Raw genomic sequence first — 144179 nt, 5'->3', positions numbered from 1 at the left:
TCGGAGTAGGGTGAAGCTGGAGTGGGGTGGGTTGTGGATACACTCTGGAACGCAGAGATCCAGCAGAGTCCCTGGGGCGAGATGAGGAGGTGACCAAAAGCTTGGCTTCCTGTTTACTGTCCTGCTCTAGTGACCGTACCCTGTCCCCCGGGGACGGACGTGGAGTCACAGACATATGGACACCAGATTATTACAGGATCACACAACTGCAGACCAAAAAAACTCAAATTAATTAAGTCCTGTGGACAAAAGTAGGCCCGAAGCAAGCATGATGTGATTCTATAGTGTGAACTGTGTTGTGTGGAGAGTATCACACACAGAGAGAGGTGTACTGTACACAATAACAAAAATTCCCTTGTGCTGGAAAGATACTAAGAAAATATGTTTCACACTTTTATGCCCACACTAAATTGTCACTATGAACACACCTGGTCTCGGCCCAATCCTGAGGTTCTCCTTGTGTCTAGGTAAGCCTGTTGTTTGCCCAGGCGAAGACTGGGGTTTTGTTTTGTCATGTGATGTATGCGTCTGACAGACTAACATACGCTACATGACCAAAAGTTAATAAGACCAAGATGTGGCCATTTTATGAAGTTTATTGTTGTTTCTTCATCTCATATTTTATATACATCCTGTGAAGAGAAGGGAGAGCAACAGGTCATTCACAAAGCTTAACTCGCATGTAAATAATAGCCAATAAAAAACTATTTTTAAACACATAATCAAACAATTAATAAATGGCATATATTTAATCTGCAATTACCTAAAAAAATATACTTCAGCATGGGAGCCCCGCCAGCTGTGTGTGAGCCTTTAACACACACACACACACACACACACACACACACACACACACACACACACACACACACACACACACACACACACACACACACACACACACACACACACACACACACACACACACACACAGTAGTGAAAGGTGCTCCCAGACTGCAGGTCATTGTAGGGAGGGGAGGTGGAGCATTGGATTTACAAAACGGGCTGACAAAAACTGAGGAGCGCAGTACCATACCACTGGATGTCTCTCCTGGATTAATTACCACTGCCTCAGCACCTCTACATCTCCCACAGGAAGACACTGAGGGTAAGACTCAATCACCTCCTTTATTTACTTTACGTTTATTTACTTTATACACTAAGTTGAAAATGTATTATTTGAAAATAGTTACAAGTATTCCTCACTTACCTACTGTATATGATTCTAGTGAGGGCAGTAACATTTATAGAAAGACTATGACTAGGGTTGCAAAGCTACCGGTAGTTTACCAAAGTTACCGGAATCTTCTGAAATGGCAATTTATGTTAACTTTGGTCATTTATTTTCAAATAACTTTAAAAAAAATATATATATATATATAATATATATATATATATTCATATATAGAATACTTTTTTTTTTTTTTAAATACACTGAGTGTTCAAAGGATTAAGACTGAAAGTGAATCCAGGTGAAAGCTATGATCCCTTATTGATGTCACTTGTTAAATCCACTTCAAATCAGTGTAGTTAAAGGGGAGGATTTTAAGCCTTGAGATATGGATTGTGTATGTGTGCCATTCAGAAAGTGAATGGGCAAGACAAAAGATTTAAAGTGAATTTAAACGGGGTATGGTAGTAGGTGCCAGGTGCACCGGTGTGTCAAGAATTGCAACACTGCTGGGTTTTTCACGCTGAACAGTTTCCCGTGTGTATCAAGAATGGCCCACCACCCAAAGGACACCCAGCCAACTTGACACAACTGGAGTCAATATGGGCCAGCATCCCTGTGTAATGCTTTTGACACCTTGTAGGGTCCATGCCCCGACGAATTGAGGCTGTTCTGAGGGGGGAAAAAAACAATGTTTGGTGTACTCAGTGTATGTGTCCATATTGTCCAAACGTTTCTAGTGGATAGACCATATGGTTCAAAATAAAATAGCCTAATTAATTAATAAGGCATCTGCAACTCTTCCAACTATTATATTTTTTCACAACTGCCACCAGTTTTTCCCCCAAAACATTTACAACAAAGACCTCAAGGACATAGAAAAATAAATAAAAGTGTCAACAAAAATATATAACACCAATGGTTTTCACTAAGTTGATGGTTTATATTTAGGATAATGTTTTACAGCGTTGTCATTCTATTTTACATTTTTAAATAGTCGAATTTGATGTTTTATATATACTGTATATTACATGTGACAGGGCCAGAGATAACAACAATACCCAAAAAGGCCACTAGATGTCATCTGATAAAATTCTATATATTCCTTGAAAGTTATCACTTTGAAATGTTCCAGTAATATACCCTCCCTTTGCAACCCGAGCTATGACTCATAAGTTCCGAAGGTCAATTGTCTGAACAGTGATGGTTAGGACTATTAAAGTTCAAAGTTCTCTAGTGTGTTTATGATTGAACCTAACCTGATAATTCTCTGAAATGATGGCATATTCAGTCAGACAGAACATCTAAACCAACAAATTAGTATCAGCTGGTTTTCTTATAATTTATTTATATTTTTAAAACACCTTTTGACACAAAATGCTCCTTGAGGTTTAATATCTCGTAGTTAATCAGAGATGGAATATGAATGTGTTTTTGGCCATACATCTCAGACAGAGATCTCAACCAGTAGGAAAGAACAGCTGCGACAGCTGAATATTTGAGATATTTCGACATGAGAACAGACATTCTGTACAAACACTGGCAGCTCTACGGCTCATTTCTCTCTCCCGCTAGCAGCAACACGTTGATGGATAATGTAATAGACCTGGAAGCCATCCTAAATACCTATGTTATTAAACTCAGGTGGCAAAGGAGATGATGCCTCACCTGTTTTGATGATCTGTTAGAGAGCACATGAATATTAAACACATGTAATACTGTATCTAGCTAAATACTGCCCAGTGCAGTCAAACACGCACACACACACCTGCTCGTAGAAAAACGCTCCACTAGGGCTGTTACGGTGACCCTATTACCGCCACACCGTTAGTCAAGATTCATGACCGCAGTCAAATTCCACTTGACAGTTTAGTCACGGTAACTAGGCTTCGCCAAGCTCTGATGCTGCTGATGGTCATTAGTAGCCTACTAATAGCCTACTAGTAGCCTGGTACTCAGCACTCTATTGTCCCGCTAATACACTCTGACATCAATGCAAATGTAATCGAAAATCTAATCAAACACTTCCCGAGAGCCCATGAGCTCGTGTTGCACACCATTTCTATAGCTAGCCTATTGCGTCAGAAAACAGAGTTTTGATGGCCTCTATTAAAAAGAGGAGGATCCCATTAGCTTTCTATAGGCTAGACCTACTGTATTCATTTCTCAGCCTTCCTAATATTAAGCATATTGTTTTGCTCTACAGCAGGAGTACAGCCTGCCTGGCTAGCATGAAAATGAACCATGGGAAAAGTGTCCTCCATTTGCTATTTAAGTGCATAGATGACATGCATTTCTTTCCCCTGCCCATGTTCCGAGACAGGTCCATGATAATGGTCCATTCTAAATCAAAACTAATTTCACACATACAGTGTATATTATTTAGCATATATAAAGACAATATTAAATTAAGAATAGTCTGATGGGTGATATTAGCCTATCACTTGTGGATGATGTTCAGCGTGTGCAGTAAGACAAGAAACAGCGCCTGCCTTTTTGTTGTTGTTGACTTTTTCAAATCAGTCGCACACCTCATGTAGCCTAGCCTATACGTTTTGCTAAGGTTTGTAATCACAACTTAAAGCGGCCAAATACCTTCTTAAAATGAAGCACATCAATCCGCTTTACAACTGCTGTAGAACCTAACTGGCATACATTTAGTAGGCTGCGCGTGAGTTTCAAGTTTTGGGGATGATCATTTTTTACCATAAAAAAACAACCTTTATAATAAAACATTACATGCATAATAGCATTCGTGGTCACATGAGAACAGTGTCTTCCCGCTAATTGATTGCATTTTGGAACATTCACGCTTGTAGCAGTGTGCACACTGCTGCGCTTATAATACAAAGAAACAGCATCATAGTTGATCAACATGTTAGACTAAACGTTCTGATCTGTTGCATCAGCCTCATTGCGGGTGGTTGTATTCATTTGCGATCTATCACATCCCACAACTGTCCCAGAGTATGTTTGGAATATTTATTTCTCGCACAGAAGGACAAGTTGACCAATGGAATAGGTCAACTTTTGTACTATGGGGGATAGTAGATTGACATAGGCTAGTGCGTTTGCTGTTCGTTAGGCCTACTCATCTTGTTGGCTGACGAAAAGTAAATGTGGACAGTTCTTCCAACATCATTAATATGCACCTCAGAATTCGATAAGGATGCACACTCTTGCGTCCCCGATGGGTCTGTTTCACCTGTAGCCTACTTCGGAGCTGAGATGCATGTGAAAAGGACCCAATTAGGTGACTAGGCTCTGAGAGAGCCATGTGAGTGAGCGGTGCTTCGGAACACAGCCGGAAGAAGGGAATTATAGTTATTATATTCAGCCCAAGGGCACAACGGGCACTTTGGCCGCAAAAGGAATGGCTATTTAAGGGGCCATTACGGCCACACAAGGGGGATACCGCTGTGAAATTCGAGGCCCGGTGAGAATATTATCAGGTCTTGTCAAATTGTGAATGAGAGAATGATGAAGTGTGTGCAGCCTGCGCCAGAAACAAGGCAGAGCTCATGCCTTTCAGGGAACTTTATTTCAAACCATCATTAGAGTCACATCACGTAGCCTTAGAATGTATTAAAAATGTAAACGTATAGCCCAACGTTTGTATCACAACTAAAGTTGCAAAAATAACTCCTAAATTAAGCATATAGCAGGACCTTTTTCTTCGTTAACTACAACACAGAATAGCCACATTCGCACTCTCTCTGAAATTGTTTGGAGAAATACCCTTTCTATTTTATTCACCTATATTCAATTGTATTCTTCACGCTATAAAATAATGCCACGGAATTCTAAGCCAATCTTGTCTGCTAAATGAATTAGTGTACAATAGCCCACAGCTACATGGCATAGCCAGATCAGGGCCTAACATAAGGACACTCTCAGAGTAGGCTATATCATGGTTCCTTAGACCTGTTTAAAATAAATAATGGGTTTATTTTGATGGTGTAGGCTATATTCGTTATAATTTTTTAAATGTAGATGTTCCAAAGGTCTGTATCAGTGGCTTGAAGGCAATGCGTGGAAGCCAGGAGATGCTAAACGTGTTTATGTTAATTAACGGTAAATTACCGTGAGACCGGCAGTTATTTGCTTGACAATCTCCGACTGACAAAAAGTCATGACCGCCACAGCCCTACTCTCGGCCAGCGGAGTTTCATCCACACAAGTGTTCCTTTGTTAACAATAATACGTGAGAACAATCTGAAGTCAGATATTCACTCACAATGAACCCAAAACAGAGATTCTGGTATGATTTGGTCCATTTCCAGGCAGAGTAAACACAATTAGAGTCAGTATGAATGAGGAACAGCAGCAGTCCTGATGGAGTTGTCTGTTTGGGCACATCCTCACACACTGTGATCTGTAAAAACACACGCACACGTCACAACACATTTCCCGCCTGACACAAATGCAGGCACGGTGTATGGATCTAATCCTCAGAGCTCTGCTGTTAAGCTATCTACAGATCTACATCTACAGTAGGGGAATGCAAACCCTTTGATAAGCCCCCCCCCCTCTGGCTTCTACCAAATTTGTGGGGAAATTTCCCAGACACAGATTAAGCCTGGTTCTGGACTAAACAGTAAGATTATTGGATAACCTCCATTTAAAAGTGCTATTTAGTCCAGGACTAGGCTTAATCTGAGAAACCACAGAGTGTTTAAAGATTAGTCAGATTTTTCTGGGATAGTCACCTTGTCCAGGGGAAAGGAATTTTACAGGGTAAGGAATTTTATTGTTGTATTGGGTGTACTAGTGTGCAAGTGACTCCAACTGACAGGTTTTGTGAGGGAAATCAAGCTAGAGAGATTCCTAACAAGAGGGAGCTTAATGTTTGCACTCACGCAGGTATTTGCGAGCACACAAGCGCACAGGGAGTTTTTTTAGGATAAAGATTAACGGAATAGAGCTAAGCATAGGCAAAATCCTACAGGAAAACCTGGTTCAGTCTCCTTTCCAACAGACACTCGGAAACAAATATACCTTTCAGCAGGACAATAATCTAAAACACAAGGCCAAATATACACTGGAGTTACGTATCAAGACGACACTGAATGCTCCTGGCCATGTTACAGCTTTGACTTAAAATCGGCTTAAAAGTCTATGGCAAGACTTTAAAATGGCCATCTAGCAATGATCGACAACCAATTTGACAGAGCTGGGAGAACTTTTTAAAAGAATAAATGTGAAAATATTTTACAAACCAGGTGTGCAAAGCTGTTAGAGCCTTACTCAGAAAGACTGGAAATGGAAATGCTGCAAAAGGTGATCCTAAACATGTATTGACTCAAGGGTGTGAATATTTCATGTAAATGAGATATTCCATTTTGAAATCGGGCTGTAACAACAAAATGTTGAATAAGTCAAATGGTATGAATAGTCACCATGTCAAGGGGTAAGGAATTTTGTTGTGTTGGGCGTACTTGACAAGAAGGAGCTTATTGTTTACGCGCACGCAGGTATGCGCACACACACACACACACACACACCAGTGGAGGTTGCTGAGGGGAGGACGGCTCATAAAAATGGCTGGAACGGAGCAAATGGAATGGCATCAAACACCTGGCTTCCATGATATTTGATACCATTCCACTCATTCCGCTCCAACCATTAACATGAGCCTGGCCTCCCAATTAAGGTGCCACCAACCTCCTGTGACACGCACACACACACACACACACACACACACACACACACACACACACACACACACACACTCACACACCCTGTCAAGCATTGGCCACAAATTCTACCCAATATAAAACCCCTACGGGTCAGAAAGAGGGACAAAAAGCAGTGAGGGGGAGGAAGGATAACAAAAAATCTATAGTTGTTGACAACTTGGATCGTCATGTTATTGGCTGTAAGTGCATTACAAACTTTCAGATGGATGGCCATTCTCTAGTTCTCTACTAATATGTTTTCAGATAAAATACACATTTCATATTATGTGATACATTCTGTCTAAAGTATGTGAATGATAATCATTTTAACCAGCAAGCCTTGTCTATAACAGAAAATAGTGATCTTGTCTCTTTTAAGTTAATACAATGCAGCAGTATAGACGAAACTGACTTGACGTCATTCCTAACATGTCATGTTCCTTTAGTCCCTTATTTCTCAGAAAACAGAGAGGATGGAGGAAGAGGACTACGACTACGACAACTCCAGCTCCAACGACAGTGACTACTACGACGACTACCACTCGGTGTGCGACAAAGCGGAGGTGCGTTCTTTCGGCCGGCTCTTCCTGCCCGTAGTCTACGCCTTGGCTCTGGTGGTGGGCGTGGCAGGCAACGCTGTGGTCGTGGTGGTGTATACGTCGCCACGGCGACTGAGGACGCTGACAGACATGTGTATCCTGAATCTTGCCGTGGCCGATTTACTCCTTCTCCTCACACTGCCCTTCTGGGCGGCCGACGCTGTGCACGGCTGGCGGATCGGAGTGGCTGCCTGCAAGTTCACCTCCTTCCTCTATGCCACCAACTTCAGCTGCGGCATGCTGCTGCTAACCTGCGTTAGCGTGGACCGCTACCGTGCACTGGTCCACAACGCTGGAGGCCGGGCCGCGAGTGGCCCGCGGGCCAGGAGACAGTGGATATTAGTGTGTGTCGTGGTGTGGGCCACGGCGGTTTGCCTGGGCCTACCTGACATGCTGTTCTCCACGGTGAAGCACTCGTCTCATCGTCTAGCCTGCGCGGCCGTCTACCCCCTTAGCATGGCTCGGCCGACCAAGGCTGCCCTGGAGCTGCTGGAGGTGCTACTGAGCTTCCTCCTGCCGTTCCTGGTCATGGGGGTGTCTTACTGTCGGGTGGGCCTGGCGCTGGTTAGGGTCGGAGCCAATGTGTGCAGGGACAGGAGGCGGCGGGCCCTGCGGGTGCTGCTGGCCGTGGCGGCGGTGTTCCTGCTTACCCAGCTGCCCTACAACCTGGTGAAGCTGTGGCGGACGCTGGACGTCATCTATGGCCTGGTGACAGACTGTGACATCAGTAAGGGTCTGGACCGGGCTCTCCAGGTGACGGAGAGCCTGGCGGTCACACACTGCTGCTTCAACCCAATGCTCTACGCCTTCATAGGCTCCTCTTTCAGAGGACATGTCCTCAGGGTCGTCAAGCGCCTCGGACAGCGCCTCGGGGGGAGGTGGTGCGGTGGTCACTACGGCAATGAGGAGAGGGCGTTGGAGATCTCGCTAAATACACACACCCCCGCCAGGCAAACACACTCACACTCTGTCTCGGAGGACGAGGACACCAGCACCTTCACCATCTAACATGTCTAAAAACTCTGAACTCTCATTATGGTGAGAGTGGCTCACTACGGATCGTGGTGACCGAGAGGGCAAATGCACAACACTTCTATTGACTTTTCTGAAAATACTTAAAGGGGCAATCTGGGATTCAAAGGTCCAAAAATGAATGTACCAATCACAGATGTCCCCCTTTTTTTTTAAAGCAGTTGCTCTATACCAGCATTTCGAAAAGCCGTTGCGATACATATATAACTGTTAAGTAACTTTGACATCAAGATAAATCTGTATTTGTCTAAGTAAATAATATATTACATCTAGTCAATCTTTAGTATAGCAGAATCTTGTGTAAATAAAATAAGTTGTTATTATGTGATCCCCCCCACTATTTCTCATATATGAAAACATATCAAATAAATCTAAAAATGAGAAGGAACGGCTCCCTCAAGCTAAATCTCTCGTGTTATTACTCATCCTCCATTCAACCTCACACAGCCATGGTGCCTGCAGATAGGAAGCATATGATTTCAATGTATTATGTGGCTTTGGGAGAGAAGAAAGCAGGCAGTCTGATTGCACCACGGGTTGTCAGTGAGAAAAGGCTGGAGAGATCCGCCAAAAATAAAGACAGAGAAGTTGACAGGGAGTGTGTGTGTGTGTGTGTGTGTGTGTGTGTGTGTGTGTGTGTGTGTGTGTGAGTGAGTGAGAGAGAGTGAGAGAAGGCGAGGTAGAGAGAGATCAAGAGAGAGTGAGGGTGAGGGAGAGAGGGCTTCCATCCGGCCATCACACAGGCAGGAAGACCGTACACAAACAACAGGCTTCTTCTTTAAGGGTTCAGTCTCCAAAGGCACCCAAAAGTAGTGCACTATATAGGGGAAAGGGTGCCATTTGGGACACATTACCCATGAAGAGGATTCCAGCATTTAAATGACCCTGCCTGTCCTCTCATGTTTCCCCCCATTTAAATAATCTGGGCTTAGAAGTGCAATAGAAGTTGTTGTTGAGTGCAATGCATCGAACAGGGGTGAATCATTTCAGTATGGCCATTTATCCTCTTCCTTAAAACTCCTCTTCAAAGAGGACTTTTATATTAAACCCTTTGAAATCGATAAGGCACATCATATCACATTTAACTCCAGTGGGCTCAAAACTCTTTTGACAAAATGGTGGATTTAATGTATTATTATTTTTTATTTTTTTTAAGGCAAATGTATCCCATGAATAACAAAGTCGGCCCCCCAAAGCATAGTCAGATGCATTGTATGGTGTGGAGAGTTAAACAGTGTCTTATTGAACACCACCACAGGAATGATTCAGAGGATCTTCTAAAAGCGGACAAACTCCTCAGAACCCGGAGCCACCAAAGATAGAGCTACAGTAATATCCTCAGTGTTAACCTCCTATTCTCTTACAGGATCTGTTAGTCAGACTGTTCTCTCTGCTACTGCACGGCAAGCGGTACCGGAGCGCCAAGTCTAGGTCCAAACGGTTCCTTAACAGCTTCTACCCCCAAGCCATAAGCCATAAGACCGCCGAACAATTAATCAAATGGCTACCCAGACTATTTACACTTTTACTTTAGTTTATTTACTAAATATTTTTCTTAACTACATTTCTTAAACTGGATTGTTGGTTAAGGGCTTGTAAGTAATATTTAAATGGTAAAGTCTACACGTGTTGTATTCAGCGCATGTGACAAATTAAAACGTGAATTGATATCCTCTCCCCTGTAATGACTGGGCCTGTGTCCCAAATGGCATCCTACTCCCTATATAGGGAATAGGGTGCCGTTTGGGACACGCAGGGGTGTTCATAAGTGAGGTATGTGGTTGGTTTTAGAGGGATAAACTCAAACTCACACAGCAATCTCCTCAACTTTCTCCCAAAACACTGACAATGACTGATTTGGTGCTGTTTTTTTTGTAATAACTTATGCCATGTTAATATCATATCTGAGTGAGAATGACTGCCAAAATCTAATTGGGGGCCCCCTGGAAGTCAGGGCCCATGGCACAGGCCCTGTGTTGGTATTCGGCCATGATGGCTACAAGTTTAGATAGCTGGCTAGACTACCAATATAAAAATTGTTAGCTGACATGGCTAATTGAGTGACTGTCGGTGACTGTCATAGCAAGAGAAGAACTGCTGATGGGCAAACAAATTTCGAAATTGCACCTGTTGTACTGTACTATTCTTACTCACAATAGTAAGTTGAAACCCAGACGGAGTTCCCCCATCAAAACAAAATATGAATTATTATAATTGTCATTTCATATGCCACAAAGGCCTGGAACCGACCCCGCATGAGGGACTTCAAGCTGAACGCTGGCTAGATTTGATTTGATTTTATTAGGATCTCTTTTAGTCCCCATTTGGACTAATCTTCCAAGAGTCCTTAACATTAAAATACAATTTATAATACAAACACACTTTCACATATAACACACTATTACAAACATACATAATACACTAGCATAATGACCCAATAAATACTCAATCTAAAAGAATATTGATTCTTCATCTACTATAGTCCCACAACATTTCTTTATACTATATTTAAATTGTTTTTAAATAATGTTTAAACTTATATATTGAAAAGGTTTCTAGTTTGCTCAGTTAATTTATTCCATTTCTTTATTGCTCTAAATCGAAATGTTCTTTTGCCCATTTATTTTTTCTGTCTGGATAACGCATAGATGGTGGACAATCTATTCCTAGTATTTACGGAATGTCTGTCTCTTACCAACTGAATACCATTGTGAATAGAACTTGGCCGTTTTAAATGATGTATATTATAAAATAAGATAAGCATGTTTTTTTCAATTATCTTGTCGATTGATGACTAGATGATTTTTGGCCTGTTGCAGACTCCCAATGATCACTTCTTACAACAGTTCCGAAGGTGCCTGTTCAACCGATAATCGATCCACTCGGAGGTAGTGTAAGCCTCATACTGATAACCAGCTCAGTACGATTTGGCTTGACTGACTAGTTAAAATGTGAGAGGTTCTCCGAAATGAAGATTGAAAAACATTTAAGGGTGTGTCAGGTCAGCAAGAGTGACAGACTACTACACCCTGAACTACATGTGTCGAAAACAAGGCCCACGGGACCGAATCCCGCCAATGACGCATTTCTATCCAGCCTGCGCAATGATTTGGGTTGTCAATTCATTTTGGTCCACTTCAATACTGCCAGCCATACGGGTCATTCTACGAAAATGTTGGCTTTCCTGTCCCGGCCTTATTCACCAGGAAAAACACTTAAAAGTGTGAGATAATGACAACCCAAAATGTTTTTAAAACATTTTTAAAATTTAATTGAAGTGTTTTATTGTTTATGTAAGACAGTTATTATTGCAAACAATTGTTTTTATATATTGTAGAGCACGGTCAGTACCATGAAATTAGCTTGTCCCTCAGGTCCGGAGTCATGGTTTAATTACATATTTTGAGTTTCAAAATATATATCTTTCTCCCTCTTTAAATGTCATAATACAAAGTAATATAGTTATTTAGTGGACTACTTAAAAAAAACTAAAATATCAAGTAAATATTACAAATAATTTACAAGTTAATAGCTGTCCCTCAATTTCATGTCACTGGTGTTAAAATGTATAAAAACCACCACTTTGAAAAAATGCAACATCCTTGCCAAATTCTTCCTGGGTTTATTGGAGACGGGACTGTTTTGAAAAGCACATGGTGAGTGTGCACTCTCCCTTCATATGTTAACAATTTGATGATTAACTTGGTAATTTAATGCGAGGACATAAGATGTGTCACTGGTGTTATACAGTTTATAGTAAGGGGAAATGAAATTGGATTAAAGTTATTGATAAAATTGCATGATTAAGTGATTTATTTACAATTTAAGAAGTGTGGTTTGAGCAAGTGGCCACCATCTTAGATATTAGTGTGTAACCCTAACCTGGCATCTAAGGAGCATGAATGAATCCTATGATTACTGATTAGAGGTAGAAGTGATACTTAACCCGGTGTTCTTCAATGTGGCAGATAGTTTGGTCCTGAAGGGTTACTTTACTTGAATGATTTAACATACTATGAATAGTCAGTGTTTCTACCTCGGAACTGCAGCTCAATTTCTTTCTCACCCACCCCACCACACACTGGAGAGACTTGGGTCACTCTGATTTCATATATATATATATATATATATATATATATATATAAAGCTCAAGCACCAAGGAGATAAGATTGCAATTTATGTAACACACAAATGCTTAGGTTATTTACAAAAAAAACACTGCAATTTGACATACCAGGTATCAAGTAGAAATGGACATGACAATGTCAAATAAATTTGGTGCCCATCAATATTAAACTTACAGTATCATATCTCTGTTCATATATATTACGTTAACTAATAGCAAAGAAAAGTTTTGGAATTGGCCTAATCAAGACCAAATTAAATCTGTGTGACATGATACCCTTTGGATGGATCATTTTAGAATGTCAGTGTACTAGTTAGTACACAGTGCAGGTTTTAAATCATGACCAGAGGGACCGCCTGAGTGCCAAATTATCCCTGGTAGATTTAAAAACAGCATAATTCTGCGGTTCAATGTTTCACAAACTCATTCTTGTTGAGGGAGCGTGCCCCCCTCGACTCAACAGAGAATTCCGAGGTGACTTAACCTGTCATCAACCATTGTTGTCCTAAGGTGGGTTTTAATCAGTTTTAAAGACGACAAACTTCTCTCGCAAGAAGCACTGCTGACTGGTGTAACAGCAGAAATCTTACAAAGTCAAAATAGCTCATGGAAGACCTCTTTAAGGTTCTAGAAACACAACAAAGTCAAGGAGAGTTGACAGTCTGTCCCTTCCACTTCTCTCTCTCCTATCAAGAAGCCTCATGTTTGAGGTCCTCCAAATCTGACTCAAAGGCCTGAGCAAAGGCAAACAGAAGCTCCTCATTCAAGAATGTTGTACTCTTCGGGTTGAGAGACTGGACCCCTTGCATTATCTCACAATTCTTCTTTGAAAAACACCTCTGCAGCTCAGCTGTGAGACTGTCAAGAGCTTGTTCTTTCAATGGCATTGAGGAGTACACCACATCAGTCACTGGCTTTATCAATAAGTGCATTGAGGACGTTGTCCCCACAGTGACTGTACGTACAGTGGGGCAAAAAAGTATTTAGTCACCAATTGTGCAAGTTCTCCCACTTAAAAAGATGAGAGAAGCCTGTAATTTTCATCATAGGTACACTTCAACTATGACAGACAAAATGAGAAAAAAATCCAGAAAATCACATTGTAGGATTTTTAATGAATTTATTTGCAAATGATGGTGGAAAATAAGTATTTGGTCAATAACAAAAGTTTCTCAATACTTTGTTATATACCCTTTATTGGCAATGACAGAGGTCAAACGTTTTCTGTAAGTCTTCACAAGGTTTTCACACACTGTTGCTGGTATTTTGGCCCATTCCTCCATGCAGATCTCCTCTAGAGCAGTGATGTTTTGGGGCTGTTGCTGGGCAACACGGACTTTCAACTCCCTCCAAAGATTTTCTATGGGGTTGAGATCTGGAGACTGGCTAGGCCACTCCAGGACCTTGAAATGCTTCTTACGAAGCCACTCTTTCGTTGCCTGGGTGGTGTGTTTGGGATCATTGTCATGCTGAAAGACCCAGCCACGTTTCATCTTCAATGCCCTTGCTGATGGAAGGAGGTTTTCACTCAAAATCTCACGATACATGTCCCCATTCATTCTTTCCTTTACACGGATCAGTCGTCCTGGTCCCTTTGCAGAAAAACAGCCCCAAAGTATGATGTTTCCACCCCCATGCTTCACAGTAGGTATGGTGTTCTTTGGATGCAACTCAGCACTCTTTGTCCTCCAAACACGACAAGTTGAGTTTTTACCAAAAAGTTATATTTTGGTTTCATCTGACCATATGACATTCTCCCAATCTTCTTCTGGATCATCCAAATGCTCTCTATCAAACTTCAGACGGGCCTGGACATGTACTGGCTTAAGCAGGGGGACACGTCTGGCACTGCAGGATTTGAGTCCCTGGCGGCGTAGTGTGTTACTGATGGTAGGCTTTGTTACTTTGGTCCCAGCTCTCTGCAGGTCATTCACTAGGTCCCCATGTGTGCTTCTGGGATTTTTGCTCAGCGTTCTTGTGATCATTTTGACCCCACGGGGTGAGATCTTGTGTGGAGCCCTAGATCAAGGGAGATTATCAGTGGTCTTGTATGTCTTCCATTTCCTAATAATTGCTCCCACAGTTGATTTCTTCAAACCAAGCTGCTTACCTATTGCAGATTCAGTCTTCCCAGCCTAGTGCAGGTCTACAATTTTGTTTCTGGTGTCCTTTGACAGCTATTTGGTCTTGGCCATAGTGGAGTTTGGAGTGTGACTGTTTGAGGTTGTGGACAGGTGTCTTTTATACTGATAACAAGTTCAAACAGGTGCCATTAATGCAGGTACCGAGTGGAGGACAGAGGAGCCTCTTAAAGAAGAACTTACAGGTCTGTGAGAGCCAGAAATCTTGCTTGTTTGGAGGTGACCAAATACTTATTACAGGCCTCTCATCTTTTTAAGTGGGAGAACTTGCACTGACTAAATACCTTTTTGCCCCACTGTACATACCCCAACCAGAAGCCATGGATTACAGGCAACATTCACACTGAGCTAAAGGCTAGAGCTGCTGCTTTCAAGGTGAGGAACTCTAACCTCGAAGCTTACAAGAAATCCTGCAATACCCTGCGATGAACCATCAAACAGGCAAAGCGTCAATACAGGGCTAAGATTGAATCATACTACACCGGCTCCGACGCTCGTCTTATGTGGCAGGGCTTACAGACTACAAAAGGGAAATACAGCTGCGAGCTGCCCAGTGACATGACAAGCTAAATCACTTCTATGCTCACTTCGAGGCAAGCAACACTGAGGAATACTTGAGAACATCAACTGTTCCAGACGACTGTGATCACGCTCTCTGTAGCCGACGTGAGTAAGACCTTTAAACAGGTCAACATACACAAGGCTGCGGGGCCAGACGGATTACCAGGACGTGTGCTCCGTGCAAGTGCTGACCAACTGGCAGGTGTCTTCACTGACATTTTCAACATGTCCCTGATTGAGTCCGTAATACCAACATGTTTCAAGCAGACTACCGTAGTCCCTGTGCCCAAGAACACAAAGGCAACCTTCCTAAATGACTACAGACCCGTAGCACTCACGTCCGTAGCCATGAAGTGCTTTGAAAGGTTGGTAATGGCTCACATAAACATCATTATCCCAGAAACCCTAGATCCACTCCAATTAGCAACATTTCTGCCACGCTGATCCTCAACACTGGAGCTCCACAAGGGTGCATGCGCAGTCCCCTCCTGTACTCCCTGTTCACCCACGACTGCATGGGCAGGCATGACTCCAACACCATCATTAAGTTGCAGACAACAGTGGTAGGCCTGATCACCGACAACGACGAGACAGCCTATAGGGAGGAGGTCAGAGAACTGGCCGGGTGGTGCCAGAATAACAACCTATCCCTCAATGTAACCAAGACTAAGGAGATGATTGTGGACTACAGGAAAAGGAGGACCGAGCATGCCCCCATTCTCATCAACGGGGCTGCAGTGGAGCAGGTTGAGAGCTTCAAGTTCCTTGGTGTCCATATTCCCCCTTAGGAGACTGGGTCCTCAGATCCTCAACTTTCTACAGCTGCAATATCGAGAGCATTGCATCACTGGTTGCATCACTGCCTGGTACGGCAACTGCTCGGCCTCCGACCGCAAGGCAGTACAGAGGGTAGTGTGTACGGCCCAGTACATCACTGGGGCTAAGCTGCCTGCCATCCAGGACACCTCTGGCGGTGTCAGAGGAAGGCCCTAAAAATTGTCAAAGACCCCAGCCACCCCAGTCATAGACTGTTCTCTCCACTATCGCATGGCAAGCAGTACCGGAGTGCCAAGTCTAGGACAAAAAGGCTTCTCAACAGTTTTTACCCCCAAGCCATAAGACTCCTGAAGAGGTAATCAAATGGCTACCTGGACTATTTGCATTGTGTGCCTCCCCTAACCCCTCTTTCTTATGCTGCTGCTACTACTCTCTGTTTTATCATATATGCATAGTCACTTTAACTATACATTCATGTACATACTACCTCAAATTAGGCCGACCAACCATTGCTCCCACACATTGGCCGACCGGGCTATCTGCATTGTGTCCCGCCACCCACCAACCCCTCTTTTACGCTACTGCTTATCTCTGTTCATCATATATGCATAGTCACTTTAACCATATCTACCTGTACATACTACCTCAATCAGCCTGACTAACCGGTGTCTGTATGTAGCCTTGCTACTTTTATAGCCTCGCTACTGTATATAGCCTGTCTTTTTACTGTTGTTTTATTTCTTTACTTATCTATTGTTCACCTAACACCTTTTTTTGCACTATTGGTTAGAGCCTGTAACTATGCATTTCACTGTAAGGTCTACACCTGTTGTATTTGGCGCACATGACAAATACTTTGATTTGATTTTACAGACAACAAATCTGTTGTTTTATGAAAGACACATTTTAGTCAATAAGCTTTATCTTTTGGTCTAAATCTTTGACCAATAACCCTCATTTTATTGTGCATATTAAAATCAACCCTCTTATTAAATCTGAGATTATTTGTAAATAAAAAGATTAATAATAAATTGATCAAATTTGTTTGAAATAATCTTGTTTGTTATTGCGTCACTGATATTACTGTACTGTTCTGGCATCAGAGTTGCCCAATTTAATTGTATATGGTTTTTGTATCTACCTAACTGTAGCTACACTCATTAGTAAACATTAAGGATATGATCATTCAATTTGATGAATCAACCTCAATTATTTCTAATGTTACAAAAAAAGAATAGTATAAATGGAAAAATGTCAGACAATAAAACTTTACACATGCATGTTTAATGTAAATTATTACTAATCCAAACAATTTCTTAGTATTATCATTAACCCTTTGTCTTTAATTATAATCTCAGCAAAAAAAAAAGAAACTTGCCTTTTTCAGGACCTTGTCTTTCAAAGACAATTCGTAAAAATCCAAATAACTTCACAGATCTTCATTGTAAAGTGTTTAAACAATATTTCCCAAGCTTGTTCAACAAACCGTTAACAATTCATGAACATGCACCTGTGGAACGGTCGTTAAGACACTGACAGCTTACAGATGGTAGGCAATTAAGGTCACAGTTATGAAAACTTAGGACACTAAAGAGGCCTTTCTACGGTCTCTGAAAAACATTAAAATATTTCCAGGGTCCCTGCTCATCTGCGTGAACGTGCCTTAGTCATGCTGCAAGGAGGCATGAGGATTGCAGATGTGGCCAGGGCAATAAATTGCAATGTCCGTACTGTGAGACGCCTAAGACAGCGCAACTGGTAGACAGGACAGACAGCTGATCGTCCTCGCAGTGACAGACCACGTGTAACACCTGCACAGGATCGGTACATCCGAACATCACACCTGCGGGACAGGTAGAAGATGGCAACAACAACTCCACGAGTTACACCAGGAACGCACAATCCCTCCATCAGTGCTCAGACAATAGGCTGAGAGAGGCTGGACTGAGGGCTTGTAGGCCTGTAGGCCTGTTATAAGGAAGGTCCTCACCAGACATCACTGGCAACAACTTCACCTATGGGCACAAACCCACCGTCGCTGGACCAGACAGGACTGGCAGAAAATGCTCTTTACTGACGAATCGCGGTTTTGTCTCAGAGGTGATGGTCGGATTTATACATACATATACTGTATCTATCTATACATATATCTAGACATATCTATACTGTATCTACTTATTCATATTTACACTGTACATTATTCACTAAGATCAACCTCTCCTTTTCAGACCAACCTGTCTTTCTTCATCCATCACTTTATCCTTCGTTATTCTACACTCTCTCGTTATCGGCTGGCATTGCTTTCTACTTTGCTCCCTACTGTCACGTCTCTACTCTATCCATCTCATGAAAAGGCCTACAAGTACAATACAAGCCAGGATAACAAGCAAAACCAATCAGGCTCTTCAGTGGCATTAAAGTATCCTTTTCTAAGCTGAGCTAAATTGTCATTTCTCAAGAGGTTTAACCAAAGAGCTTAACCAATTCCACATCCTCTGATAGTGAGCCAGAGGAAAACGACCAAACAGCCATTCTACTGTACACCACATAGTCATCATTCATAATATCCCATCATAGGACCCATGTTTCAATGAACAGAGTCAGCCTAGGTATGAGCAGATATCAACTAGTCTTGCATGGAGTCGAGGAGTCCAGATGGTTGACATCTGGGTCTGCGTGTAATGCCGGGGTCACTATGGCCTCCAGATAAGAGGCTCACCATGGGTCTGGGAGTCATTGGAGTAAATTACCACACTCCTGGAAGTGTGTTACAGCTAAAATTACATCACCACACACACACACACACACACACAGTAAAGGGCTGTAGTCGTCACGGTCACACAGCTCTGAAATGTACCCCAAAGCGACTCATTTTAAAGAGAAGGAAAAAGGAGATCAAGGGCAGAATAGAAAAAAAAAAAAAGTGCAGCAAAATAAAAATAAAATATATATACAGTATATGAGTCCAGATTCCTCCGTAAAGAGAGGGTAGATTTACATGAGTCCAGGGTCAAATCAGGTAATTTCTAGTGGCACTGTTGCAGTCATGCTAGACAAGAGAGAAGACAAACCACAACTATCCCATTTGGGAACAGTGTCGATTACTCAAATCAAACGCAGCATGGAAACGAGCTGTTTTTCTCGTTAAACATCTCCTATGGATATAAGTGGGAGAAAACATAAATGCTGGAGTTATCTATATATAAGTTGTAGGCCTATATCTGGACATTATTATGATGCGAATAGAATTTTGAATCCTATAAGAAGAAGTGGTGACAAACTCTATAGACACTGAATGTACAAAACATTAGGAACACCTTCCTAATTGAGTTGCACACCCATTTGACCTTAGAACAACCTCAATTTGTCAGGGCATGGATTCTACAGTGTCATTGCGTTCCACATGGATGCTGGTTCTGTTGACTCCAATGCTTCCCACTGTTGTGTGGATGTCCTTTGTGTGGTGGTAGGCTATCGTTGTAAATAAGAATTTGTTCTTAACTGACCTGTTTAGTTACATAAAGGTTAAATAAATTAAAATTAAAATGCTAAAATACTCATTTTAAAAGGACCTTAAATATTTTGTCTTGTCCATTGATCCTCTGAATGTCACACATACACAATCCATGTCTCAATTGTCTCAAGGCTTAAAAATCATTTTTGGATTTGTCTCCTTCTTCTACACTGATTTGAAGTCGATTTAACAGGTGACATCAATAAGGGATCAGCTTTTACCTGGTCAGTCGATGTGAAAGAGCTCACTCAATATACGCTCCCAATAATTTAAGGGGTAAGGATACAGTGATGGCGAAAATAGTGTTACGTAGGACATCAGTTACTTCATCTACTGGGACAGCGTCATCCCCAAACAAGGCGGAACTGAGGAGGACGTAAAGGCCAGAATACAAAAAGAAAGAGTAACCTCCCTTACATGCTGACCAGATCGGACACGTCGGGTGCGCGAGCGTCGCAAAATACATTTAGAAATCCATGTTATCCAATTATTGCACCCACACTGCTCGCGCGAGGGCTAAAATAGAACTCATTCCTATTTCTGAAGCAGATCGCGCTGCAAGTCCTGGCTCTCCCATCTCCTCATTGGTTATACCCACGTGACTGAAAGACAAACTTTGTTGCCGGTTGTCGTGAAAATACAATGAATGTTTAGATGGATCGCCATATAAATTCAAGGATGAAAAAGCCTGGAAGGAGGAGAGATGACTAGAAACGATTCGGTTGGCCGTTTTATGTGTGGATTAATTGTCAGAGTAGAGGTCCTTGTGCATTTCAGGTAAAATAACTCAATATTTATATCCCAGGACAAATTAGCTAGCAATAGCAAGCTAGCTAAATAGGACAAATTAACGTTAGCTAGCAGGTGTCTGAGATGCATCCTTAACATCAGGTGGAAACGCCGGCAAGAAAGAGGCAGGATGTCACTTATACTCCCTCTCCGGCCTCTAGGTCATCAGGCTGCTGATTAGCCCGCACACCTGTCACCATCGTCAAGCGCACCAGCGCCTCATGACACTCACCTGGACTCCATCACCTCCTTGATTATCTTCCCTAAATCTGTCACTCCCCTTGGTTCTTTCCTCAGGTGTTATTGACTCTGTTTCATGTTGGTGCGTGTTTCATGTTTATTGTCTTGTTTATTTATTAAAAAACGATCACTCCCTGTACTTACTTCCCGACTCTCAGCGCAGTTGTTACACAGGAGAGCGAGCTTCCTGGTGAGACTAAAGCGAAGGGAAAACCAGCCACTACTTCCCGCCATTCTATTGGCCAATAGGAAAGCCACTTGATAATAAGATGGATGACCTCATATCCTGGATTTGCTATATGGTGAAATTCAAAATTCCTAATTTTCCTAAAATTCCCCAAATTCCTAATTTTTCATTAGTTTTTAAACGGGTCAACACTCCTAAGGCCACAGGGTCAGATGGTATTCCTGGGGTTTGTCTTCATAGCATGTAATAGTGATCTTGAAAATTATCTACCCATTTCCAAGCTCCCTTGCCTTGCCAAAACACTAGAATCATTGGTCAACAAATAGCTGTTATTTTCAATCTGTAAATGTTATTCGTAATGTTAATCTGGGTTCAGACCTAAACATAGCACCACTACGGCTACCATGCTAGTTGTAAATGAAATTACAAATACCTTAGATCAGTGGTTCCCAAACTTTTTATAGTCCCGTACCCCTTCAAACATTCAACCTCTAGCACCAGGGTCAGCGCACTCGGTTGTTTTTTGGCATCATTGTAAGCCTGCCACACGCACACACTGTACGATACATTTATTAAACATAAAAATGAGTGTGAGTTTGTCACAACCAGGGCACAAATAATAATATATTAATAACCAATCATTTTGCTCTTTATTTTAACCATCTTATATATAAAACCTTATTTGTTCATCAAAAATTGTGAATAACTCACCACAGGTTAATGAGAAGGGTGTGCTTGAAAGGATGCACATAACTCTGCAATGTTGGGTTGTATTGGAGAGAGTCTCAGTCTTAAATAATTTTCCACACACAGTCTGTGCCTGCATTTATTTTTCATGCTAGTAAGGGCCGAGAATCCACTCTCACATAGGTACATGGTTGCAAAGGGCATCAGTGTCTTCACAGAATACTCTGAGCGCAGCCCAATCCAGAAATCTGGCAGTGGCTTCTGATTAAATTAAATTGATCATATTTGACATTGTCCGTAAGCTTGTTCATTTGCACACAAAGAAATCATACAATGATGGAAAGACCTGTGTGTTTTCCTTGTTAATGCAGACAGAAAAGAGCTCCAAATTCTTAATCATATATTCAATGTGCGGGACAAAATTGAGGCTAGTTGCAGAGTCCATGTAATCCTAGATTCAGATCATTCAGGCGAGATAAAACACCTCCCAGAGAGGCCAGTCGTGAGAGACTCGTCATCATGCAAGCGGTCAGACAAGTGAAAATGGTCAGTGAAGAACTTTAAGCTCATCTCTCAATTTAAAAAAATACATGAATCACATTTTTATTTGGCATACCCCCGACGGCATTGCGCGTACCCCAGTTTGGGAATACCTGCCTTGAATGATAGAAATAATTGTGCTGCCATATTTGTAGACTGATGGTTTCATAATTATCTCAATGACGGAACTCAGGCCATCAAGGTAGATGGGTTCAAATCTGAGTTCCTTGAAATACATAAAGTAGTGCCCCAAGATACGATACTCAGCCCACTACTGTTTACAATTGATATAAATAACAATGTTAATGTAATGTTATTAGATCTAAAGTTAGTGTTAAGTGCAAACAAAACAAAACGCATGCTTTTTATCTAGGTCCCATTACCCAGATTTACATTACATTTCTAATGACTACTTAGAACAGTACACAAATGGAGAGAGTTCCTTCCTACAAATATCTTTGTATCTGGCTTGATGACAAACTGTCTTTTAAAAAACATGTCACTGAGCTGGTGAAGAAGTTGAAGTTCAAGGTTGGTATCTTTTACGGAACCAAAGCATGTCTGAATTTTGTTAATAGGAAGGAAATTGTTCAGGCCACTTATGTCTATTATAGATTATGGGGATATTATCTATATGCATGCTACATTATCTACACTTAAACCACTAGATACTGTTTTCCATTGTGTCCTTAGGTTGTTCCTGGTGATGGTTATAGAACTCACCATTGTGTTTTGTATCAAAAAAGTGGGTTGGGCCTCTTTGTATGTAAGGAGAGAGCAGCATTTTATTGTGTTTATCTACAAAGCACTCATGCAGAAACGTTCTATGTATCTATCATCATTAATTCAATTTAAACTGACAAATGACCAAAGCCGGTCTCAGGCTTGGAGAACACTGGAGGCCCCTTTAGTCTCCACAGTTGAGTAAAGTTGATTTTAGTTTTTTTTTTTGTGCCCTTCATGTGGAACAACTTCCAGTTCTGGCCCCCCTTGGTCAGTTCAGAGTTATGATCAGAGACCTCTATGTTGATAAATATGTCCGTTTTTCTTCATATGTTGTGTAAATTGTATGCATTTGATGTATTTATGTAGGGCTCATCTGTTAAAGAGACCCTTGTCTCAGTATGACTTCAAAACGAAGGTCATTTTTGCAAAATAAATGTGCAGACCAGCTGGCAGGCGTCTTCACAGACACGTTCAACCTCTCATTGTCCCAGTCTGTAATCCCCCACATGTTTCAAGCTGACTACCATCATTCCTGTTCCCAAAAACTCTTTGGCATCCTACCACAATGACTACCACTTTGTAGCACTCACATCTGTAATTATGACGTGCTTTGAAAGGTTGTTCATGGCACACATGAACTCCATCCTCCCAGACACCCTGGACCCACTCCAATTTGCATTCTGCCCCAACAGATCTGCCCCAACAGACGACACATTCTCAATTGCACTCCACACTGCCCTCTCCCACCTAGAAAAAAGAGGAATACCTCATGTGAGGATGTTGTTCATTGACTACAGATCGGCATTCAACCCCATAGTCCCTTCCAAGCTGGTCACCAAGCTTGGGACCCTGGGACTGAACACCTCCCTCTGCAACTGAATCCTGGACTTCTCGACCCCCGGGTGGTAAGAGTAGGCAACAACACTTCCGCCACCCTGACCCTCAACATGGGGGCCCCCAGGGGTGTGTACTTAGCCCCCTCCTGTACTCCATGTTCACCCACACGCGACTCCAACTCCATCAAGTTTGCTGACGACATGACGGTGGTAAGTCCTGATCACCAACGGCGATGAGACAGCCTATAGAGAAGAGGTCAGAGAGCTGGCAGTAAGACCAAGGAGCTGATCATGGACTACTGTAAACAGGGGCGGGTGCACACCCCCATCCACATCGACTGGGTCAAGAGCTTCAAGATCATCAGTGTCCACATCACTGATGACTTAATATCATCACTGAGGACTCAACACCAGCTCCGTTGTGAAAAAGGCACAGCAGTGCCTCTTCTCCCTCAGGAGGCTGAAACAATGTGTCATGGCCCCTCAGATTCTTAAGAACTTTTCCAGCTGCACCATGGATAGTATCCTGACTGATTGTATCACGTGCCAACTGTCACTTCTACACATGACACGACTCAAGTATCAGACGTCACTTCACACTTGGTTTAGTTGGTGAAATACATTTGCTCTGCTGTCATTACTGTATAACACCAAGAAATAAACAGCTGTAAAAAAATATTTGAATATCTACCAAATGCAAGGCCATCTCTAAGCTACATGTTGTGTAAAGTATACACATGTATATTATAGTAGAGAAATTACCGTCTCGGTTAGTGATTGGCATCTCTCTATATCATCAATGACGAAATGCATAATGTTCCTCCTTCGATTGAACCCGAATGCTGGAAAACCAGGAAAACCACTAGTTTCCAGGATAATGATGTCTCGGTTATTCATTCAGACCACTACTCTGTTTGTTTGTGGGTTTAGGAACCACCTACATGTACAGCCAATTAGACGTTGTCAAACTTGATAGAAAACGTCACTGGCATTAGAGACAGTCGTCTCCGCAAAAAGTGAAACATGAATGAGGTTTAGAGGGAAAACAATGCGGGCACAGAATGTATTCCTATCCAAAATATGTTATCCAATGCCAGAGAACATTGTCAACACCGTCATACCAAGTGTTATCAGATGAATCACAGGTAAATGGGCAACATAATTATATATGCCATTTAGAAGACTTTTATCCAAAGCGACGTACAGGAGGGCACGCATACATTTTCATATGGGTGGTCCCAAACGGGAATTGAACCCACGATCCAGTCATTGCTCTACTAACGGAACCAGACAGGACCATACATTCTCAACTTCTCTCAGATTGAATTACTACAAGAGACAGTCTTTTTAAAATCTTTTTTTGATTTTTACCCCTTTTTTCGCCCCAATTTCGTGGTCTCCAATTGTTTTTTTTTAGTAGCTACTATCTTGTCTCATCGCTACAACTCCCGTACGGGCGCTGCAGTACAGCGCCCTTAACCACTGCGCCACCCGGGAGGCCCCTTACAAGACAGTCTTGAAAGGGTTAAGGATATGTTCCGTGCCGATACTGAAAACAACAGGCCAGTGTTCCAAGAGAATGTTTAAATGAGGAGGGCCCCAAACCACAGTTTGTGAGTGGGGGAACATCTGGAATATGTCCTACAGTGGACAGTGATTGAGGGGGTCAGTTAGCAACATCTACAGGCATACAGTGACTTCGGAAAGTATTCAGACCCCTTGACATTTTCCACATTTTGTTACATTACAGCCTTATTCTAAAATAGATAAAAATGTTTTTTCCCCCCTCAATCTACACACAATGCCCCATAATGACAAAGCAAAAACAGGATTTTAGATTTGTTTTTGTAATTCATTAAATAAAATAACGGAAATATCGTATTTACATAAGTATTCAGTACTTCACTCAGTACTTGGTTGAAGCACCTTTGGCAGTGATTATAGCCTTGAGTCTTCTTGGGTATGACGCTACAAGCTTGGCACACCTGTTTTTGGGGAGTTTCTCCCAATCTTCTCTGCAGATCCTCAAGCTCTGTCAGGTTGGATGGGGAGTTTTGCAGCACAGCTATTTTCAGGTCTCTCCAGAGATGTTCGATTCCAGGCTCTGGCTGGGCCACTCAAGGACATTGAGACTTCCTGAGCAATCTGGAGCAGGTTTTCATCAAGGATCTCTCTGAACTTTTCCCCATTCATCTTTGCCTCGATCCTGACTAGTCTCCCAGTCCCTTGCCACTGAAAAACATCCCCACAGCATGATGCTGCCACCACCATGCTTCACCGTAGGAATGGTGCCAGGTTTCCTCCAAACGTGACGCTTGGTATTCAGGCCAAAGAGTTCAGTCTTGGTTTCATCAGAGCAGAGAATCTTGTTTCTCATGGTTTGAGAGTCCTTTAGGTGCCTTTTAGCAAAGTCCAAGTGGGCTGTCATGTGCCTTTTACTGAGGAGTGGCTTCCTTCTGGCCACTCTACCATAAATACCTGATTGGTGGAGTGCTGCAGAGATGGTTGTCCTTCTGGAAGGTTCTCCCATCTCCACAGAGGAGATGGAGCTCTGTCAGAGTGACCATCGGGTTCTTGGTCACCTCCCAGATCTAGGAAGAGTCTTGGTGGTTCCAAACTTCTTCCATTTGAGAATGATGGAGGCCATTGTGTTCTTGGGGACCTTCAATGCTGCAGACATTTTTTGGTAACCTTCCCCAGATCTGTGCTTTGATACATGCCTGTCTCGGAACTCTACAGACAATTCCTTCGACCTCATGGCTTGGTTTTTGCTCTGACATGCACTGTCAACTGTGGGACCTGATATAGACAGGTGTGTGCCTTTCCAAATCATGTCCAATCAATTGAATTTACCACAGGTGGGCTCCATTAAAGTTGTAGAAACATCTCAAGGATGATCAATGGAAACAGGATGCACCTGAGCTCAATTTCGAGTTTCATAGCAAAGGGTCTGAATACTTATGTAAATAAGGAATTTACGTTTTTAATTTTTAATACATCTGCAAACATTTCTAAAAACCTGTTTTGGCTTTGTCATTATGGGGTATTGTGTAGATTGCTGAGGAAAAACATTTTTTTAAATCAACTTTTAAATAAGGCTGTAACATCAAAATGTGGAAAAGTCTAAGTGTCTGAATACTTTCCGAAGGCATTTAACAAGGCACTTAACAAGGCACACCTGTTAATTGAAATGCATTCCAGGTGACTACCTCATGAAGATGGTTGAGAGAATGCCAAGAGTGTGCAAAGCTGTCGTCAAGGCAAAGGGTTGCTACTTTGAAGAATCTCAAATATAAAGTATATTTTGATTTGTTTCATACTTTTTTTGGTTACTACATAATTCCATGTGTGTTATTTCATAGTTTTGATGTGTTCAATATCATTCTACAATGTAGAAAATAGTAAAGATAAAGAAAACCCCTTGAATGAGTAGGTGTGTCAACTTTTGACTGGTACAATTTTTTGTTTGTATCATTGTTGGACATAAAAGATTAGCTCCAATTGATTTTAAATGTTGGAAATCCGCTCAAGAGAAAAATCGTCCCTGGCTGAATCTAGTTGTTGATCCCTGGCTTATAGGGTGGAGATACTGTTTGGCCGGTGAGTAACTGGTATCTGCATCTTTGTCAAAGATCCCACAAATAAACCTTTTCATTCACTATATAAAAACTGAGTCAATATAAGAAATAAACAGTCACACAATCCTTAAAATTGCCTTTAAAAGCACAGACTCACACGTCACAATGTTTAACATGGTCCTTTCAGTGTTTGTTTGTCTTGGTTCCATGAATAAGTTCTGTAAGCCATGTGTGGCTGAGAGGATAAAATGTTTACCTCATTAGTGTGTTTGGGTAGAGAGATGAAAAGAAGCGCTGCTTTTGGGTAGTAACTGCTCTCAGGCAGTTAGAGCATTGTTCAAATAGCACGGGAGGAGTCACAATTAAGCTTAAACACTTTAGGCCTTTCTGCTTCGGTGGCATGCAAACACACACAGAGAGAGAGAGACAGAGACAGAGAGAGAGAGAGAGAGAGAGAGAGAGAGAGAGAGAGAGAGAGAGCTTCAATATTTATTCATTCGCGACTCATTTAAGAGTGTCAACGGTCTATTTTGGAGTAATTGAACAATGAATAGGCTTCCCTGCTTACCCAGTCTCCAGCTGGAATTATAAATCAAACCGGAATTCAAAAAGGTGAGTGAGACAACAAGTAGGTTTTACGCACCACTGCTCCACCACTTCCTCCCGTGGACGACGTAATGGTCTTGGTCCCTCTGAAGGGTACACTCCATGTTGGTGGCGTCACTGGAGGCCACATCAGGCTCTGTTGACAGGGTAAAACGGCAAAGCTAAAATTATGTGGGAGTTATTGGTACAGTACATGTTTTTTTTTACCGACTATGTCAACTTTGGGGCTGTAGCTGCACCGCAAACAGGAAAAGCATGGCAATGTGCAGGTTAACCCTTTTCTTAAGTCTTGTGGACAGGAAACGCACCCACCCAGACAGAGATCACTGGGTAGTGTTTAACACAGCAGGAGACACTACCTCTGTGTACGCGTGTGTGTGAATCGCTCTTTAATTAGTCCAAACACTGATCCACTCTAGAGTGAAGGTTTCTCTATGCACAGTAAATTCCCAGGAACGTGTACACAGAGTGTACACAGGAGTGGGAGGCTCATCCGAAATCAACCAGACCGATGACGCACACAAACACCTCGGAAACAACATCTGTGTTTGCAGGAACACAAGGGAACCTAACGCCCACTATCGTCCCTTCTAACATCATTACATTACTATTGATGTGTTCCAAATGGCACACTATTCTCCACTTAGTGCACTATTTTTGACCAGAGCTCTAACATAGCCCTAGGGACCCTGGTCAAAAGTAGTGCACAATATAGAAAATAGGGTGCCATTTGCGATGCATGCAATTTCTCTGTAATGGGTAACAAACAGAGGGGGATGGCTCATTCTCAACATTCTGACTCATGGTGTGGTCCCACAGGCCTCGCTCAGAGTGTTCAGTGTCTTTATGGAGATAGCTCTACTCAGAGCCTGTACCTGCTGGGATGAATATACAACCTCCTCTCCCCTCAGGTGGGGTCGTCTGAGTGGAGGCAGCACCCCCACAAGCATGCTTACAGGGTTATTACACTCGTAGAAGAGATAGGGTTCTACCAAGAACCGTTTCGATCAGAATAACCCTTTTTGGAAGACAAGGGTTCTTTGTAAGGCAAAGGGTTCTACCTAGAACCTTTAACATCCTAAGAACCATTTTTGTAAGAAAGGGTTCTTTGATGATTCTTTGGCAGGCAAGAAGGGTTCTACATAGAGCCATAAATAATATTTCCCAGCATGCTTTATTGCAGTGAGATGTTCAGAATAGTTTGTTTTAGTGTAATATGTGTTTTTGCATGTACATTGATTGTTTAATACATTTTATGCTACAGAAAGATAGAGCATACAGTTTTCTAAACTAATCCAATCTGTTGGATTTATTGCACCCGTTACTGAGATGGTTGTTCCAGTTTAGATGATTGAGGTAGTCTCAGTATTCAATCTTCCCTACCCTGGCAGTCATTCTGAATGCAGGTTACGGGTGATTAACAATTTCACTTATTGGACACATGCTTTGCCAGCCAGCATAATGCCACTTGCAGGCCTGATGTGGCCTGTGAACCAGGATATTCCTAACACGGAACCCAAAACCGGCTGCGCGCGTGCGCCATCGTGCATAATTTTATTTTGTCCCCCCCCACACTAAATGTGATCACGACACGCAGGTTAAAATATCAAAACAAACCAATTATATTAATTTGGGGACAGGTCAAAAAGCATTAAACATTTATGGCAATTTAGCTAGCTAGCTTGAACTTGCTAGCTAATTTGTCCTATTTACCTGAAATGCACAAGGTCCTCTATTCCACCAATTAATCCACAGGCAAAACGGTCAACCGACTCGTTTCTAGTCATCCCTCTTCCTTCCGGGCTTTTTATTCTCTTGACTTTATATTGCGATTGGCAACTTTCATAAATTAGGTGCTTTACCGCCACTGACCTCGTTCGTCTTCAGTCACCCACGTGGATATAACAAATGAGGAGATGGCACGTGGATACCTGCTTCTATAAACCAATGAGGAGATGGGAGAGGCAGGACTTGCAGCGCGATCTGAGTCAGAAATATAACTGAATTCTATTTTAGCCCTTATACCCTGACTACACCGCTCGCGTCATGTGTGCGAGCGTTGCAAAATAAATTAAGGAATCTATGTTATTCAATTATTGCACCCACACTGCTCGCGCACGTCAACAAGCGTCTGCGTTGCCACGGGCTAAATAGAAGTCATTCCTATTTCTTTTTTTTACCCATTTTTTTCTCCCCAATTTCGTGGTATCCAATTGGTTGTAATTACAGTCTTGTCTACAGTCTTGCTTCTTGACACAATGCCCATCCAACCCGGAAGCCAGCCACACGAATGTGTCAGAGGAAACACTGTACACCTGGCGACCTGGTCAGCATGCACTGCGCCCGGCCCAGGAGTCGCTAGTGCGCGATGAGACAAGGATATCCCTGCGGGCCAAACCCTCCCTAACCCGGATGACGCTGGGCCAATTGTGCACCGCACCATGGGCCTCCCGGTCGCGGCCGTCTGCGACAGAGCCTGGACTCGAACCCAGAATCTCTGGTGGCACAGCTAGCACTGTGATGCAGTGCCTTAGACCACTGTGCCACCCAGGAGGCCGTCATTCCTATTTCTGATGCAGATCGCACTGCAAGTCCTGCCTCTCTCATCTCCTCATTGGTTTATAGAAGCAGGTACCCATGTGCCATCTCCACATTGGTTATACCCCTCGTGGGTGATTTGAAAGACAAACTTTGTTGCCAGTCATCGTGGTAATACTATGAAAGTTTAGATGCCAATCACCATATAAGTTCAAAGATGAAAAAGCGTGGAAGGAGGAGAGATGACTAGAAACGATTCGGTTGACCGGTTTGTGTGTGGATTAATTGTCAGAGTAGAGGACCTTGTGCATTTCAGGCAAAATAACAACTCAATGTTTATATCCCAGGACAAATTAGCTAGCAACAGCAAATGAAACAACACTAGCTAGCAAAAGTGCAAGCTAGCTAGCTAAATTGCTATACATGTTTAATTCTTTTCGACTTGTCCCAAAATTAATATAATTGGTTCAGAATTTGTTTTGATATTTTAACCTGCGTGTCGTGATCACGTTTGGTGTGGGGGACAAAATAAACGTATTCACGCGCGCAGCCGGTTTGGGTTCCGTGTTAGCAACGAAACACTCGTTGGCGGGCGTGAGCAGTGTGGGTGCAATAATTGAATAATATGGATTTCCAAATTTATTTTACATGCTGTACTCAGCCTGTAACACCACTGTGTTGAGGTATAACTAGACCCTCAAAGAAAGGTCTTATGATATATGTAATGTACTGTCTGAAATAACAAAATGTTAAAGCCTAATAAGGCTGGTGGAACTGCTCATAGAGGGTTCTAGGAAGAACCATCCAAAGATAAAAGGGTTCTCGGTAGAACCCTTCATAGGCGGTTCTAGGAAGAACATTTAGATGATAAAATGGTTCTTGGTAGAACCATTTATAGAGGGTTTTAGGCAGAACCCTTCATAGAGGGTTCTAGGTAGAACCATATACAGGAAGTTATTTGAAGAACCCTACATAGAGGGTTCAACCCAGCACCAAAAAGGGTTCCCCTGTGGGGACTAACTGCAGAACCCTGTACGGTTCTACTCAGCACCTTTTTTCTTCTTCTAATAGTGTACTTTCCAAAGGGTCATGTGTGGTGAACGTACTGCCACAAAATGGCTGCCATTTAAGCATGTCACTAGTCTATTTTTGAGTAAGAGAGCTTTCCTAGCCTCCTGTCGAAATTATAAATCAAAACTTAATTAAAAAGAAGGAGGAGTGAATTAATTTAAGAGTGCATATTTGTGGCACAAGGGCTGAGTTATCACCATATAATGTTTGGCGACCTTTACTAACTTTATTAATGCGATCCATCACGTCATATCGTCTTGTGCTACGTGAACTGACACGACTAGGATGAAGTGGAGCCATATATAGAGATACATGAATACACAGCAGGGATATAGTGTAGCCATATATTAAAGCATGGCCCTGGGCCTGAGGGCGTACCTGTCATACAGAAGCAGGAGCGGATCTGTCCACTGAGCAGGGGCTGGAGCCACTCTCTCTTCTGCTCCTCAGTACCAAACATGTGGAGGACCTCCATGTTCCCCGTGTCTGTAGGGGCAAACACAACCATAGATCTAGGAATTATCCAATGACACCATCACATCAATGCAACCTAATTTATAATCATTTGTACACTGCAACTTGACCGCAACTAAGCCCCAAAATAAACTGTTTATTTAAAGAACACTCATTTCATACCTTGATTACATTGAGACAAGATCACACACTGTATGCCTCTTTTTCTTTTATTCATAGGAATACTTGGGAACAGATTTCCTAACTTAAACACATTTTTTTTCTTCTCAATTCCTGGTGATTTTACAGTCCGATAATGTTATAACTCATCATGACTTAATTTATGACATAATAATTCCGTAAATATGAAACGTGAATACAAGCATGATTCACATCATTAGATAAGATACATCTATTAATCATGAATGGCTCCGAACATCATCTACCTGGTCGTGCATCAGCAAAGAACTTGGTCCTAAACTTAGCACACTATCAGACAGTAACTTCAACAGGCTTAATCAGTGGTGACCATGCCTTACCAGGGGCCTGGCAGTTGAAGAGGTCAGGGGCGTAGAGGCATCGTCCCGTTTCCTCTGCGATGTGGGCGTAGTCTAGCTGACTGAGACCGCTTACTGCCGGCAGGAAGAGGTTCCAAAGCCCCGCCTCTCTGGCCTTCGCCTGGGGGGGGTACGACATCTTAAATGACCTCTGAACTCAAACACCGCTCTAGGGTGGAGTTTCCCCGTTGGTACAGATTAGGATCAGCTTCCCCTCCCCCAATCCTAACCTTAAGCATTAATGGGGGTAAATGCTAAACTGACCCAAGATCAATGTCTAGGGGCAACTTCACCTTGTTCCTCAAACACTCTACAAGAGCTGACCATCAAAAAACACCAACACCACCCCCCACCCACCATGTCCTTCCTTACCTTCAAATCCTCTATCACCTGGGGGGGGTGCCATCTCTGGGGTGAGTGGGCGTGTTTAGAGTAGTACTCTGATACTTCCTGGGGGAAAAACAGTCATCCACTGGTGAATATACAAAGCGTGGACTAATTCAGGAGGTTGCAACTTCACAATACAGTACATTTCAGACAGAAATGTATAATGCCCACAGAAGAGACCGACTCAATAAGGATATGGAATCCTCAGCTCTTCTACAAGCGCTTGTCTTATATCCGCTGTGGTTTCCATTTAATACGTCCCAGATGCTCTTTATGAGGCATGTGACAGAATGAACAATTTTGTCTCTTTGTTGACGGAAGTAAGTGTGAGTGCACTTAGCTTGCTCCCTCCGGCACTCTCTGTACCTCATTACCCTGACTGCCACTCTGACTCATACAGTGCCCTGTAATTTCTCCTTCTGTCTTCTCTGCTCTTGACCCCTGACCTTTCAACTGACCTGCTGAGCAGGAAGCACGTGTTGTTTCATGAACTCTGTGACCTGCTGGTGGACAGCCTGGCCTTTAGCAGTCTGGAGGAACAGTCTGGAATCAGCAGGGCCCGAACTGGAGGGGCTACAAACAGCCAGACACGCACAAACATACCATTTCACACCATAATACATACAGGCACTAGTATGAGATGATAGACTGTAGTTTTAGTATCATGTCAACCAACATACTTCTCTGCAATCTGCAGCCCAACCTGGGCCAACGGCTCCACACTCTGGCCAAACTGGGCAGCATTGGGAGCACTGGCATTGCCCAGGAGGTGGCGCGCATAGATCCCCTATAACAGAGAGAGAGACAGAGAGAGACAGAGACAGAGACACAGAGAGACAGAGAGAGAGAGACAGAGAGAGACAGAGAGAGAGAGAGACAGAGAGAGAGAGAGAGAGAGACAGAGAGACAGAGAGAGACAGAGAGAGACAGAGAGAGAGACAGAGACAGACACAGAGAGAGACACAGAGAGAGACACAGAGAGAGACAGAGAGAGAGACAGACACAGAGAGACAGCGACAGAGACAGACACAGAGAGACAGCGACAGAGAGAGAGACAGAGAGACAGAGACAGAGACAGAGAGACAGAGAGACAGAGACAGAGAGACAGAGACAGAGAGAGGAAAGGGGTTACAGACATACACACAGAGACAAGATCTTCTGTGAGCAGAGACAGTCTAGAGAAATATCTCAGTCCTAGGAAGTCCTCTATCAGTAAGATAGTATTATCAGCAAGAAAGAGGCAAAATGGTGTCGAAGACAGATGAAAGCTGATTGATGAAAAATAATGATTTGTATAGATCATAACACAGGAGTCTGCTTTGGTTTGCCGTGTTCAGGTACAGAATAAAGATAATGAAAGCAGATAAGACAAAGTGTGTGTGTGTGTGTCTTGATGAGATAGATGAGAATGTGGACCTGGGAATAGTTTGAGCTCATTAGCTGCCTCTTCAGCCGAACAGTGCCAAAGAGATGACAAGTTGAGAGATACAGAGAGAGAGAGGGAGAGAGAGAGCATCAAAAAACGGCTACTGTGTGTGTGTGTGTGTGTGTGTGCATATGCGTGTTCCTTCATTTACACCAGTCCATCTGGCATTTCAATGGCCATCATGTGCCATCAGTGAAAAGGTGCATCCTATCCAGTGGTGTAAAGTAAAGTAAAAATACTTTCAAGTACTAATAAGTCGTTTTGGGGGGGGTATCTGTACTTTACTATTTATTTATAATGTACTTTTTACTCCATACATTTCCCTGACACCCAAAAGTACTCATTACATGTTGAATGCTTAGCAGGACAGGAAAATTGACAAATTCACACACATATCCAGCGAACATCCCTGGTCATCCCTATTGCCTCTGATCTGGCGAACTCACTAAACACAAATGCTTCATTTGTAGAGATGTCTGATTGTTGGAGTGTAGACTTGGCTATCTATAAATAAAATAAATAAAATAGTGCTGTGTGGTTTGCTTAATATAAAGGAATTTTAAATTATTTATATTTTTACTTTGATATTTAAGTATATTGTAGCAATTACATTTACTTTTGATACTTACAACCTCACCCTAATCGCATCAGTCTACGTTAGCTAAACCGCCCCGTGGAAGGAGACACCGATCCCGTAGAAGTTTTAAGTAACAAGAGAATTTCCCAAGACATAGACATATCTGATATTAGCAGAAAGCTTACATTCCTGTTAATCGAACTGCACTGTCCAATTTACAGTAGCTATTACAGTGAAAACATACCATGCTATTATTTGTGGAGAGTGCACCATTTTGAATAAACAAAATTAGGCACATTTGGGCAGTCTTGATTCAAAACTTTTAACAGAAATGCATTAGTTCATTGGATCAGTCTAAAACTTTACACATACACTGATGCCATCTACTGGCCAAAATCTAAATTGTGCCTGGGATGGAATAATACATTATGGCCTTTCTCTTGCATTTCAAAGATGATACAAAAAAAATACAAAAGAACGTTTTTTTTTCTTCTTTGTATTATCTTTTACCAAATCTATTGTATTATACTACATTCCTTTCACATTTCCATAAACTTCAAAGTGTTTCCTTTCAAATGGTACCAAGAATATGCATATCCTTGCTTCAGGGCCTGAGCTACAGGCAGTTAGATTTGGGTATGTCATTTTAGGCGAAAATTTGAAAAAAAAGGGGCTAATCTTTAAGAGGTTTTAAGTATATTTAAAACCAAATACTTCTAGACTTTTACTAAAGTAGTATTTTACTGGCTGACTTTCACTTGAGTTATTTTATATTTAGGTATCTTTAATTTTATCACCACTGATCTTATATTATCATATTATGTGTGTGTGTGTGTGTGTGTGTGTGTGTGTGTGTGTGTGTGTGTGTGTGTGTGTGTGTGTGTGTGTGTGTGTGAGAGAGAGAGAGAGAGAGAAAGAAGAGAGAAAGAGAGAGAGAAAGAGAGAGAGAAAGCGAGTGTGAGCCAAACCTGAGCGATCCCTGCCATCTTAAAGACCGAGAGGGCCAGGTAGAAGTTGAGTTGATGCAGAGAAGATGGGATCTCTCGGCACCGGCAGTAGATGGAGATCAGGTCCTCAGGAGAAGGTATACCTGGCCATTTGGAAATAAATAGAGAAAGTTCATCAATAGCATTACACAGATGAAAATCAAATCAGGCCACACAAAATCCAAGCTGTAGAGAACAGAGTAGGATTACGTTGCGTTCTTGCTTAATGGTTTAAGTTAGGGTTTAGAGCTCGTAAACTGATCCTAGATCTGTGTCAGATATAAGAGCTCAGAGGTATACCTTCCACACCCCTCAGGCTGCCCATACAGCTGAGGAGGCTGAGGCCGCTGGGCAAATAGTTGGGCATCAGGAAGTAGGCCAGGTCTGCCATTGGCTGGCCCGTGGTGGAGAGCTCCCAGTCCAACACAGCCACCACACGAGCCTAGAGAGAAAGATAAACATTTGTCTATTAGATATGCACACTTCAGTCATCCACTTCCTCTACAACATTAGTCTCATATACAATGAAAAACACTTTAGGAAAAGTGCTATAAAAATGCTAATATGTTTTACAGTATTATTACTGTTTAATGTAAGCTTCAAGCCATGTTCCAACCTCAGTAGGATGGAAAATCAGGTTGTCCACTCGAAAGTCCCCATGGACAAGGGCCACTTCATTGTCATTGGTGGGCAGGTTGCTCAACAGCCAATCAGAGAGCTTATCCATAACGGGAATTTCTTTGTGGGCAGCTGCTCTGTATTGCTTTGTCCAGGTAGACACCTTTTGGGTAATAAACGGTCAAAGTGAAAATTATATTTTAAGACCAAAGTGGGATGCAAATGGGAATAGAAAGGGGGTGGAATAAAAATGGAACGGGAATAAGTAGAGGATATCTATCTTCTACCTGTCTCTTGCAGTAGCCAGGCCCTCTCCCGTACCCCTCTAGGTCCAAGGAGGTTAAGTCCAGGGAGTGAAGACGGGCCAGAACCTCCACTGCAGACACATACAAGGCTGCCCTCTCCGCTGCACTCACCCCTGGGAGCCTCAGGTCCTGGAATATACGCCCCTACACCACAGAGAGGGGAACACAATGATATCTGACCAAACGATATACAAAACGTAATACCGCGCTCATCAACCAGACATAACAGAGGGAGAGTTTGTGTGTAACTCCTACTACAGCTCAACGGTGCATTTTAAAGGCTCACACAAGTTTGTGCACTGTGCAGCATTGACCGACCTGTACATGCTCCATCAGGTAGAACTCGGTTCCGATCACCTCTGCGTCAGTGCAGTGTAGCAGTGGCTGGGGTACTGGGAACCCAGCAGAGAACAGGGCCTTCTGCACTCGATACTCCCTGTCCACCTCACACACAGAAAACAGAATATGTGATCCCACAGCCCAACGGGGGGGGGGATGACGCTAGTTTCTACTTCACAAAAATGGTCCAAAACTTCACGTTTTGCAGAAATGCCTTCTTGAGCATGTGAACTTTCATGTGCCTTAATTGCAAACTTGTATGGAATCCGTAAATATCAATACAAATGTTAAATGACGAGCCTAGTTTAGCCAAGGAGAACGCACTGAGCTATAAATCAAATCAAATGTTATTGGTCACAGACACATTTAGCAGATGATATTTTAAGTGTAGCGAAATGCATTTTTTTTATTAAAAAAATTATGATTATTATTGTATTTTTAAAAAATGTAATAACACAAAATGTTTTGGGCTAATAATGTAAGAAACAATAACACACACAAAAAAAAAACACTGCAAAGTTGCTTAGGTGCTAGAAGCAGTGCTGCCATGTCTATATAGGGAGAAAGGCAGGATCCTTCCTGGCTAGCCATGATTGGCTGAGATAAAGGGAGGAGTATACCGTGCATTTATATGAGATGCTGAATGGGGGCGTAAACAAAGTAGAGCTTTCTAGCACTCAACATAATCTTTCAAGGACATTTTTTTCTCTTACTTGTCTCCTAAGTGGGATAACAAATGTATCAACTTTTAAAGCAGCATACTTTCACATGCATACAGTGTATGATATGCCATTTTGGCGCTCTGAAACTAAATGTTTGTACTAAAAAAATAAACTGTTGGGATTTTTTGACATAAGCCTTGGTTGGGACGGCTGTCACAAATGTCAATGCTTCCAAATAAATAAAAGTAATGCATACATTACATAATGTACACAATCAAAAGCAATTTGTTGGGGTATTATTACTACATTCTCTAGTCTATCCCAAGCATTGACAAAACTGTAAAAAAAAAAAAAAAAAACAGCAAAAAAGCTGTAAAAACTAAGATATTTGTCCTCCTCCGAAGAAGGGGGGTGGTGGAGGGGTTCATATTAGTATATATATATTTTTAAATGTTAAACACTCCAAGGACCCGAGCTATAGACTGTTCTCTCTGCTTCCGCACGGCAAGCAGTACCCGTGCATCAAGTCTGACACCAACAGGCTCCTGAACAGATTCTATCCCCAAGCCATAAAACTGCTAAAATAGCTAACAAAATTGCTACACGGACGATCTGCGTTAACCCTTGTATTTACATGTTTATTTTGCAATGTTTCCATGCACACACACAGGACTTTACATTTATACGCACACTAACACACATATTTATCCTGATGCCTAGCAGTGGTGTAAAGTACTTAAGTACTTAAGTTTTTTTTGAGTATCTGTACTTTACTATTTATATTTTTATATTTATATATATTTATATCTATTTATATTTTTTTACAACTTTTACTTCTACTTCACTACATTCCTAAAGAAAATAATAAACTTTTTACTCCATACATTTTCCCTGACACCCAAAAGTACTCGTTACATTTTGAATGCTTAAAATGGTCCAATTCACACACTTATCAAGAGAACATCCCTGGTAATCTCTACTGCCTCTGGTCTGCTTCATTTGTAAATTATGTCTCAGTGTGCCCCTGGCTATACATTAAAAAAAAAAAAAAAACAAGAAAATGGTGCCATCTGGTTTGCTTTATATATGGAATTTGAAATGATTTATACTTTTACTTTCAATACTTAAGTATATTTTAGCAAATAGATTTACTTTTGATACTTAAGTATATTTAAAACCAAATATTTTTAGAATTTTACTTTAGACCTTGCAAGGCATTTCACTGTACTTGTAACGTTAAACTTTGTCTCCATCTACCGGAGAGAAATAATACAGCTAAAACAACTAAAACTGTGTCAAAGAGCACAGTGCCTTTTACTACTGTTCTTGCTCATTATTTATCTAATTATTGAGAAGGTTTTGCATCATAACTACCTTGTGAGCCCCTGGCAGAAGCATACCCGGCGGTTTCTTTCTCAGGACATAGCTGTCAGAAGGGGTCTGGATAAGGAAGGTGGGGTTGGATTGTCCAGCACTGGAATGATCAGACACGGAAGGCATGGACAGTGATTCACTCCATTTTACGAAGTATGCTCATTTCTATGGAACTGGAACACTTCAGATAAAAGGTGAGCATACCTGTATTGTCTGACAGTGAACCTGTCGTTGTTGGACACCCCTCGTGTCTTTCCAGCCAGATATCGCTGAAGATTGACCGTGTTGAACCTGTGCTGCTCCCGAACAGGAGTTGCTGTTTGGTCTTCCATATTTCAGTGTGGATTAATTATTTGTCAAAGTCATAAAGTTTAACGAATTAGCAAATCTCGTACAATATGGAAAGTCGAATGGTTTCGTTTTGGTCAAAGGAGGTGAGCGTCAGTGTTTTGCAGATCAAACTTTGAGCAGTCCGGCGGTTTTCTGTAAAACGTCGCTACAAAAGAGTGACTGAGCTCATCTCACAGATCGGTAAATGCACAGATTTGCTGATGGCACACACTGACCGATAGTCGAATTTTTAGATGCCGTAGAGATCATGTATTTATAGGACTTTTTTTCTTACTCAACGCAGCTTGTTTCTACCCGGACTGTATTTACAGAAACTCGGGTTGCCAGCTGATTCGAGCTGTGTAGACGTGTACTAGCCCGCGCTTGTAGTCTTTATGTGATTGTCAAGGCTTTTCAATCCAGGCATTTTACACTTGAACAACGGAGTAGTGTGGCTTATTCCTTTTCTAGAAACATGACCTCAATCGAAGAGCTGAAGCTGCGAGTGAGGGAGCTTGAGAATGAGTTGATCAAGTGTAAGCAAAAGCGATGTACGGCGATGTGTGCCGAGGAAACTGCCGACAACAACCAACCTCATCACAGACCAAGGATCGACAAAATGAGTGCAGAAGTAGTGGATTCAAACCCTTACAGGTATATGTAGCTGTCGAAATCTAACTGCCGCAAATTGAGTCATTTGTGATCATGAATACATAAGAGAGTACATGATGTGGTTGACACCCCAGAAATAAGGGCCACATACCGGCATTTGGTGTAAACTGCTTACCTCGCGTTCTTACCTTGCAGTCGTCTGATGGCTTTGAAGCGAATGGGCATTGTTGAAGATTACGAGGTAAGATACAATCGTATGTTATATTGTTATCCGATACACATCGAAGGTTGCACAATGTCCCCAATATTCTGAGGCTTTCTATAAATCCCTATAGTTGGAGTCCTGAAATTATGGAATTTTAAAACCCTACACCGATCTAATATGACAAAATGGGCATGCGTTTATTTATATTCTACTGATAAACAGAAAATCAGGACGTTCACTGTAGCTGTGGTGGGTGTTGGAGGAGTTGGAAGTGTGACTGCCGAAATGCTCACAAGATGTGGCATTGGTAAGGTAATACAAACTTCACGTTACTAAATCAACATATCTTTATATCATTTGTTTTCAACCTTATGTTTCCGATGGACAACGTCCATCAATGCAACATACACCGAGTCATTCTGCCTTGTTGCCATATCATCTCTTTGCACAGCTCATCCTGTTTGACTATGACAAAGTGGAGCTGGCCAATATGAACAGGCTGTTCTTCCAGCCTCACCAGGCCGGCCTCAGCAAAGTAGAGGCAGCTGAACACACACTCAGGTACAGTGACCTGAGGGGCCACGTTCAGTAGGCAAACGTTGTGGAACGTTGCCAGAATAAAAATGTCATCAACATAAATCCTCATTCTACATGTCAGATGTTGGTCCTGCGTCATATATTTACATCTGAACATTCCACAACATTGTGTCCTGCAAAACGTACCACTGATCTGATTTATATTATGTAACGTCACGATAAGGTGCTTACATGTTTTTACGTTCTGTTAAACAGGAATATCAACCCAGATGTGCAGTTTGAGACCCACAACTACAACATCACCACCATGGAACATTTTGCACATTTCATGGATCGCATAAGGTGATAACTTGTCCTCCCCTCTCTCATAAGTCCCGTATAATACTGCTTTTGTGGTCATTTCTGCAGAGCATTTTCAGTATTGAATTGCTCCACTGTGCTGTCCCATACAGCATGACAGTTTTGCCTCTCAGTTCTCTGACTTTCAAGTTGATTTAAAAACAAACAACTAATTGCATTACAGTATGACATTGGATACTTTACGTGATGAGGACAACTCTGAAGTAAACGCATACAGATCACACCAATAAATCTAGAAGGCGGGGTTGTTTTTGTTCAACTTTCAAGATCTACCATAACACAAATAACTTCTGAAATGTCCACGTGATCGCCACATGGTCATTCTGTTTCTAAGTACTCTGTGTTCTCAGTTATGGGGCGCTTCAGGAAGGAAAGGCCGTAGACCTGATTCTGAGTTGTGTGGACAACTTTGAGGCCCGGATGGCCATCAACGCAGTCAGTACTAAAATATATATATCCCTCATTCCCTGACAATAAAACATACAGTATTGAGTTGGTGAATATCAGATGATGTATGTTGGTCATTTTCTCGTTTCTAGGCGTGTAACGAGCTGGGTCAGATCTGGATGGAGTCGGGTGTGAGTGAGAACGCTGTGTCTGGACACATCCAGCTCATCATCCCGGGGGAGACGGCCTGCTTCGCAGTACGTCACAGCACACACTTAGGATGAGTCCCAAATGGCATCCTTTTCCCTATTTATGTCCAGGGCAAAACAATTATTTTGACCAGGGCCAATATGGCTCTTGTTAAAAGTAGGGCACTATATAGGAAAAAGGGTACCATTTGCAATATCACTGTTCTACTTAAAGCTCTGGTACTTTGGCGACTACTAAGTCTCTTTTAAATCTTCTAGTTCATGTTTTACCTCAATTAGCCACGCAACCCCAGTTTGAAAGCGACTGTTTTTTCAAAGCTTTGCGGGGACCACTTTTGGCTCGTGGGCACTACTCTCAGAACTACCGAAAAGTATACAAAAGTACCGGACAGTCACTTTAATCGAAACGGATGGCACGTTGCAAACACAAGCTTTGATTGTCCCTGTGACAGTGTGCTCCTCCCCTGGTGGTGGCGGCCAACATTGATGAGAAGACCCTGAAGAGGGAGGGGGTGTGTGCTGCCAGCCTACCCACCACCATGGGTGTGGTGGCAGGGATCCTGGTCCAAAACGTCCTCAAGTAAGATCTGGGTTACATTTGTTTGTAAATGGACATGGGTCATATTCATTAGGCCCCACATGGAGGAAAACAGACTGAAACAGAGGCACTATCAGAACTTGTCCAATAGGCAACACTTTGTTTTCTGTCGAGAAGCATTTTGCGACGGTGTGGCCTAATGAATACGACCCTGATCATAGCCCAACACAAAGACCCATAACGGGGTTGCCTATGAAAATATCCTAACAGTGGTTCATGGTCCTCAGGTACCTGTTGAAGTTTGGCACAGTCAGCCATTACCTGGGCTACAACGCCATGCAGGACTTCTTCCCCACTATGGCCATGAAGGCCAACCCCACATGTGATGACCGCTACTGCAGGAAACAGCAGGACGACTATAAGGTGACTGACCAAGGAGGCCCTTTCCTCCTTTTTCTGTCTCTCTACTTCACCCATCATGACCTGGGGTGTGTACAGGACCGGGTACAGTTGTAATTCAGTGGTGTGCGTGCTTTGTGGTCCACAGAAGAAAGAGGCCGAGCGACCAAAAAAGGTTGTAGAGGAGGTGGTGGAGGAAGAAGTGGTTCACGAGGAGAACGACTGGGGTGAGTGTAGCTGGAGCATTGATATTGCCTCAATGTATTGTCCATAGCAAGTGATCCTGTCTAGGTACCATTACTGACCTATGTTGCTCTGTCAGGTATTGAGCTGGTGTCGGAGCAGACAGAAGAGGAACTCCATGCGGCTTCAGGCCCCGTCCCCGACCTCCCAGAAGGCATCACTGTGGCCTACACCATCCCTGAGAAGGTCAGTACCATACAAACCTCATAAAAAAATCCTATGATATTCTTTTTGTTTTTTTGATGAACGCAGACAATGCATAGCCCCTTGAGGGTCATAACGCCACAGGAGATTGGTGGCACCTTAATTGGGGAGCACTGGCTCGCGGTAATGGCTGGAGCGGATCAGGTGGAATGGTATCAAACACATGATTTCCATGTGTTTGATGCCGTTCTATGTTTTCTGTTCCGGCCATTATTATGAGCCTCCTGTGATGACTAAGTAGGCAAAGTTTGTTAAATAAACTACTCTGTATGGTACAAACAAGCTAAGTCACTATTTTTGGGCCAGTGGAAGTAACCGGTACAACCTCAAGGAGGCATCTCAAGCCAGTTAGAACTAATATTGACCTCTGTCCTCCTTTTCCAGGAGACCGGGGCGTCAGGAGGGGAGACGGTGGAGGAAACAGAACAGAGTCTAGAAGAGCTGATGGCCCAGATGAGAAAGATGTAACCGGGACCAGGAAGACACCTCAACTATCAGACGACCATCATCATCGTCGTGCATCCACATATCTCCGCAACATTGCAGTGAACCTACCACCCTTTTTTTAATAACGGAGCATTGACACCGTACAGTATACCCCCTGCAATGGAGCTTTGCATCTCCACATTCTTAAATCAAGCACGATTTTTCATACCCACGTACTACAGTATCAATACGACTTAATGCATGTACTTCTGCTCCTTTGACATGAAAGGGAATGCAATGCATGGTTAATGAACTCAAGTGCTGCTGTTTATGATCTTCATATTCCCCAAGGCTGTAAATTTACTAGTGTAAACCTGTTCAATATGGAAGCATATAACTGTTGAAATTCAGTTTGAATTTCAGCATCGGAGAGCACAAACTGGACGCTGAAATGTATGTAATTATCTTAAATAAACTTTTGCTTGACGTAAAGGACCAGGTACGTACAGATGTAAGCTATGTAATTCATTATGCTTGTTGGCCGAGAGGAAATACTGTTGTAACACTCAGCGTTGAATAAGTAATTGCTGTTATGGATAGTCTCAGACCAACTATTACTACTGTATGGAATGCTAATTAATTAAATTGTTAATGCATTACATCCTTTCTTCTTCTAAAACATGTTGAATGAGGCCTAATGTTTCTCTGCATGACAAACCTGCCTTAAATGTGGCCTCTGCTACATGTGACGCTATGGGGTGGCAGAGTAGCCTAGTGGTTAGAGCATTGGACTAGTAACCGAAAGGTTGCAAGTTTAAATCCCCGAGCTGTACAAATCTGTCGTTCTGCCCCTGAACAAGGCAGTTAACCCACTGTTCCTAGGCCGTCATTGAAAATAAGAATTTGTTCTTAACTGACTTAAACTGACTTAAGCTGTTTAAACTGATATAGCTGAAACGGAAGCTTTCTCTGCTGAAACTGTACCGACTAACTCTGTTTCCACACTTTGTTTCAATAAAGTATTTATTAGCCAGTTGATTATAGTTTGTTAATCCCTTCATTTTCTTACACAATGATGTGCGCCATTCAGAGGGTGAATGGGCAAGACAAAATATGTAAGTGCCTTTGATCGGGGTATGGTAGTAGGTGCAAGGCGCACCGGTTAGTGTCAAGAACTGCAACTCTGCTAGGTTTTCAACAACCGCTTCCCGTGTTTATCAAGAATTGTCCACCACCCAAAGCACATCCAGCCAACTTGACACAACTGTGGGAAGCATTGGAGACAACATGGGCCAGCATCCCTGTGGGATGCTTTCGACACCTTGTAGAGTCCATGTCCCGATGAATTGAGGCCGTTCTGATTGGCCCAGCGTCATCCGGGTTAGGGAGGGTTTGTCTGGCAAGGATATCCTTGTCTCATTGCGCACTAGCAACTCCTGTGGCGGGCCTGGGCACAGTGCACACTGACCAGGTCGCTAGGTGTACGGTGTTTCCTCCGACACATTAGTGCGGCTGGCTTCTGGTTTGGCTTGTGCATTGTGTCAAGAAGCAGTGTGGCTAGGTTGGGTTGTGTTTCGGAGGACGCATGGCTCTCGACCTTCGACTCCCCCAAGTCCGTACAGGAGTTGTAGTGATGAGACAAGACTGTAACTACTACCAATTGGGGAGAAAAATGGGTAAAAAGGAATTCATTAATTAAAAACTTGCTCAATTACCACAGAATTCATTACAAGATATGGTTTAGGGTTTAGTGAATAATTTGTCCCATATTTAGGACAAATTTATTCCTAGCCACCCATTCTGAAACTAACTACAGCTCCTTGTTTAGTGTTGCAGTCATTTCAGTCGCTGGGTTGAGTCATCCGCATACATAGGTTTTACTTATGTCGTTAGTAAAGATTGAAAAAAGCAAGGGGCCTAGACAGCTGACCTGGGGAATTCCTGATCCTACCTGGATATTGTTGGAGAGGCTTCCGTTAAAGAACACCCTCTGTGTTCTGTTAGACAGATAACTCTTTATCCACAATATAGCACATACGTTTTTCCAGCAACAGACTATGATCGATAATGTTAAAAGTCGCACTGAAGTCGAGCAAAAAGTCCCCATAATCTTTTTATCATCAATTTCACTCAGCCATTTGCGTAAGTGCTATGTTTTTTGAATGACCCTCCCTATAAGTGTGCTGAAAGTCTGTTGTCAATTTGTTTACTGTAAAATAACATTGTATCTGGTCAAACACCATTTTTTCCAAAAGTTTCCAAAGTGTTGGTAACAGTCTGATTGGTCGGCTATTTGAGCCAGTAAAGGGGCTTTTACTATCTTTAGGTAGGGGAATAACTTTTGCTTCCCTCCAGGCCTGAGGGCACACATTTTCGAGTAGGCTTAAATTGAATAAGGAGTGGCAAAGGAGTGGCAAATAGGAGTGGCAATATCATCCTCCATTATCCTGAGTAATTTTCCATCCAAGTTGTCAGACCCTGGTGGCTTGTCATTGTTGATAGACAACAATAATTCTTTCCACACTTACTTCATGGAATTCAAAATTACAATGCTCGTCTTTCATAATTTGGTCAGATACAGTTGAAGTCGGAAGTTTACAGAGGCTGGAGTCATTCAAACTTTTTTTTCAACCACTCCACAAATTTCTTCTCCACACAACTATAGTTTTGGCAAGTCGGTTAGGACATCTATTTTGTGCATGACAAGTCATTTTTCCAACAATTGTTTACAGACAGATTATTTCACTTATAATTCATTGTATCACAATTCCAGTGGGTCAGAAGTTTAAATACACTAAGTTGACTGTGCCTTTGAACAGCTTGGAAAATTCCAGAAAATTGTCATGGCTTTAGAAGCTTCTGATAGGCTAAGTGACATAATTTATGTCAATTGGAGGTGTACCTGTGGATGTATTTCAAGGCCTACCTTCAAACGCAGTGCCTCTTTGCTTTACATCATGGGGAAATCAAAAGAAATCAGCCAAGACCTCAGAATAAAAATTGTAGACCTCCACAAGTCTGGTTCATCCTTGGGAGCAATTTCCAAATGCCTGAAGGTACCAGGTTCATCTGTACAAACAATAGTTTGCAAGTATAAACACCATGGGACCACGCAGCTGTCATACCGCTCAGGAAGGAGACGCGTTCTATCTCCTAGAGATGAACGTACTTTGGTGCGAAAAGTGAACAACAGCAAAGGACCTTGTGAAGATGCTGGAGGAAACAGGTACAAAAGTATCTATATCCACAGTAAAACGAGTCCTATATCAACATAACTTGAAAGGCTACTCAGCAAGGAAGAAGCCGCCACAAAAAAGCCAGACTATGGTCTGCAACTACACATGGGGACAAAGATTGTACTTTTTGGAGAAATGTCCTCTGGTCTGATGAAACAAAAATAGAACTGTTTGGCCATAATGACCATCATTATGTTTGGAGGAAAAAGGCAGGAGGCTTGCAAGCTGAAGAACACCATCCCAACCTTGAAGCACGGGGGGTAGCAGCATGATGTTGTGGCGGTGCTTTGCTGCAGGAGGGACTGGTGCACTTCACAAAACAGATGGCATCATGAGGCAGGAAAATGATGTGGATATATTGAAGCAACATCTCAAGACAAAAGTTAGGAAGTTAAAGCTTCATCGCAAATGGGTCTTCCAAATGGACAATGACCCCAAGCATACTTCCAAAGTCGTGGCAAAATGGTTTAAGGACAACAAAGTCAAGGTATTGGGGTGGCCATCACAAAGCCCTGATCTCAAATCATAAAGAAATGTTGTCGGTAGAACTGAAAAAGCATGTGCGAGCAAGAAGGCCAACAAACCTGACTCATTTACACCAGCTCTGTCAGGAGGAATGGGCCAAAATTCACCCAACTTATTGTGGGAAGCTTGTGGAAGGCTACCCGAAACATTTGACCCAAGTTAAACAATTTAAAGGCAATGCTACCAAATACTAATTGAGTGTATGCAAACTTCTGACTCACTGGGAATGTGATGAAATAAATCAAATAAAAAAATTAATCATTCTCTCTACTCTCTCTCTCTATTATTCAGACATTTCACATTCTTAAAATAGTGGTGATCCTAACTGACCTAAGACAGGGAATTTTTACAAGGATCAAATGTCAGGAATTGTGAAAAACTGAGTTGAAATGTATTTTGCTTAGGTGTATATAAACTTCCGACTTCAACTGTATACTTGGATGTGTAGTGTCAGTGTTTGTTGCTGGCATGTCATGCCTAAATTTGCTAATCCTGCCAATGAAAAAATCATTAAAGTTGTTGCCAAATTCAGTGGGTTTTGTGAGGAATGAGCCATCTGATTCAATGAATGATGGAGCGGAATTTGCCTTTTTGCTAAAAATTTCAAATTCAAAATTCGTAATATTAAACATTCATGAAAATACAAGTGTTATACATACATATTAACCTTTTGTTGTTCCAGCTGCTTTGTCAGATTTCAAAAAGGCTTTACGGCGAAAGCATACCATGCAATTATCTGAGGACAGCGCCCCGCATACAAAAGCATTAAAAACATTTTACAACCATGCAGATGCATCACGAAAGTCAGAAATAACGATAAAATAAATCACTTACCTTTGAAGATCGTCCTCTGTTGCAATCCAAAGGGTCCCAGCTACATCACAAATATTTGTTTTGTTCGATAAAGTCCTTCTTTATATCCCAAAAAGTAAGTTTTGTTGGCGCATTGCATTCAATAATCCACCTGTTTCCCCTCGTTCAGAATGCATACAAAATGAATCCCAAATGTTACCAATAAACTTGGTCCAAACAAGTCAAACATTCCTAATCAATCCTCAGGTACCCTAATATGTAAATAAACGATACAATTTAAGACGGAGAATAGTATATTCATTACCGGAGATAAATAACCAAGTGCGCGCCCTCACCGGAGAGCGCCAAACATTTTCCAACCTAGCAGGTGCTTCACGAAAGTCAGAAATAGCGATACAATAAATTTACCTTTAAAGATCTTCCTCTGTTGACAATCTAAAGGGTCCCCGCTACATTACAAATGGTCGTTTTGTTAAAAAAAAGTCCTTCTTTATATCCCCCAAAAATTGAGTTTTGTTGGAGCGCTTGACTCAGTAATCCACTGGTTTCCCTTGTTCAAAATGCATATAAATGAATCCCGTAACTTACCAATAAAAGTCTTCCAAACAAGTCAAACAACGTTCCTAATCAATCCCCAGGTACCCTAATATGTAAATAAACGATCAAATTTAAGACGGACGATAGTATATTCATTACCGAAGATAACTAACGAAGTGCACCGGAATGCGCTACAAACACTACAGCCAAAATGGGAGCCACATACAAAAACTACAAATTCATTTTCCAAAAAACAAGCCTGAAACTCTTTCTAAAGACTGCTAAAGATAGTAATCAGGGATGTGCTGAAAAACAATTCTGGATGGATTGTCCTCGGGTTTTTGCCTGTAATATCAGTTCTGTTATACTCACAGACATTATACTCACAGACATTATTTTAACAGTTATATCCTAGCTTCTGGTCCTGAATAACAGGTAGTTTACTTTGGGCACCTCATTCATCCAAACTTCTGAATACTGCCCCCTATCCCAAAGAAGTTAAGATGCTCCAAAGCTTTTTACAATCATTCTTCATGTCATTTATATTTGTTTCATAGTGTAGTTTCTTTCTCTTTTTATTCAGTTTCGTAACATGATTTCTCAATTTGCAGTACATTTTCCAATCGGTTGTACAGCCAGATCTTTTTGCCATTTCTTTAGCCTCATCCCCCTTAACCAAACAGTTTTTCAATTACTCATCAATCCATGGGGATTTAACCATTTTAACAGTCATTTTCTTATTGGGTGCATGCTTATTAGTAACTGGGATAAGCAATTTCATAAATGTGTCAAGTGCAGCGTGTGGTTTCTCCTCAATACACCACGGACCAACAAATATTCTTCACATCAACAACATAGGATTCGCTACAAAACTTATTCTATGACCTCTTATAAACTATATTAGGCCCAGTCTTTGGTTTTCCTAGATATGGTTACAATATTGTGATCACTACATCCGATGTACTGTATTTGGATACTGCTTTCAAACAAATGAGTAAAGATGTGATCAATACATGTTGATGATTTCATCCCTGTGCTGTTTGTAACTGCCCTGGCAGGTTCATTGATAACCTAAACCAGGTACAGTTTGAGTGGGCAGCCTGATGAAAGCCTGTCAATATTTAAATCCTCCAGAAAATATACCTCTCTATTGATATCACATACATTATCAAGCATTTCACACATTATCCAGATACTGTTAGCACTTGGTGCTCTATAGCAGCTTCAGTTAACACCATAACATGATCAAAACCATTGGATGTAGCAAAGTGAAAAACAGATAATAATTATGTGGGGAAAAAACATTGGTGACACTTTCCATGGAGCTTCTGTGTGTCCTATCCCAGCTAGCACATAACGTTCTGAGAACCATATGTTTCTTAGCTTGGTGAAAATGTGGTTGTCCTATGATTATTTTGCATTCAACCTTCCCACAGTGTTCTGGGAATGGTGCTGGATACACAGCTATCAAATAACGTTCTGAGAACCATGTGTTTCTTAGGTGGGAATTTTAGTATAACATTTCCTAAAGGTTTCCTCATGGATCTACTTATAGTAATGTTCTCAAATTAGTCTGAGAATGTAAAGAAACAATGTCCTTCTGTGGGAACGTTTTCTGCAGGTTTCCTCATTGTTCTATCTAAATCATTTTCTTTGAACATTAAGAAACATTTCTGTAAAAACCACAAGAAAACAAAGTTCATATAACATCCTAAGTATGCTATTTAAAAACATATATTTTCCGTTCTCAGCATCAACAAAGCTCTCTCTATCTTATATCTTGTTAAGTCTTAATCTTAATGAGTGCTTGTTTCCTTTGAAATGGGGTCTGTTTGAATGGACTAAAATGTGACCGACTGGAACGTAGTAACATTTGAAATTACGTTTTTTACATTGGATAACAGTAGAGATTCAGGGCTACAAAATGGTATATCATACACTACAGTTGAGGAACAATGGGAAAGTAATTCTGCTTTGAAAGTTGATAAACTTGTAAACTCACGCACCCAAACTAACTTGCTAGCTGCTTCCAGACACAAATGAGAGAACAGCTCACTGAACATTACTGGCCCTATCAGAGCTGGTTAGGCTGTTATGTTATCCAGAGCGTTTTTTGACTGCAACTGTGCTGTCAGATTATCCATTCGTAAATTCAATACATTATTAATGGACGGACACGTCTCCTGTCGGATGCCATGTTTGCCCTTAGTTTGAAGATGTTAGCCGGAGGCAGGTGTTTTTCCATCTCCTTAGCTATCATACTCAAATTCCAGAAAGTGGAGAGCAACACTTATGCAGTTTTACTATACGATATATTTTTTTTTAAAGCAGCGTTAGACAGGATTACCTAGACATATTGACCAGCTCAAATGGACAGACGCGTGCTGCACTCATCTCTCGGCATGTCCAGCCCATTCATTATCTCAGCCAATCATGGCTAGTGGGAAGGTTGCTAACTTTTTCTGTGGCTAAACCAACAAGGCTTGTAATTTAACAATTTTATTTGTATTTACAGATGGCATACACATTTGTTATTAAGGCACATGAAAGTTCACATGTTTGAGAAGCCATTTCTGCATCAAAACACATTTAGATTTTTAAAAAACGTTTACATTCACATGATTCTCCTGTGAAGTAGTGACCCGTGACATACACTTAGTTTCCTGAAACGGGTCACAAATGAACACCTTTGTATATGTAAACAAAAAATACATGACATGCTCGCTCCATCCTGGTGGCGCAGTGGACTAATTCCATGGATAGAGAATATAAGATCATAATTTTGAATCTCACTGATGTCATGACACAATAAAACAGAAATGTGTTTGCATGATTAATTCCTCAGCAAATTCATTTCCATGTTACACAGGCAGCCCAATTCTGATATTTTTTTTTCACTCATTGGTCTTTTCACCCCAGATCTTTTTCAGAGCTGATCTGATTGGTCAGATCACAATGAAAAAAATGTCTGCCTGTGTAAACGCAGCCCATGTGTCCTGTTTGTGCTTGGAGTTCAAAACGGTTCATCCAATCTAAGCTAACAGTCTTATTGAAACATGTTCTCAGAACATTATTTAATTACCTTCAAATATCCTATGATTCCTGTTCTCCGAAGGTTAATAAAACCTCCTAGGAAAACTTCCAGGGAACCATAGTAAAATGTTCTCAGAACCTCCTCGCAACCAAATCATTTTTGTTCCAAGAATAGGTGTAATTTTCACTTCTGTTCTCAGAACATTTAAAAAAACATACAATTTAACTGGTCAGGAAACCAATTGGAAACCAAAAACGCACATTCCCTCAACTTCCAAGGAACCAAATGTGCTAGCTGGGATGTGACAATCAACCCACTGGGCACACATTGGTTGAATCAACGTTGTTTCCAAGTAATTTCAATGAAATTATGTTGAAACAACGTGGAATAGACGTTGAATTGACAACTGTGCCCAGTGTAAAATGTAACAGGGTTGTATTGATTAGTGCACACCATAGAAAAACATATCAAAATAATTGTTTCTTATTGGACGAGATAGTTCCTCCCCGTTTCAATCCATTTTCTTCCACTTGGTACCTATTGAATACGACCCACATGTAATTTTGAGGGTTCAAGAAAGTTGTCACCAAATTCTCTGATCTAACATCATAACAATCACATATTGTTGTGGATCTACAGTGGTAAGTGTGTGTGTGTGTGTGTGTGTGTGTGTGTGTGTGTGTGTGTGTGTGTGTGTGTGTGTGTGTGTGTGTGTGTGTGTGAGACTCACTCCAGGTTGTTTAGGAGGTAGTGGAGGACGCATTGAAGGCTATAGTCTGCTGGGTCTTTACCTAGAATCATCTGCTCTAGCTGGAGGGCCCGCCGACAGATCAGAGTAAAGCCAAACTGCACAGAAAGACACACACACAGTCAATTCATTGTTAAAAAATATACATTACACAACCAACCCCCCCCACACACACACACACACACACACACACACACACACACACACACACCGAAGCCATACTGCAGAGAAAGACACAGTCAATACACTATTCATGTATATGGCAATTGCGGAGACTCAGATTTTCACTTCAAATCAAATCAAATTTTATTTGTCACATACACATGGTTAGCAGATGTTAATGCGAGTGTAGCGAAATGCTTGTGCTTCTAGTTCCGACAATGCAGTAATAACGAGCAAGTAATCTAACTAACAATTCCAAAAAAAACTACTGTCATACACAGTGTAAGGGGATAAAGAATATGTACATAAGGATATATGAATGAGTGATGGTACAGAGCAGCATAGGCAAGATACAGTAGATGATATCGAGTACAGTATATACATATGAGATAAGTATGTAAACCAAGTGGCATAGTTAAAGTGGCTAGTGATACATGTATTACATAAGGATGCAGTCGATGATATAGAGTACAGTATCAACGTATGCATATGAGATGAACAATGTAGGGTAAGTAACATTATATAAGGTAGCATTGTTTAAAGTGGCTAGTGATATATTTACATCATTTCCCATCAATTCCCATGATTAAAGTGGCTGGAGTAGAGTCAGTGTCATTGACAGTGTGTTGGCAGTAGCCACTCAATGTTAGTGGTGGCTGTTTAACAGACTGATGTAAAATGTATGTCAAAAAAAAAAAATTATTGCAAAGTTAAACCATACAACTGTATCCACAACGACTACTTTGAACAATTTCCACTACATTTTAAGTGAAAAAACCGAGTCTCAGTATCACTCTGTACAGGATCGGTGTCCCTAAACCGGGACAAGAAAACATTGTATACAACAACCAACTTTCAAATCAAATCAAATGTTATTGGTCACATACACATGGTTAGCAGATGTTAATGTGAGTGTAGCAAAATGCTTATCCTTCTAGTTCCGACAGTGCAGTAATATCTAACAAGTAATCTAACAATTCCACAACAACTACCTAATACACACAAATCTAAAGGGATGGAATAAGAATATGTACATAAATATATGGATGAGCGACGACCCGAGCGGCATAGGCAAAATGCAATAAATGGTATAAGATACAGTATATACATATGAGAATAATAATGTAAGATATGTGGCATTATTAAAGTGGCATTATTTAAAGTGAATAGTGATCCATATATTAAAGTGGCCAATGATTTGAGTTTGTATGTAGGCAGCAGCCTCTCTGTGTTAGTGATGACCTTGAGATAGAAGCATTTTCAGGTGCTGTAGGTGTCCTGGAGGGCAGGTAGTTTGCTGCGTTGTGCAGGCCGCTTCACCCTCTGGAGAGCCTTACGGTTGAGGGTGGTGCAGTTGCCGTACCAGGCGGTGATACAGCCCGACAGGATTCTCTCAATTGTGCATCTGTAATAGGTTGTCCTGACAACCTGTCTTAGGTGACAAGCCACATTTCTTCAGCCTCCTGAGTTTGAAGAGGCGCCGTTGTGCCTTCTTCACCACGCTGTATGTGTGGGTGAACCATTTCAGTTTGTCTGTGATGTGTACACCGAGGAAATTTCCACCTTCTCCAGTACTGTCCCGTCGATGTGGTTAAGGGGGTGCTCCGTCTGCTGTTTTCTGAAGTCCACGATCATCTGCTTCGTTTTGTTTACGTTGAGTGAGACACACTCAGAGTGCCCTCACCTCCTCCCTGTAGGCTGTCTCGTCGTTGTTGGTAATCAAGCCCACTACTGTTGTGTAGTCTGCAAACTTGATGATTGAGTTGGAGGCGTGCATGGCCATGCAGTCATGTGTGAACAGGGAGTACAGGAGGGAGCTAAGCACGCACCCTTGTGGGGCCCCAGTGTTGAGGATCAGAGAAGTGGAGATGTTGTTTCCTACCTTCACCACCTGGGGGCGGCCCGGAGCGGGGTTGAGACCCAGTGCCTGAAGCTTAATGATAATCTTGGAGGGTACTATGGTGTTGAATGCTGAGCTGTAGTCAATGAACAGCATTGTTACATAGGTATTCCTCTTGTCCAGATGGGATAGGGCAGTGTGCAGTGTGATGGCGATTGCATCGTCTGTTGACCTGTTGGTGTGGTTTGCAAACTGAAGTGGGTCTAGGGTGGCAGGTAAGGTGGAGGTGATATGATCTTTGACTAGTCTCTCAAGGCACTTCATGATGACAGAAGTGAGTGCTACAGGGTGATAGTTATTCAGTTCAGTTATCTTTGCCTTCTTGGGTACAGGAACAATGGTGGCCATCCTGGAGCATGTGGGGACAGCAGACTGGGATAGGGAGTGATTGAATATGTCCGTAAATACACCAGCCAACTGGTCTGCACATGCTCTGAGTACGCGGCAAGGGATACCGTCTGGATCAGCAGCCTTGCGAAGATTAACACGTTTAAATGTCTTACTTACGTTGGCCACGGGGGAAAGGGGGGCCCACAGTCCTTTGTAAGCAGGCCGCGTCAGTGGCACTGTATTATCCTCAAAGTGGGCAAAGAAGGTGTTTAGTTTGTCTGGAAGCAAGACACCGGTGTTCATGATGTGGCCAGTTTTCTTTTTGTAGTCCGTAATGTAACACGTCTCGTGTCTGAGCCATTGAATTGCAACTCCACTTTGTCCCTATACCGAGATTTAGCTTGTTTAATTGCCTTTGCGGAGGGAAACACTGTTTATATTCTGCCATATTCCCAGTCATCTTTCCATGGTTAAATGCGGTGGTTCGCGCTTTCAGTTTTGCGGGAATGCCGCCATCTATCCACGGTTTCTGGTTAGGGTAGATTTTAATAGTCACAGTGGGTACAACATCTCCAATGTACTTCCTTATAAACTCCCTCACCAAGTCAGCATATAAATTAATGTTATTCTCTAAGGCTGCCCGGAACATTTCCCAGTCCGCATAATCAAAACAATCTTGAAGTGTTACTTCCGATTGGTCAGACCAGCATTGAATGGTTCTAGTCATGGGTACGTCCTGTTTGAGTTTCTGCCTATAGGACGGTAGGAGAAAATGGAGTCGTGGTCAGATTTTCCAAAGGGAGGGCGGGGGAAGGCCTTGCATGCATCGCTGAAGTTATAGCAGTGGTCCAGTGTATTGCTCGCTTGAGTGCTGCAATCAATATGCTGATATAAGTTAGGTAGCCTTGTTCTGAAATTTGCTTTGTTAAAATCCCCAGCTACAATAAATGCAGCCTCAGGATATATGGTTTCCAGTTTACATAGAGTCCAGTGAAGTTCCTTGAGGGCCATCATGGTATCTGCTTGAGGGGGGACATACACAGCTGTGACATAAACCAACAAGAATTCTCTTGGGAGATTATATGGTCAGCATTTGATTGTAAGGAATTCTAAGTCAGGTGAACAGAAGGACTGTATATTGTTATGATTACACCATGAGTCGTTAATAATGAAGCATACACCCCCGCCCTTCTTCCCAGAGAGATGTTTATTTCTGTCGGCGCGACGCATGAAGAAACACAGTGGCTGTACTGACTCTGACAACATGAAACAGAGAATGTTACAATCTCTGATGTCTCTCTGGAAGGCAACCCATGCCCTAATTTCATCCACCTTGTTGACTGGACATTGGTGAGTAATATACTCGGAAGCAGTAGGTGGTGTGCACGCCTTTGAAGTCTGACCAGGAGGCCGCTCCGTCTACCTCTTCTGCGGCAACGTTGTTTTGGGTCGGCCTCTGGGATTAGATCCAAATTCCTGGGTGGTGGTCCGAACAAAGGATCCGCTTCAGGAAAGTCGTAATCCTGGTCGTAATCCTGGTAAATTGACGTCGCTCTTATATCCGATAGTTCTTCCCGGCTGTATGTAATAACACTTAAGATTTTCTGGGCTAACAATGAAAGAAATAATAAAATAAATAAAAAGGACTCGAAGCGAGTCGACCATCTCTGTCGGTGCCATCTTGCTGAACAACTTTCCGGGACATAGACATATCTGATATGCGCTTAAATTATATTCTTGTTAATCTAACTGCACTGTTTAATTTACAGTAGCTATTACAGGAAAAAAATAACATGCTTTGAGGATAGTGCACAACAACAAAACACTTATCACAGCAACTGGTTTGATACATTCACCTAGGTAAATGATGTACTTACATTCAGTAATCTTGCTCTGATTTGTCATCCTGAGGGTCCCAGAAATAAAATGTAACATAGTTTGTTTGATAAAATACATTTTTATATTAAAATGTAGGACCTGGGTTCTACAGTTTGATCCCACCGCTGTCTCTGGCTCCACACCCCCAACCCTTGGCCATCTACATGTGTGAAAGTTGGTGTATTTTCTGTAGGGAAGCTAATGATCCATCATGTATGACATTCCGGGGAGTGTGTAAACTTAAATGTTTTATTACCATAGCATTTTTGTATGTTCTCTATAGTTATGTACTTGAACATGTATAAATTGACCAATTTGGCACATTGGGGCAAACTCCTGGCAGACTTAATGCAAAATATTGTGTAGTGAGCTAATTCTTCACTGGATCAGTCTGAAACTTTACATACACACTGCTGCCATCATGTGGATAAAATCTAAACTACACCTAGTATCCTATGTTAATGTATGGCATTTCTCTTGCATTTAAAGATGATGGGGAAAAAATAAATAATAGAAAATGCAAGTTTTTTGGTTTGTATTATCTTTTACCAGATCTATTATGTTATATTCTCATACATTAATTTCACATTCCCACAAACTTCAAAGTGTTTCCTTTCAAATGGTAGCAAGGATATGCACATGCTTTAGGTCCTGAGCTACAGGCAGTTAGATTTGGGTATGTCATTTTAGGTGAAAATTGAAAGAATGGTCCGTTCCAGGAATTTCCCAAACACATTACCCACCCACACACACTAAAGCCATACTGCAGAAAGAGAGCGGCACAGTGCTCTCATGTGTCCTCACCATATGGCCTTTCTGGCGGGCAGTTTTTTGGCAAATCCTCACAGACCTCTCCTCAGTTTGTTGGCTTGCTCATACCTGTTAACAGATGACGTGTAAGAAATAATGCTTTGTGATTGACAATACAGCATGCAGAGATGACAAATTCACTTGAAACCAACCCACACACCAGGGTTTCTATTAGCCAGTTATTGTCAGATTTTGTCCCAAAAAACATATGAAAAGCCAATAAATAAAATGTGTAGTTGGCCAAATTGTCCAGGGATGCCCTGCTGCTGATGAGAAGTAGAAAGCGAGAGAGGAGCCTTGGCCTAGGCTACTGTTGATCGTGAACATGGAGGCCTTTCACATTTTAGTAAAACGAAAGTTAGAGAGTATGTCTATAAGTGATTTGGCTGTAAGAGTTTAAAAAATGTATTGGTTGCCTCGGTGCTGCACATTCATTCACCTTACACCTTACACTAAAACCATGATTTGGTCAAACAGTAAAGTACACTATCCTCATGATCCCTGTAATAAAAGTGTCTGCCTGCCAACCCCTGTACCTGTTTCGCTGGGGCCTGCTGCTGTGTCAAGTGAGCCACTCTCTCTCTCTCTACTTTCCCGGGGAAAGAAAAGTGTTCTGATTGTATAGCATTTGAATATCTAATTGCTGGGAAAACACAGCTATCCTGTTAGATACATGGAGAGAGGATGTTCTCAGGTTTCTGTAGTTATACTTTGTATTGTTCAACCTCCATTTTGAGCTCAATAGCAACTATTTTACAAACAAGATATTTAATATTGATTTGAGTGCATACTGTAGGCCTAATCAAAAAATATATCATCATTAGATCATTAAAATAAATATATATATTAAATGTACTATTAGATTAATACATGGCTACTATGAGTGCGTATTATCTTTAGAGTTAGTGATCTAGCTAATGTGTTTTGAGTTCACTTCCTCATGTGGTGAATTAGCCCCAAATAATTGTGCTGATGATATTAGTGCACATAAAGAGGTAGGCAAGTTCATCTCCATTGAACAACAAAAATCTGAAAATTCAGGAGCCATAGTTTAACCGTAAAATATAACAACAATAGCATAATTATCCACCCAAAATGCATGACAATCACTGGACTGCGGTGCACATTTTGCACACAAAAATACTTTTAATCACCACATAAAAGTATGAAACAACGTATTTCTTCAATACCACGTCTGTAGTCTATTACACTTTTTAAGAAAGCACTGTGAATGAAATCAGGGCGACCTAATCAGGGGTTGGTGCCACCAACTGAAAAAAGTAGTGGCACCAGTGCCACCAGGGGGAAATGTTCACCTGGAGCCCTGCTACAAGGGAAATGTCCTCCATATCGACAACTTTTAATATTGTACTGGACAAAGATGAGAAGAATATTGGCAAGGCCAAATGCAGGCTACTGTGCAACTCGCTATTCAAGGTAGGATGCACTTTTAGAACTCAATTTATTGGAACTTAATTGATTTATTGTATTTATAAACATTTGTTTCATCAATATTATTATTGTATATGTCATTGTTGTTATTATAGACCTATTTATTAATCTAAACCAGTTCTTTAAATATGCAAAACGGGTTTTGTGAAGGTTTAAACCAGTTCGCAAGTGGTTTCTTTCATTCTGTTGAGCCATTTTCTTTGGCCAAATTAAGTTCCAGCTGTAATGTTGTGTTTTCTGCAATATAATATTCTTGTTTTTTCCCTATAAACAGTGCCTTGACTTACTTTTTATATTACCCTAATAAAGTGTCGAAACTTTTGTGAAGGTTTGGTGTGGTGTGGCTATTAGCCTATTACACTGCAGGCCTATGACATGAAAACAGTGCACACCAGCATGCTCCAACTGACTCTGACAGTTGAACTTGAGGGGAGGAAGAATGCTTTAGGCCTACCAGAGTTACTCCTATACTTTAAAATATATATATCCTACTAGAAAATGTACGAATTAGCATTCTTCTGTATGCCTATATCTGGATAGCAGACACAAGAGCCATATCTTTTTAAAATATTAATATCATACAGTGGACACCTAAGCCTAAAGGCCTATGCAATGCCCTGGTGCATTTAGTGCGCAAATCTCTGACAGCTGAACCGTGAGGTGGACATTTATTGTTTTCGGGAAAGTAAAAACCAGTAAAGGCTATAAAGTTGAGCATATGCTCCATAACGAAACACAAGGAATAGTGTTTTTGTAATTAGTTCTAGCCATGTTTTAAGGACACGTAAATGTGCCTTATTTGACCAATATCCCTCGTTTATTGACGGAACTGAGCTGCGTGGATGGATGGCCTAATGGGTTATGCACCCAATGCATTTGGATGCCCCGTCAACTGAACACACATACACACAAACACACATTAAATACACACCAACACTCAGTGTGTCGTCGAAGCCATGCAACTAATGCTATAACATACATTTACAGTGCATTTGGAAAGTATTCAGACCCCTTCCCTTTTTCCACATTTCGTTATGTTACAGCCTTGTTCTAAAATTTATTAAATACATGTTTTCCCTCCTCAATCTACACAAAATAACCCATAATGACATAGCAAAAACAGGTTTAGATTTTTTTGCAAATGTGTTTTTAAATTTTTTTTATTTAAGAAATACCGTATGTACATAAGTATTCAGACCCTTTACTCAGTACTTTGTTGAAGCACCTTTGGCTGTGATTACAGCCTTGGATCTTCTTGGGTATGACGCTACAAGCTTGGCACACGTGTATTTGGGAAATAATGGAAAATTAAATGTATTCTACAAGAACCAATATCAGGCCCTAAAAACACAATGCTATAGAACAAAGCACCTATAAATTGGCCCACATGGAAAACTAAATGCATAGAACCCGTAAATTATTTGGTAACAGGAAATACATTTATTTCCATGACAGAATTAAAAAGCAATTTTGGACTGATATTTTCAATACATGCAAACTTAAAAGTTACATATCACAAAATTTTGATTTGAAATATTTTGGACAATCAGTGCAACCTTGAGGTAATCTTATTTGAGTCAGAAAAGGATGTTCATCTGATAGCAAAGATACACAAAACCTTGCAGAGAGCGTATTGGAACGAAGACTTAAAAATAACTGATGTTAGCACAAGATGGAGGGAATGTTGGAGCACAACTAATGAAATTACATTTCAAGAAAATGTACGCTTAATCCACTATAAATTAATATATAGAATGTAGTATACAAGAGACAAAATTCAAAAATTCTACAGCACAACGGCATGTCTTAAGTGTCAAACTAGCAATGACTCAATAATCCATGCTTTCTGGGAATGCTATCAAGTCCAAAAGTTATGGGTGGACCTAGAAAGTTGTCTGTCAGAAGTATTACAATGTATTACAAAATACTTTTAATCCGTCTGTCTGCATATTTGAAGACATGGCATATGGGGGTGTAGTGATATACCCAATGGGCTGGATGATTCTCTTCTCATCACTCATCTTGAAAAAACTTATAATAACAACGTAGAAATCAATCAATCGGTCATCATTAACACAATGGAAAAATCAAATGATCTATGATTTAAATATTGAGTTGGCATGGGCGACTGAGAAAAATAAAAGGTACAACGCGGCAATGGAAAAATCAAAAATCAAAATCAATGGAAAAATCAAAATCAATGGAAAAATCAAATGATTTATGATTTAAATATTGAGTTGGCATGGGCGACCGAGAAAAATAAAAGGTACAACGCGGCAATCAATAATGCAGGCACTAGGGATGGGGGTGTGAGCATGCTGGTCTGGGCAGAGGATATGTAGTCATTGTTTGTGTGTGTATGTTTTTATTTGGTGTGTGTGTGTGTGTGTGGGGGGGGTGTATGTACATTACTCAAGGTGATTTGGCCTTTTTCAAACACTGAACTTAACAGTAATTTTGATCCAGATATGCATATTGTCCAAACAGATCATCAAGGTGGACGGATTATTTTAAAAATGTTGTTGGACAATAAACAGATATGGCTTATTAACCTATACGGCCCAAATAATGACGGCCCAAAATATACACTACCGTTCAAAATGTTGGGGTCACTTAGAAATGTCCTTGTTTTTGAAAGAAAAGCACATTTTCTGGCCATTAAAATAACATCAAATTGATCAGAAATACAGTGTAGACATTATTCATGTTGTAAATGACTATTGTAGCTGGAAACGGCTGATGTTTTATGGAATATCTACATGGGCGTACAGAGGCCCATTATCAGCAACCATCACTCCTGTGTTCCAATGGCAAGTTGTGTTAGCTAATCCAAGTTAATCATTTTAAAAGGCTAATTGATCATTAGAAAACCCAATTTTTCCAAATTTTTGCTATTATGTTTTTGCAATTATGTTAGCAAAGCTCTTATTTTGAAACCGTTGTGTTCCTATGCACCCCTATTGGCCATTGAAAGGGATATCAACCAGATTCCTTTTTCTACGAAAGAGAGGTTGAACAGGCGGGGTCCAGATTTTGAAGCTCTTTCACAACATCAGCTGACTGGATTTGGGAGAAGGAGAAATGGGGAAAGCTTGGGCGAGTTGCTGTGGGGGGTGCAGTGCTGTTGACCGGGGTAGGGGTAGCCAGGTGGAAAGCATGGCCAGCCGTAGAAAAATGCTTATTGAAATTCTCAATTATAGTGGATTTATCGGTGGTGACAGTGTTTCCTATCCTCAGTGCAGTGGGCAGCTGGGAGGAGGTGTTCTTATTCTCCATGGAATTTACAGTGTCCCAGAACTTTTTTGAGTTTGTGTTGCAGGAAAAATTGCCATACATGTCCAATGCTTTTCGACCTGTCCCCAAATTAATTTAGTTGATATGATAAACTGCGTGTCCTGACTGCGTCTGGTGTGGCTGGACAAAATCAACATGCGTGCAATGGCACACGTGAGCGGTCTGGTCAGCATGTAACAACGCAACAGCTATCGAAAGTATTCCAGGAGAATTTAGAAAGAAAAACACAATCCAAGTACAAAAGAGCATAGAAAGCATGCATGTATATATGAAAATGTTTTATATGAGTATACACAGTACTGTAAGTACAGTACTTACTTAAACATGTGCGGGGAAGTAGGATAAAGTAGAATAAGTGGACATCTAGAGATTGTTACGGTTTCATAAAGATACGCCTTAATAGACTTGAGATTTAAAGGTTAATGTCAAGCCCTGCATGTTTTTTTTTTCAAAAGTCTCATGGAATGTAGACCTATATTGAACACCACACACTGGCTACTAATGTAGGTTAAATGACAGAACAGCTATTTCCATGTTAAAATGTTATGGGATAGGCCTCTGGAGTGGTACAGCGGTCTAAGGCATTGCAATCGCAGTGCTAGAGGCATCACTACAGATCAGGGTTTGATCCCAGGCTGTGTCGCAGCAGGCCATGACCGGGAGACCCATGAGGCAGCACACGATTGGCCCAGCGTCGTCCGGGTAAGGGGAGGGTTTGGCCGGCTGGGATGTTCTGTAAGGTGTTTCCTCCGACACATTGGTGCGGCTGGCTTCAGGGTTAAGTGTTCAGTGTGGCTTGGTGGGACGTGTTTTGGAGGACGCATGGTTTTCGATCTTCGCCTCTCCTGAGTCCGTACAGGAGTTGCAGCAATGGGACAAGACTTTAACTACCAATTGGGGGAATTAAAAAAAAAAAAAAGTACACCCCAAATCTTTTTATGGGATGCATTTTCCCCATTGTTTTTGATGGTAGGTGACTCTGGTAGGCCTACATTATGATCAAATAGCCACAGTAACCTACATGGCCACTTAAAACTGTAATTTAAAGCGGGTACAACCTCAGTGTTCACAGTAAACGGGGGCTGGACATTGCACAGAATTTTCACAATGTCCAAGTTTGCGTTTCGCAGACGTGAAAAGAAGAGCTGGTTGAGGAGGCCAACCAGCTCTTCTTATGTGGGGGAAAATGAAGGAGAATGCAACCTACAGTATCAATTTATAATCTTACTCTGCAAAATGCAGGGTTAACAGATTTAATTAAACAACAGAACTGTTGCTTGTTCTGTCTGTTTGCCGTCTTGCTTACTCCTACGGTCGTTTTCATACGTGACAATGGCCATAGGAGTTGGCAAGACCACACAAACAGATCAGTGGGGTATACTAAATAACGGGGTTGAGGCGATAGAGATCTCTGAGATCAACTCGGGATACCTGGTCATATGAAAGTGGCTCACCTTTTAGCGAGGTAATCTTCTGCCGAAGTCGTTGCCTCTCCTTGTTCGGCGGTGCTCGGCGTTCGACGTCACCGGTCTTCTAGCCATCATTGATCCATTTTTCATTTTCCATTGGTTTTGTCTTGTCTTCCCACACACCTGTTTTCAATCCCATTCATTACCTGTTGTGTATTTAACCCTCTGTTTTATTGTCAGTGTTGTTTTTTTTGTTGTGTTGGTGCGCGACGGGTCCTCGTACCCATGTTTGTTTATGTCTGTACTTTTAGTGTTATGGAGCATGTTCCGTGGACATTTATTAAAAGACTCCATTTACACTCCATTTTGACTCTCCTGCGCCTGACTTCCCTGCCACCTATACACACACACACGACACTGACAAACAAAAAGATACACAAACTAGCCTACCTAGAGAAAGGGGAAGTAATCATGCCGTTCTTGTTTCTTTATTCAGCTCTGATGATGGGGATTCATTTTTTGCAGTCTTCTTTGGAGATTATTTTAACCTCCTTTGCATATGGAATACAGTACCGAATTAACGTATGAAGTTAAGACAATAGAAAATATTACATTTGTCAACACTTATAAACAGACATTTTATTTGAACAACATAGCTCCTGCTAAGTGGCCCAGGCTCTGCTATTAAAATGACCTTAAGAGAAGTGGCTTGATATGTTTTTATCAGGAATTGGGCTTTATATGACCTGAAAATAGATGTATATGACCTGATAAATACATTTTCCTTTGTCAATCTTCTTTTTAGGCCTCTCCTGCTCTGTGTTGTTTGAGAGCATTCCTTTAAACTAAAGGAGAGAAGTGCTCACTGGATGAAGACATAAGGAGGCTTTTCGTTCGGAAGAAATACAGTTTCTTTTAAAGGGATACTTATTAAACCCACTTGAACTATTTGGGAGAAAGCAATGCCATGAGTTTTTCATTCATTTTGGATTTAAAAAAAAAAGTAATAATATGACCAGTGCATTCACTTTTTTCCACATTTTGTTGTTACAGCCTTGTTCTAAAGTTGATTCAATACATTTTCTCCTCATCAATCTACACACAATTCTCCATAGTGACAAAGTGAAAACAGGTTTTTAGACATTTTGCAAATGTATTAAAAATAAAACCAGAAAAGTATTCACACTCTTTGCTATGAGACTTGAAATTGGGGTCAGGTGCATCCAGTATCCATTGACCATCCTTGAGATGTTTGTACAACTTGATTGGAGTCAACCTGTGGTAGATTCAATTGATTGAACATGATTTGGAAATGCACACACACACACACACACACACACACACACACACACCTGTAAATATATGGTCCCACAGTTGACAGTGCATGTCAAAGCAAAATCTAAGCCATGAGGTCGAAGGAATTGCCTCCATCACAATTAAATGGAAGAAGTTTGGAACCTACCAAGTCTCTACCTAGAGCTGACCGTCCGGCCAAACTGAGAACTCGGGGAGAAGGGCCTTGGTCAGGGAAGGTGACCAAGAACCCGATGGTCACTATGACAGAGCTTCAGCCATCTCTACAGCACTCCACCAATCAGGCCTTCATGGTAGAGTGGCCAGACGGAAGCCACTCCTCAGTAAAAAGCACATGACTGCCCCCTTGGAGTTTGCCAAAAGGCACTTAAATACTCTCAGACCATGAGAAACAAGATTATCTGGTCTGATGAAACCAAGATTGAACTCTTTGAAGTGAATGCCACATCACATCGCGTCACATCTGGAGGAGACCTGGCACCATCCCTACGGTGAAGCATGGTGGTGGCAGCATCACGCTGTGGGGATGTTTTTCAGAGGCAGGGACTAGGAGACTAGTCAGAATCGAGGGAAAATTGAACAAAGCAAAGTATAGAGAGATCCTTGATGAAAACCTGCTCCAGAGCGCTCAGGACCTCAGACTGGGGCGAAGGTTCACCTTCCAACAGGGCAACGACCCTAAGCACACAGCCAAGACAATGCAGGAGTGGGTTCGTGAGAAGTCTCTGAATGTCCTTGAGTGGCCCAGCCAGAGCCCAGACTTGAACCCGATCGAACATCTCTGGAGGGACTTGAAAATAGCTGTACAGCGACGCTCCCCATCCAACCTGACAGAGATTGGGAGGATCTGCAGACGAGAATGGGAGAATCTCCCCAAATGCATGTGCCAAGCTTATAGCGTCATACCCAAGAAGAATCAAAGCTGTAATCGCGCCAAAGGTGCTTCAACAATGTACCAAGTAAAGGTTCTGAATATTTATGATGTTATTTTTCAGCTTTTTATTTTTTTATACATTTGCAAAAATGGCTAAAAACCTGTGTTTGCTTTGTCATTATAGGGTAGTGTGTCGATCGATGAGGGGGAAAAAACTATTTCTTCCATTTTGAACAAGGTAGTAACGTAACAAAATGTGGAAAAAGTCAAGTCTGAATACTTTCCGAATGCACAGTATGCACACCATTTACAAGAATACTATGCCTACAATAACACAGGTGATAAAACAACCTAGAAATAAGCTTTATTTTCATACAGGGCCATAGGCCTGCCAACCATTCTTATGTACTGTAAGTCTGTATTGCTCAACACCACAATGCTATCATACCGTAGAATTCAACACTGAACATTATCACTGTAATATAGTCATTGAATCACTTCAAGCATACACTTTTTCAAGTCCCAGAGCAGGAGGAGTGCTGACCTAGGATCCGTTTTGCCTTTTTGTTTTAAATCATAATGAATAAGATTATGGACAGGGGGGACCTGACACTAGATCACCCCTGTCTATACAGTACAGCTGAAGCAGTATACATTGATAACTCCTTGCCAGAAAGAAATACATAATAGGATCAAACACTCCACTCAAACAGGTTAGTGCGGAAGTGACTCGATTGGCTCGTGCCAGAGCCTTAATGGACGCAGTTTCTATGTCGCTATGAGTGAGTCTCTCAATGTAGATGGAACGGTTCACGTGATAGGGCACGAAAGCAACCAGGAAGTTCACCATGACGAGTATGATCATCCTGATAGCCTTGTCTCCAACTGGTCTCTCCTGTTGCTTGACAAAGGTCAAAAATCTTATGATGTGGTTAACTGATACGACCCTTTGCACAGGTTTTGAGATCTGACTCGCATCTGCAACTTAGTCAGCCTGGAAGGCAGCCATTATGTGGTCCGGACACTCACCGACACCTCCTGGTCAAGTAAATGTAATGAATCTGTTAATACAGAGTTCAATTCTGCTTGGTACATGGTTGAAACTGTGTGCAGAGTTGAGAGCAGAACAGGAGAGGAACTCAACGTGAACTTAAATGCATTACAAGCATGCAGACCTTTATTGTTTTTAGTCCAACACAATTCTTTACCTTTTATGCAGTATGGTTTAAAGCTTTACAAAAATGAGAGCAAACCAAATATTTACAAAATCTATCTGTGCAAACATAATTCTTCTTTTAACATGAATCACTCTCCTAAAGTATCTTAAAAGGCATGCATACAAATAAACTTTGGTATGTTAACAAAACTACTAAAGGTTCTTATTAGAAGCATTTATGTACACTTGCGAGAGCATTTTGAGAATTTCTTTTGTTTTTAGTACTGTATACATTTAGACATCGATAAACATCAACGTAGGAAACATAGACCTCCAGTCAAGCTATTGAAGGTAAAGACGTCAGCCATCAATCACACCTTGAGTGTATGTGTTGAGTTTCCACTTGGTATGTCATGATTACAGTAAAGCAGTCAGGAAATGACATAACTTTGGCAAGTAGGCACAATAACTACAGAAATAACTGATAAATCTCATAAATCTCCTAAAAAAATACATTGGCAGTGCATGGATAACTATATGAGAAAATAGTCTTAGCAAAATAGAAGTCAGGTCAACGCAATTCCACTTTAAACATCTGTATACTTACAGTATACATTCATAAAAGGCATTTACAAGGGCTATACTGAATGAGAACACAAGAAATAGTGTAAGATGAAGATATACTATGGTTATCCAGTCTCTAGTTTTCAAAAATAAAACTTTTTTTTTTTTTTTTTTACACGGTAATAGTGATTGTAACATCAACTGTATTTTCTTAGATAGTCAGAAAAATCTTTTTTAAAATGTTTTTATCTTTAAAATAATTTCCTCAGTACTCTAATAAACCTTTTTAAAATCCAGGATTCAAGTTTAAAGCATCAGCCAAAGGAAAATGCAACTTAAAACGAAGTCAAAGCATCAGTGTGAGAATGCCAGTGACAAATCAAATTGAAATATGAATGGTTGGGGAAGTGCATCCATTACCCTTTTTACAACAAAATACAAACCAATAAACAACAGAATAAATCTAGCTCCTAAGAGGGGGAGAGAGAGAGATAGAGAGAGTAGTAACCCAAACAGGGCTACTGTATTAAGTGGAGTCCTTGGCTGCTGTGGTGGTTGGGATGCAGGATTTGCCGCTGCTGCCATTCTGGGGCCTGTAGCTGGTGAAGCTGGGGGTGTGTATGGTGCGGATGCTCTTCACACCGGGGCCCAACGGGGTGGGCGACAGAGGGGAGGGGGAGGAGGAGGAGAAGGAAGAGGAGGGTGCTCGGCCGTTTTGAGTCTGCGAGGAGAACGAGAGAGCTTTACCTGTGTGAGAGGGCTTGGGGAGTTTGAGGGAGGAACCGTTAGAGAGGGAGGGGATGTGGGAAGAGGTGGGAAGGGCTGAGCCAGGGTGGCGGGGGGCGTGAGGGGACGGGATGGAGGACTTGGTGGTGTGGGGGGAGGAAGAGGAGGAGTTGGAAGAGGGGAAAAGGGTAATAGGGTTAGTAGCATCTGAGTTTGGAGCAGACTGGGAGGAGCTGCCTTTAGCAGAGCTAGGATAAAAAGCAGGAATTTTAGAGGCAGGTATAGTAGGGGAAGTAGTTTTATGACCCTCCCCTGCTCTTTTAGCGCTTCCGTTAGCCTGCAAACAGAGATGCCAGAACAAAGACTGGTTGTCAAAATGGGAACTGGTTATTAAAGTAACAAATGTAAATGTAAAAAAAGGCAAGACAACATTGACTTAAAGTTATAGACAAGAGACAATCACAAAAACAAACATTGCTACTAAGAGAACTAAAAGACACACAAAAAGGCTCAAACTAGCTACAGTATGTATTTTTACTGGGTTACTTGAGGTAACTGAGAAACACACTGTTAATTAAAAAGGAGAAAGAAAAGATTGAAAGGATGGAAGGAGGGATGAAGAAAGATTGAGATGGGGGAGCGGGCACTGCTTGGTGATGCCTGTGTGTTAAGAGTGATTGTCAAGCTGTCTGAGAGGTGGAGACAAAAACCGAGGGAAAAAACAGAGATACATCTTGGTTGGGGAGGAAAGAGGAGTATGTTAGATAAAAGAGTATTTATATTTTTGAGGGTAAGAAAGATAAAAGTGCAAATCTGGAGAAGTAAGGGTGAATATTCCACTGACTGGTACTGCAAGTGCAATGGGGAGAGGTGGGTGGTAGAAGAGCATCCTTCAGAGGAGGGCCGGAGGCAGCCTGGTGGAACCAGCCTGATTGCTGCATTCGCACCATTCTGTTTAACTGGAATATAATGGTGAATGCAGCGATCAGGCTAGTTGCAGCAGGCTAGAAGGGAGGGGTATTAAAGTGTGGTTTAGTAGCTGTTGCGTTGTGAAAATAAAGGAGCGTATCAGGTAGACTGTGTGGGTTTAATAGAGGTGCATTGTGGGCAAGGAGGGAGTGTGGCTAATGAGAAATATTGGTTTAGTAAAGCATCCTGAGGTTGGTTGGCAACACTGTTTAGGAACTCAGCTGTGATGGAAACTGGGGAGGTGATGGAGAACTCAGTCGATGACAGGATGCATCTGGAATATTTTTCTTTCTGTTTTCTTTTTTTCCTCTTTCTCGTAACCAACACATTAAAAGCCGCCATGAGCAGTGTGGACCATGCAGAAGCATACGGTGATGTTATAAGGGTAACAGTCAAGAGTCAAACATGCCTTTCAGTCAGAGCAGATTGAGAGAACATAAACAGAAGCCAAAATGGCCACCTCAACCCCATTTAAACAAAACACTTCAACTCTCGCAGCTTTGGTTGTTTTTATATTTTTTCCCTTAACACAGGTCTCTTGTTTTCTATACCCTGTTCACTATACAAGTGTGTTCCCTCTAGTCCCTATGGTCCCTGGTAAGGCCCTATAGTAAAACTACCTGTCGGAACTGCCTCTGAGCGCTGTCCTGTAGCTTTTGCTGTTTTCCTGCTTTGTCAGTAGTAGTCCCTGGCGACTGCCTGGACTTCGCAGACATGGGCACTGGCATCCGACTAGATGGGGAAGCGACACTGGTTGCGTTCTGCAAGAGGATCCAAACGAAACAAAACAAGAAAGAAAATAAAAGAAAGAAAAAAACAGAACACCATATTGGAGGTATGACAAACTGATAGAAGCAAGGCAATGACAGGTCACAAACCTGTTCGTTCAAGATTACCACTAATCGTTAAAAGCTTAACACCAGTAAGAGCACATGCACCGCCTGTACCGTAGTAGCCTATACCAAAACGTACAACCCTACAGTTAATGCAGTCCAAGGACAACAGATTCAAGAAACCAAAAGTGTCATCAACATTGAGTGTCATTATCTGATTAAAAGTCTGCCACTCGCTGAGACCCCGTTTTAGAGTTTGAGCAGCCAATCGAAGTAGAGATATGAGAGACAGGGGGACCGGACCCACTGAAAATGCCACTCCCCAATAACATTGGACCATGGAGGGAGAAAGCAACAGAGAAGGGCTCTGTCATTTCCAAAACACCTGGGAAGTGATTCATGAGTGGTTGGTTTGTAATACCAAGTGGTTAGGATGGAGTGAAGGGAGGAGTAAAAAGGGGACCCAAAGCCTCCAGACGGACAAGAGCTTAGAAAGAGACCTGTTGGCTGGGGGTGATGGTGGCGATGGGTAGGGTGGCTGGCCTGGGGAGGAGCTGAGGTTTGGTCTTCTTCCTCAGAGAGGAGGCCTTATTGGGCTGGGGGACCTTGGGGAGTGAACTCTTAGAAGGGAGTGATAAGGACCTCTTCAGGCCTTCACTCTCCCCACTTGAGACACACCCAGCCTGGGGCTCCACGCTGGCTGCACTCCTCGCTGGTTCCTCCTGGTGGGGCCTTGTGGGGCCCATCTCACTGATGGTGGTCTCTAGCTGCTTGATGGTCTGCTCCAGGCTGTCCAGGGTCTTGTAGGTGCTCTTCCGGATCTCGTCCGTCCTGCCTTGGGAATCTGAATGCTCCCGCCTTACTACAGCTGGAGCCTGGGCCTTGGGTGACATGTCTGCTGGAAGAACAGATTGTTTGGAGCGGCTTTGGATCTCAAACCTCTTGGCCTCCTTGTGCTGTCGGACCGTGCCGTCCGACTCCTCCTCGTCCTCGTACACCACCACCTGCAGCGTCTTCTTGCCAGTCTTGGTGCCTGTGCGGATGGCTTGCGACAGAGCGGCCAGCTGCTTCTTGGGAAACTTGAACTTGAACTTCTTCTTCCCGTCTGGCTTGCCGTTGCTGGACGACTCGGCGAGCTCCGCAGACGAGGAGGAAGAGTGCGACAAGTCAGTACTGGAAGAGCAAAGAGCGCCGCTGGGGGCCTTGATGGCCGTGGGACCAGCCGCCCTCTCTCCCCCCTCGGGCCCGACCTTTACCTGCAGTCCACCGCTGCTCCCCCATGTCTCCTCCAACTCCTCGTCCTCCTCATCTATGCGCTCCGCAGCCAGCATGCTCTCCAGCTCCTCCTCACACTCAAACACCGTAGACAGGCGCTTGTAGGCCGAGCGGATGTCCATGGGCTCGTCAAAGATGATGATGACCGGCTTCTTGTTGTTGAAGCTGTCGTCCTGTGACCCCACCGAGCTGCCGCCGTCGCCACCCGGGGTAGTGTGGGTCATGTCCCGGTTCCCAGGCCCCCCCCCCACAGTCACAGTCTGGATTCCCCGTTTGGCATTGACCAGATCCTGGTATTCCCCACAGGACAGGGCCTGGACCTTGGTGTTGGTGATCATGAAGGCGATGTTGTCTGGGGGCGGAGGGCCTTCCTCACCAGGGAGGTCAGGGCTCAGGAAGGCCTCCTCTTCCACTTCCTCATACTTGGGTCTGGGCTGATCTCTGGGTTGATTGGTGGCCTCACTAAGGGCCTTCTCTGTGGGCGACGCCACTGGCTTAGGAGCCTCTGTTATGGTGATTGGTGGAGAAACTTTAGGCAATGCAGCAGGCAACACAACACTCTTTCTAAGTGAAATGCTGGACTCCTGGATGACTGAGGAGACTGGAGACTCAAGTCTCTTGACTGTGCTTATCTGAGGCTTATCTACAGTGTTGGCCATTGGGCTTTCCAGAACCCCATCTACCACTCCTGGGCTGGTCTTCAACGACTCTGAGCTCACCACCTGTTTCTGAGACAGAGGGCTGGGGCAATTCAAGAACAGAGGCTTGGGAGATATAGGTGGCCCTAACTGCTGGGGTTTCGGTTGCGGCTGCTGTGGCTGCTGGCTTGGAGAATTGTCATTAGCATTCACATTTGACACCTGTGAGGGGGACAGTGTTGGGTTGTCTCTGCATTCAGGAGCCTCCTCCAATGGGGCCAGGGGTGGTGGTTGCTCTTTGGAGATCTGCCCAGTTACATAGTATATCACCTGCAAATAGCAAAGGAAGGATGAGAGAGTACATGTTAAAAACTACAACACATGACAAGCCTATCAATAAGAAAAAATATATCATGACATGTAAAGGCATGCGTTTGGGCTTCATACGGCCCATACAACATGCCTTCATAAGGCCCATAAAACCATACAACATGACTTCATAGGCCTATATAACCATACAACATGACTTCATAGGCCCATATAACATGACTTCATAAGGCCCATATAACCATACAACATGACATTTGTAAACATTCCAAGGCACATTTGGAATTTTGGATGTCAAGATGAATGTTAGCATAGTAAATTTCCTGAGATTTTGACTATGAAGTTTTAGCGGTGAAAATATGGTATTCGTACCCCAGGGCTCTGACGAAGAGGGGTGGTGTTCCCGTTTTCATCCGCGTTGGGATCTTTGTCCTCACGAGTGTTCTCAGAGCTCTGCTAGGAAAGTTCGTGAAGGGACAGCATTATTGTGCAATTGCACTCTATGGGTGAATTCTAACTTGGATTCTCTCTACTATGCAACACAGCATAGTAGTCCTACAAGGCATACTTTGATTGAGTTTCAAGATATGTGCTTATAACATATTAGATACCTTATAGGATCATACATGCAGGCACAAGTGAATGTTATGGCTGTTATGTAAAAACCTTTAAAGGGACAATCTCGGATTCAAACAACAACAAAGCAGTCTATATATCATTGATTTAAACGTTTAAAAAAAAAGATCTACCAATCCCAAATTGTTAGTTACCAAATGGTTAGTTACTCTAATCTGAGGTATAGACTGACACCCATTCTACCAACAGACTAGCTAACATAAGACGTTCAGTGTTGCACGTTTCTATATATTCTCAACTTTGTTGTTGGTTTAAAAGAACGTTTAATCAATCATTCCCATTTGGTGAGTGGAATGCAAAGTTGTATGTCTGAAAATGTGTACGCAGTAATAACATGACCAATGCATTGCTGGTGTTTGAGCTGAACATTGTGTTTACCAGGAAAAGATCATATCTGACCCTCAGAATAACTGGATCTCTCATACAGTCCACGTACAATATCTTGTGACATGGTTTCTGAGCGAGTTAGAGAGGAGCATGAGATAAAGAGTGCATCCCAAATGACACCCCGTTCCCTTTGTAGTGCACTACATGCACTCTTAGAAAAAAAAGGGTTCTAAAATAGTTCTCCAGCTGCTCCTTTTGGTTCCAGGTAGAACCCTCTGGGAAAAGGGTTCTACAGTGCATGGAAACAAATAGGTTTCTACCTGGAACCAAACAGTTATTTAAATGGTGCTCCTATGGGGACAGCCGAATAACCCTTTTAGGTTCTAGAAAGAACCTTATTTTCTAAGAGTGTACTTTTCAACCGGGCCAATATGGCTTTGGCCAAAAGTAGGCGAATAGGGTGCTATGTGGAACGTATGCACCGTAGTTCCCTGTTCTCCTGTGGACAACAACCACATTAGGCATCTGTTTGGGTATTAACATTAATTAGAAGATAAGAGTTAAAGTTATATAGAGATTCAGAACTATAGTAAGGTGTCATTCCCAAGAAATAAGTAAAGTAAAGAAATTGGTCCCAGTGACCTAAAGTAAACCAAGTCTGCAAAAACAAGTCTGTAACCTAGGCAACAAATAATAAAACCTTGTTCCCCTCAATAGCCAATCAAAGTACTTTCCTATAGCAAAGTCTATAAGCAAATTAGTATTTAAATAAAGGGCAGTTATTCCCAAGAAACAGACAAGACCATTCGATTAGGTCTGGATGCAAGATAAAGGATTAGTTTATTGATTGGATCAAGCAAGACAAACATAACGCAATCAAAAATCAGTAGCAACAAGACACCATTCATTTGTTGGATACACACAATTACACTTTTCCAGACATTTTCTGCAGACTTAGTCAGAGAAAAACAAGTCCAAGCCATGAGTTCCATTGAAATCAAAAAGGGAAAAAATGAGAACAAGTCAGAATCAGAAGGGATTTTGGGTAGTGGAGTTGTTACAGTACAGATCTCTTGATGGAGGCAGAAGCAGGGAGGTGTGAAAGGCACAGAGGTGGTTAAGGTACAGCCATCAATCGTTAGCTGACGTCACACAGTGGACAGAAGCAGGCAGTTAGGCGGACGGCTAAACGGCACCACATCCTTTACCTTTTTCTCTTTGAGGGGCAATAAGGCCCCGGGTCTTAGCTCTCTGATCTGGGGCTCAACTCGAGTAGGGTGTGTCTCTAGCACACTACTTTTCACCCCTACATCCTTAACTGTGCACTTCTGGAAGACCTGGGGAGTGAAGATATGTTAGGGGATTAGGGTGTAGGGCCCTGAGGGCCAGAGCGTAACTATACCTGCCATTTGTGAGGTGATAGTCTATTAGAAACACCTACAGTTGTGGCCAAACGTTTTGAGAATGACACAAATATAAATTTTCACAAAGTTTGCTGCTTCAGTGTCTTTAGATATTTTTGTCAGATGTTACTATGGAATACTGAGGTATAATTACAAGCATTTCATAAGTGTCAAAGGCTTTTATTGACAATTACATGAAGTTGATTTTCAAGACCTCTGCAATCCGTCCTGGCATGCTGTTAATTAACTTCTGGGTCACAGCCTGACTGATGGCAGCCAATTCTTGCATAATCAATGCTTGGAGTTTGTCAGAATTTGTGGGTTTTTGTTTGTCCACCCACCTCGAGGATTGACCACAAGTTCTCAATGGGATTAAGGTCTGGGGAGTTTCCTAGCCATGGACCCAAAATATAAATGTTTTGTTCCCCGAGCCACTTATTTATCACTTTTGCCTTATGGCAAGGTGCTCCATCATGCTGGAAAAGGCATTGTTCGTCACCAAACTTTTCCTGGATGGTTGGGAGAAGTTGCTCTCGGAAGATGTGTTGGTACCATTCTTTATTCAGGGCTATGTTCTTAGGCAAAATTGTGAGTGAGCCCACTCCCTTGACTGAGAAGCAACCCCACACATGAATGGTCTCAGGATGCTTTACTGTTGGCATGACACAGGACTGATTGTAGTGCTCACCTGGTCTTCTCTGGACAAGCTTTTTTCCGGATGCCCCAAACAATTGGAAAGGGGATTCATCAGAAAAAATGACTTTACCCCAGTCCCCAGCAGTTTTTCCTGGAGAGAAGTGGCTTCTTTGCTGCCTTTCTTGACACCAGGCCATCCTCCAAATGCCTTCGCCTCACCTGCCTGCTGTAATTCCTGAGCAAGTTCTGTACTGTTGGTGCCACGATCCCGCAGCTGAATCAACTTTAGGAGATGGTCCTGGCACTTGCTGGATTTTCTTGGGCGCCCTGAAGCCTTCTTCACAACAATTGAACCGCTCTCCTTGAAGTTCTTGATGAGCCAATAAATGGTTGATTTAGGTGCAATCTTACTGGCAGCAATATCCTTGCCTGTGAAGCCCTTTTTGTGCAAAGCAATAATGATGGCACGTGTTTCCTTCCAGGTAACCATGGTTGAAAGAGGAAGAACAATGATTCCAAGCACCACCCTCCTTTTGAAGCTTCCAGTATGTTATTTGAACTCAATCAGCATGACAGAGTGATCTCCAGCCTTAACACTCACACCTGTGTTAAGGAGAGAATCACTGACATGATGTCAGCTGGTCCTTTTGTAGCAGGGCTGAAATGTAGTGGAAATGCTTTTTTTGTGGATTCAGTTCATTTGCATGGCAAAAAGGGACTTTGCAATTCATTTAAATTCATCTGATCACTCTTCATAACATTCTGGAGTATATGCAAATTGCCATCATACAAACTAAGGCAGCAGACTTTGTGAAAATTAATATTTGTGTAATTCTCAAAACTTTTGGCCACGACTGTAGAGTACCCGGCAGTTAAGTGGAGAAAATGCTTCTCCTAAAGTCACTGTGCCTGGTGCTGGTTTGATACGGCTTGTATACTATTAACCTAGTGTTGTGGTGGCCGAATGGTTAAACGTTCTAGGGGTAAGACCATGGCTAATTCTGATTTTGTAAAGGACTGCATCCATCCTCTGCCAAGTGAAGGTAACTCAACCACCAGGAAAGGAAGGGATAGAGGACCCACTCCCATAGTGAAGGAGAGATAGAACAGTCATTGTGTCATGGTGTGGATGTATTTCCCAGTGGTCCTATTTGATCAATATAGTATTGTATAGTATAGTATGAATTATGTGTGTGTGGGAGTGAATGTACAGCAGCTGTTGGATGTATGGGTCTTACCTGGAGCTCTGCCATGATTTTGTCCCCCTCGTCATCCTCCTCCTCCTCCTTGTGGATGGCTGAGGCAGGAACGGGGGCAGGGGTGGAAGGCGTGGTCTCTGGGGGATCTTGGTGGGTTTGCGCTGGGCAGCTGGGACCTCAGCCTCCTCTTCCTCCTGGTTTAGATGGGAATGGGGGAAGTGGGTTAATAGCGACATTTAATATGACTCAAATACTAGCATCACTGTTATTTACCACAAGAGTCAGATCAACATAGCCCATTCCAAGGTATATAAATGATATTGCTTTTAAATTGCTTGATAAAACTGTCCTTAAACTGTCCCCTCTCCCCATGTCACGTAGAAGCCATGTCTGTGGTTTACCACTCGCTCTGGTCCAGAACGTTACGTCCAGCTTGCTGATGCAGAACTCTGTGTTTGCAAGCCACACGTGATGCCCTGGACCAGTGCTAGTTGACCGCAGACTAGCCTGCAGCTAGACTACATGACGGACTGACCTGTCCCAAGGCAGACTCATTCCTGCTGGTGTAGACCACCTCTCCAGACCGAGTGGTGGTCATTCCAGAGCTGGAGAAGGTCTTTCTGGGCGGAGGAGGGGGAGGAGACTTGCTGGCCTCCAAGCTGACATTGCCCACTTTGTCTGTGGGCTTCTCTAGTACCGGCTTGGGGAGTTTCTCAGGACCAGCAGGCTTGGCTATGGCTGGTTTCTCTGAGCTGGGCTCAGGCGGAGTCTCTTCTGTAATAGACAAACACACACAAGGTCAACAATAAGGCCTACATGAAAATTACAAAAGGGTCATTTTCCTGAAGAACAAAAAAAAAGTAAAAAAACTACTATTTTTTATAGTAGTGGAATATGTTGAGTTTGTCAGGTAGTTTTGTAAAATAACTCTCCCTACCCGTGGTTGGTGCCACAGGCTTGGGGGAATCCACTTGGTCCTCCAGGGCAGCAGGGGTAACTGCAGAGGCCTCCCCCTCGCTCGGCACCTCCCGGCAGGGGACGCCCTTCATCATGTTGGCCTGGGCCTCATCCAGGATCCTCTCAAACTCCCTCCCATCATAGTGGCCCATGTTCTGCCTCCGTTCCTCCCACTCTTTCTCTGCTGCCTGTGGAGGGCAAGAGAGAGGAGGGAAGATTGAGAGAGAGACAGAGAGAGAGAGCAGTGGAGGGAAGAGAAATAGACATTTCCCCTTAGGGGAAATCTGATATGAGATGTCACAGATGATAGATTGAAGACTGAAACGGTACTATAACTTCCATAGGGCTTACCTTTATAGACATGGCCCTGTTGTTGCTCTTGCTGCTCTTGGTGTGAATCTCCTCGATGAAGAAGTTCCCTGTCCCATTGCTGCCGTTATTGACCAAAGCCTGGGTGGGCAGTTCTTGGTTGGCTGCAGCAGTGACAGCAGGGGTCTTCTTCTGCTGGGCAGGGCTTCCCCCCTGGCTGGAGGGGTTGGAGTTGGAGGACGAGGCGGTGCCTGTGGAGCCCTTGGCTGAGCTGGGGGAGTCCCGGCCCTGGCTTTGGGTGGGGGTTATGGGGGAACTGGGCTGGACCAGCAGGGCTGCAGACTGCTGGGACTGCTGAATGTGGACCGGAGAGCTCTGGACGTGGTGGATGACCATAGGGCAGGAGGGCATGACCACCTCAGACCTGATGGAGGAGATCTGGGGCTCGGGCAGGGCCGAGAGGGAGGCTGGAGGCTCCGCTGGGGGGTCTGGGTCCACCATGGTGCTGGTGGCCGGGCTGCTCTCTATTGGGGTTGTAGCACATCTGTAGGGCAGAGAGGGCCGGATAGACAATATTAAGGTTACTTTCCCAAAATCCTGGTAGCAGGATTCTGGAATATGTGTTCACTCCTGGAATATTCCAACCAGGATTGTTTGTAATCCAAACTGCAACAATTGGTATCCCACTAAGGTAAAACATACCTATGATGACATATGCCATGGAGCCATGAATGAATGCTTCAAAACGCCTAACCTCATAACACAGAACAGTGCATACAGAACTTTGGAGTTTGATAGAACTACTTTTACCACCCTGGCTTGTCTAGCCTGAAAATACTATAAATCTCACAAAGTGGATTTGGCCCAAATCCAACACCAAAGTGGGTGTAATCATCTCTGACATGCAGGGAGAGAAGCTCACTAAGAGGACGAGGTAATATAGATGAGTTTGGCCGCATGGTGCACCCTGTGTAAAATTTATGATGTTTATATTTATATTGAAATGGGGTGCTGCAGGGAGTCGCGTTGCGGAGCCAACCTCACGCCAGCGTAGTCAACGGTTAGCGTCTCATACACTATTATCATATGCCTGACTGTCTGACTTGTCTGGAAACTTCTGTTTTCCATCAACTCTCTCTTAACCGCTCCCCATCACTCCACGACGTCGGGCCACCGAGTTTAAAAAAAAAATCTTTTCACTTTAATTCACTTCATTTACTTTGATCTGACCTTTATTTTATTGTTATTTTTGTCTTGTTCTGGCTACATTCCATTTCTCCACCCTTCTTTTTCAAAGTGTACACTCCTCCTCATGGATTTAAAAAAGAATGAACTGGTGTGAGGAAAGCTTTCACCAGTACAATGCTTTTAAATGCACGAGCAAGGTAGGAACGTGCACACTTCAGGTGAAGGGCGGAGAATCGGAACGCCCCCCCCACCCTCCCTCCCTCAGACCCGCCCGGGTTCCTGTACCTCCTCAGGCTGCTGAGTGTCTCCGTGAGGCACTTGACTCTCTTCAGCATGCTGTCCAGTTTGTGGGGCTCCTCTTTGAGGAACTTAACTGCCTCCACCTCCACCCTCAGGACAGAACGCATCCTGGTCTGCAGTGGCGGGAACTCTCCTGAGAAAACATGTCAAAAAATATATATATACTAGAAAAATATATATTTTTAAATTTTACCACCACCCTTCATTGGAGGACAAATGTATTAATGTGCTGCTTTAGTGGAATGCGACTGCTATTCAACAAAGAAAATGTACCTTTTTCTAGTTGTAGTATTGTGTTACTACTGTTAGTTAGAAATGATATTATCTTACTTATTACTTTACCTGTAACTGAAAACCATAGCACATGGAAACCTATGGAATCCATGGCAATGCACATCATCTAAGATATTGTGTCTGTTTAAAGTAGACTACACTGTATGGGCAGTCTTACCTCTGAGTCCTGCCAGAGATTCTCCCACTCTCCTGAGGCTAACAGCCCCCTCTTCCACATGCTTCAGTGTCACAGCTCTGTGAGCCCCTGCCGAGCTGGTCTCCCTCTTCAGAGTGTCCACGTAATGCTCCAGTTCCCTACACACACACACACACACACACACACACACACACACACACACACACGACAGAGAGAGCAAACATTCAAAACACCACTCCTAATTGGTATATCACTCCTCACCTCTCCACTATACGAGCTGATGTGTGGTGAGGTTTGTGGCACAACTGGTTGCCGTGCATCACCCAAGTGGTTGCCACCCATTGGTGGGTGGATGAGGTGAGTTTCCCTCTTACTATGTAAGCGCTTTGAGCATCTGGAAAAGCCCAATCAATCGTTATCCTAATTTCATCTCCACAGCTACCAAATGAGATAAGACGGCACCATCAAATCCCTGGCATACTGGTGATGCCGACATATCACCATAAAGGACTTGAGATAGCATGCTTGATGTGTCACCAGAAAACACTGACTGCACACCAACACTAGAGGGCAGACAATACTCATTTTTAACCTTATTGGCACACAGCGAGCACCAGTTTGAGCTGAATGACAACTGAAAATTGAGAGGGCAAACAGATCAAATCCAACAATGTTCATATTCTAAAAACCATCTGGGCCGTAGGGACGTCGGCCCTTTCACCTTAATGACCAAAAGCGGACTTTCTCAGTCAGACCACACTGCACTTCCTCTGTGGGAGTCCGCTCAACTGTGTCCACATGGAATCTGGGCTTATTTGTGCAACAACTTTCCTAGGTAGAGTCCCTATTGTTTTGATAACACTGTACTCTGTATTCTGAGCAGTCGACTCCAAGAGGACATGTGCTGGGTAGATGATAGCATTGTGTGGTGCTCTGAACTGCAGGAGAACAAAACATTTAGATTCTTTGTCACCGGATTCCCTTGAGAGGAGTACGTTTTTTTTTTTTTTTTTTTTTGTACAGCTGCTGTCAAAAGAGAGTTCCTCTTTTGTGAAGAGCCTCTTGATGATGACTATGGAAAAATTCAACTGAAGAGCCGGCGGGGGGAAGCATCTCTTTCTTCTTAAAATAACTTATACAGGACTTTAGAAAGTAAATGTCTATAATGTGTCGATGAAATGGTGCAGCATTAGAATACACTTCTAAAGATGGCTTGACAAACATGCAAGCTATCCCAGGGATCATCTATTTGAGGAAGCTTAATGGGCACTCAACTCTCTCTCATCTTTCTCTATTGCTCAAGGGTAGTAGAATCACCGGCTGAGTGCTGACAGCTGGTTCAGATCTAGACTCCTTGGCAGGCTCGTGATGACTGGTGAATGGAACAGACTGGAAATAAATAGGAATGACCAGGGACAGACTGACCCCCCACCCAGTGGGCTAAAGATGGACCAACCCATCTGGCTTTTGCATGAGCCGCCCTATGGCCAGTCGGTTTCGAGCCAAGGAATGGGAATGCAGGAAAACCATGTGTTCAGAACTACGGAAAACCCTATAGGTCTGCTGACATTTGTGAAAAGTAACGCGCAAAACACAACACCTCCACTGTCCTTCGTTTGAAATCCTCCATGTTAGCAGCATCCTCATGTTACAGCCTCTTAGATTTAAAGGGCCTTGTTACAGTAGTGCTAACAATGATAAACAGTCCTATTTCAACCTTGGTCGTTTGTCGCCTCATTTCTTCCCAAAGTATTTTTTTTTTAAGGAGTCCCAGACTCACTCTCCCAGGTCATATTAAATTGGGTTTTCTCTCCGGAGAAGAAGGCTGTGTCTTTTCACACCACAGTCCCCCCCCTCAGCCAAACAGAGCTCATTAGCTAGCCTTATTTAAAACACTACTGCAGGCCTTTGCTGAGTAAGAACTGGCAAAGCACCAAGGAAAACACTGAGCTGAATCCAGCGCTCAACGCCCTTGCGCATGTCTGATTCCCCAGAAGACCAATGTTCAGGCAACGCTCCTATCGTGATGGAGATCAGGGAATATTGTTTACCACTGTCTACCCAGGCAGCACTCTGACCTTGCCTGTTAAACAACAGAATTAAAAGGATTAAATTAATGTTCCCAATTGGCAAGCTGCGATGAGTGAATTAAATTAAGAGAATGCTGTGAATAATTGCCTGCCCAGGCTGCCTGGTCTTATTGTTCAGTGACTGCTGGGCTCCAATGAGAGACAGACATGGTCTGCCTGTTCAAACCTATGGGCAATTTGGAGGGTGTGTACTTGCAGTTGCCAATAACACCTGGGTTGTATTCACTAGACTGTAAAACTCGTAACTTGTTTTTATGGCATCTTACCGGCAGCCTTACCTGTAAGTTGCTGTAAAAAAAGAAAGTACAGTATGTTACCGTAAATTTCATTACTGTAAAGAAGAGTCCAAATCCCAAGTGAGGTTGACTCCTAAGTAATCAGAATACAGCATCATTCTGTCCCTTACATCAATAATACCTTATTCCGTCTCCAAAAATAAAGTCACTTTTTGTATATTTACCGTATTTTCACTGCAACCAGTAGCCGGGACATTTTTTTTTACAGTGTAATGAAGAACCCTCTGATTGGAACAGTGTAATGAAGAACCAGACAAATGGCTATGCAGAGGGTTATTCAAATAACAGATATAAAAAGGTTCTCCACAGCCAAAGAATAGGGTTCTCCTGCAGCAGTGCTTCTCAATTCTGGTCCTGGCGACCCAAAGGGCTGCACATTTTTGTTTTTGCCTTAGCAGTACACACCTGATTCAAATCATCAAAGCTTGATGATGAGCTGATACTTGGAATCAGCTGTGTAGTGCTAGGGAAAAAACACCAATTCAAACCCCTTTGGGTTCTACAGGGACAACATGAAACATTTTTGTACTAACAAGCACTTTTTTGTTTGTTTTAGAGTATCATCTGCACTACTATAACCCAGTAAAATACATTCTAAAGCTGTTGTGTGGTAGTCAGGAAATGGAATTCTAGTGGTCGGAATGGTTGTTGATGTATTTGTTGTTGACCCGCTCTCTCCCTCTTACTCTAGCTGGTTGAGTACTCTCTCCTCCAAGCCCAGGTACTCGCGTCTGTCCTCCTCCACCAGGGCTCTCTGTCTCTGGACTGGGTCTTCCAGATGTTTCATGGCCTCCGCCAACTTTATGCTGATCTCCTGCTCAGCCCGCTTCAGCTGCACACATAGAGCCTCCTGGTTCTGGAGCTAGGTAACACACACATGAATATACACACGTACACACACACATCTCAAGGAGCGAACACCATTCTTTGATTGTATCTGGTGGCATAATTCCCTTCCATTGATTAATGAGAAAGAAAGAGTTCGGTTTCTTAACCAATCCAGATAGACGGGGTGGATTGACAGCTGATTGACAGCTGATATCAAATTGATAGCCAATAAAAGTAGATAGGGGCTCCGGAGTGAAGTTTCCCCTAGGTACAGATCTAGGATCAGCTTCCCCTATCCCAATCCTAACCTTAACCATTAGTGGGGGAAAATGCTAAATGGACCCAAGATCAGAGTCTAGGAGAACCTTAATCCCACTCCTAGAGCATCACGGGTGTTACCTGCAGCTGTCTCATCTGATGGAGCTGCAGCCGAAGGTCCGAGACATTCTTCTTGAACTGGAACAGGTTGGCCTGAAAGGGGGCAGAGCCTGGTAGTGCAGGGGTGGAGCCACTCTCAGAGGGGAGTGCGGCACTTTTGGGTGCTAGGATAGGGGAACCTCCTGAATGACATCAAATCAAATAGCCACATTTAAAACCCCTACAAGCTAGTCAGTTCTACAAAGTTGATAACAAAACTGCACAAGAAAACAGAGTTGGATAGACGGCTCACTTTCCATAAAGATGAGCCCTCTATCCAGCTTTATGAAAACTGATTTACAACAATGGAATCAAAACAATAACCGGTGTGTGAAAATGCATCTAAACCCATACCATTGAATTATTCATAACGCAGGCTATGCTGTATGTATCCACAAGTACAGGAATCTTTTTCGCAATGTGACAGAAACTTGAGCAACACTGCAGACTTTGGAGGAAATAGGCAATACATTACTCCCTCATCAACAGAAAAGGAAATATCACACAGTCAAAAGTGCACAGGCACGTTAAAATGTCATTCCTCTCCTCCTCTGCGATTGAAAGGAGGGAGTAAGGTTCTCGCTCCTCCTTTTCACTTCTGCCTTCTGTCTGTCTACGTCCCAAATACCATCCTATTCCCTATGTAGTGCTCTCCTTTTGACCAGGGCCTATAGGGAAGCAGGTCATACACAGGGGCCCTGGTCAAAGGTTGTGCACTATATAGGGAATAGGGTGTCATTTGAAACGTAACCTCTGAGTCATTGGCCTGGCTAGCCCTCGCCTCACACATCTCTGTGCTTCCTGTGGCGCCTGCCCACAGAAGCACACGGCCGACCGCCAAACTCACCATATCTACATCCCAAATTGGCACCCTATTCCCTATGTAGTGCATTACTTTTGACCAGGGACTTTAGGGCTCTGGTCAAAAACAGTCCATTGTATTGGGAATAGAGAGGCATTTGGTACGCAGACCACTTCAAATCACTGTGAGTAATGGGAGACAGGAGACGGGTTTGCCCGCCATCGAAAACAACCGCCAGTCATGTCCTCTGGCCTCGGAGGCGGTCAGACTGACAAGATAATTACTCTTTACATGCTATGCCCTCTGCAGCCTGCACTGACAGTAACTCAAGTTGAATAAAATGACGCTGTTCCTCACATTCAGAGTGTGGTAATATGACCTTTGAACACCGACAGAGGTCGAAGAGTGTCTCTCGGGCGCTTGTTGTGGGAGTGGCACTTTAAGTTCCAATGCGGTGTTGTAAGCCAATGAAGTCCCTTAGCGGAAGTGAAAAAGTCCCTGTCCAGTGTCGGAACAATGAAAAGAGTGAAATGTTGCGAGGAAATGAGAGAGAGAGAGAGAGAACACTCTAAGCTCCCTCCAAACAGAGTAGATCTACATCCCAAATGGCACCCTATTCCCTATATAGTTAGTGCACTATAAAGGGAATAGGGTGCCATTTGGGATACACCCACAGTACAGCCCTGCTGTGGGGCTAAGGAACACACTGCTATTGGCACTGTGTAATCCCCCTCCAACATTCACCACAGTCCTCTCATAGTGGATGACAGCAGCACAGACCTGAAGTGCAGGTTCGGAAGAAAGCATTTCCTGTGTTTTACTGTCTGCGTACCAAATGGCCCATTGGGCTCTGGTTAATAGTAGTGCACTTTTTAGGGAATAGGATGCCATTTAGGATACAATACACTGTTTGGAGACTGAGAGGGTGTTTTTGTGATGGAGATTATGAAGTAACAACAAGAGAGTCTGAGGAATCAAGAGAAATATGTAAATTGTTCATGCATTTGATGCGGGGGAACGATAAACGAAGGGAAATCCTGTGAGACATGAACAGTCTTTTTGGTGTTGAAGAGATTGAAATTCACTCACACACACACACAACGTGACACAGCAGATTGTATCAGTGTGGTGTAAGAAGAAGCAGAAGAAGAAGTGTATCGCTAAGATGTAAGGAACTGCTTCGGCAGCAGACAGATAAATACCGCTCTGTTTTCCTTCCGCCGCCCTCCAGATTGCATTTCTTTTATCGAACCCACATCTGCGCAGACTGTTAGCCAGACGAGATTGAATCATCTTGGCGGGGATGAAGAAATAATACACTGCTCTTGTTTTTCAGCAGCACATATTAGGTTTGCTGTTTTTGTATGAGAAGAGTGGATTTGAGGGGGAATATGGGGGACTTGGCGAAGAGTAAAGTAAGCTGGTCTGTGACTGACTCACTGACAGTTTTAGTGGAGTGGTAGGGGAGAGCATACGGCAGACTGTTGAGTGACATTAACATGAGACTTGTCTGTGCAATACATCATGGGGAAAACGTGGATATGCAACAGAAAACTGTATTGTGAAGTAGATCATGGGCTGCATCCCAAATGCCAACCTATTCCCTATATAGTGCACCATTTTTTACCTGGTCCCATAGGAAAGCTCATAGGGCTCAAGTGAAAAGTAGGGCACTATATAGGGAATAGGGCACAATGTAGGGACACAGTTCATGATGTGATACATGCAGAAGGGTAATAGTGGTCCTGACCTGCACTGTGTGCACTCTGAACCGGAGACGCTTGTCTTGATGTCTTCATGGGTCGTTCGCTACACACACACACACACACACACAAACGGAGACAGAGTGAGAGAAAGAGACCTATGAATTCTGTTGAATCACGATATAAGAGATTCAATAAAAAACCCTGGGCACTGTCCTTCAGTTAGGGTTGATACATATTAGTAAAAGCCGTATAGACAGCCATACGTATGGTTGGGCAGACTGACAGAGGGACATGTTAACATGATGGCTGTTAGGAGCAGTCTGTTCCCATAGTAAATGATCCCATGTTCATTCCACTCATCGTGCATTCATTGAGATGTTTCATTGTAAACCCAAGCAAACACAGTTAGCACAAGATCTCCACAGAGTAGGTTGAAATGCAAAGGTCAACTGCAGCCATATCAACCTATAGAGGCAGCCATTTTGGAGAATATATGGAGATAATATCAGACCCCTTGTGCACCCTATTTTACCCCTGACAATGTTCTGTTTACCTAGGCTGGCTCAGATGGCTAAAAGTGAGAGCTAGTTTATTTGCGATTATCTTTTTCCACTTTGGCTGGGGCAGCCTGGGCTTATCTCAGAGAACTCAATGTCCCAAGCTGCCTCACTTCATCTTCTTGCTTACCTGAGAGCCTCGTTGGTGCCACTAGTGTTTGGGGACGTTAAAAGTGCATGCTGAACAAGACCAGTCAAGCTGGCAATCTGTTGCTCCATAGCCTTCATTCGCTCTCTGCAGGAAACATCAGAATATCAAGCTTTTAAAAATGGGGCATACTAGGCGGTGGCATTTTTGACATTTAAGTTATAAGTACTTTTTAAGTTAGGAGTTACTTCCTAACTACTACCTGCATTGTTTCCATGTCAGACGTGGTTGCTTAGAAATCAAATTAGCGATATAAAATTAAAAACACAAGGAGTAAGTTATGTACTGGATAGTGAGAATAGAAGTTAATTGATTTGTCAAATAGATGGGCTTCTGCTATATAAACAGTTGAATACACTTTTAAAGCAATATCTGGCCAAAAGTAAGTGTTCCAAGCTGTCAAAATACAGTGCTAAAGGTAGTGACGGCTCCATTCAGGCAAAAATAAACTTTATATCCCAGCTTACACAGTGTAATAAATACAACCACTTTAGAATGCCTGTTTTGCCCTCCTGGAGTCTGCCTGGAATAGTCTAGAAAAACAAGAGTGGGCTAGTCTGAATTTCTGAATACAAGACAGGGCTGTCTAGTAGATTTAGCCCAGAGGTTGAGATGAGTTGGACCTTAGTGGGCACATTGTGGATAAAACAATAGACTGCGTCACTGGTTGTCGGGCGCCCGGACGAGAAAGAGAAGACAAACTCATCAATTCTCATATTACTCTGGCAGGATCGGCAATGTGAAGAAAACCAAGCACAGGGTTGAATAGGGATCCTTATGCTTGGTGATTGCTCGTTGACCAGTGAGGCTCAGACATAGAGGAGCACTGTCTTTTCACATGTCATCACATATCTAAATGGCACGGGAGGGGAGGGGAGGTGAGAGCGCTGGATGGGGCTAGATGAGGACAAGAGAAATGACTGTGATCCTGATAGTGCTGTATATTGCGGCCAGGCAATGTACTGTAGAGAAACAGACACTTAGCTATGTCTCCCCCGGGGCACTGAAATGCAAAGCCAAAAGAGAAAAGTTTCTTGTGCCTATATAGCCATTATAGAGCACCGTGCCTATACGGAATAGTCTTTGTGCGTGTAAGTACAACTCATGCTTGAAGGCCACTCCGTAGTTATAGAGTATAAAGTAAGTGAACAAAGCTACCCTGTTTGTTGTACATTAAGTACCTTTCCACATAAATTCCTTTACTCCTTTTCCCCCAGACCCATTTAAGATGGGAATGTCCCAAATATATGTTACATTTGAGTCATTTAGCAGACAGTCTTATCCAGAGTGACTTGGGGTTAAGTGCCTTGCTCAAGGGACCATTGACAGATTTTTCACCTAGTCGGCTTGGGTATTCAAACCAGTGACCTTTTGGATACTGGCCCAATGCTCCTAACCACCAGGCTATCTGCCTATGCGGGCCCTGGTCAAAGGATTGTGCACTTTAAAGGGAATAGGGTGCCATTTGGGACACAGACCATGGTGTTTGTGCCATGCAGGTGGTCCTAGTGATCTGTTCCCCCTGATTCGGCTTTCAGGAAGCCCGGGTCTTATCCAACCTGGCCAATATTTGCTTTGGTTTTCCTAAGCAGTACACACATAGCCCCCTCACCCCCATAGCCATCCGGTCTAATGCATTCAAATGAAACCACAAATAATTGTATGGCTGGAGTATGTCCCTCATGCCCTCTCTTGTGCTTGTGTGTTCTGTCCTTTAGTGAAACAGAACGAGCCAGGTTGAAATAGCCACAGGGATGACTGCCGGAGTGCAGGGCTAACAGACGATGTACACGGGGCATGCAGACAGAGTGTTATTGATATACAGTCTGGATAGGGGGCTTGAAGCGCTATTCCATTACTGCGCTGGCCTGGTTTACAGAGTCAACTAAGTCAACTGAGTAAACCAGCCCTCTTCAACTCTTCACTCCAAGGTTTTGGGACTAGGGATAAGCTATTCATATCAAAAGAGCTGGTTACACACACGGCCCAAATTGATCTAGATAAAAGTCAATACGTATATTCATAACCATAACACAGTGTTATAGCCCACTGTGCTAAATGTGATGACCTTGACAAGGCGGACCAGACACGCAGTGTGTGTGTGTGTGTGTATGTATCTGTGAGACAGGGCAGACAACTGAGATGTCTCTGCCCTGCAGTGGTGATGATGAGACAGTCTGAGCTAAGATTAAAACAGTGCAGCTCACGGTTACTGTTAGGGTGGTACAAGGATGCAATGTTAGTTCATCTATGCCCCCATGCAGTATCAGACCCTTTCACTGAGCCCCCGCCCCACCTCAGGTCCCCCGGGTTGGCTTACCGTGTCTGGGGGTCGTTGGCTGGCGGGATAGGGCCGTGACCACCCTGGAGGTCCGGGACAACTGGAGACGCCATGTTGCTTCTGCTTTTCACCACTTCCTCCTTCCTGAAGGACTGTCGAACGGGCGAGGAGCGCTCTTGGGGAATGCCGCTGGGAGGGGGTGGCGCCCCGTGGAGGTCAATCATCCTCACCTCTGCCATCCTGTGGGGTGAGGGGGGTGGGGTCTTGGAGCCCAGTGTAGGCAGCTGGCTGTCTCCGTACTTCCTGGACTTCTGGCGGTAGAGTGACGGTTGTTCCATGGCATCGGTGGGGCTGGGCCCGCTGTAGGAGCCTGTGGAGCGGATGGAGACGCGGTGGTATCCAGCCAGGCTGCCATGGTCCACAATGTCCCCAGCAGGAGGGTGCCCTCCATGGGCAAGGCCGTGGCCCATCCTCCCCTCGTTGAGGAGCAAGTATGGGTCAGCGTACAGCCCCTCTCCACCCCTCAATAGGCTGGGACTCATAGCACTCAGGTCCTCGTCGGGCTTGACGTCCCGCCTCTCCAGGATGGCGCTGGGGCAGGGGGACACAGATCGTGTGGGAGGGGTGGCGTTGGAAATGCGCTCCCGTGGCATGGTGGCAGTGCCGGGCATGGACCCCGGACGCGGGCCAAAGGGGATCCGGGAGGGCGAGGGGGGCAGGGAGTGGGCCGTGGGTGGGGACAGGGAGCCCTGCATGGGGTGGTGTGGAGGGGGGCCCATGGAGAGCTGTCGCATTGGGGGGTGCTGGCCATCTCTGCTGCCATACATCACCTCTCTGTGCATCTGGAGGAAGAATGGAACCAAAAACACCAAATCACGTTATTACTACGTTACACTTACGTTAATTGACCATGTTAACCAAGCGTTGTCGAGTGTCACAGCCCTCAGGTAGTCGGCCATGACACCTCCGTCTGAGCGTCTATAGCTCTGGTCTGTTGTCAACCCTGCATCTCTGGAGAGAGGTCACCAAACACACCATGCCTGCATCCCAAATGGCACCCTATTCCCTATGTCATTCACTAGGGCTCCGGTAAAGGTAGTTGAATAAATAGGGATATCGTGGCATTTGGGATGCAGACCATTACGCTCTAAGCCGGCCAGGACAGTTGGTTTTCATGGTCTAGAGAAAAAGAATGTCGCATCAGCACATTCTCAGAGTGAGAAAACATCTTAAATCCTGCTAAGACCACAGGGATACTTTCCCCCCTATCAATATTTGACTAACATTTCACAGACACCCCAAATTGCCTATACCCTCAGGCTTACAAAATATGATTTGACATGAAAACAAGTTTTTTTGGGATAAAATTCCCCTCATAAGCAGGATATTCACATTAAACTTTAAAGCTAGGTGATTACCTTGAGGGTTTCTTTAAGGCTCATGCTAGCTTGTGAGCTCAATTGCCACTGGTTGCTGATAACAGTGTGCCTTTTAAAACAACCAACATGTGAAAACACAGAGAGAGAATGATTTCAACTTTGTGCCCACAGGCAGGAAAGAAGTATCTGGTAAATTAGCAACAGGTTCCGTCGTCTGGCACAGCCATTTTAAACAGGCAGCTGTGACTGCATTGAACCACACAAAAGGACCCCAGAGTACCTGTGGACAAACTATGAAATCACTTCATTCAGCTACAGCTGGGTTAAAGGAGAGGCATGACTGGAGCAGATTTCGGGAGTTAAAAGTCAAACGTGGAGGGCAGAGAGTATGCAGAGATCTTTACACACAGGAATGCATGGTTAACTCACTGCCAGGTTGTGAGAGGGAGTTAGTTCATTTCTTCCCAATGCACTACTTCTACTGTGGTTCAGTGGTTTTTGTGGCCAGCCACCTGCTTCGGTGGAAGCAAACGTATGGTCTAAACCTCAATGTAAATATCGCATCTGTTGCGACCCTGCTATTTGTAGACAAGCATCAAAAAGTGTTCACAACTACCTGTTTAGTGTGTCAATACCAGCAATCCCAATATTACGCTCCCAGAAGTCCTGTTTTGTACACATGGCCGAAATGGTGGCTTATTGGAGCCGTTTTGTATACAGTTTTTTCTTCGACTTGGCTACTATTGTGATCTCACTCGCCGTGTTTTGTTGTTCGTAATTGAATAATCCACTTTCGTCCACCTGTCGTCTTTTAATTCATTATGAATCCCAGTATTTAAATGATTTCATATGGTGACTGTTTGATTCCCTATGGCCATAAAGAATCAAGACAGTTCAAATGTGCTCCTGCCAAGGTGGTAGTCATTGTATAAGAGAGAGAGAAAAAGAGATGTTGCCCATAAACTGTCATCCTAACAATGAAAATCCCTATTACCTCATCCAAGGACTGCAGTGGAGACCAATACAAATACAACAAGTCTCACAACTTCTCCATCAGCACTCCTGATTCATGTGGGTGTATATCTAGCCTGGTGCAGGAACTCTAATAGCCTCATGTAGTACTCATATGAAACTGGATTGAGCTGACTTTATGAGACCCTCCTAGACATACTGTCCTTCTAATGAGATCCTTACGGAGGCAGTGGAAAGAGAGAGGTCTCGGAGCCAAAAGGCCACATGAGCCAAACTCAAACCAAATGTTCCCCCATTTCGCCGCTAGTTCTCCTCACATCTTCAGATGTGTTGGTTTATTTCTTTAAAAAAAAAAGGCAATGTTTTATAGGTCTACGGACAAACCTGGACCTCCTGCCTTATAAGGTCACACTATTGAAAATGCAATGTGGTCTTTCAAGAGGACGAAAGGAGTGCATAGTGTCAGGTATAACATCTGTTTATGATTGACAAGCCATCACAAAACAGCATAGAACAGCTGTGCTCGACTTCGTACAACTACCTGGCGCTTTTCCTTTGTTTAGGAATAATATGTAGTACTTTGTCCACCTTGTAATAATCCTATCAAACCAAAACAGTTTTAACATTGAGCATTTCCATAAGAGACGTGTGAAAATAGTCTACTTCGAAAGTGAGTTTTTGAACTCCGTAGCTTTGTGCTTTCCATTTTTCTCTATTACGTGTTGTTCCACGGCCTCTGATTAGAATATTCCCGGCCAGAATTTCCTTTAACATATAGTAGCTTGATTTATACAGCAAGACCCAATTTATACAGCAAGACCCTCAGTTCAACAGGTACAGCAGGCATTACAAGGAGATTTGGAGAATATCAGGGAGTGGGTTTGCCGGGAACAAACTTGTTGTAAACACCAAGAAAACCGAAGTTATGTTAGTCTGTTCCACTAGGAAAAGGCCAACACAGCATGGGATACAATTAAGTATGGGGGGGGGAGTGCAAATTGAGGAAGTGGCAGAAAGCAAACTACTAGGAGTGCATCAAGACAACTGCTTATCAAGGTCGTCTCAGATCAGTCATTTATGTAAAATAAATATGTATATTAAAACTGCATGCATGATCAGAAGGATAGCTAAATATTTACCAGAAAAGATTCTTGAGCAAATAACACATTAACTAATTGAGAGTCAGGTGAACTACTGTTCTTGTGGTCTGGGGAAAGCGTCAGCAAGTGAAATTAGGAGGCTGCAGATTGCACAGAACAAAGCGTCAAGGACTGTTTAAAGGTGGAGATATGGTTCTTCTGTTGTAGTCATGCACAAATGCTCTTGGTTGGTCATCAATCAACTGAATTGAAAACAATATGCTTATTTTACAATATACACCATTTAAAACAGCCAAACTCTATTCACAATGGTATTCCGTTGGTAAGAGACAGACATTCAGTAAATACTAGGAATAGATTGTCCACCATCTGTGTTGTCCAGACAGAAAAGAGAAATAGGCAAAAGAACATTTGGATTTAGTGCAATAAAGAATCAATATATATTTTTAGACTGAGTATTTATCGGGTCAATATGTTAGTTTATTATGTCTTATCTATGAGATAGATAAGCCCTTAACTGTATTCCATACCTTTTTACAATCAATAAAAGCATTGTTGTAAAATAAAAATTTTGTCTTACGATTCAATTTAACTGCATAATTACGTAATGTTCTATAATTCAGTTAATCAATTTCTAGTTCAGATTCGGCTGCTAAGACTTGTGCCATATTTCTTTGAGAAAAAGCCTCACCCAGTTCATCATCAATCCATGGAGAGGGACGAGCCCCAACTGTACTCTTTCTTACTGGGTCACGATGGTCCCTTACCTCAGTGAGCAAATCCATAAAACATTCTGTAGCGTGATTTAAAATCATCCTCTAGATAAATCAGCTCCCATTGTACAGCAGCCAAATCATTTAGAAATAGCTCATGATTAAATCAGGGTGGCAGCGTAGCCTAGTGGTTAGAGCGTTGGACCAGTAACCGAAAGGTTGCAAGTTCAAATCCCCTGCCCCTGAACAAGGCCCACTGTTCCTAGGCCGTCATTGAAAATAAAAATTAGTTCTTAACTGACTTGCCTAGTTAAATAAAGGTACAAATTTATCTTGAACACAATCCTTGGGGGATTCTTTGGAACCTTGCTGTTCGTGGTTATGGTCACAATATTATGGTCTGTCCAGCCCACTGGCATTGACCTGGCTTTTAAGCATTGCAGAAGATCAGATCAATGCATGTGTCAGAACGGTGACCCAAATTAGTTGATGATCTCGTAGTATGGTTAAATAAATTACAAAATTGTTATTTTCAATTAACCATTTGTTTCAAACCACAGTTCTCAGCATATCATCAATTTACTTCAATTTGAATGATTATGATCCTTCCAATTTATATTAAAATAAAGATACATTTATGTTGCATCTGTGGCCTGGTCAAACCCAGTGCATAAAGTCATTCAGATAGGACACCTTAGAGCTAGGAGATCTATACACACATCCTACCAATATGGGTGCCTGGCGAGGTAGATCTACTTGAGCCCGTAGAGTGCCTCTATTTGACATACATTAAGGCCATCCCTCCTCTTAAAAGGAATATGATTCTGAATATACAGTGCTACACCCCCGCCATCCCTATTCCTGTCCCTTCTAAGTAGACAATATCCATGGATGTTCATTTGCCCATCATTTACAGCTGCATCTAAATGTGTTTCGGTCAAAGCCAAAATATGAATATTACTTATGTCGACCAAGTTAAAAACCTCATGTATTTTGTTAGGAAGGCTACATACATTATGCAGCCCTTTCCTTATCAAGTGGAGATCAATATAGCATATATCTGTTATAGTTGAAGTTGTCATGATACACTAGAACACACAAACTCAGATTTGAACATTCAATTAAAATAGCCAGGGAGTTACTCTAGAGTCCCGATACAATTGCCCGTTGATGTAAAGTTTATCCATCACCAAGGAGACTCGTTGATTCAGGCAACGCTTTTCCTTCATGATGGGATACATTTTTTTCTCCTTTTATTGGTCTTGCTGGGGAATTGATCATTCATTCCAAAATCAGTGTTTCTGAGTTCTCTGCCCCTGCTCTTCGTCATTTCCTTTTTGTTTAAATTTGTCAAAACATGTAATAATAGCCCGTGGCCTATTCCCAGAGGCCTTACCCATTCCATGGACTCCGGAGAACGTGACATTATGCACAACATCAGTGGGCAGTTCCAGTTGAGTTGACATAAAGTCTCGGACTGTGTCCTCACAGCCTCTGCTGTTGTCATTCTCCGGTATCCCTGAAAACATATTCTAAAATGTATTTAATTGTCCGCCAACCACCCCTCAACCTACAAACAATACCCCATAATGACAAAGCAAAAACAGGTTGTTAGAAATATGCAAATTTATAAAATATTCAAAACATAATTAACACATTTACATAAGTATTCAGACACTTTACTCAGTACTTTGTTGAAGTCCCTTTGTCATCGATTACAGTCTTCTTGGGTATGACACTCCCATTCTTCTCTGCAGATTCTTTCAAGCTCTGGTCAGGTTGCATGGGGAGTGTCGCTGCACAGCTATTTTCAGGTCTCTCCAGAGATGTTCGATCGGGTTCAAGTCCGGGCTCTGGCTGGGCCACTCAAGGGCATTCAGAGACTTGTCCCGAAGCCACTTCTATGTTGTCTTGGCTGTGTGCTTAGGGTCATTGTCCTGTTGGAAGGTGAACCTTCACCCCAGTCTGAGGTCCTGAGCACTCTGAAGCAGGTTTCATCAAGGATCTCTCTGAACTTTGCTCTGTTCATCTATCCCTCAATCCTGACTAGTCTCCCAGTCCCTGTCACTGAAAAACACCCCCACAGCATGATGCTGCCACAACCGTGCTTCACCAGAGGGATGGTCCAGGTTTCCTCCAGATGTGACGCTTTGCATTCAGGCCAATCTTGGTTTCATCAGACCAGAGAATCTTGTTTCTCATGGCCTGAGAGTCCTTTAGGTGGCTTTTGGCAAACTCCAAGTGGGCTGTCATGTGCCTTTTACTGAGGAGTGGCTTCCATCTGGCCATTCTACCATAAAAGGCCAGATGGGTGGAGTGCAGCAGAGATGGTTGTCCTTCTGGAAGGTTCTCCCATCTCCACAGAGGACCTCTGGAGCTCTGTCAGAGTGACCATCAGGTTCTTTATCATCAACTCCCTGACCAAGGTCCTTCTCCCTGGATGCTCAGTTTGGCCGGACGGCCAGCTCTAGAAAAATTCTTGATGGTTCCAAACTTCTTCCATTTAAGAATGATGGTTGCCACTGTGTTCTTGGGGACCTTCAATGCTCCAGACATTTTTTGGTACCCTTCCCTAGATCTGTGTCTTGACACAATCCAGTCTCAGAGCTCTATGGACAATTCCTTTGACCTCATGACTTAGTTTTTGCTCTGACATGCACTGTCAACTGTGGGACCTTATATAGACAGGTGTGTCTTTCCAAATCATGCCCAATCAATTGAATTTACCACAGGTGGACTCCAATCAAGTTGTAGAAACATCTCAAGGATGATCAATGTAAACAGGATGCACCTGAGTCTTATTTTTTTTTTTTTTTTAAATTTTACCTTCATTTAACCAGGCAAGTCAGTTAAGAACACATTCTTATTTTCAATGACGGCCTGGGAACAGTGGGTTAACTGCCTGTTCAGGGGCAGAACGACAGATTTGTACCTTGTCAGCTCGGGGGTTTGAACTCGCAACCTTCCGGTTACTAGTCCAACGCTCTAACCACTAGCAAAGGGTCTGAATACTTATGTAAATAAGGTATGTTTTTTTATTTTTAATACATTTGGAAAAAAATGCAAAAAAAACAGTTTTTGCTTAGTTATTATGTCTGCGTAGATTGATGAGGAAAAACATTTATTTAATACATTTTAGAATAAGGCTGTAATGTAACAAAATGTGGAAAAAGTCAAGGGGTCTAAATACTTTCCAAATGCCCTGTATACACATTATAGCTGTATCACTTCATGAGCAGGTATTTAAAAGGAGTGATCTGGGATTGGTACATCCATTTTGGGACTTAAATCAAAATCAAATTTTATTGGTCACATGCAATAGCATCTGCTAATAATGTGTAAGTGTAGCGAAATGCTTGTGCTTCTAGTTCCCACAGTGCAGCAATATCCAACATGTAATCGAAAAATTCCACAACATCTACCTAATACACACAAATCTAAGTTAAAGGAATATGGATATATACATGATAAATATTTGGATGACAATTTTTATTAAATAAAGCCATTGATTGTTGAAGAATCTAACCGCTTTGTTGTTTGAATCCCAGAACAACTTATTGCAAGTGTCATATTTCTGTTACAGGTACTGTACTTGAAATAGGTATTTGAATGACTGAGTATTTTTTTTTCTTTCAATTACACTGGGGCTGAACTACACGCCAATGTATTTTGTATTTTCAAAATACTGTAGGTTGTAGACATTTTGTGGCCCTTCACTTCCCCTGTATCAGAAGTCTTTTTTTGTAACCATTACGGAGAATGTTGCCGTTCGGGTAATTCAAATGATCGAACTCTTGGAAGTAACAAACATATGTATTTCAAATACAAGTATTTTGTGGTTTATTTTGATACTTTTGATCTTCATGGTATTTTGCATGTGTATTTTATAATTGTATTTGGTCATTTTTGCCCATCACTGGATGAGATCAAAGTCCATAGCCTAACTCATTTGGTCTGTTAAAGGGACAATGTGGGAGTCAAACATCATCAAAGTGGTCACCGCCTTTTAAAGAGACAGGCGACTTCAACGCAATCGCACACCGGTGCCTAGAACAAATTAACTCAAACCTGGAAGGGTTTGTGTGCGTAACCTGTGCGTGAGTGTGCGCATGTGTTTGTGCTCAACCTGTGTGTGAGTGTGTGTGTGTGTGTGTGTGTGTGTGTGTGTGTGTGTAAGACAATGCCCATAGATCTCCTGGAGTAGTCCAGTAGTCTAGAGACAGAATAAGTGTGTGAATTGCTCCTGAGGGTTAAACAATGACAGAACTGATAAGACAGCTCATGAGAACTGGGTTGCGTATTCATGCAGGGTGTGTGTGTGTGTGTGTGTGTGTGTGTGTGTGTGAGTGTGTTCACTTTTTATAACACTGCTCATAACATATGTCTACTTCCTGTTAAACAAATCAACAGTAGAGCAATCCATGGTTCTTTCTTAAATGTTCTGCCGTGCATGCAGTAGCTGCTTTAGAAATGGTGGTTGCTCCTTGGTATCCTACGCGTTCGATTCATTTCAGTAAAATACTATACTACACAGTGTATGCTTATACAGTAGGAAATAGAGGCAGACTGAAGCACAGTTTCATAAACAATAGAGAGAATAAATCAAAAGTAGTCCCTAGACTTAAAGACTCAATGGTACTTTACTCTACTACTAAAGCAAAACACTACAGAATCTGACAGCACACTCCACTTCCCATAAAGCAAAGCTGCCGTCTCGCTACAAAGACACAATACATGATGCTGGGCTCATTGAAAGGGTCGTTGTGATTGTAATTAACTGCAATAATACTCCTGTTTTGCATCCCAAATGGCACTCTACTCCCTATATGGTGCCCACTTTTTAACCAGGACCCAATAGGGCTCTGGGCAAAAGTACAGATGGAGACTCCTCATGGCTAGATAGATAAAGCATCCAAGAAGACTAAGTAGGATCAGGGTCAGTTGATCAGAAAGGATTTGGGGTTAGAACACACGAGGAATGAGGTCTTTGCGTGTTGGTTTCCTGCCGTTACATCAGCAGGAAACCAACACGAGGAGAGCAGGCAACAGCCTTGTGGGAGAATAGCAGGAGATTTGGAGAAGAATGGACAAGGAAAAGCCACATGAATGTAGTTCAATTATTTCAGGAGAACTGCGCTAAAGCACACACAAGGCTCCCTCGATCCCCCCCCCAAAATTAGGCACGGAGAACAGAAGACCCCCATGAACAGAAAACAGATTAAGGAAGACGGGGAGGTTGGGGGGGTCATTCCTCTACCTAGATGCTGAGAGGAAGGGATGATAAGTAGGAGACAAGAGGGTAGAGGAGGATAGGGTGAGAGGGGAGGAAGAGGTGGGGCCCCCATTGACGGTGTTATTTATACGTTAGACTGACTAGAATGGCCTATTCCGTACTGGAGCTGTTTCCGTGGGAATGGCTGGCATGTTGCACATAATAATACACCTGTACTTTTATTTTTTACAAAAGCACCACAGTAGGGATGGACTTAGAATTAGACCCTCTATATTCCTTTGCTCAGGCAGGAATTAAAAGATGCACTATGCAGAAATCACTCCGCCATTTCCTGGTTGCAAAACTTCTAATAGTTGGCCTAATTTCAGTTTATGTGACAAAACAAGCAAGTATAGTGTAGAGAATAATTGTATCATCTACACCGCTGTGAAATGTATTTTCCACAAACAAAAACATTGTATTTTCAGCCGTTTGAAGCTGGTGTACAAAACCGAAAGTATAGTACTCACCCTGGCATCGCCGTTGGTGGGTCTTGGGCCGTGGCTGAAGGCTTGTGCGGGGTCCTTGTGGTATACCTTCAGGCAGGAGTGATCCGTGATATTCCTGGAGAGAGAAACAGCCGAAGTTTGACGAGGTGCCCAGATTATATCACTATCGGACAGCGGTCTGTCTCCTCTAGCTGCGAGACTCCTATACCGAGACATTGGTGTGTACTCTGACAAGGCTATGTCATACACAGTCCGTGGTCTGGTGTACTGACCGTACACTGGCTCAGACATCACGGTGCTGTGTCGAAAGTGTCCAATTATTCCAAAACTTGTCTAGTAGTGTTACGGTAAATAGTTTTCCTCAAATAAATAAAGCTCCTATGTAAAGCTCTCTCTGCCTAGATGTGTTCTGAGTCAGCTAGTACTCCTGCGCTCTACCGTACCAGTCTGTGAGGAACAAACATGTGACAACTTTTACAGCCCTGATAAAAAAAGATGACGGCTAGTCATAAAGTAAACATCCCACCACCGCAAGAACATTACAGATAGAGAACACTTGTTTTTCCATTTGAGCCCAGTGTGCCAAAAACTTGTACCCTACAGAAATTCAAATATACAATATAGTCTCTAAACAGCTGGGGGCGGGGAGTGTTGGACTAGTAACCGGAAGGTTGCAAGTTCAAATCCCCGAGCTGACAAGGTACAAATCTGTCGTTCTGCCCCTGAACAAGGCAGTCAACCCACTGTTCATAGGCCGTCATTGAAAATAAGAATTTGTTCTTAACTGACTTGCCTAGTTAAATAAAGGTAAAATAATAAAAAATAATAAAAAATCCTTGTATAATCCATATACAGTGCATTCGGAAAGTATTCAGACCCCCTGACTTTTTCCACGTTACTTTACAGCCTTATTCTAAAATGGATTCAATAGTTTTTTCCCCCTCATCAATCTACACAATACCACATGATGAAAAAGCGCACCCTTTACTCAGTACTTTGTTGAAGCACATTTGGCACTGGCAGTGATGACAGCCTTGAGTCTTCTTGGGTATGATGCTACAAGCTTGGCACACCTATATTTGGGGAGGTTCTCCCATTCTTCTCTGCAGATCCTCTCATCAGGTTCGATGGGGAGCATCGCTGCACAGCTATTTTCAGGTCTCTCCAGAGATGTTCGATTGGGTTCAAGTTCGGGCTCTGGCTGGGCCACTCAAGGACATGCAGAGACTTGTCCCAAAGCCACACTTGCGTTGTCTCGGCTGTGCGCTTAGGGTTTTTGTCCTGTTAGAAGTTGAACCTTTGCCCCAGTCTGAGGTCCTGAGCACTCTGGAGCAAGTTTTCATCAAGCATGTCTCTGTACTTTGCTCCTTTCATCTTTCCATCGATCCTGACTAATCTCCCAGTCCCTGCCACTGAAAAACATCCCCGCAGCATGATGCTGCCACCACCATGCTTCATCTTAGAGATGGTGCCAGGTTTCCTACAGACGTGACCACGTATGACATTCAGGCCAAAGTTTTCAATCTTGGTTTCATCATACCAGAGAATCTTGTTTCTCATGGTCAGTCCTTTAGGTGCTTTTTGCCAAACTCCAAGCAGGCTGTCATGTGCCTTTTACTGAGGAATGGCTTCTGTCTGGCCACTCTATCATAAAAGGCCTGATTGGTGGAGTGCTGCATAGATGGAAGTCCTTCTGGAAGTCCCGTCTCCACAGAGGAACTCTGGAGCTCTGTCAGAGTGACCTTCGGGTTCTTGGTCACCTCTCTGACCAAGGCCCTTCTCCCCCGAATGCTCAGTTTGGTTTGGCGGCCAGCTCTAGGAAGAGTCTCGGTGGTTCCAAACTTCTTCCATTTCAAGAGGCCTCTGTGTTCTTGGGGACCTTCAATGCTGCAGACATTTTTTGGTACCCTTCCCCAATCCTGTCTCGGAAAATTCCTTCGACCTCATGGCTTGGTTTTTGCTCTGACATGTACTGTCAACTGTGGGACCTTATATAGAAAAATGTGAGTCTTTCCAAATCATGTCCAAATCAATTGAATTTACCACAGATGGACTCCAATCAGGTTGTAGAAACATCTCAAGGATGCTCAATGGAAACAGGATGAAACCAAGCTCAATTTCGAGTGTCGTAACGAAGGGTCTGACTACATTTAGAAATTATACTTATACTTCTGTTTTTGTTTTTCTTATACATTCACAAAAGTTTCTAAAAACCTGTTTTCGCTTCGGTGTTATGGGGGATTGTGTGTAGATGAAAAAGTAATTGAATCCATTTTAGAATAAGGCTCTAACGTAAAAAAATGTGGAAAAGTGTCAAGGGGTCTGAATACTTTCCAAATGCCCTGTCTATATGGTTGGACTTTATGAAATGTTGTCTCCCATAAACACACCCATAATACCAGGAAGTGGGTGATTGGTGACGTGACTGTGTGTGGGGATGACTGAGGGCATGAAACCCTGGTCAGTGTTGTCTTATAGAGAGAAAAACAGTGAGATTCTATGTTAAAAGAAAGGCAGGCTAACGCTAATGCTACATGTGCCTCTGCAAAGAGACACTTAATATGTGTCCCAAATGGCATCCTATTCCCTACATAGTGTATTACTTTTTTTTACCAGAGTTCCTTTGTGCCCTGGTCAAAAGTAGTGCACCAAATAGGGAATATGGTGCCATTTGGGACGCATATTAAGTGTCTCTTTGCACAAGCTTCTGCACATAGAAGACAGCCAGACTGTGGCCACCTTTGATACAGCTCTCTCACTCACTTTAAATCTGTGGCTCTGGAAGAAACTAGACTGATTATGGGTTCCTGTCCAATCCTTTTGTCCTGCTAACTGAGCAGGAAGGACACAAAATAACTTTCCAAAAGAATTTTCCACTTTCCATCACGTGGGACAACATTTGAGAAAGTAGAGGCTCTAAAACTATGCTCACGACCCAAAATGGCACCCTAATGTCTATGTAGTGCACTACGTTTGACCCGGGCCCATAGGCAAACCCAAAGTAGTGCACTAGATAAGGATTAGGGTGTCACTTGGGACAGTGTTGTTTGGGTTTGTTTAGGTGTAGGTGGAACTAAAGCGTCCACTACAGTAGGGCTCCACATCCAGAGGCCTTTCATCCACACAGCTATTGCGTTGAATGGGAAGTAGAGAGGGTCACTTCCTGTGTTGCGTAAGTTGAGCTCATTAGACAGGAAGAGCCTAAGGAGGGGAGAGAGGAAGGCTGCTGGGTAACCCTGAGGACCTTACAGGGGTGAGACTGAGACATAGGGAAGAAAACCCCAAATGACCTGCTCTAGCTAACCCAGTGTGGGAAAGTAGAGACATAACACACACACACACATTTACCTGACGTCAGTAAGCTCGTAGTACATGTTCCTCATGTCATCTTTGACATAGACGGCCACACTGGGAGACTCCAGCATCTTCATGGTGAGCTGCTGGGGGAAGGCACTCACAAACAGAGCCCTGATGGTGTCGCCGCTGGTGATCTCATTGGGCATCCGGATCTGCTTGGTCTCCTCTCCGTACTGCAGGTACAGCACACCTGGGAAGTAGAACGGAAGGAGAGAGGGTTACCAAAGAGTTAATAATGATCTGGTGGCTGTTAACCATGTACAGGAACACAACATCAGTCTTATGGGCCACTATTCAAAGTTGTGCGCTATATAGTAAATAGGGTGCCATTTGGACGCATGCTTTGTGTACTGTGGGGCCACATGAGTTGTACGCAGTCAGACATACAGCAAACACTATATCTTCAGTGTATTTCCATTGAGTTAAAGACCAGACGTTTGCGGTAGTATAATAAAGATCCTATAGGCTCCAGGAAATAAAGTGCTGAGCCCCTCTATGGTACATACATCTCCGGCTCTATAGCTAATAGTAGTGCTTCCTTGTAACAACATAGTCAGTTGGTGAACTAACTCTCTTTCCCTGGTGTACTGTTATGTTAGCAGTTAGCCACTAGCTTTTCATTACAATGAAAGACCTTGCAGATGATCCTAATACCACGTGTGTTATTTGATGGCTGGTCATGCGTCGCAAATGGAACACTATTCCCTTGATGTGCACTACTTTTGACCAGGGACAACAGGGAATAGGGTGCCATTTGGGACACACCCTGAGCTTCATATTCTATTTCACCTGCAGCATTTGTAACATTCCCTAAAAACTGAACTTTATTTAGCTCCGGAGACTTTAGACAGCTCAATTCTAAGATGGGAGTCGGATTGCAAGACTGTATGTGGTTGCTGCTTGTCTGGTTTCACTCTTAAATCAGAACCAAATGGCGTGGCTGCACAGCTAATGGACAGAGAATAATTTGTATTTATTTTATTTCACCTTCATTTAACCAGGTAGGCAAGTTGAGAACAAGTTCTCATTTACAACTGCGACCTGGCCAAGATAAAGCAAAGCAGTTCGACACATACAACAACACAGAGTTAGACATGGAGTAAAACAAACATACAGTCAATAATACAGTAGAAAAATAAGTCTATATACAATGTGAGCAAATGAGGTGAGATAAGGGAGGTAAAGGCAAAAAAAGGCCATGGTGGCGAAGTAAATACAATATAGCAAGTAAAACACTGGAATGGTAGATTTTCAGTGGAAGACTGTGCAAAGTAGAGAGAGAAATAATGGGGTGCAAAATAAATAAATAAATACAGTAGGGGGAGAGGTATTTGTTTGGGCTAAATTATAGATGGGCTATGTACAGGTGCAGTAATCTGTGAGCTGCTCTGACAGCTGGTGCTTAAAGCTAGTGAGGGAGATAAGTGTTTCCAGTTTCAGAGATTTTTGTAGAATTTTAAGAATAGAATAGAATTTTAAGAATAGACTTTGTTTGTTTGACAAATGGCACACTAGGAACTACATTTGAGCTAGATTGCTACAGCAGGAAAATAATCCTGCAGCAACAGGAAATGTACATACAGTGCCTTGCGAAAGTATTCGGCCCCCTTGAACTTTGCGACCTTTTGCCACATTTCAGGCTTCAAACATAAAGATATAAAGACAAAGATTTTTTTGTGAAGAATCAACAACAAGTGGGACACAATCATGAAGTGGAACGACATTTATTGGATATTTCAAACTTTTTTAACAAATCAAAAACTGAAAAATTGGGCGTGCAAAATTATTCAGCCCCTTTACTTTCAGTGCAGCAAACTCTCTCCAGAAGTTCAGTGAGGATCTCTGAATGATCCAATGTTGACCTAAATGACTAATGATGATAAATACAATCCACCTGTGTGTAATCAAGTCTCCGTATAAATGCACCTGCACTGTGATAGTCTCAGAGGTCTGTTAAAAGCGCAGAGAGCATCATGAAGAACAAGGAACACACCAGGCAGGTCCGAGATACTGTTGTGAAGAGGTTTAAAGCCGGATTTGGATACAAAAAGATTTTCCAAGCTTTAAACATCCCAAGGAGCACTGTGCAAGCGATAATATTGAAATGGAAGGAGTATCAGACCACTGCAAATCTACCAAGACCTGGCCGTCCCTCTAAACTTTCAGCTCATACAAGGAGAAGACTGATCAGAGATGCAGCTGAGGTGGGAGACTCTGTCCATAGGACAACAATCAGTCGTATATTGCACAAATCTGGCCTTTATGGAAGAGTGGCAAGAAGAAAGCCATTTCTTAAAGATATCCATAAAAAGTGTCGTTTAAAGTTTGCCACAAGCCACCTGGGAGACACACCAAACATGTGGAAGAAGGTGCTCTGGTCAGATGAAACCAAAATTGAACATTTTGGCAACAATGCAAAACGATATGTTTTGCGTAAAAGCAACACAGCTCATCACCCTGAACACACCATCCCCACTGTCAAACATGGTGGTGGCAGCATCATGGTTTGGGCCTGCTTTTCTTCAGCAGGGACAGGGAAGATGGTTAAAATTGATGGGAAGATGGATGGAGCCAAATACAGGACCATTCTGGAAGAAAACCTGATGGAGTCTGCAAAAGACCTGAGACTGGGACGGAGATTTGTCTTCCAACAAGACAATCATCCAAAACATAAAGCAAAATCTACAATGGAATGGTTCAAAAATAAACATATCCAGGTGTTAGAATGGCCAAGTCAAAGTCCAGACCTGAATCCAATCGAGAATCTGTGGAAAGAACTGAAAACTGCTGTTCACAAATGCTCTCCATCCAACCTCACTGAGCTCGAGCTGTTTTGCAAGGAGGAATGGGAAAAAATTTCAGTCTCTCGATGTGCAAAACTGATAGAGACATACCCCAAGCGACTTACAGCTGTAATCGCAGCAAAAGGTGGCGCTACAAAGTATTAACTTAAGGGGGCTGAATAATTTTGCACGCCCAATTTTTCAGTTTTTGATTTGTTAAAAAAGTTTGAAATATCCAATAAATGTCGTTCCACTTCATGATTGTGTCCCACTTGTTATTGATTCTTCACAAAAAAATACAATTTTATATCTTCATGTTTGAAGCCTGAAATGTGGCAAAAGGTCACAAAGTTCAAGGGGGACGAATACTTTCGCAAGGCACTGTAATTATGTGGATTAGAATTCATTTACATTTCTGTAGGGGTTGATACATATTCCGCGAAAATCAAGTCTGGAATTTCAAAGTGAAAATTACAAACTTCAGAAGCCTTTTTAAACCTCAAATACACTACAAGTTTGACATTTTCTGCATTGCAGGAAAGTTATCTTGCAACAGGGTGATCAAATTATGACCGTACACCTGTATTCCCAATATAGTGCACTACCCTTGAGCAGAGCCCTATGGACTCCGGTGAAAAGTAGCTCACTACAAAAGGAATGAGGTGCCATTTGGGATGCAACCTTAGTTTCGAGAGCTTGCAAGGCTTTACAACAGTCAGATGCAACTCTACACTATAACGCTTCTCCAAATGGAACCAAATCACCTTAAATGACTTTCACTTTCATATGCAGAATAAAGAGCTCTTTAAATTCCCATGCTCCCTCGCTTCTACAATACAAAATGCAGTACAGCAATAAATAAATATCTAAAAGTTCTTCCAAAACAACTACTACTATACTGTAGTATGAGCATAATGTTGCACCTCTAAAGCTACCTGTAACATCCGAGAGAATACAGAAACTCACTTGAAGAGAGTAATTCCTACTGTAGATGTCAGCGACTATAGCTCCAATGTTGTGTTAAGGAGTCCTCTGACTGAAGGCACTACTTCTACTGGCACAGGGCTCTTAAGGAAGACAAGATGTCTCTGGGGACACGACTGCGGGTGTGTGTGTGTGGGAGGCTACGGGGTGAAGTTTCCCCTAGGTTCAGATCTAGGATCAGCTTACCCTCGCCCAATTCTAGCCTTAACCATTAGTGGGGAAAATGCCGAACTTCCCTAAGATTAGTGTCTAGGGGCAACTTTCACTCTATTCCGTATGGGACGGCCACCAGAGGAATGCTGTGTAATGTGCCCTCTTTTCTCCTGCCCTTCATCACCCCATGACCCTTGCTGCTAGCATAACGCTTTCTCGTGCAGTGTGCGCAAATGTCTGCATTTCAACCTAAGCAAGAGGCCTCTTTTGGTACAGAATGACTTGCAAAATGCAAAATGACTTCTGTTAATTGTCACGCTGGTCAAAGTGGTGTGGTACCCGAATGTAAACAACACAGAGGCACTCAAAATGTACGAAATGACAAAATGCTCAACCCAAAGTCACTTCAAAACTAAGACGTGTCCTTTGCTTACATTTTCAAATAACGTTTTAAGAAGCAAAATCCTGAGGGGTCTCGGAGGCTGACTACATGTTGTGATTATGAGAGTCGTGCTGTAGCACTCTCTCGGTTTAGGTCAGCAAAGTTAAATGGCTGGCTCTTAGAAGAACCACCTGTGGCATTACTAGAGCTATGCTACAGCCTATGAATGCAACTATTTCCACCCAACTGAAGGCGTTTGTCATACTGATGCAAATTAAGTGCCCTCTGCCTTGAGAGCGAACATCCTTTCTAATCCTGTCAATAGCCATACGAAAAAATAAATACATTTCAATATATTTAACATCACGTAACGTGATGTTCTAAAATGCATGTAACACCTGACAATATCCCAGAGACGCATAGCTATGACATCTACAGGGGGGTCAAAAGGAACCTTGTTTTTTTTTGTGTTTTTTTTTTTTTACATTTGATTTTTACAGGACATTTTGAGCCTGTAATCGAACCCAGAAATGCTGATGCTCCAGATACTGAACAAGTCTAAAGAAGGTCAGTTTTATTGCTTCTTTAAATCATGACCACGGTTTTCAGCTGTGCTAACATAAATGCAAAAGGGTTTTCTATAATGATCAATTAAGCCTTTTAAAATGATGAACTTGGATTAGCTAACACAATGAGCCATTGGAACACAGGAGTGATGGTTGCTGATAATGGGCCTCTGTACGCCTATGTAGATATTCCATTTTTTTTATTTTTTACATGTGCCGTTTCCAGCTACAATAGTAATTTACAACATTAATGTCTACACTGTATTTCTGATCAATTTGATGTTATTTTAATAGACAACAAAAAAATGTGCTGCTCAGTTCAAAAACAAGGGAATTTCTAAGTGACCCCAAACTTTTGAACGGTAGTGTATACTGAAAAATAGAAAAACGCAACAATTTCAAACTGACTTACAGATCCATATAAAAGGAAATAAGGAAATCAGTCAATTGAAATAAATACATTAGGCCCTAATCTATGGATTTCACATGACTGGACAGGGGTGCAACCACAGGTGGGTTTAGGGGGGGCTTATTTTTCACCACGAAAGGGCTTTAAAAAACAGATAGAAATACTCCTTGAGCATCACGTTTTGTTGAAAAAAATTGACGGTTTAGGAAAAATCTGGCTTTTCAACGCCGGTAACCCGTTGTATAAAAGCAATAATATACTCGAGTCCGTGTGTTTTGACATTTTGTATCATGGCTGTGATGGTCTACGCCACTCGGTTTCGCCACTTGTGCTTTTATACGCCCAATGATTGCTCAACAATTCAAAAAGGTAGACAGGCTTCAGCGAGTCACACTTTATTCATTGTTCTAACCTTCATAGGGCGCATCATTCAATCACAGAGCGGTTTCCTAAAACCATCGTTATTAACGTTGCACTTGAAAATTTGCGTAATCTAACGCCTGCCTCAGACCACTTGTAGAACAGCTCAGAACATAGAATCACACGGTTTATCCGTCTCTCTGTGACCACCAATAACTTCCAAACAAAGTTGAATACAAATACAATGTTGCCAATGTCTTTGTAATTGATACAAAAAAAAGTGACGTATAGGCATATTTCAATCATATTTCATTATATTTCATGTTCAATCGAGTTGTATTTTGTTGTATTAGGCTGCTGTCTGTAATTTGTCTCTATATATTTCATGATGTCTAGTCTATCCAGGCTGTATCACTACCAGCCGTGATTGGGAGTCCCATCAATTTTCCCAGCATCGTCTGGGTTTGACCGTCATTGTAAATAAGAATGTTCATAACTGACTTGCCTAGTTAAATAAAAAATAAAAATAACTTGTGCTCAATGATGTGCCAAATCTGTGATTTTGTGCATTTTTATTGGGTAAGCATTAGAACAAGTATTCCCAACCCCAGGGGTACGTGCAATGCCGTCGGGGGTATGCCAAAGAAAAATACAATTCACATTAAAAAAAAGACTAATAATTTTTGTTCACATTTTCAAACAGGGGCTACACATTTGGGGACAATTCCCCCCCCCCTCGCCTGAGTAGGCTCGTTTCACTGCCAAAAATGTTATTATTAAACCATCTAGTGTTCAGCAAAATAACAACACAATGTCAAATTGTCACGACTCCTACCGAAGGTGGCTCCCCTTCCTGTTCGGGTGGTGCTCGGAGGTCGTCGTCACCAGCCTACTAGCTGCCACTGAATTTCACTAACGGTCCGTATTTTAAAAAAAAAGGAAGGCCCGTGTCCATAGAGACGCATACCAGCTCTACTGGTAGTACTGCTACTACCAGCAGTACTACACCTGCACCTGTCGACGACAAGTTGTTCTGCTTCCATGAGCACATCCAATGCTAGCATCAGTAATTCTACATTTGTAGTTAGCCCAGCTAGCATGGACACTGACAGTTGTGAATCTGATGCAGCCGAAGAGCTACTGCACCCTTACCCAGGAAAGCACCGAACAACAGACAGGGATGTTGGACCATTGAAGAGGCGCAAATATGGTGAAAACTACATTGATTTGGGGTTCACTTATATTAGTAGTAGTGCCTTTCCTCAGCCACAGTGTGTTAGATGTGCAAAATTACTATCTCACAACTCAATGAAGCCTTCACTCTTGCGCAGACATTTAGACACAAAACATGCCAATTTGAAAAATCAGCAAACGGGAGTTCTTTGAGCGAGAATTCAGACGACCTTCGAGTAGTAAGACATGTATAAAAGCAACAGACCCCATTAATAAGAAGGGGCTAGAAACGTCTTATATGGTGAGCTACCGAGTGGCTAGGACAGGCAAGCCCCATACTATTGTGGAGGAATTAATTCTTCCTGCTGCCGCGGATATTCTGAGGGAGAAGGACAAAAAAACTATAGACAATGCCTTCATCAAACAACTCTTTTTTCATGATGCAGCAGTGACGTGGCAGGAGATGTTTTGAAACAATTACTGCTTTGCATACAAGCCAGTGAATTCTATGCGTTACAGCTGGGTGAGTCAGACGTGGCAGGCCTGGCACAGCTCCATTACTTTTATGGGGGGGTCAATTAAGGAAGACATCCTCTTCTGCAAACCACTGGAAACCAGGACAGCAGTACTAGACAGCTTTGTGAAACCAGGACAGTTAAGTACTAGACAGCTTTGTGAGATCAAATGGACTTTGGTGGTCAAGATGTGTTGGTATCTGTACTGATGGCGCAAAAGCCATGACAGGGAGACATAGTGGAGTGGTGCGTGCAAGCAGTTGCTCCCGACGCCACTTGGGTCCACTGCAGCATCCACCGAGAGGCTCTTGCTGCCAAGGGAATGCCTGACATCTTGAAAGATGTTTTGGACACTACAGTGAAAAAAGCAAGGCCCCTGAACTCTTGTGTATTTTCTGCACTATGCAATGATGGGAGCAGTGACCATGTAACGCTTTTACAACACACAGAAGTGCGCTGGTTATCAAGGGGCAAAGTATTGACACATTTTTTGAATTGAGAGACCAGCTTAAAGTTCTTCACTGACCATCATTTTCCTTTGTCTGACCGCTTTCATGATGATGAGTTTCTCACACGACTGGCCTCTCTGGGTAATGTTTTTCTTGCCTGAATGATCTGAATCTAGGATTACAGGGACACCCTGCATTATATTCAATGTGCGGGACAGAATTGAGGCTATGATTAAGAAGTTGGAGCGCTTCTCTGTCTGCATTAACAAGGAGAACACACAGGTCTTTCCATCATTGTATGATTTTTTTGGTGCAAATGAACTCAAGCTTACGGAGAATGTCTAATTTGATCGTGCGCAATTACGCAGGTACTTTCCCAAAACGGACGACACAAACAACTGGATTCGTTATCCCTTTCATGCCCTGCATCCAGTCCACTTACCGATATCTGAACAAGAGTGCCTCATCGAAATTGCAACAATTGGTTCTGTGAAAATTGAATTTAATCAGAAGCCACTGGGCTGCGCTCAGGGTATCCTGCCTTGGAAAATTGCACTGTTAAGACACTGATGCCCTTTGCAACCACACACCAATGTGAGAGTGGATTCTCGACCCTCACTAGCATGAAAGCTAAATACAGGCACACTGTGTGTGGAAAATGATTTAAGACAGATTCTCTCCAATACAACCCAACATTGCAGAGTTATGTGCATCCTTTCAAGCACACCCTTCTCATTAACCTGTGGTGAGTTATTCACAATTTTTGATGAACAAATAAGGATTTTATATGTAAGATGGCTACAAAGAGAAAAATTATTGATTATTATTAGATTATTATTTGTGACCTGGTCCTATAAGAGCTCTTTGTCACTTCCCCATGAGCCGGGTTGTGACAAACTCTCACACTCATTCTTATGTTTAATAAATATATCAACATGAGAGTGTGCTGACCTCTGGTGCTAGAGGGGGTACGCAGCTGGAGGTTGAATGTTTGAAGGGGCACAGGACTATAAAACGTTTGGGAACCACTGCATTAGAAGAATAAGCCGCCTCAATATTTTCAGTGGTGAATCTTCTCGAGGAGCGATCCCGACGTCAGTATTGTTAATTATTTCCCCATTTTAAGGAAATATTTGATCCCATCAGTATTGGCACATCCTCCAACGATGCGCTTATCTGAGCGGCGTTTTGGGAAACATATGTTACGTCTACGGCCGTTGTAAGAAATATGCATCGTTAAAAACACCTGTAAGCCTTAGTTCCATCGCTATCAGGACACCGGGCCCTGATCTGTTGCGTCAGCCTCGTTTGCTTTTTAACGCGTTTTGTTATGTACTGGTTCTATGAATTTGGGATCTGTCTTCCCACAAACTGTTCCAGAGTCTGTTTGGAATAGGCTATTTCTTTCTCGCACTGAATGACAAGCTGACCGACAGAATAGGTCAACTTTCGTACTATGGGTGATAGTACATTGACATAGGCTAGTGATCTTGCTGTTCGTTACTCTTCTTGTCTGCTGAGGAAAAGTTTTTTTTTTGTTGTTTTAATCTTCAAAAGTGCACATCGGAATTCGGTAAGAAGGACGCACGCCGTTGCATCCTCGGGTTGCATGTTCCGTTTAAGATGCATAACCATAATCTAAATGTGACATCTGTCATTCTCAGCACCGTGGGTGGACACCCTAATCAGGTTAAGCACCCTATACATGTGGGTCCATCACATTTCTCAAATGTCTGGTAAATTAAAATGCTGCTGGTGAAATGTTCGGAAACCCTGGTAAGTGTGTGTGTGTGTGTGTGTGTGTGTTTTTTTAAAGAGAGCCAGGCTGGGTTATGCAAGCGGTGTCTATCTGTGTGTGTGAAGCAGTCCTTGGTGTAGTTGTGGTTAATAGCATCAAAACACAGTGTGGCCATGTTGTGGTCCCCTACCTAGTGAGCGGTCCCTGGTCTGGTTGGTGGAGCGCACTACGGGCAGGCTGGCGCGGGAGCGGCTGCCTCTGGTGAAGGTGGTGGGGGCATCAGCCTCTGACATGGTGTCCAGAGACTCCAGGGAGGCCAGGGAGAGGTGCTCAGCCTGGTCCCCTACACTGGAGCTGCTAAGGCCGTGTTTAGGGCTTCTGCTCTATAAGGGAGAAGAGGAGAAAGAGGTTCAAGAGGGGGTCACGATACACAGGAAAAGGGTTGTAAAAAAATTCCGGTAACTTTCCCAAAAGGTCCCCCTCAAAATGTATTCTGGGAAGGTTACTGGAATTTTGCAGCCCTACATAGGAACCTTACACAAACTGAAACACAATTTTCCTAAGCTATGTGCCAGTGTCACATGCAGGAATCAAACCCACCATAACTCTGTGTTGCAAGCACCATTCTTTAACCAACAAAGCATTCAAGTCTATTTGGGTGTCAATTGTTTGCATCAGTGCAGATTGCAGACAGACACTGCCTGTTATAGGTTATGTCACACAAGCACACACACACACACCATACTTTTCCATGGCGCAGTTGCTAAAAATGGAAGAGGAGGGCAGTAATTTGGTTGTGCTTGGGTATCCCCCTTAGCCCATTGACTAATGTGGAGCAGGCAGTGATTTTTGCAGGACTATACAGATAAGGTGAGGCAAACATGACACACCGCACTATATAGCATGACACACCCCACTATATAGCACACACACTATGATTTTGCATGTCGCAGTTGCAAAAAAAAACCTAAAGGTCCCTAGGCCTTATCACGTAATAATAATGCGTTTCTCTTTTGACAAGCTTCACACAACTTGAGAAGTGAAGGGTTAACACACACACAAACACACACACACGCTTTTCTCACTTGTGGTGCAGGTAGTTACAGCCCCAAAATCGACATCGTAGAAAAAAATACAAATAACTCCAGCGTAACACTTTTTTTCTTCTTCTGGTCAGAATTATTTTTCAAGCTTTGCACAACAACCAAGGGAAAAGGTGTAGCGAGGCTGATTAAAGCCACTAATGAGTTCACCAGGCAGACAGTCCTGTGGGCCTGGCAGAGTGTTAAAGGCTGTGGAGCTCATTGAGAAGCCTGGTAGTATTGTAAGGTTATCTGTGCCAGGGTGACAGTTTGACTAGCAATGAGAGGTCAGCACACCGAGAGCCCTTTATCAAGCTAACAGTTCTGAGGACACACCCAGGTGCACACACAATGACAATTTTGACATAAATAGCTTCTCCTTTTCCATTTATTGAGAAGTCATTGACCTTTTTTTTTCTTCCAATCATCGAATGGGAATTTCAGTTTACTTCCTGAATTGACTGCCTTCAATTAAAATTGATCCCAACCTTGACAGACAGGTTAGCTGGGATGCAGACAGTCACACGCCCAGGCATGATGCAGATAAGATAAAAATCAGACTAACTGTGTGGGGAAATTGGATTTTCAGCAAGTACCTCTGAATGTCAAGCTCAGAGTGGAGAGAAGACAACATGCCCTGTAAGGACTGATGGAATGAAGAGAGAGAGAGAGAGAGAGAGAGAGAGAGAGAGGACGTGGGGAAAGGGAGAGGTGAGAGGTGAGATGGTCATCAAACATGTCAAGAAACAAGGCAGCAATTTGAACAGAACTGTGTTTTTTTTTAGATTATACTGTACTGTATCTGCTTTCCAATAGAGCCAAAATAAACTATAGTCTACTAATCCTTTGCTATTAATAGCTGTATGATTATTTTTTATAGTCATCACCCTCCACACCACCATTATTATTCAGATGACATCATTGAGTGGATGAGACATGTCACCTTCAGTGTCATCACCACAGGAGTGACCGGTCACCTGACATTGCAGCAGCATCCTCTGGGTATATCTGGGGCGGCATCCCAAATGGCAGCCTATTCCCATACGGCCCTGGTCAAAAGTAGTGCACTATTTAGGGAATAGGCCTGATGGGACGCAGACCTGATGACCCGAGCACTACAACTCAATTGTTTCGTGAGTAGAAAGGTAAGGTCCTTGTATGCATGGCCCATGACGAGACAGTCACATGGAGGGCCAAGTTCAGTTGATGTGTCATCCGAAACCAAGGAGCACGCTCGGTAATTTGAACTGATTTGGAATTATTTATGAGCGAAAAGTAATTATTTATGAGTGTAACCAATTATGTTGAGGTAGATACAGTACCAGGCTGCTCTGAAAACCTGGCAGTGTTAAAAACATACTGTCACATGTGGTAGAATATATACTGAGCAAGATGGAGAGAGAGGCTCCCTGCGGATGGTGGTAATAAAGTTTACACATCAACACCAAAATGAGGTGTCGTCTATCAGATGAGCTTAGCAAGTTATCCTCCTTTCTCTCTCTTTCACACATGCGCACACACACATAACCAACCTCCCTCCCTCCCTCTCTCTGGCAGGCACCCCATTTGGTACCCCTCTATCACAGAAAAGCCACTTCCCATCCCAGCAGAAACCACTTCCTGTCATGGCCTAGACGTGTAAAAATCACGGTTTTAACCTCCGATTATAACCACCAACCTGCTGTTAAGACACATCGACCACACGTTGATCCGGTCACGGCTGGGGGGTTAGACCTAAATTCCGCATATCACCATGTGTGGTTTAGTTAGCGATGACAGTGCATGGTCACCGTAGAGCACCTACTATTTCAGCACTGAGTAAGGCAGTCTTATCATTCTATGTGGGTCACTTACAGAGTGTGTGGCACGGAGAAGTGAAAACGTTTGATACAGGTACAGTAAAAGTGATACACAAGATGACAATGATTATGCCCGTCGGGAACAAATGAATCAAAACGCATTCAGTCGGAATGTTACTACTTTACCAAGGTAATTGGATATTGCTCCTACACGTTATACTATTTACTATTCCGAGAGAGCATGTTCTGTTTTCAAAGTCTTTAATAAAAGATCCAGCGTTCCTTTTAGTTGCAGTTTCGCCATTGTTCACGTTTACATTTCCAAAATGGTATTCTTTCCAGAGGTGGTGTCCATTGGGGGGGGGGGTACCTAGTCAACTGTACAACTAATTGCATTCAACTGAAATGTGTCTTCTGCATTTAACACAACCCCTCTGAATCAGAGGTGCAGGGGGCTGCCATTATCGACATCCACGGCACCAGGGGAACAGTGGGTTAACTGCCTTGACAGATTTTTTACCTTGTCAGCTCTGGGATTCAAAACCTGCAACCTTTCGGTTACTGGCCCAACGCTCTAACCACTAGGCTACCTGCCGCCCCATTGGGTGTTTGATGTCTGTTTTGTTATACTCATTGAATACATCCCTTAAAATTCCTTTATTATTCTCCGTCAAATGTATAAACGGTTTGGCTGCTATATGAGTTTTTATAGAGTAGCATTTTACTTTGCGTGCATAACAGTGTTGCTTCCGTCCCCCTCCTCGCTCCGACCTGGTCTTGAACCAGGGACCCTCTGAACACATCAACAACTGCCTCCCAGGAAGGATCGCTCCACAAAAGCTGCAGCCCTTGAAAAGGGAAACAACTTCAAGATTTCAGAGCGAGTGATTGCAGCGCTACTTGCGCGCACCGCTAACTAGCTAGCCATTTCACACTGGTTACGCGTGTGTGTCTCTACTGTCTTTCGAGCCTCGAAAGATTTTCACGAGTGTCAAATCAAGTTACTTTTGCATACAATTTAGGTACATTTCCTGGATTCACAAACGAGCAGATACCACAAAAACGGATGGATGAAAAGTCAAGAAATAAGAAAAATTCCATATCATTGTTGTCCAACTGAATGTATTCACCTGAAATGTGTCTTCGGCATTGAACCCAACCAATCTGAATCAGAGGCAGGGGGCTGCCATAATCAACATCCACGTCTTCAGCGCACAGTGGGTTAACGGCCTTGCTCAGGGGCAGAACAACGGATTTTTACCTCGTCAGCTCGGGGATTCGATCCAGCAACCTTCCAGTTGCTGGCCCAACGCTCTAAACACTAGGATACCTGCCGCCCCATTGTCTAAACATCATTATGGTTGTGGCGTCGTGGTTTCAGACAGATGATCAGAGGTATTGTACAGTGCTGAGACGTGGTGATTAAATTTGAATTAGGATATTTAAAAATAATCACTGCTTCTATCAAAAGATAGTGGCAGACATAGAACACTTTATGGAAAATATAGCCATGGCTGCCAGGGGGCTGGGCTGATTTCTGCAAAACAGAAGCAACTTCACAAGTAATGGTTTCCGAGTCTTTGCTTAAGAGCGCTTCATGCTTCAGGTTGTGGAGCACAGAAATAGAAATAGACAAACTTGAATTGATCTAATGTCAAGGAATTGTTCTCAATTCCTCATTTTAAGAGTCGAATGAGACTATTTACTCCGTCTAGTCGGCATCTAGGTCTTTCTCTCGCAAAACTTGGCAGAGTGTGGACTTCTGCCAGGAAACAGAAGCTCATCATGGTTGAGCCCCCACACTGGTGATGTCAGCAAACCTTTTCACTTAAGATGCTAATTGTCTTGGCTCCCTGAGGAGAGGAAGAGAGAGAGAGAGAGCGAGAGGACCATCCCTCAGCCCCGTGTAATTAACTGGCCTGATCTGTATGAGTATCACATCTGGAGTCCCTTAACCGTGTACACTCTGTCTGCGTACTGTACTTCTACATGCTGCCCTGTACACCGTGGGAAGACAGCAAGACACACCGTCGAACCACCCTCTCTAACCCTAACTGTATATCTGTGTGTTAACAGAGCGGCTCCTCAGATTGGACAGGGTTATCCGTATGCCTGCGTGGCCCAGCAACAAAAGGATAGACGCTCAGCTGGATATTGTACGCCACTTTATGGTCCAAAATTGGGGTCCGGAGTTTTTGCTGAACACCTGACGAGGAAGAATGCAAGATCTGTTACTTTACGGTTCACCACCAAACAGACATGGCATTGGTTTACTACTCTAAAGGCCGTGGTTTGAATTCCCAGATCATCTCAGAGATGGCTCCATTTTCTGCTCAGCGCATTCGGTATCCTCGTGTCTGTCTGTGGGTCTCCAACTCTTCACGGTCTTTTGCATCATCCAGGCTCAAATGGCACCCTATTCCCTGGGTAGTGCCTACAGGGCTCTGGTGAAAAGTAGTGCACTAGTGTTAATGACATTATACACTAGTATCCCCTTGTCATCCATTCCCATTCATTATGGCTGTGTCCCCCTCCCTAACCCCTCTCATACCATACTCCACCTCTAATCCCCCTCTCCCTCCAAAATCATCACATGACCTTCAGACAGACTGCCTGCCTGCCTGGGCCTGGACAGACCAGGCTAATTGGTTCGTTGAAAGGGGTCGACTTTACAGCATCAACAATCAAAGCCAATCACAGCGTTCCATGGAGAAGGGATATAATCTGTGGACTCGAGGCGGTTGGCCCTGTGGTTGCACACTACGGCATATCAAATTCATATTTACTCTCTGTCGGCGATAAATAGATATTTTTATTAGGTTAATAACTGTAGTCAAAACAGATATCAGACTTACACTGTAACAGACACATTACGGCATATCGAATACCTACGCCCTGTCATCAATAAATTAATAATCTTTACGTGATTGCTGGATATAAAAGTATCATGTATCAATGTATGTGTATGCAGCAGCAAAGTTGTAAAATATATATTTAAAAAATAGGTTAATGGAAAAAAACATGAACAAAAATGAATAATTGTAGCAAGAGTTGCAGTCAAAGCAGATAAAGCACACACTGACACATTCAGAGGTAGGAGTAGCTACCTTATTTAGCCTACTGTTGTACAGTCTTATAAGATCCAGAGTCTGGGAAAAAGAGATAGTGGCAACGTTCAAACGAGGGTTTAGCTGTGAAATCCCTCTAGCCAGAGATGGACTGCATCCCAAAAGGGCATCCTTTTTGTAGTGCACAAAAAAAGATGTAGGGCACTACTTTTGGGCAAAAGGGAATAGGGTGCCATTTGGGACGCATAAAAAACAAACCATATGAGACCACATGATGACAGGTCCATTGACCTTCCCAGAACCTACGTTCAATCGGTTTCAGCAACTTTGAAATGTGCACCACTGATTTGGCCCAGCCATTCGATTACATTCACTCAGGCAGACCTCAGACTCGCATACAGACCTCCGTGTGCCTGCACTGAGAGAGCCTATACAAAACATATTAGCCTGAGCACACAAACATAGAGGGCTCGCCGACAGCAAACTCAGACTCCCGTACTTTCACGAGCCAAACGTACTCCTACGAGCGATGCAAATGGAAGGTTGGAGATTTACAGAACGTTGACGTTCTGAACGTTCACATATTATTACAATGCGCTGTGGCAATCAATGCAGTGTCGCTCAGTTGCTTGTTCATCCGACCAACTTACTACAAATACTGAATCAATATGCTCTCAATTTCAACCTGTACATTAGAGACATACATGCCCAGTCATCAGTCACATTCCTGATCATAAGCAGAATTAAATAGATTAAATATTTCCCTCCAGGTTTGAAGACATTTAATAGAATAGAAGATATTTACAATGAATTACCAGCACAGCGATTATCTCCCTCCTGCAGAGCTTCCCATATCCTAGTCTAGTGGAAACTCCCCTGGTCTGCTGAACACACACATCCTGCTGTTATTCCAGCCCCACTGTTCTGTTCTGTTCTCCCCCAGACTGGATAGAAGGATGGTGGTGACTCCCAGTCCAGCCTGCCCAGGATAAAACTCACATCAAAGTTCTATCACCACCACAGTGTCAGGGGAGAGCAGTCAAGGGATGTGGGTGTGTGTGTGTGTGTAGAACCAGGGCAACCATATACGCATGTGGATGCGCACACACAAAACACACTATTCAAAATCAACACATTTTTTTTTAAACTTTTTTTTTTTTAGCTCTAAGTCAATGCATTGAAAAAAATTATATCTTTGTGCACCGAGACAAGATTTATCTGGGAGCAGTAAATCGATTTACAAGTTTGACAGTGTGTTTTAGATCAAATGAATAGCTCTGAAATGTCCCCAATCCCCTTTGGTGTTTACAGCCTCCCATCTCATGAGGGCTAGAAGAAGACAGAAAGATGACACCGGTCCCCAGAACAGATAAGACCTCAGCCTGCTAGGCTAAACCTCACTGGTAATACTGGTAAAACTTAAATCAGTGTCTCTGAGAAACAGACTAGCGATAGGGCAGTTTGGGAAAATGCCAGGTGGACCAGTCCATCTTTAGCCAAGAGCGACAGTCTAAATATAATTTTTTTGTTGCACAGAATAATCATTATTTGGATAATAAATGGGGGCCTCTAGGAAAAAAATGGCCTGGTGTATTAGAAATGTCTTGGCCGATTTCTGGTCCCAATCCACCCCTGGTCTCTCCCCTCGCAGAATGGGACATAGACCCTAACGACCACTCAGACGGTCCATCTTCACCATATCTGTACAACGAAATTGCTAGCATGTCTCTAAATAGCAAGTAAAGTTGTATTCCCTTAATAAGGAAGAAAAGAAAATCACATGCGAAACCATATGGTTTTCGAACACTTCACATGTGATTGATTATATTTCACATGAAGTTTAACATGTGGATATTTTTCATGAGATTTCACAGGCAATGCCCTACAAAACAAAGATTAGTCCTTAAGATGTCATCAACTTACATATCTGACTACATTGTGTAGGTGTATTTATACAGTAATTATTATTCAAAATGTCCTCACCTGGGATTTGAACTCACACCCTCTTGGTTCACAGCATTCCAAACTTCCTGCTACGCCACCATGTCTGTGGCAATTACTGACTTCACCTGTGTCCCTACACTTTGGAGTTCAAAGTAAATCTTAAAAAATACACTCAAGAAAAAAATATATTGTATTGTATTCATCATGGTGATTCAGGAGTAACATTATGCCCCACCAACATTAAACTATACAGAAAACCCTCAAATTGCTGAAAATTTAATTAATGAGGAGAGAATAGTCAGATTATTTGCTAACTTAAATAGCAAAATAGTGCCATCTGCACTGCTAAGTGCAGAGATGTATTATAGGTAATGAATCTGTAGGGGACTTTGGTATTCTACAGACTTTGTGGCCCAAGGTTGTGAGAGATCAAATCCCAGGTGGGGTCATATTGAAAAGTCAGCACTAAGTGATCATGTCAAATGTAATCAGATTGATTAAAGATGTTTACAATATTTTAGCTGAACAGCATACCACTTAACTTAAAACCCCCATACCATTTCATTACTTCCTGTAAAAATGTTTTTTATAAACCCAGGAAATGTGCAGTTTCACATGTGAAAACATAAGAGACATGCGAGGTCAGTTGTTCACATGTTACATTTAGAGTTCACATGTGAGCAGCATTCACATGTGAAAATCTCATTCTCACATGTGCAATTTTACACGTGAAAAATGTATCAAATGTTGTCACGTGTAGTTTCATGCCATTGCGTGTTGAAATTTTGCGTCGCCATGTCACATTTATTTCACACCGAAGACATGTTTTCACGTGTACTTTCATAGTATCACAGGTTGCTTTTGCACGAGATCACATGTGAAACGCCTGTGATCACATGAAATTCAAGAGTTATGTTGCACAGCATTTAAGTTACAAGTGATTACATCAGAAGATAAACGTTGGAAAAGCGAGAAAGAAAAAAAAAAAGTTGGAAATAACACGAGGTTGTTGGTCATGGAATACCTTGCACGCTTGCTTTACTGGTTCTGTTTTGTGCTGGTGCCTGTAACTGTCATGCAATTTTGGGATTGAGTTTAACAGGTCTGGGCTACCCAGGTCTTAACAGATCATTTACCCATTACTGTCCTGTCCACACACAAAGTATTTGCTGACAGAGCTCTGGCATCACGTCCTGTCTAGACTTGTTCTTTAATGTCATAACATTAGTACTCTGAGTATGATTTATCCCTTCTGACGCTTCCGGCTTTCCCATAATAACAGCTCTGCTGGGTTTCATTCTACGGGGATCCACACCCGCACACACACAGAGAGAGAACACACTCTCTTCCAGAGAGTTTGTCCCGGCCTGTATAACAGTCAGGTCTAATTTGAGCCACTCTGTGTATATCTGATGATTGTGAAGATGAGAATATGGCTCCCGAGCCTGTGGTAAGAAGTTCTCAGAGAATAAAAGGAATCCTTATCTGTCCACTAACCCACGGAGCTGCTTCTTCTCTCAGGTCTCACACACACACACACACACACACACACACACACACACAATTTCTGTTACATGGATTTGAAATACATATTTAAATACTTCTTTAAAATAATATGGACCCAGTGTGCTTTGTAATTGTTCATTTGTACATTTTGGTCGTTTAGCAGACCCTCTTATCCAGAGTTGTTGTTAATAAGAATGTGGTTGTTGTGAAGGCGTGCAGTTAAATATATTTTGTATTTCAAAGAATAAAAATAAAAAAACAAATACAAAATAGTGTTTTGTATTTTATTTTGATCCATTGGTAACATTTTGTAATTGTAACAAGATAGTTCTTTCCCCATCTCTGTCTGAATATAATACATCATAGCGAAGAAATGGGAGAAGGTAACAAGAAATGTGAGATACCACCTGTTACTTAAGTAATATCTTAAGTAAAGTCTTCTTAGCATCACATCTCCCACATTCTCTCACAGTTAAGTTAACGTCTGAGAGTAAGTCACAATGGGTGTGTCCGCAAAATGGCACCCTACTCCCTATGTAGTGCTCTACTTTTGACCAGGGCCCAAAGGTCAAAAGTAGTCCACCCATAAATGGAATAGGGTGCCATTTGGGACAGAGGCGAGGTGTAGTTTCTTCAGAGTCGCAGGGCCCTGATCCCCATTATTAAAGTGTCTAGTGAACGCTTACTGGGGACCACTCACACCCCTTTACTCTACCCACACCAAATGATCCTCCACCTCCCAAAGGAGAGGGAGGGGTGGGCGTGCAACACAGCGGCACAAACAAACACACACATTCACACAAACACACTCTTAGTCACACACGGAACTTTTCATTAGATTTGACATTACTTAAGCAAATGTTCATCTCTCTTTCATGTGCGTTTTTACCTCCTGTAATCCCAGCATGCACACACACACGCACAGCAACACACAAGGTTCAGACAATCTTATCAGACCTGGATTTGTTTGATTGACCCATGCAAATAGGGACAATATCACCTCTTTCAACTCTACAGTTGCCCATCATCATCATGCCCTCCTATCACTCTCCTCCATCTGTTCCTGTCTTCTTTGACCTTTACGTGCATGCTCCTCGCGCACCATTGACCCCAGCATTGTTTTTTCTTTGACTATATCAGTTATATCAGATACTACACCGCACTACACTCACAACTCCAGCACACACACGCTGATATTACAGTACACTAAACTCACGACTCAAGCTCTTTCTCTCTCACACACACACACACACCCTGCTGTAGAGAGAACCTGTAATCGACAGACAGATCTTCTCCAGTGACAACTGATACTGGTGCTCAGCCAGTATCCAAAACATGACTCATTCATCCATATGAGATTGGGAACGAAATATGAACTCAAACACAACGTAAACAAATAACAGCATTGCCCAATAAAGTAGGGAGCTGAAGGTTCGAGTTGCCAAACGTCAGCCTCGAAAACTTAATGACTTGGAGAAGATCTGCAAAGAGGAGTGGGACAAAATCCCTCCTGAGATGTGTGCAAACCTGGTAGCCAACTACAAGAAACGTCTGACCTCTGATTGCCAACAAGGGTTTTGCCACCAAGTACTAAGTCATGCTTTGCAGGTCAAATACTTGTTTCCCTCATTAAAATGCAAATCAATTTATAACATTTTTGACATGCGTTTTTCTGGATTTTTTTGTTGTTATTCTGTCTCTCACTGTTCAAATGAACCTACCATTTAAATTATAGACTGATCATTTCTTCGTCAGTGGGCAAACGTACAAAATCAGCAGGGGATCAAATACTTTTTTCCCCTCACTGTAATACCTATAACCTAAAACTTCTTAACCGGGAATATTGAAGAACTGGGAATATTGAACCACCTGCTTTCATATGTTCTCATGTTATGAGCAAGGAACTTAAAGGGTAGCTTTTTACATGGCACATATTCCACTTTTACTTTCTTCTCCAACACTGTGTTTTCGCATTATTTAAACCAAATTGAGCATGTTTCATTATTTATTTGAGACTAAATAGATTTTATTTATGTATTATATGAAGTTAAATAAAAGTGTTCATTGTTCATTCAGTATTGTTGTAATTGTCATTATTACAAAAAAAAACCTTGAAAAAATAATAAAAAATAAAAATAAAATGGAAAATAAATTCTGCCGATTAATTATGGTATCGGCTTTTTTTGGTCCTCCAATAATCGGTATCGAAAAATGAAAAAAAAAAATAATAATAATAATAATAATAATAAAAAAATTAAAAATTAAAAAAATCGGTCGACCTCTAAATCCAAACAATTAAAAAAAGATACCCTCTCCCCTCAGCCCTCAAATAAAGTGGACATTTCTGATGACACTTGCAGGGAAAGGGTAGAATTAATTCATTTTAAATGGACCGCTCTTGGCCGGAAATGTGTCACTCATTCATCCCACGGTTGTGTTTCAGTCATCATGGAACTGTTGTGTGTAGAGGTTGACCGATTAATCGGAATATCCAATTATTAGGGTCGATTTCAAGTTCATAACAATCTGATTTTTTTACACCTTTATTTAATCTTTATTTAACTAGGCAAGTCAGTTAAGAACACATTCTTATTATCAATGACGGCCTAGGAATGGTGGGTTTAACTGTCTCGTTCAGGGGCAGAACGACAGATTTTCCAATTGTCGGCTCGGGGGAACCAATCTTACAGTTAACTAGTCGAATGCAATAATGACCTGCCACCCTCTCGTTGCACTCCACAAGAAGACTGACCATTTCGAATCCCATTGTAACTTCTCCTCTGTGCAATCCGGTTTCCGAGCTAGTCACGGGTGCACCTCAGTCACGCTCAAGGTACTAAACGATATCATAACCGCAATCGATAAAAGACAGTACCCTGCAGCAGACTTCATCGACCTGGCCAAGGCTTTCGACTCTGTCAATCACCGTATTCTTATCGGCAGACTCAACAGCCTTGGTTTCTCAAATGACTGCCTCGCCTGGTTCACCAACTACTTCTCGGATAGAGTTCAGTGTGTCAAATTGGAGGGCCTGTTGTACGGACCTCTGGCAGTCTCTATGGGGGTACCACAGGGTTCAATTCTCGGGCCAACTCTTTTCTCTGTATATATCAACGATGTCGCTCTTGCTACGGGTGATTCCCTGATCCACCTCCACGCAGACGACACTATTCTGTATACATCTGGCCCTTCTTTGGACACTGTGTTAAAAAACCTCCAAACGAGCTTCAATGCCATACAACACTCGTTCCGTGGCCTCCAACTGCTGTTAAACGCAATTCAAACTCAATGCATGCTTGTCAACCGTTCGCACCCGCCCGACTAGCATCACTACTCTCAATCCAAAACTAAATCTAGAATTGGCTTCCTATTTCACAACAAAGCCTCCTTCACTCACGCCGCCAAACATACCCTCGTAAAGCTGACTATCCTACCGATCCTCGACGATGTCATTTACAAAATAGCCTCAAACACTCTACTCAGGAAACTGGATGCAGTCTTTCACAGTGCCATCTGTTTTGTCATCAAAGCCTCATATACCACCCACCACTGTGACCTGTATGCTCTCATCGGCTGGCCCTCGCTACATATTCGTCGCCAGACCCACTGGCTCCAGATCATCTATAAGTCTTTGCTAGGTAAAGCTCTGCCTTATCTCAGCTCACTGGTCACGATAACACCCACCCATAGCACCCGTTCCAGCAGGTATTTCTCACTGGTCATCCCCAAAGCAAACAACTCCTTGGCCACATTTCCTTCCAGTTCTCTGCTGCCAATGACTGGAACGAATTACAAAAATCGCTGAAGCTGGAGACTTATATTTCCCTCACTAACTTTAAACATCAGCTATCTGAGCAGCCAACCGATCACTGCAGCTGTACATAGCCCATCTGTAAATAGCCCATCCAATCTACCTACCTCATCCCCATATTGTTTTTATTTACTTTTCTGCTCTTTTGCACACAATTATTTCTACTTACACATCATTATCTACACATCTATCACTCCAGTGTTATTTTTCTAAAATTGTAATTACTTCGCTATTATGGCCTATTTATTGCATTAACTCCTCATGCCATTTGCACACACTGTATATAGACTCTTTTTTCCCCTATTGTGTTATTGGCTGTACACTTGTTTATTCCATGTGTAACTCTGTGTTGTTGTTTATGTGGCACTGCTTTGCCAGGTTGCAGTTGTAAATGAAGAACAAGTTCTCAACTAGCCTACCTGGTTAATTAAAGGTGAAATAAAATGTCAGTTATCAGCGATTCTGACAGAGGTGAATCAGAACAAAAAACCTGTCTAATAACAACAATTATATGTTGACTTCCAGTGTGACTCAGACTTGTGTTGTAAGTTAACTACGCCTCTGCAAACAATGCTGTTGTGTATCATACCAGAGAATCCTGCTACATCAGAAGATTAGCTGGCCAGATTAGCTGAACTACTCTGATTTCCATGTGTGCATTGTGAGACTTGTGTGTGTAAAGACTTGTCTGTCTAGGGGTGTTATCAGGTCTGGTTCTGTCAAAAAGGCTTATTCCATTAGCCCTCATCCTGTCCGCCCCCGTCACCCCCCTTTCCCTCAGGATTAAACCCCAGGCACGGCGCCAATCTATGGGTCACTTGTCCCCTCAGCATCCCATCAACCCCAAACCTCCAGCCCCAACCTCCAGGCCCCACTTTAACACCCTCCACCTGCCGGGATGGCAGGTCTGCACGTGTCTGTCGTTAACTCCTCAAGCCCTGCGGCTGTCGTTTGTTTCAGTCCGAGGAGTCATTCTGATCTGAAGGCGGCACTTGGGGAGGAGTGGCTGGAGAGGACCTGAGCAGAAACCATTAAATAGCCTCAGCTCCTGCCTCCTGTTCTGACAGCCGTTGAGACTGCTGAGAGGGGCTGATTAAAAACAGATGTCTGGACAGACACCTGCTACACCGAGGTGATTGTGTGAATTGAGACACACAGGAATTAGAGCCATGACATGTCTCTTTATGAAAATACCACAGTATCTCAGTTATAGGGTTTGGAGGGATAAGAATTCTCTCATTCTAAGCTTTGGGGAGAAAGTCAAAATATATATACAATATGGTTGGTTTTAACCAGTCCGTTGACATTTCAGTGTCATAACGAACTTAGCATTACAGCATAGTAGACTTGCAATCATGTAAGACTTCTGTAAGGGACCTAGATTCCAAACTATTACATCATCTCTGTTGACCGTACATTCACGTTATTAAATATGTAACACAGCAATAAAACATCTGAAGAACATAGTACACACTCCAACTCTGAAAATCCCCGAGTGAATAAAATCACAGTTCAACTTTTTCCTGCATGCTGTTCGTGTTAGAGTTAAAGTAAAAAAAATGGAAGCATTTATTTCGCTTTCAGTGGATGATCGCAAATTCCAGCCAGGGAGAGAGAGAGCTGCTTCTCACTGTGCCACTGTTATCTAGGTGACCTTGGAGTTAAGGAATAACAGTGTAGCTGGGCCAGAAGCCTGGGGAGAGAGGTATGCAAGGGATCGGCCAAATGTTGCAAACATTGAATAAAGTCTTTCACAAGTCTCTGAGGGAAGGGAGAAGATATACTCACTGGTATGAGTCACTCAATGAGTTCTATGGATTGTGATTCTCAAATGTGACAGGTGGCAAACCCATGGAGCTTCCAAAGAAAATATACAGACCCTGGCCTGTGTGGTCTAGTGGTTAGTGCCGCAGACCATGCCACACAAGAGGCTGTCCACAGTGTTTATTTTGCCACCAAAAACAATCCATAAGGAAATAGAGGGGGTTACTAATCACAATGTGTCCACCACGCAACTGTGTCCAAGTAATTTTGTGTCCACCTGTAATGTAACCCCCCTCGCATCTACGTCTAAGTCATTTTGTGTCCACCTGTAATGTAACCCCCCTCGCATCTGCGTCTACGTCATTTTGTGTCCACCTTGCGACTGTGTCAGAACCATCCAGTGTATCACATAACGTAGAGCGGCCAGGCCTGGCTGCCCACACAGCTGTCTTAACATGGCGGCTGTTATCCCTCACACTGAGGACCAGGCCAGCCGTGGCCAGCCATGTCACAGCTCAGCTCCCTCATGGGGAGAAGGGTGTGTGTGTGTGTGTGTGTGTGTTTGTCTGCGTGTGTGTGTGTGTGTGTGTGTTTGCATGGGAGTGTGTGGGGAGGGGAGAGGAGTGGTTAAGCGTGCTCGTCCAACACCCAGAGGAGAGGACGGGGCCGTGGGCAGCTATCTCATCTCCCTTGGATCTAGGTCTTTAAAAGTCCGGATGAGTAGGAGGAAATTAAACCCCTCAAGGTTTTGTTGGGAATCAGAGAGCGAGAGAGAAATTGAGTGCGAGTCATTCGGTAAGGGGTTATCCACTTCCACTGTGCACAGAGAGGTATCTTCCTGACCGCTGTTTAACCTTGAAAAAAGGCCCTCCTGTGAAATCTCAACCCAAAGTGAGAGTACAAAGTATGTGCTTGCAGCTTGGCTATCCCGCACCGTAGCCACGGTTGAGGCTCTTCTTGTCCGGACAACGATGTGACAACGACGTGACAACAGTAGTGTGGGAGAGAATGGCCTTAGTGGCTTTTCACTCTGCTAGTGATTTTTCTAGTCTGCTCTGCTTTTCGGAACAACAGTAAAATGTCGGACTAAGGTAGAGTTGTGATGTGATAGTTGATGAATGAGAGGGTTTGTGGTTGGGATGCACGATATAAAATCGGTAAGCATATCGGAATTGGACGATATTATCTAAAAATGCCAACATCGGCCCGATGTCTAGTTTTACGCCGATGTCAAAACCGATGTCAAAGCTGACGTGTGTACCTATATAAATGTAGGTAGATGAAGTAATGACGCCACGAAAAAGACAGTGCGCACACGTACATCACAGAATTCCTAACCTAGCCCACAATGTCTGCTATGTTGATCTATTTTGAAGTTTCAAAGGAAGATAACCAAAAGGCTATAAGCAACATTTGTGCTGCTGTTATTTCCCGAGGAGGGGAGAAAGTGAAATCTTTCAATCCCCCAAACCTAATTACTCATTTGAAAGTGCATCGCCCCCAGACGTTCAGTGACTACTTAGTACAAAAGCAGTAAAAAAAACTAAGGGCACACTTCCAACAACTAAACAAGTTCAAGTCGAGCAGTCATTTGAAAGAGTAAGAACGTTTCAGCGAGACAACTCAAAAAGGTGAAATCCATTAACGCCAAGATAATAGAATTCATTGCCCTTGACAACCAACCGTTCTCCGTCATGGACGAGGTTAGCTTTCGCCGACTGGTCGAGCACCTCGAGCCCCGGTACACACTAACCAAGTAGCCGCTATTTTTCAGATGTTGTCCTACCGGAGTCACACAGTATTGTTGAAACGCACATCCGTGAGCTACTTACTATGGGCGTCACTGCTATTAGCTTCACGGCTGACATTTGGACCAGCAATGTCATCCCCGTGAGCATGCGGAGTCTGACAGCAGAGTGGGTCGACGAGGATTTCGTACTGAGGAAAGCCGTAGTGCGCACTCAAGAATGTGCTGGTGCTCATACCGCTGCTGCCATTTCAATGGCATTTGAGAAAATGTTTGAAACTTGGAAACATGAACACACTCCCAGCTCCATTCGACCAAACGGACTCGAGAACTAAGCTCATCAACTGCGTCTGCAGCAGACGTGATAGCCTCTGTCATGGCATTGAAACGCCTGCTCAACAAAACTGCCGACACAGACCGTGGGATCAAAACTTGCAAAAGTACTGTACTAGAGGCTGTGAACAAGCGATTCGGTGGCATTCTCTCTGAGCCTCTTTACTGTGTCGCCACCATGCTCATTACTACTTCGATGCAGACAAGGTTTACATGAAATGTTACAGACACAGCTGGACATGATGGAAAAGGACACAGTGATCAGTGCGCGGCGTGGAAGAGGACCCACGACGGAAGAGGCCACGGACAGACAGAGCTGAAAGTTCACTGCTTGACATGTAATGATGAAATCCTGGTTGAGAATGAAACGACTGAACATATGAACAATTAAAACAGCAAGTAAGTGAAATAAATAGATGGGGACTAATGGGGACATATGTAAATGCCAACAAAACAACTTTTTGGTCAGTGTGTGTGTGTTTCAACTATTTAACTGTACTAGAAGGCCGCTAAAATGTTAAATATTAGGTTAGGTTTTTTGGCAAGGAATATATCGGTATTGGACAAAAATGGCCTCTTTTAGCACTAATTAATATGTAGGGATGGTAGCTCATTAGTACATATGACTATGGCTAGTGATGGTGATTTGTGAAAGATTCATGTATGGCCTTGTGTTAATGTTCATACAAATATTTACACATGTTAAGTTTGCTGTACCAAACGTAACATAACATATTAAATTCGCTTTTCCGGATATACATGTTCTATGTTACGTCTAGTCTATGAGACCAGGCTGGGCACCTACCCCGTTCAAAAGCACTTAAATATGTTGCCTTGCACATTCACCCGCTGAATGGCACATACACAAGACTTAAAAATCATTATTTAACCGGTCTCCTCCCCTTAATCTACACTGATTTAACTGATGACATCAATAAGGGATCATAGTTTTCACCTGGTCAGTCTCATGGAAAGAGTAAGAGTTCCTAATGTTTTGTACACTCAGTGTTTAGCAATTCAATATCAGCCCGCCTGATGCCGATCTCACGTCTCTTGCGGTTATAAAGGTATTGAGAAACTCCAGCGCACCACAATATTAATTCCGTAGCCTGCATTTGCATGAATATGATTAATACAAAACCAAAATAGAACGTCAGAAAATTGCTTGTTCCAGCTTTATTATAAAACTCAAGTGCCAACTTTTTCAACATCCGATTCCGCCCCCGTGTGAGCACCTGATAACCCACCATTCCTTGTCTTGGTTCGAGTATGCACCACGGTTCAGATAAAATAACATTAGAATACAAACTATTGCTAAATGAGCGCATTCATAGATTCTACGGTATTCGCATAACATGCCCGTTTCAAGAGGTACAGTGCACGGCCGCATGTTTGAATTGATCTACGAATGCGAAGAAACGCGCACAAAACATGAAAGAGAATGAATAGCCTACCTTTGTTCAAACTGCGAAGACGAACGTTTATTGGTGCCTTTGTCAGAATGTGATTATTTGTATTTCCATGAAGAATTCAGATAGGTGAGAAAGAGCCATGAGTTCGAGCAATCCTCTTTCCATGCAACTTCAGTGAGTTCTTACGTTATTTCATTTACATACGAGCTCCACTCTCTCGACTCGAACAGGCACCTACATGAAAACTGAGCCTCTCAAGCGGTAACATCATGAGTCTTCAAAATAACTTTAACTCCACCCATTTCAAAGCTGAATTTACCTGTATGACTGCAATATCTAAAAATGTGTTTCCTTTCCTATTTTAAGTTAATATAGTGAATGTGTTTCCTTTCCTATTTTAAGTTAATATACAATATATGCAATGTAGGGTCTTAATTTGATCGCCCTGTTAAATGTAAAAGTTGTAGTGCATTTGAGGTATAAAAAGATTTCTGAAGTTTCGACTTTGAAATTTCAGACTTAATTTTCCCTTGTGAAAAATGTCCATTAATTATAATTCCCAGTTCCTGCTGCAGGATTATTTTTCTGTTGTCGCAAACTGGCTCAAATTAAGATCTTACATCTGTAGATAGGCAACTAGCCTCGTGTTGCTGAAATCTATATTAGGCTTCGCTCTCACTCACCCCCTCAATGACACACACACACACCTGTCCCAGTATTGTAACCTTAACCCTAATATAAAAACAAAGGCAAACTACTTCTAAAAATAAGCTACTAAATAGCGACCAAAACTAAGTGCTCAGATGCATATGATTTCCAGTGGATCAACATTGCTGCCCAGGGGTTGAGTAGAGCTGAAGGATGGGACTAAAAACAAACTAAATATAACTATTGTAAACTATACTGTGTCCGTAAAATGTCAAATGTATATAGTATGTACAGTGCATTCGGAAAGGATTCAGACCCCTTGACTTTTTCCACATTTTGTTAAATTACTGCCTTATTCTAAAATTGATTCAATAGTTTTTGTTCCCCTCTCTTCAATTTACGCACAATACCCCATCATGACAAAGCAAAACCAGGTTGTTAGAAATGTTTGCAAATGTATTAAAAATAAAAAACAGATATCACATTTACATAAGTATTCATTGCCTTTACTCAGTACTTTGTTGAAGCACCTTTGGCAGTGTCGAGTCGTCTTGGGTATGATGCTACAAGCTTGGCACACATGTATTTGGGAAGTTTTTCTCATTTGTCTCTGCAGATGCTCTCAAGCTCTGTCAGGTTGGATGGTAAGCGTCGCTGCAAAGCTATTTTCAGGTCTCTCCAGAGATGTTCGATTGGGGTCAAGTCCGGCTCGCCAATCAAGGACATTCAGAGACTTGTCCCAAAGCCACTCCTGCGTTGTCTTAGCTGTGTGCTTAGGGTTGTTGTCCTGTTGGAAGGTGAACCTTCACCCCAGTCTGAGGTCCTGAGCGCTCTGGAGCAGGTTTTCATCAAGGAGCTCTCTGTACTTTGCTCCGTTCATCTTTCCCTCGATTCTGACTAGTCTCCCAGTCCCTGCCGCTGAAAAACATCCCCACAACATGCTGCCACCACCATAATTCACCATAGGGATGGCGCAAGGTTTCCTCCAGACGTGATGCTTGGAATTCAGAGTTCAATCTTGGTTTCATCAGACCAGAGAATCTTGTTGCTCATGGTCTGAGAGTCTTTTGGTGCCTTTTGGCCAACTCCAAGCAGGCTGTCGTGTGCCTTTTACTGAGGAGTGGCTTCCATCTGGCCAATCTACCATAAAGGCCTGATTGTTGGAGTGCTGCAGAGATGGTTGTCCTTCTGGAAGGTTTTCCCATCTCTGCAGAGGATCTCTGGAGCTCTGTCAGAGTGACCATCGGTTTCTTGGGCACCTCCCTGACCAAGGCCCCTTTCTCCTGATTGCTCAGTTTGGCTGGACGGCCAGCTCTAGGAAGAGTCTCGGTGGTTCCAAAATTTTTCCATTTAAGAATGATGGAGGACACTGTATTCTTGGGGACCTTCAATGCTGCAGAAATATTTTAGTACCCGTCCCAAGATCTGTGTCTTGACAAAATCCTGTCTCGGAGCTCTACTGGCAATTCCTTCAAACTCATGGCTTGTTTGTTTTTTTGCTCTGACATGCACTGTCTACTGTGGGACCTTATATAGACATGTGTTTGCCTTTCCAAATCATGTCCAATCAATTTAATTTACCACAGGTGGACTCCAATCAAGTTGTAGAAACATCTCAAGGATGATCAATGTAAACAGGATGCACCTGAGCACAATTTCGAGTCTCATAGCAAAGGGTCTGAATAGCTATGTAAATAAGGTATTTCTGTTTTTAATATTTCATAAATTTGCTAATACTTCTTAAAACCTGTTTTCCCTTTGTCATTATGGGATATTGTGTGTAGATCGATGAGGAAAAACATGTATTTAATACATTTTAGAATAAGGCTGTAATGTAACAAGTCAAGGGGTCTGAATATTTCCCGAATGCACTGTATAAGCTGGAAGTAGAAGCCCAAGAGTTGTTGTTCATTAGTTTACTCCAATTAGGGGAGGGATGGTAGAGTTAGGGGAAAATAATAAAGGAAAATATATTAAAAAATATATACAGTATATATATTATCTATACCGTACCAGTCAAAAGTTTGGAGAAGCTTACTCATTCAAGGGTTTTTCTTGATATGTATTATTTTCTACATTGTAGAATTATAGTGAAGAAAAACTATGAACTAACACATATGGAATCATGTAGTAACAAAAAAAGTGTTAAACAAATCAACATTTATTTTCTATTTGAATTTCTTCAAAGAAGCCACCCTGTGCCTTGATGACAGCTTGGCATTCTCTCAAACAGCTTCATGAGTTAGTCACCTGGAATTCATCTCAATTTACAGATGTGCTTTTTTAAAAGTTAATTTGTGGAATTTCTTTCCTTCTTAATGTGTTTGGGCCAATCAGTTGTGTTGTGACAAGGTAGGGGTGGTATACAGAAGATAGCCCTATTTGGTAAAAGACCAAGTCCATATTATGGCAAGAACAGCTCCCGAGTGACGCAGCGGTCTAAGGCACTCCATCTCAGTGCTTGAGGTGTCACTTCTGGTTTGATTCCAGGCTGTATCACAACTGGCCGTGACTGGAAGTCCCATAGGGTGGCACACAATTGGTCCAGCATCGCCCGGGTCAGGGTTTGGCCGGGGTAGGCTTTCATTGTAAATAAGAATTTGCTCTCTAGTGACTTTCCTAGTTAAATAAAGGTTTAATAAAAAAGAAAAAGCAAACAGAAACGACAGTCCATCATTACTTTAAGACATGAAGGTCAGACAATCCGGAACATTTCAAGAACTTTAAAAATGTATTTGTGCAGTCGCAAAAACCATCAAGCGTTATGATGAAACTGGCTCTCATGAGGACCGCCACAGAAAAGGAAGACCCAGAGTTACCTCTGCTGCAGAGGATAAGTTCATTAGAGTAACCAGCCTCAGAAATGGCAGCCCAAACAAATGCTTCACAGAGTACAAGTAACAGACACATCTCAACAACAACTGTTCAGAGGAGACTGCGTGAATCAGGCCTTCATGGTCGAATTGCTGCAAAGCAACCACTACTAAGGAACACCAATAATAAGAGACTTGCTTGGGCCAAGAAACTGTAGATCAATGGACATTAGACCGGTGGAAATTTGTCCTTTGGTCTGATGAGTCCAAATTTGCGATTTTTGGTTGCAACCGCCGTGTCGGACGATCTCTGCATGTGTTTCCAACCTTGAAGCATGGAGGAGATGGTGTGGGGGTGCTTTGCTGGTGACTGTCAGGGATTTATTTATAATTCAAGGCACACTTAACCAGCATGGCTACCACAGCATTCTGCAGCGATACACCATCCCATCTGGTTTGCACTTAGTGGGACTATCATTTGTTTTTCAACAGGACAATGACCTAACACACCTCCAGGCTGTGTAAGGGCTATTTGACCAAGAAGGAAAGTGATGGAGTGCTGCATCAAATGACCTGGCCTTCACAATCACCCGACCTCAACCCAATTGAGATGGTTTGGGATGAGTTGAAGCTCAGAGTGAAGGAAATGCAGTCAACAAGTGCTCAGCATATGTGGGAACACCTTCAAGACGGTTGGAAAAGTATTCCAGGTGATGCTGGTTGAGAGAATGCGAAGAGTGTGCAAAGCTGTCATCAAGGCAAAGGGTGGCTACTTTGAATAATCGAAAATATATTTTGATTTGTTTTAACACTTTTTTGGTTACTACATGATTCCATATGTGTTATTTCATAGTTTTGTCTTCATGTCTTCACTATTATTCTACAATGTAGAAAATAGTAAAATGAAAGAAAAACCCTTGAATGAGTAGGTATGTCCAAACTTTTGACTGGTACTGTACTTACAAAAAAATATATGGAGGATTGGAAGTGATGCAGACAAATACATTCATGGAAGCCACAATCTATCTCCAATTATTAAAGCTGTTCTCCCCCCCCCCAAAATGAACATTGCTGCTCAAATTGTTGAGGTTTGTTGTCTTGAATTGCAATGATTGCTGTCTCATAAAATCTTATTCATGGATAATCAATCATAATGGGCAGAAAATGCAGAATGCATACCAATTCGCATGCACACACACACATACACGCACAGCCAGTACACCCTTATGACTTAGTGCCCGGCTCACATTTATTTCTATTGTTTTGACTATAAAGGCAGGTGACCACACCCTTTTGTCTCATCTGAACCACAAACAGAGAGGCCAGGTGAACCAAAGGTCTGAGGTTCTACTGCTCCTTCTCCCAAACCTTCTTCTGCTCGGCCAAGTTGCCCCAAGGGTGATACGGCAACATACATTCTTCATTGTCTAAAGCAGGGATGTGTAACGTTCTTTGTCGAGCGAAAGAGAGGAGGACCAATGCGCAGGGTGGTAAGTGTTCATATTTTAAATATTTTAATGAACACTGAAAACAAAACAATAAACAACCAACGAACAGTCCTGTAAGGTACAACACTAAACAGAAAATAAACACCCACAACTCAAAAGTGAAACCAGGCTACCTAAGTATGTTTCTCAATCAGGGACAACGACTCGCAGCTGCCTCCGATTGAGAACCATACTAGGCCGAACACAGAAATCCCAAATGATAGAAAAACGAACATCGACAACCCACCCAACTCACATCCTGACCCTACTAAAACAAAGATATAATAACAGAACTAAGGTCAGAACGTGACAGGATGTCAAACTGCATTCAGTCATCACTGAGGTCTGGAGGGACACACTTAAAATGTTATATATTTGCTCGCCGTGAAATGTGCAAAACATTTTCCTCTATCCACCGCGTTTGGAATTCTTGATACTATACAGTGCCTTGCCAAAGTATTCAGACTCCTTGGATTTCTTCACATTTCATTACAAAGTGTTACAAAGTGGGATTAAAATTGAGTCCATACATGTTAGAAACACCTTTGGTAGCGATTACAGCTGTAAGTCTTCTTGGGTAAGTCTCTTAAGAGCTTTGCACACCTGGATTGTGTAATAGTTGCCTACTATTCTTTTAAAAACTCTTCAAGCTCTGTCAAGATGTTGGGGATCATAGCTAGACAGCAAATTTCAAGTCTTGCCATAGTATTTCAAGCAGATGTATTTTTTTGTAAAGTAACTTGGTAAGGAACATCCACTGTCTTCTTGGTAAGCAACTCCAGTGTAGGTTTGGCCTTGTGTTTATTGTCCGGCTGAAGGGTGAATTCCTCTGCCAGTGTCTGGTGTAAAGCACACTGATTTTGGTTTTGCTCTAGGATTTTACCTGTGCTTAGCCCTATCCCGTTTCTTTTTTATCCCGAAAAACTCCCCAGTATGTGCCGATGTCAAGCATACCCATAACATGATGTTTGAAAATTAGGAAGCAGTTACTCAGTTATGTGCTGTGTTGGATTTGCTCCAAACATAGGGCTTTGCATTTAGGCCAAAAAGCACAAAATGATCACGATACTTAGATGCTGATACGATATGTATTGCGATTCTCACGAGTCTATACATTATGTATTGTGAATCAATACTGTGATTTTATTGATATTCCCATGGTCCAAACATATTGCTCACCATACAGTATGTCTGCAGCAGAGGGACAAGAGTGAGACATGAGAAATAAAAGTACTGGAAACAAATATGGCTCCCTATTTTAAAAGAAGATGGAGAACAAACTATGCAGGAAAGATACTCGAGTTGTGGTGCAGGTACAGCCAACTAGCGCATAAAATAATGTTGTGATATTGTCGAAACGATGCAGTACAATAGATTGCCACAAAAAGAATATTCTGATATGTAACTGTATCGATATTTCCCCCATCACTAATATATATATATATATATATATATACTGTATACACTCTTTCTTTTACTCAAACACCCCGCAGGCCATATTGACTGAGCTTGCGGGTAAAATGTTGAACCTTTTACTGCAGTGGGCTGAATCAGCGTCCCACAGAGTGTTTCTTGGTGGTCTTAAACAAATCGACTTTGAAACAAAAGTAGTAACCTGGCACACATGGTTATGGGCTTAAAAAAGAAGACACCTGTACCATGTTAAATGTAGAATTGAAATGTATTCAGTTTTGAGTTTGCATTCCAATATTACACTTATTTTTTATTTTTGTATTCTATTTTATTATACATCACAGAAGCCTGAAAAATGTTGTTGTTTTTTAAGAAAAAAGAAAATTGACATAGAATTTTTTTTATTTTCGTCGTAAAATTATGGAATTATGACAAATATTAATACTATTCCACCCATGAGTCTAAAGAGTGTGCTTTTGGTCAATGACACCAGGAAAGGGCTCCCACACCTGGTCTAAAGACTCTGTCTGAGTCCCAAAGGGCTACCACACTCTCAGCTGTAGAGAAATGCTTATTGAAATTCTTGATTATCGTGGATTTATCAGTGGTGACAGTGTTTCCTAGTTTCAGTGCAGTGGGCAGCTGGGAGGAGATACTCTTCTTCTCTATGGACTTTACAGTGTCCCAAAACTTTTTGGAATTAGTGCTGCAGGATGCAAATTTCTGTTTGAAAAAGCTAGCCTTTGCTTTCCTAACTGTGTGTATTGGTTCCTGACTTCCCTGAAAAGTTGCATATCACGGGGACTATTCAATGCTAGTGCAGTCCGCCACAGGGTGTTTTTGTGCTGGTCAAGAGAGTCAAGTCTGGAGTGAACCAAGGGCTATATCTGTTCTTAGCTCTACATTCTTTGAAAGGGGCTTGCTTATTTAAGATGGTGCGGAAAGCACTTTTAAAGAACAACCAGGCATCCTCTACTGATGGGATGAGGTCAATATCCTTCTAGGATACCCGGGCCAGGTCAATTAGAAAAGCATGCTCGCAGAAGTGTTTAAGGGAGCGTTTGACAGTGATGAGGGGTGGTCGCAGGCAATGAGGCAGTGATTGCTGAGATCCTGGTTGAAAACAGCAGAGGTGTATTTAGAGGGCAATATGATATCTATGAGGGTTCCCATGTTTACGGATTTGAGGTTGTACCTGGTAGGTTCCTTGATAATTTGTGTGATATTTGAGGGCATCTAGCTTAGATTGTAGGACAGCCGAGGTGTTAAGCATATCCCAATTTAGGTCACCTAGCAGTACAAACTCTGACGATAGATGGGGGGGGCTATCAATTCACATATGGTGTCCAGGGCACAGCTGGGAGCTGAGGGGGGTCTATAACAAGCGGCAACAGTGAGGGACTTATTTCTGGAGAGATGGATCATTAAAAGTAGAAGCTCGAACTGTTTGGGCATAGACCTGGATAGTATGACAGAACTCTGCAGGCTATCTCTACAGTAGATTGCAATTCCGGCCCCTTTAGCAGTTCTGTCTTGATGGAAAATGTTGTAATTGGGGATGGAAATTTCAGAACTTTTAGTGGCCTTCCTAAGCCAGGGTTCAGACACGGCTAGGACATCAGGGTTGGCGGAGTATGCTAAAGCAGTGAATAAAGCAAACTTAGGGAGGAGGCTTCTGATGATAACATGCATGAACCCAAGGCTTTTACAGTTGCAGAAGTCAACACATGAGAGCACCTGGGCAATGGGAGTGGTGCTGGGGGCTGCAGGGCCCGGGTCAACCTCTACATCACCAGAGGAACAGAGTAGGATGAGAGTACGGCTGAAGGCTATAAGAACTGGTTGTCTAGTGCGTTGGGAACAGAGAATAAAAGGAGCAGATTTCTGGGTGTGGTAGGATAGATTCAGGGCATAGTGCACCGACAAGGGTATGGTCGGGTGTGAGCACAGTGGGGGTAAACCGAGGCATTGAGTGATGATGAGAGAGGTTGCACCTCTGGAGGCGCCAGTTAAGCTAGGTGCGGTGTCCGCATGTGTGGGGGGGTGGGACACGGGAGCTATCTGAGGCATGTTGAGCAGGACTAGGGGCTCTGCAGTAAAATAAAACAATGGGAGCTGCCCTAAACAACAGTATACAAGGCACATTGCTTTATGCTTCTCTCTAATGTCAATCACAAGTGTTGATTGGGAGAGCTCAGACAACAACAGGTGAGACAACAACGGGTAAACAGCTAAGACAACAACAACGGGTAAATGGCAATGAATGGGCAGAGAGTTCAGTTAGCTACACACAGGGCCTGAGTTTCAGGTTGGTGCCGACAGATAAACAAAATGAGGCATCAGCTGTGTTGCAGAGTGATCATAGGGTCCAATGAGCAGCAAGAGATGAAACAGGGAGCCGTCTAAAGACTCTCCCAAAGGGCTACCACACCTGGTCTAAAGACTCTCAGTCGGAGTCCCAAAGGGCTACCACACCTGGTCTAAAGACTCTCACTCTGTTTTTGTGTGTGAGCAGAGGATTCTGATGATGAATCTATGGTTATTAAGCGGTCATTGTTAATCAATGACCAACATGCAATAAGCAGCTAATGGTAGATGCAAAGTTTGTAGCATTTGTGAAATATTGAATGTGAACACTGGGGGCCAGTTTCCCAGATAGAGATTAATTGACCATGTTTCTTTGTCCAAGACTAGCTTTAATCTGTGCCCGGGAAACCGACCCAGTACGGAGCCTAATGTTTACCACTTCTGCACAAGACAAAATACAAAAGAACAAGAATTTTGGAGCAGACTAAGGAGAAGAAAAGGTGACAACATGATTTATGGAATGGACTTGTGGCAAAACAGGGAGAAATAGTGTTGCAATTGGACTGTCACCTGACCCAAACAAGACAAATACAAATCACTTGTAACACCCCAGGTGTAAAAGAGTAGTCTCACATTCATTGATAATTTGAACCAAAGAAATTGATTAACTAGGGAAAGTGTCACAATAGAGCCCAAGTGAAAGACTGGCAGTAAAGGTAGGAAGAGATGAGAGAGGGTGTGCTAGAATAGCAGTGGGTCGGATTCGGTCCCACGCTTTCACTGGTACATGTATTCTGGTGGCGGTGGTTTAGACCGCCAGTAGGAAACGCAAGTAAAAAATAAGTAATGAAATATCTCCACTGTCACTAACCTGTTCATCACTAACCTGTTCCCGGAGCCTCTCCTGGTGGCCCATGATGGCCGAGGCGTGGTGAGGGTACTTCTGCTTCAGGTGCTCCAGGAAGGCCTCCCTCTTCTTGTCCATGTCCGAGGGCTGCATGGCCAGGATCTCTCGGGAGCTGCGTGCCCCACCTAACGTGTGCCTGCGGGGGACGTTGCGACTGCTGTTACTTTTGGGGTCCTGGGCCCGGGTGGGGGTCCCATTCGGGGTCCTCCGGGGAGGTCACCTTTAGGTTGCTTTTGGTTTGCTCTGGAGAGAGAGGGAGAGAGGCTGGGTCAACATACGGGTACTGTGGCACTATTATTACGGTGTGTGGGTGCATGGTTTCTCCTGGGCCGAAAAGGGGCTTAGGGGGTGGGTGTGGAAGTGGGCAGGGAAGTGGCGCCGAAGAATGTACTATGCAGGAAAAAACAAATTTGTTATTTTTTATACATTTGCTAAAAATAAATGTAAAAAATGATGCTTTGTCATTATGGGGCATTGTGTGTAAATTGATGAGGGGAAAAAAACTATGTAATATATCTTAGAATAAGGCTGTAACTTAAAATGTTGAAAAAGTCAAGGGGTCTGAACTTTCCGAACGCACTGTACATACTATATACATTTTACGGACACAGTATAGTTTACAATAGTTATCTTTTGTTTGTTTTTAGTCCCATCCTTCAGCTCTTCTCAACCCCTGAGCAGCAATGTTGATCCACTGGAAATCATATGCATCTGAGCACTTAGTTTTAGTAGAGTTTTAGTAGTTTTAGTAGCATCGTTTTGGAAGTAGTTCGCCTTTTGTTTTTATTTTATACAAACTGGGACAGTATTATTTTACTGTTTATTCTCACAGTGTGTGTGTGTGTGTGTGTGTGCGTGTGTGCGTGTGTACTTTGTGTGTGTGTGTGTGTACGTGTGCGTGCGTGTGTACTTTGTGTGTGTGCGCGTGTGTGTGCGTGTGTACTTTGTGTGTGTGTGTGTGTGCGCGTGTGCGTGCGTGTGTCCTTAGGTGCATTGACAAACCTTTAGGGCATACACATGACTATAAAACTATAGTCTAAGTCAGAGACCTAACCCTAAACACCAGTGGACCAGCCAGACTGGGAGGGGTTCAAACTGCAGAGGTTCAAACTGTAGAACCCAGTTCCTACATTTAAATATAAAAATGCATTTTATCAAACAAAACTATGCTCCATTTTATCTCTGGGACCCTCAGGATGACAAATCAGAGCAAGATTACTGAATGTAAGTACATTATTTACCTTCAGAGGTAAATGTATCAAACCAGTTGCCGTGATAAAATGCTTTTGTTGTTGTGCACTCTCCTCAAACAGTAGCATGGTATTTTTTCACTGTAATCGCCACTGTAAATTGGACAGTGCAGTTAGATTAGGAAGAATTAAAGATTTCTGCCCATATAAGACATGTCTATGTCCTGGGAAATGTTTTTTTTGTTACTTACAACGTCATGCTAATCACATTCGCGCACATTAGCTCAACCATCCCGCGGGGGGAGGACACTGATCCTGTAGAGGCTCTAGACCAAAAATGATGTATCTACAGATCAGACCTGGGTTCAATTACTATTTGAAATTAGTCCAAATGCTTTATCTGCCATTTGCTTGAGCTTGCCTGGGGCAAAGGAACAAAATATTTGCAGAATATTCACCCTCGGACGATCGGGACATGTACTGACATAGCCAACCGCTCTTGTTCAGTATACACGGTTCCATCTGGGGCTCAAGCTGAAAAGATCGTCGGTTCTCTACTCGATGACAGCATCAGCAGAGAACTAAGCATCCAAGAAAAGTATGAGAAGCATTGTTCTGTTATCTGTTGGGCATTTTCAATAAATCTAGCCACAGGAAACAACCTTCAAGTTTCATTACATGAATTATCATAAAATCATAAAGTGGGATATTGATATCTTTCAGGATAGGAAGCATCCAGTACTGAAGACTAGTCCCCAGGTGTGTCCCAAATCACACGCTATTCCCTATATAGTGCCCAACCCTGGTCCAAAGTAGTGCCCCCCCCGCCCCCATCTCATCACATAGTCATGTTGTTGCTTGTTTCAGTGATCGGGAACTCCAGATTTCATGTGACAGAAACAATATCAGTGATGAAAACATCAAACTGAAGCAGCTGTTCACTTTAAACTCTCCCCACTTTCAAAAGCCTGGGCAAATATTCCAAATATGTTTAGGAGAGTGACAGAACGTTATCCAGAGAAATGGGAAATGGAATCATCACAGTGAACAGAAGTCACTGACTACAGACATTCGTACGTCAAAGTCAATATTTTCAGGAGGAAATGTTGTTCCTTCCAGTAGCACATTAGGATGTTTGGAAAACGGCGGACATCTTGACTTGGAATAACACCATTCTCTAAAGGGATGTCCTGTCTTCCTCTCAACTGTGAACTTTGATACATCATGAACTTCCAGGAAAAACAGAAAACACATGTCTAGTTAAAAACATAAATATTGAAAACCATTCAACTTCATTTTAACACATCAATATACTGTTAACTACCCAATATATCAACATGATATTCAAATCATAAAGAGGCATCCCGGGATCTTCAACCCTTACAAATTCGTAACGTATTGTACAAATTGAATTCGTAACATATCATATGAATTGCATTTAAAAAAAAAAAATGCATTGCAAGGATGTTGTAGTATATAATTGTGCACAATTATATAGTGGCTGAAATTATACAAAAGCTCTGGAGCATCACTAAAGAGAGAATGAGAAACATTTCCTTTAGTTCAAGCTCTAAACACTCTTATCTTGTTATAAATCAATCTGTTCTTTGGGACTGGGCCATAACACTACAAATCATTACTTTCAATGACTATTTCACTACTACAGTGTGCTATATAGGGAATATGCCATTTGGGATGCATCCAGTGTGTGTGTGTTTGACAATGAGGGGCTTGCTGTTAGACTGAGAGCTATCCCATGGGGCCGTGTGCTGACACAGACTCTTCCCCCCCCGTGCTGTAATTCTTCCAGGCTGTTGTTTCTCCGTAGGGCCGGTGCGTGGAGGATAAGAGAGGACGAGAAGAGTGTGAAAACACAGGGCGGGAGTAATAAAGCATGGTGATCTGTTGGCTTGTTCCTCGAGACTGCAGGTACAGCCATAATGTGTACTTGTCAAAGGCTAATGGGGAAACACATGGGCCTGGCTATGGCTATAGGGAGGTTACCTCAGGATTCGTCTCTTTCTAGGTCAAGCACACAGCAGAGGAGATTAGAAAGTGGGCATTTTCAACAGACATTTTTCACTGCTTCGGTTTAACGGGGCAATCTGGGAATTGGCACATGACAATCAAAGCGGCAGGGTGTTGTTGTTTGAATCCTAGATTGGCCGTCATGAATTCTTTTTTTTTTTTCAATAGGAAATTCTTAAAAATCATTGTCAAGGGGTGCTTGATCAGCCCGATTGGGGGGAAACAAGCAAAACCATTATTTTCTGTACATCTGTTCACAGTCTTGAAATGGGAGATTCCTCAGGCTTTTACAACGATGCCATACCAGCGCAGGCAATGAAGAGACGAGGCTTCTCACAAGACACACGGGCGGTGGTAACAGAAAGTCGCGAGTGTCGGGAATGCAAAAGAGAAACGTTTGACAAGATGCACTCTCTCCATAGCACCTACAGCACCATCTCCAAGCTCAACGGCAGTCGTGTGAAAAGCGTCCAGCCACGGTATATCCTCATTGCTGTGTTATGTTCCCTCCCTCACCAAACAAAAGCACATGGGTGTAACACGACTTTCGGGTTCCAGCGTTGCGTTTCAGTCCGCTCTGCTTCGCTCCCACACAGTAGTGTTTCCTATCGCATGGTGTTTTGGTCTGTCAATTACTGTCACCCAGTGTGACCACTTACTTCATCATTTGCTAACACGCGTGACTATTTCTATGACTAAAAATACACTAAAGTGTTCTGTTAGTAAGTGCTGTACTAAAAAAAGTCACCTCCGAATTATGACTCATTGAACTCGAAACTCTTGTTTGAATGAGCAGGAAATACTTCAGTGGAAGGGAAATGTCCAATAACTATTTGGACTTTAATTAACCATCTGTGATAAAAGATGAAAGAAAACCATTACAGCGGTATTTTGGACACCTTTTGTATTTCATTGACAAGATGTCGTCTCTGGAGTAGAGATCCAAGAGTTTGACTCTACACACACCCACTCACATACAATCCTCATATACGCTGCTGCTACTAAGTATTCAGACCCCTTGACTTCATTTTGTGACGTTACAGCCTTATTCTAAAATGGATTAAATCATTTATTTTTCTCGTCAATCTACACACAATACCCCATCATTTGTTTAAAAAAAATTTAAAATCCATTTTAGAATAAGGCTGTAACGTAACAAAATGTGGAAGAAGTCAACAGGTCTGAATACTGTTCGAAGGCACTGTATCTACCTCTATCGATCCAGTATCCCTGCACATTGTAAATATGGTGCTGGAATTGACCCTGCATATAGTGAGCTTACTTACTTTATTTCATTCTTCTTGTTTCTTCTTTTATATGG

The 144179-nt window shown here is 42.6% G+C and overlaps 4 protein-coding genes and 1 long non-coding RNA gene across 10 annotated transcripts in view; 2 read left to right on the top strand and 3 right to left on the bottom strand.

The window, feature by feature from the left end:
* LOC112215642 (acyl-CoA dehydrogenase family member 11) overlaps positions 1 to 39561 on the bottom strand; it is a 55699-nt gene extending 16138 nt beyond the window's left edge. For all 4 annotated transcript variants that reach the window (XM_042299149.1, XM_042299151.1, XM_024374836.1 and 1 more), the window contains exons 1-13: positions 39286 to 39561; positions 39082 to 39181; positions 37025 to 37150; positions 36689 to 36850; positions 36400 to 36564; positions 36084 to 36225; positions 35766 to 35887; positions 33475 to 33581; positions 33253 to 33367; positions 32780 to 32857; positions 32390 to 32528; positions 31776 to 31883; positions 27826 to 27924 (exon numbers count right to left, since the gene is read on the bottom strand). In XM_042299149.1, the coding sequence (XP_042155083.1) occupies positions 27826 to 27924; positions 31776 to 31883; positions 32390 to 32528; positions 32780 to 32857; positions 33253 to 33367; positions 33475 to 33581; positions 35766 to 35887; positions 36084 to 36225; positions 36400 to 36564; positions 36689 to 36850; positions 37025 to 37150; positions 39082 to 39181; positions 39286 to 39413 (1591 nt within the window). In that variant the 5' untranslated portion in view covers positions 39414 to 39561. The remainder of the gene's footprint in view (positions 1 to 27825; positions 27925 to 31775; positions 31884 to 32389; positions 32529 to 32779; positions 32858 to 33252; positions 33368 to 33474; positions 33582 to 35765; positions 35888 to 36083; positions 36226 to 36399; positions 36565 to 36688; positions 36851 to 37024; positions 37151 to 39081; positions 39182 to 39285) is intronic.
* LOC112215644 (atypical chemokine receptor 4-like) lies at positions 1015 to 8870 on the top strand. The gene is made up of 2 exons (XM_024374843.2): positions 1015 to 1108; positions 7296 to 8870. The coding sequence occupies exon 2, from the start codon at positions 7323 to 7325 to the stop codon at positions 8454 to 8456; it is 1134 nt and encodes a 377-aa protein (XP_024230611.1). The 5' UTR covers positions 1015 to 1108; positions 7296 to 7322; the 3' UTR covers positions 8457 to 8870.
* LOC112215643 (ubiquitin-like modifier-activating enzyme 5) lies at positions 39140 to 44567 on the top strand. Of its 3 annotated transcripts, XM_024374841.2 has the most exons (13): positions 39140 to 39275; positions 39883 to 40065; positions 40219 to 40264; positions 40451 to 40540; positions 40680 to 40789; positions 41021 to 41107; positions 41476 to 41560; positions 41665 to 41769; positions 42174 to 42301; positions 42547 to 42682; positions 42807 to 42885; positions 42981 to 43087; positions 43490 to 44567. In XM_024374841.2, the coding sequence occupies exons 2-13, from the start codon at positions 39887 to 39889 to the stop codon at positions 43571 to 43573; spliced, it is 1236 nt and encodes a 411-aa protein (XP_024230609.1). In that variant the 5' UTR covers positions 39140 to 39275; positions 39883 to 39886; the 3' UTR covers positions 43574 to 44567. The 3 variants fall into 3 exon arrangements, with proteins under 3 accessions (XP_024230609.1, XP_024230608.1, XP_024230610.1); XM_024374840.2 differs by lacking the exon at positions 39140 to 39275 and having other exon boundaries at positions 39748 to 40065; XM_024374842.2 differs by lacking the exons at positions 39140 to 39275; positions 39883 to 40065 and having other exon boundaries at positions 40250 to 40264; positions 40451 to 40535.
* A 7846-nt stretch (positions 44568 to 52413) lies between these two features.
* LOC112216566 lies at positions 52414 to 63748 on the bottom strand. Its single transcript, XR_002948339.2, has 3 exons — positions 63705 to 63748; positions 57499 to 57573; positions 52414 to 52522 (listed from the first exon to the last, which is right to left on the bottom strand). It is a non-coding gene; the product is annotated as an uncharacterized LOC112216566 (long non-coding RNA).
* A 3244-nt stretch (positions 63749 to 66992) lies between these two features.
* LOC112215641 (sickle tail protein homolog) lies at positions 66993 to 139837 on the bottom strand. Its single transcript, XM_042299907.1, has 21 exons — positions 139620 to 139837; positions 111790 to 111982; positions 102079 to 102277; positions 98752 to 98845; positions 88885 to 89687; positions 86547 to 86651; positions 85904 to 85962; positions 83334 to 83494; positions 82793 to 82968; positions 79742 to 79878; positions 79276 to 79423; positions 77845 to 78346; positions 77474 to 77681; positions 77072 to 77310; positions 76576 to 76730; positions 75557 to 75611; positions 74507 to 74635; positions 72708 to 72791; positions 70596 to 72338; positions 69883 to 70023; positions 66993 to 68630 (listed from the first exon to the last, which is right to left on the bottom strand). The coding sequence occupies exons 1-21, from the start codon at positions 139731 to 139733 to the stop codon at positions 68094 to 68096; spliced, it is 5982 nt and encodes a 1993-aa protein (XP_042155841.1). The 5' UTR covers positions 139734 to 139837; the 3' UTR covers positions 66993 to 68093.
* Between the last annotated feature and the right edge of the window lie 4342 nt (positions 139838 to 144179).

This window comes from Oncorhynchus tshawytscha, linkage group LG16, assembly GCF_018296145.1.
Source record: "Oncorhynchus tshawytscha isolate Ot180627B linkage group LG16, Otsh_v2.0, whole genome shotgun sequence".
NCBI lineage: Eukaryota > Metazoa > Chordata > Actinopteri > Salmoniformes > Salmonidae > Oncorhynchus > Oncorhynchus tshawytscha.
The sequence above is the reverse complement of the archived record's forward strand: the minus strand, read 5'-3'. Positions and strand labels throughout refer to the sequence as shown.

Coding starts and splice junctions, on each gene's coding strand:
- LOC112215644 (XM_024374843.2), top strand. CDS start 7,323: ATGGAGGAAGAGGACTACGACTACGACAACTCCAGCTCCAACGACAGT.
- LOC112215643 (XM_024374841.2), top strand. CDS start 39,887: ATGACCTCAATCGAAGAGCTGAAGCTGCGAGTGAGGGAGCTTGAGAAT. Junction 40,790..41,020: donor GCAGCTGAACACACACTCAG/GTACAGTGACCT, acceptor TCTGTTAAACAG/GAATATCAACCCAGATGTGC. Junction 41,770..42,173: donor GGGAGACGGCCTGCTTCGCA/GTACGTCACAGC, acceptor TCCCTGTGACAG/TGTGCTCCTCCCCTGGTGGT.
- LOC112215641 (XM_042299907.1), bottom strand. CDS start 139,733: ATGCAGCCCTCGGACATGGACAAGAAGAGGGAGGCCTTCCTGGAGCAC. Junction 111,983..139,619: donor AGGAGAGGCTCCGGGAACAG/GTTAGTGATGAA, acceptor TCTCCCTTATAG/AGCAGAAGCCCTAAACACGG. Junction 68,631..69,882: donor CTCAGAGGCAGTTCCGACAG/GTAGTTTTACTA, acceptor CTCTGTTTGCAG/GCTAACGGAAGCGCTAAAAG.